At 47.8% G+C, this 140,423-nt stretch overlaps 3 protein-coding genes across 11 annotated transcripts; 2 read left to right on the forward strand and 1 right to left on the reverse strand.

Annotated features, from left to right (window-relative positions):
• The first annotated feature begins 4,736 nt into the window (after positions 1-4,736).
• FLNB (filamin B) lies at positions 4,737-79,836 on the forward strand. Of its 3 annotated transcripts, XM_068163743.1 has the most exons (46): positions 4,737-5,083; positions 28,755-29,003; positions 29,983-30,080; positions 30,920-31,067; positions 34,334-34,452; positions 35,217-35,294; positions 36,070-36,232; positions 37,471-37,668; positions 39,362-39,499; positions 40,684-40,810; positions 41,373-41,509; positions 41,851-42,044; positions 42,398-42,511; positions 43,034-43,177; positions 43,516-43,639; positions 43,904-44,064; positions 45,176-45,266; positions 45,503-45,672; positions 47,946-48,063; positions 48,551-48,813; positions 49,425-50,022; positions 50,237-50,410; positions 50,793-50,955; positions 51,342-51,502; positions 52,653-52,820; positions 54,326-54,449; positions 54,670-54,826; positions 56,397-56,586; positions 58,422-58,669; positions 60,413-60,487; positions 61,204-61,306; positions 62,187-62,327; positions 64,090-64,218; positions 64,681-64,854; positions 65,005-65,163; positions 65,524-65,727; positions 66,306-66,458; positions 66,779-66,901; positions 67,462-67,728; positions 68,170-68,307; positions 68,399-68,514; positions 70,301-70,433; positions 71,485-71,661; positions 76,016-76,234; positions 77,133-77,336; positions 78,048-79,836. In XM_068163743.1, exons 1-46 carry the CDS (start codon positions 4,792-4,794, stop codon positions 78,233-78,235), a joined length of 7,812 nt encoding a protein of 2,603 aa, XP_068019844.1. In that variant the 5' UTR covers positions 4,737-4,791; the 3' UTR covers positions 78,236-79,836. The 3 variants fall into 3 exon arrangements, with proteins under 3 accessions (XP_068019844.1, XP_068019846.1, XP_068019845.1); XM_068163745.1 differs by lacking the exon at positions 76,016-76,234; XM_068163744.1 differs by lacking the exon at positions 60,413-60,487.
• Positions 79,837-88,041: 8,205 nt separating this feature from the next.
• Positions 88,042-94,711, reverse strand: DNASE1L3 (deoxyribonuclease 1L3). The gene is made up of 8 exons (XM_068163784.1): positions 94,351-94,711; positions 92,571-92,659; positions 91,603-91,695; positions 91,192-91,304; positions 90,617-90,729; positions 90,106-90,263; positions 88,870-88,966; positions 88,042-88,637 (listed from the first exon to the last, which is right to left on the reverse strand). The coding sequence occupies exons 1-8, from the start codon at positions 94,480-94,482 to the stop codon at positions 88,509-88,511; spliced, it is 924 nt and encodes a 307-aa protein (XP_068019885.1). The 5' UTR covers positions 94,483-94,711; the 3' UTR covers positions 88,042-88,508.
• Positions 94,712-102,213: 7,502 nt separating this feature from the next.
• Positions 102,214-117,151, forward strand: ABHD6 (abhydrolase domain containing 6, acylglycerol lipase). 7 transcript variants are annotated; one of them, XM_068163748.1, is made up of 10 exons: positions 102,214-102,298; positions 105,942-106,001; positions 107,654-107,797; positions 110,700-110,856; positions 111,249-111,362; positions 111,581-111,713; positions 112,945-113,102; positions 113,916-113,970; positions 114,453-114,553; positions 115,266-117,151. In XM_068163748.1, exons 3-10 carry the CDS (start codon positions 107,679-107,681, stop codon positions 115,440-115,442), a joined length of 1,014 nt encoding a protein of 337 aa, XP_068019849.1. In that variant the 5' UTR covers positions 102,214-102,298; positions 105,942-106,001; positions 107,654-107,678; the 3' UTR covers positions 115,443-117,151. The 7 variants fall into 7 exon arrangements, with proteins under 7 accessions (XP_068019849.1, XP_068019851.1, XP_068019847.1 ...); XM_068163746.1 differs by lacking the exon at positions 102,214-102,298 and adding an exon at positions 105,279-105,423 and having other exon boundaries at positions 105,789-106,001; XM_068163747.1 differs by lacking the exon at positions 102,214-102,298 and adding an exon at positions 105,279-105,423.
• The last annotated feature ends 23,272 nt before the right edge of the window (positions 117,152-140,423 follow it).

Genomic DNA, 140,423 nt, shown 5'->3' on the forward strand with positions numbered 1-140,423 from the left:
TGACAGAAGCTTTTAGAAAGGATGGAAGCATCTTGCTGGCTTTTCACCACACATTTCTGCTGCAGTGTGATGCATCTTCAAAGTAATTTGTGTGGGGTTAGAGTGTGGGATAAGTGCCCCTCCTGCAGCACCACTGAAATCTTTCAAGAGATGATGTTTCTGTTTGCATAGGCACTCAGAGAGGTGATAATTGAACCATGATACGACAGCGATAGAGAAAACCGCTTCCACCTGTGAAGACTTAGCCCTGAATGTTCAGCCATGGCTCATTCCTGCTCTAAGCAAACTGTGAAGCTGTTGGGTTAACTTTTCATATCAATTCTGATTCTTGTCCTTCTCTGATCAAAGCAAGCTGTTGCATTAAGCAGAGAGCACATACAGTGTCCCAACTGGTTGGGATCTCTCATAAATAGCCCATGATTTTGAGGAACCCAAGACCATATCATCACATGTGATCATGATAAAGTTGATTACCCTGAAGCAGACCTCAGAGTTCATTAGTCACCCCATCATGTGGTGCCTGTCCACTGATGTCACTGAGGGCCTGAGCTGCTGCTCCCCACACCCTTCTTCTTTTGCAAGCCAGGCTTAAACAGACCTTTCCTGAATGAAACAGTCAGTGGTTGGAGATGCTATTTCCCCCTGCTATTAGGGTGGTCCAAAAAACGAATGCAAGTGTCCACTGCAGAGCCCCATGGTATGCTTCCAGGGCCCCCAAAGATGTGATAAACCTGTGCTGAGATTAAATTTCCATTAAGGATTATCGCTGATCCCAGCAAGAGCTGCAGAAAGGCCAGCCAATTTTATTTACCTTTACAGTTTGAACTGTGCTTCTCTTTTTTTTTTTGGTTTCTCGCCTACAAAGCAACTCCCTGTAAATTCACAGAGCCTAATGCCATATTCTGGTTTGAGAGACATCCTTTGATGTCTTTTTGATGAAAATAGAGACACTGAATGACATTACAATTTATCCCAAGGCTGCCTTTTCAATTGCAAAATATTCTGAGTGTTTTTCTGACAAAACAGTAAGCATGTGGCAGTGGAAGACCTCCGCTGTTGAATAAACAAGGGTCTTTTAAAGTCCAGCCTTGTAGTGATCATAAAGAGGGAAGAAGAGTATTTTTAAATCAGTGGAAAACATTCAGTGTCATGTTTGTGCAACTGCTTAAAGAGAACCAAAAAAGCAATGACAGTGTTCTTCCTTCCTTATTTCTGTGTCTAGTGAGCAAAGGAAGAGCTGGGATGGAAAGATCCTCATCATACAGGACAAATCAAAAGAAAAAAGTGTCTGTCCCAGAGTGTAGTGTTGAAATCTCCCTCCCGTATATCCACACGTCCACACAAACACCTACCTCTACAAATATACACGCAGGGTATTTCTGCGAGGCATGTATTAGTTCATTTGTAACAATATACAGTACCAAGACAGTGTTCCAACAAGTACAGATTCAGGGGTTAGCTTGTTTTTACTTCTCTGCCTCCTAATGAAACTTGAAACTTGTGTTCACTTTGTTTAAAACGTCTTCCAACTTCATTCCAAAGGAAATCCAGGTTTTCAGGCCAAACATCACCTCAAGAAGAATCTAATCACTGAGCAGCACCGACAACTCTCTCATCAACAGAGGAGTGCAAGGCAGTGATGCCAGAGGAGCTGCCTGGTGCAGGGGTCCCTGCCACAGCCAAGAGCCACACCTGTGGCCAGGCAGCTCCAAACATGGTGCTTCTCCTGAATTCACTCATACAGGCAATGGGGTGCATGCAGGGGCTGCACCTCTGCTGCTTGTCAACCAGAAATGTTGCTCAGATCACAGCTGTAAGGGTCATCTGTGAATGGGAAGATGGAAGAAAGGAAGGAAAGGAACCAGATCTCTTCCTCAAAGCAGAAATTATTTTGCTTTTTTCATTCTCTTCCCATAAAGCAGTCTTTGTTTCTTAATAATTGTGAAAGCAATCAGGATGCAAGAGGCCAAATTCTATTCAAAAGCCCTGCAATGTGCAGGGAAAAGCAGCTGTGACATGGGCTGCTGCATCTAGACAACCAGCATCACACTAACTTTGTGCTGTACCAAGCAGCAACAGTCCTGACCGTGCTGCTGCCCTTCTCCTGATGGGATGAGCTGGGCTTAGAGCTCCTTGCCAGTGCTCCACTGGACACTTCACATCCATTTGTGGTGCAAACCCACAATTAGTTGCACAACATGTTGTCACAATGAAAATGTTCTTTGCTAGATCTATGGAAAAAAAAATACTTTTATTGAAAATTTTAGCCAAATGTATAAGCTAAAACGTAAGCTCCTGAAACTGGTTCTGCCTTTTTCCTTATTTATCTTTTATTCACTTCTTTTGTTACAGGGAAAAAAAAAAAAAGGCTGAATCTTCAACTTGCAGCACAGTGTGGGCACAAAACAATATTAAAGAGAGTGTGCATTCCTAGGTGTGGGACTGGAAAGGAACTGAAATTAAATTGTTATAAGCAATCAGCTAATCCGGATGTGTGTTGCTAAGGAGCTCCAGCCCAAGCCAAAGTCAATAAGCAATTAGCATCTATTAAAAGATGAAGTATAGGATGATGGGAGAAAGTGCTTGAAAAAAGGCTCAGTCCTATGTTTCCAGCCTTTTTTTCCCCTGTGCTGGACCAGCCCATGACAATGGCAGAGAGCTGCTGGCAGAGACACAACCCACCCTGGCTGCGATACTGCTGTGGCATGTCATCTGTTTGCGCTGTAAATAAAATCCCCCAGTCAGAGCTAGTTTTTATTCTAATCATTCTTGCTGCTTGGGTCAATAATTTGAGGAAAGGACAGTGGCTGCTGTGCCATGAGATACAATTCACCATTTCAGCATATTAAAGCTGATCTCTGGTTTCTTTGATGGGTGATGCTGGTTGGGGAGCAACAGAAGCTTAGGCATAACTCCCACTTTTCCTCACCTTTATCTTTGCTTATTCCTTATTTTGCTGTAAACAAATTTATCTAATATAATTTAGATAGTGTTGAGAAAGGAGCTGTTGGGTCACTGTAGAGAACCACAGTGCCATGGCTTAGTAAAGGCACTGGAATAAAACCCTTGAAAGAAAATAATTGGAAATCTGTATTCTAATTCTAGTGAAGAGTGGCTACAGTTATTTAATTCAACTAGATTTTATTAACTCTGTTTGAATGGATTTGTTGTTTCTGACAGAGTCCTGGATCTTTCAGTGAGGCAGCCTTGATGTAAATAAGTTTGCACACAGACACGACGCTTGAAATTGGTGGAACGGATCCTGGCAGCAGAGCCAAGACAGTAAGTGTGTGTGGAATCAGCCCTAAGGGGAAGGTGAGCAGGTGGGCACAGACCTTCCCTGGGCAGGGACATGCAGGGACACCTCAGTGCAGCTTTCACTGACCCCATAAGCGTCATGAGGCGCCTCAGCAACCTGCACAAAGTCAGCGTGTAGCAACTGCAGATGGGGTAGTTCTGTTGACTCTTCATTGTCATGAAATGAGTCAGCCGTAAGTCACAGTCTTGTATGTCGGCTGGGAGTGGTATGCCAGGAAATCAGTCACAAAGCGGGGAGGGGGGAGAGGATTCCAGCCTTACTTAATTGATTTTTGAAGCTTCTATTTTCTTAAAATGATTGATAAAATTCTATGTACCAGCACGGAGGGTGCTATCCCTCAGCTGTATACTTCATCGTGTATGAGCACAACTGTGCTGAGCCAGGCTGTACTTTGCACAGTGTTCCTGATGGCTGCACTGTTCTACAGACGTGCAGAAACGGATCCCTCCCAACCCAGAGACCATCTCTGCTGGGTCCTGCACACAGGTCTTCACTGTAAAGTGCTGGGTTACCCACCCATGGCTGTATTTTCACCCAGCAACTGCCTGGCATTTGTCCTGCCTTTTATAGAATCATTCAGTTTGGAAAAGAACATTGTGTACAGCCATTAACCTAGCACTGCCAAGTCCAGCGCTAAACCATGTCACCAAGCACTAGTCTACACGTCTTTTAAATACTCCCAGGGAGCAGGACTCCGCTGCTTCCCTGGGCAGCCTGTTGCAGGGCTGCCCTGAGTCTGCTCAAGTGGAGCTGGGGCTGTGCTCCTTCTTGTACTGTGGGTTTCGGAGGCGTTTGTAGTGCAAGGGGGCTGGCATCCCTGGCCACGCACCAGCACCAGGTAAGCTGCGCTCCTGTCTCTGCACTGGTGCCTCAGGGCTGCGCTCCTGGCCCCGCCGCGGAGCAGTGCCAACACCGCTTGCGCTACCGCCCTTGCCCCGCTGGCCCCATCCCGTGCGGCGGGGCCAGGTTAGTCGGATTCCAGCAGTGCCGGCGGACCGCGGCCAGATCGCGCCCTGCGCCACGGCCAGGTGAAGTGTGTCCAGCGGGGTACCCCGGGGCAGGGAAAGCCGCGGCCACTCCCTGCCCCGCCCGGCCCCCGCGCACCCCTCCCCTCGGGCCGGTACAGCAGGGTGCTGGAGGCTGATGCGGCCGAGGGCGTGCCGCTCCCCGCGGATAAAGGCTGGGCGGCGGCGCGGGGCCCGCGCAGAGCCGGGGAGCGGAGGAGCAGTGCGGAGCGGGCGGGCCGAGGCAGCGGGGGCGGCGGTGGTAACAGAACAGCAGGACTAGGCGCAGCAGCGGAGACGCGGCTGATCTCCACGCTCCCTCCCCGCAGGCGAGCGGGCGCGGCCGGGCGGGACGCGGGCGGAGCGGATCCAGAAGGAGGCGGGGAGAAGGAGGTGGAGCGGGGCTTCGCCATGAGCACGCAGGCGCGGGGCCAGGGCGGGCGCAGAGCGGCGGATCCTGACGGGGAGATGCCGGCCACCGAGAAGGACCTGGCGGAGGACGCGCCTTGGAAGCGGATCCAGCAGAACACCTTCACTCGCTGGTGCAACGAGCACCTGCGCTGCGTCAACAAGCGCATCGGCAACCTGCAGCACGACCTGAGCGATGGGTTGCGCCTTATCGCCCTCCTGGAGGTGCTTAGCCAGAAGCGCATGTACCGCAAGTACCACCAGCGGCCCACCTTCCGCCAGATGCAGCTGGAGAACGTCTCGGTGGCCCTCGAGTTCCTGGAGCGGGAGAGCATCAAGCTGGTCTCTATCGGTGAGTGCATCCGTACGGAGGAGGGTTACTTTTCTTTTTTTTTGTCTTTTTTTCCCTTCTCGGTTTGTAGTGTTTTGTTGTGGTTTTCTTTTTTATTTCTTTGCTGGGCAAAGATCGTGGCTGAGCTGGGGGCGCTGGGCAGCCGCGGGGTGTTGCCGGCTGGACCCCCAGAATCGCGAGCTGAGACATGGTTGGTTTGAAGAGTAAGCTTGGAGGTGCAGTTTAGCGTTAGTCCAAGGCTGTGTGTGCCGTGAGGCTGTCAGGGCTGCGGTGCTCGCCTAACCTGAGCTTTTCTTGCCGCTGTAAGATAGGTAAGACTTTGGTTTCAGGTCTTTTCCTGAAGAAGCCGAAAGCCAAAGTCCGTTCCGACCCTGTGCAGCCCATTTCCCCAAGCGCTGGCTCCTCCGACAGGCACAACAGGAGATGCCGCTAGGACTGTGCTAACTGAGGATGCCTAGGTTCTGGCAAGTTGCTGGAGCCAGGCTGTTGTGGAGTGAGCTGTGGGCAGATGTGGTACTGTAGGTGGTAGAGGAGCGTGAGGAGATCTCTTGCTCGCCAGAGCCTAGTAGATGATGCCAGTGTTCAGGTTAGCTGGAACACTTGCCTAGGTGTAGTTGCAGCTTTTAAGCAGGATTGCACTTCTTCATCTTTCTGCTGTGGTAGATCATGGGTGGAAAAGGTACGAGGACCTCTGTTAACCCCAGGAGATAGGTGGCTGAGCTAATGCTCCCTCTGGCTGGCACAAGGATTGACTGTTCACTGCCGCACTGGAGGGTGCAATTGCTAGATAACTAGTGGGCTGCTCAAGAGATGAAAGCTGTTGGCAAGCCTGTCGAATTGGAGATGATCCCTCAGGAATGCGTGTGGTGACCGTTTTGGGAATAGCTCAGGTGTGGCTGCAACGAAGTCTGTAAAGCAGTAATTTGAATGCCTGAGAGATCTGTGGGAAGGAATGTGAATGTGTTTTCTAGCTCTTTGCCAGATAACTTGTAATTACTGCTTCTTGATGATTCTGGCCTCGATAAAGTTGCACAGCTGAATTTGGGTGAGTGCAGCTCGGCTTAAAACTCTTGGCTGTGGTGGAAACTGTTTCCCTTTGGAGGCTTTAGCTTCAATAGTGAGAAAATACAAACTTTTCCAGTTTGGAAGAGGCCTGGCTCTCTCTGGAAACCTGTGGCTGGGTGGAGGAGATGGGGTTATGCTGTTCCTCACTACCAACGTGTAAAAGTAGCTTTGGACAAAAGGGGACTGTTGGATCTCCAATGGCTGTTTTTTTTTTTTCCCCTCTTGAGGAAAGCAACTATCGAACTTGCAGCTGGGAGTCAAGCTGGTGCTAATTATTTACCAGCAATTCATTCTCTTCACACACAGTGGGGTTCAAATTGCAGCTGTTGATTCCAGGGCTAAGCTTGCTTTTGCTACCATCTGAGCTCACCTTTCCATTTCAGCCACTGGAATAGCTCCTTGCCAGCCACAACACTAATCCCAGGCCAGTGCTCCCCTCCTGTTGTGTTGTTGCCCCTAAAAAAGTGTTGTCTTCCTATTTGTCTGTGGGACTTCTCTGGAGTTGTGGGCTTGGGAGATCAAGGTTATTTGGTTAGGCTTGGTTTCCAGTGACTTCCTGTCTAGAATTGCTACTACAGCGGCACAGCTCCCTTACAGGATTGAGCTGTGGGGTGACCATAACCATTTAAGACTTGACTAACTGTTTTGCACTTTACCTGTGTTGTGTTGGGTATTAAAAACTCCAAAACCTCCAAGCAAACAAAACCAAACAAACCCGAAAGTCCAAAACTTTGAAACACTTGAATCTCTGGGAGAGCTGAATGGCTACGGTGCCTCTGTAGCACAAGAGCCTGACTGTCCTGGATAAACCAAACCGCTCCTGAAGAAATATCCTCAACTCACTTTCCAAAAAAATGTTCCAAGTAAGCTTTGCAGTGCTCCACTTGAAAGGGCTGAAGCCCACAGCCTCGTTCTTGCAAGTGCCCATAGACTGGGGCTGCTCTCTGTCTGAGACAGGATGTCCCTGGAGGTTCTGAAGAACTTGGAGCTTTGTTTTTGTATCTAGCTTTCAGTCTTGTCTTTTGTGTTACTGAACAAAAATGAGGCCATTATGGGGTCTGGTGTTATGAACCATCAAAGGCTTTAAGGTAGAGAACTTTTGTGACCAGGTTGGTCTTCAGGGCTTGGGGTGCTTGGGGCCAGTTCTGAGCTAGATCAGCTGGAAGATCTGACAGCTGTGGCTGCTGGATTTCTGGCATTAATAATGCCATCAGACCTCTGCTAAGTGGAAGCAGTGCCTGTTCCAGTTATTATTTAACTTCCAGGAATGTTTTGGAAGCCATGTATTATGGCTCAGCTACTGCTGCTTTACTACAGCAACACTTTTCAACTTTCAGTAGCAAGCTTTTGGCATTCAGGTTTTCTCCATTTAAAATAAGCCTGACTATACAGAGAGAAATCAGTTAAATGTATACTGTTTGACCACAGCCCTTTCTGGATGGACAGCTTCTGCTGTTGCCCCTTGTTTTGTCTCTGCTCAGAGTTTGGTAGTTTCAAGATGCTTTTCTCCTACGTATAAAGCTCCTTCAGTGCAGATGTGACAACATGTGTGGTCTACTGTAAAAGCAGCTATAAAGCACATGGATACTTTGTGCCATCCAGCAAAGATGGGATTGAAAGCTCTGAAAAAACTGCTGTGAGGGAAGGTGGCTTGAACATGGAGTCTTCAGCTCAGCATGAGGTAGCTGCAGTGCTACTCACGTGTTAACAAGTGTTAAGTCTGGCTTCTTTATTGACTGCTAGACTGAAGATAATTTCAGATTCCTGGGTGCTGAGTGGCTGTGGCGTGACAGGCACTAGGGAGTAGGATGCCAGGAATGCAAAACACAAGGCCTTTGCTCTTGGCTTAAGGAGCTGATTGACTCTGCAGATTACTTTGTACAGGAGCCACATCATGCCTTGGTAAAAGCCATAGCAAGTGGCAGAGAAGAGAGGTTGAAGCTAATTTAGCACTGAGCTTGCCCCTAGAAACTCTGATATCAGGCAACAGGAGCCAGCTGATTGAGCTGAGAAACAGGAGTTCAGTGTTTGAAGCTTGGCAGGTGGTTTTGGACTGTGATCTGCCAAGTTGGACCCAAGCTTGCAGCTGGCAGGTCCGAGGTGTGTGCTCTGGTGCTGTTTGGTGCCTGTTGGCAGTGTTCCTGTAGCCACTGCTCACTTAGCAGCCCTGCCTCGTTGGCAGAGGCAGGATGGGTGCTGAGTAGCTGGATTGTTTGGTGTGGCTGCAATCTTAGACTGCAGCAGTCAGATTGATTGAACTGAAAAACGTGTAGTTTCTCCTTGCCCGGCTGCACTTTCACCAGATAAGGGAGCTGATCTGGCTTGCTCCCAGCTGCAGGGTGTCACCGGGATCCGGTGCCTGCCCCCACTGCAGTGCTGTGGCTGGTTTTCAAGCTTGCCTTTGTGGTGGTCCTGAGTCCCACTGCAGTGCCTGGAGGAGGCTGAGCTATGCCAGGAGGGAGATGGATAAGATGAGTTTGTAAACATGGCCTGTTCATATTTGCCTCATGGAGACCTTGGTGGTCTTGGGATGTCTCAATGGCAGTACCACTTCTGGAAGGGCTATTTTTCTCCAACCAAGCCTAACCTGTGTATCAGGTGGGTTTTGATGAGTATTTGATATGTGCACTGTACTCTGTAGTGCAGACCTCCACTGTGCTCTAAAGATGAAAATGTCTTGACCTGTAAGTCATTTGAGTACCTTTTCTAATCTCATTTTAGGAAAATGTTTGAAAGCCAGCTTTCTCCCCTAGGCTGTTGATTCACTCACTGAGGAATGATAAAGTGAATCTGAAATGTTGAGAGGAAAATTTGTCTTTTCAAAACTTGCTAAATGCCCTGTAATGCCTAGAGCTAGGTGCTTGAAAACTGAAAAAAAAGGGAAGTGTTTTCAGCCTGTACACACTTAGGGTCTCTGTCTGTCTCACTCCAGGTGCTATTAACACATCATAAGGAGGTAGTCAAAATACACTTGCATTTTGTCTGCCACTTGCCTGTGACTTCCCTAGAGGCTGTTTTCTGGAAAATATCCAGTGTGTCTTGGAAGCAGGTTTCTGCTTCTTGGAAATGTGACACTTAATCCTTTCCCTTGAAAATTATTTTCGATAGACCGGCAGTGGGCCTCACTGCTGGAGACTGGAGGTGACTTTGCTTTCTGAGGGTGACTGGTCTCCTCAGTACCTTCTATTTCAATAGTTGGACTGCTGGTTGAAAGAAAAAGTAGCTTTGCATGAGCTATTTGCTCCAAGTTACAGGAAACTTGAAGGTAGCTTACACAGACTGTTCTTGCATTCTTTTACATATGAACGGAAACTTGTAAAGTGATCAAACTTCAGCAGAATTACTTGAGCCCCGTTAGGCTAATGTGCTAAACAGCTTTTTCACTTAAGGTACTGAATGCCATGCCAGCTATTCAAGGAGGGCTGAAGTCTTAACTGCTCCATATTCTAATGCCATGTCCTGTATTGACTTACATGGGGCTGTTTAAGTCTAAATGGGTCAGAATAACTTTTTCCCTAGCCTCCAACTGTAATCTAAGAACATGCTTAGCCTTGTGTGTGGCCGTGCTTCTGTGTTGCCAGTATTGTTCACTGTATGCTCCAAGCAATGGGAAGTAAAACAATGATCTCTAAATCTCCCAAGCTGTAGAGTAATCCTGCTTTCTCTCTGCCTCTCAGAAGCAGACTTGAATGTGCAGTTTGGGATCTGAACAGGAGCCCACCAGGTTTAAACTAGCAATGCAAGCTAAGCAAGTACACCAGAGTGAAATAGCGTGTTGCAGGTGATGCTGAAGCATACAGACCTCTACTGTAGTGGAGCACTCACCAGGTCTCTGCCTCCAGCATCAGGTGGGCTTCCCTGTGTTCCTTTTCAATGCCTGGCATGGTACACAGCTCATGAGTGTGGTACCTGACCTGTTATTACAATAATGATGTGAGAATCTCAGCAGCCCATGGTCTGGCTCTGTTACTGATGTGTCTGTAGAGCCTGCCCAATGGTTGTTACTTATAAAGCATCAAGCCTGATACTGGTTCTTGATAAGGTGTGCAGGCTTTCTGTAGGTGCCTCTGAAAATGTCTTGGGTTTTGTGTGTGCACTTCGATAGTACTGTGAGTCTTGTTCCAGAGCATCCACTTAGGGGAAGGAGGTCATCTTGATGCAAGTGCACCAAGGTAGTGATAGTCATGCACGATAGGTGGAAGTGGGTGAGGACGTGTTGCTGCAATCTCCTTTGAACTTGGCAAGAAAAACAGAATCAGATCTTCCAAGTGTGTCTGTTTTGGAGGAAGGAAATGTTGTGTAGCTGACTGTTAACTGTTGGGGAAAGAATCCAAAGCAAATTATCTGTAGAGAAGACTAAGGGAAGGCACTGCTCATTCTTGTAAGGAGATGTGAGCAATCTTTGGCTCAGCCTTCATGGTATAGCACTGCTCACAAGGCTTAGTTTGTGCAGGCTAAATTCATGCTAATGTTGGGGGGAATGGACGTGTACCTTCACTTTTTTTCCTTTGGAGAAATAAGTATATCAGTTTTCATGGAAGTACTGACTAAAACCTGTGCTAGCTGTTTCTCTGTTCCTTCTTGATTGCATTACTACTGTGTGGCAGAGGTAGATACCCACCCTTCTTGTAACTGCTGCCTGGGTGGGGTGAGTGTAGTTACCCTTGTTTTTCCTAGGAACTTGACCTTGGGTTCAGAGTTGAGACAACCTAGATCTGAGGTTCTCTTCAGTGGGCTGAGCAGCTCTACTTACTGACCTAGATTAATGCAGTGAAACTCAAGTCTAGGTCTTGCTTCTGGGGACTTGATGCAGATTTTCCTTTTTCCTTTTCTTTTTATTTTCTCTCTTTCCCCACCCCAAGGTGAAAATTTCTGTAGCTTGCCTGTTTGTGTTTCTTCTGAGGAAAGACCAGGGCCCTGTAATCTAACAGGGAAGACACTTTCTTTCCAGGTCATCATCAGGAGATGAATCCTAGTTTCTGTGATTGAAAACTTTGCCATGAGTGTGGTTTTTTTGTGTCATATCTGGATGGACATGGTCTCTAATCTGGCTGTTAATCTCCTTCAGCTTTCTGTTCCCCCTGCAACTAATCTTGAGTTTGGGAGGTATCTCTGTTATGTCTGGTGCATCACAGTGAGGTTTGGATTTGCTGTGGTAGGCTTTGAGCTCAGCTAAAGGATTGCAATTCTTTGCATAAATGATCTTCTGCTGTAAGCAGTTGAAGTCTAACAAGTTGGAGTGAGGTGTGTACCATGCCTAGTTCCTACTGTGCTGGTGCATGGCAACTGTAATGCTTACAGCCATGTCAAGAATAAACTGGATTTTTCTTGTGTTAGTGCAAACAAGCTAGGCCACTTCAAACAGCGAAAGGAAGCTTTGCTCAAGTTTCTGGAGGAGCAAGGGTTGCCTTACATGTCCTCCCTTGTGCTGAGTAATGAAGCAGACACTGCCCTGGAGCTTTCTGGAGGTGGGTAGAGGATGGAACAGCTGATCCTTGTCTCCCCTGGTGTGATGGGTTGAAAGTTTTTGGACTTCCTGCAGATACTGCCCTTGGAAGGAAGGAGCTGTGGCTCCCAAACTGTCTGAGAAGAGTGGCCACATGCACAGCTGTGCTGTCTGGGTGCTGATGGAATGTTTCCTCTGAGTCAGATAGGCGCTGGTCCTCTGTTGTTCCTTACAACTTGCAGAAGTAGACTGCTAATCTGATGGGAGGGAATCAATAAATACTGGAGGCAATCTCTTAAATTTAAAGCATAAATTCAGTGGATACTTCCAGAGTTTTCACTGGGTCACTGAAATATAGTGAGTTCTACTGATCAGGCTTGTAAGTTGGTAGTGGCAGCGCTTTGAGCGTCCAGAATGGGCTTTTTCTTGCACAGGAACAAGCTGTTTTCACCTAATGCAAGCTGCTGCTGTTAACGCTCCTGCCAGTCTTACCCAGTAAGAGCACAAAACTGGCTGTGGACTGCCATGACATCATGGATTGTGGCTCCTTCTCCCTTGCTTCAGGGCATGCTGTAAATCATGACTCGTTTACTTGTCAGAGCAGTGAATTGCTCCAGCATGAACTGGTGAGGCTGTGTGGTAGCACAGGACCTAAATGCTGGGTCCTCTGAAGATGAGGTGGGCAGCATGTCCCAGCGTTGCCCAGGTGTACACTAGCAGGTGGTGGGTTGCTGCAGATGTGCCTGCATGGCATGGGTGCTGCACTGAGGCTGTGAGTGACTCTCAAGTCTTGCCATGCTGTTGGGGAGGCTCCTGGCATCTTCTGCAAGCTTGAGTGGGGTGCAAGCACACTGGCCACAGGCACTCTTGTGCTGCTGTAACTGAAAACAGTGGAGCCATCTTTCCTAATGGCCCACAGCTGGTGTGTTCCCACCAGCTTTTTGTGCTGAAATCTGAGGTCACTTCAAACTGCCTGTGAAGTGAGTTCTGGGTAGAGCTATTAGATTCTGCTCTGAAACAGCGACTCTTGAGCCTTGCATAGGTGCTGCGAACACGTCTGGACCTGGGGGCTGCTCCAGCCTGCCCTGGGGATGGCATGCTGGCTCTCCTCCTTGGCTCTCAGCCCACAGCTGTTGGAGGCTACCCTGGGCGGTTGTGGCTGCCTACTGGTTTTGATTAGACTGTGGCTGCTCTTATGAGAAGACAATGTATGTGTCTGTATTCCTGAGCCTATATTAAAGGGCGCTGTCATGGTTGGTGGTCCTAAAATGAGCTGTAGGTGGCAACTGGTGAGGCATGCTGTGTAAACAAGCTCTGAAAGGTATCCTCTGGAGCCCTGCAGCAGAAGGCACAGTGTATGGAGCTGCTCTGAGCAAACACCCATCATATGTGCATCTGAAGGTTATTCAAACACAAAAGAGGAAATAATATTCCCCTTGGCTAGGTACTAATGTGCTCTATCTGTGCTTCCTTTAATGGGTATAATTAACTGGTTTACATTCCCCCTTTTTTAACAACCTTGCAGCAGTGGGTGCAGTATGGTTTTAGTGGACTTCCCACAAGCAAATACTGACAAGCCAGTTCTCTAGTTTAGGTTACAAGGCTAAAATGTCCTGAAGGTGACTTTTACCTTCGTGCAGGTCCTCGCTGAGGCAAATGGTAGTAGCAGGTCCTTCTTGCTGTGAGCTACAGAAGCTAAATACCCAAGCTGGTGCTATGTGCAAGGCTCTGCATTTGTCTCTGATACATCTTCCTGGCTGGGCACTGGCAGGATAACAATTATACCTTGTATCTGTCATGGTCTGAGACAAACCTTGCTTTAACCTCACTATTTCTGAGACTCATTACAGAATGGGGAACTCTGGCTTGCTAAAAGTTGGTGTCAAAGTGCCATCTTGATGGTATAAGGAGTTTTACTTCACCTTTATGGCTAATCAGTGAATTTTTGGAGGGTTTGCTTTTCTCAGCAAGTGTTAGAGTAGTGCTGCTTGTTGGTCTCCTAAATAATCCAAAGCCCAGGCACATTTGAGCCTGCTCCAACACCTGGATGCTCCTGCAGAGCTTCTGTTTTCTAGAGGCATTGCTAGTCACTGTGGCTCTCTGAGCAGTTGTGACTTGCTCAGATGCAGCTTGTTATCCAGTTCCTCTATGGGGGAAGAGTTGGTGTCTGAGCAGACTTAACATACAGGCTGTGGGAAGATTTAGGATGCTAATTGTGTTGTTTCAGCTTTGTTCTGGCTGTTGATTAACGATGTGGTTGCATACAAATATCTGATGGCTTATGTAACTGCTTGAACAAGATCAATGATCTAATTAAAAGTCAAATAAACAGCTTTATTCATCTCTGAGGATTGTTTCTTTTGGTAACTCTTAGGCCTGTGGTAAAAATGCTGATAGGAGGAAGTAGGCTGGTGACTGCAGGAAAAATGTAGTGGCTTCTGAAGAAATGGTGACTTCTAGTGCCACAGCCTGAGCTCAGCAGTGCTGTCAGACATCAAGACAAAGACATTGGTGCTTTTGAACTGGGGCTTCAGAACCCTCTGTAGTAGTGCTGCCCTACTGCTTTGTGGTTATGTAACCTGTGGTAAATAGTGGTGGCTGCAAGTGAGCTGACACTCTTAAAGGAGGGTGAATGATGTGTGCTGGACCACTAAAGCGCTGCATCAAATATGGATGGCCAAAAGCTGGAGGGTAACTCTTACCACAAGCCTAGTACAGCTGTGAGAAGACCCTGGCTGGCCAAAGTTGGCTGCATGTTGATAAAACTGCTCCTGTACTAGTAGTACTTCCCTGACCTGTCCCGAGTAGTGAGCAAGAGCCAAGATTGCCAGCTTAATCAAGTTGCCAGAGACCACGTAAGATGCCTGCTTGAGTAGCCACAAAATTAGGCTACTGAGTAGTGCTTGCAGATCACTGGCCCGGGGCTGCACCCTGCCCTGGGGCTCTCCAGAGCTGTGTAGAAGCAGGTGCCAGCTTCCCGGTAGTCAGTTATTGTTTGCATCCAAAAGGTTAGAAAAGTCTGAGATTAGTCTTCCAGTGGTCCAGATTCTCCCCCAAAAATATGAGTACAGAAACACTAATTGCACTCAGCTTGCTGCTGCTGTAAAGTGGGGTTAGCTCAGCCTTGCCCTTGATGCTGTCCCACTAGAAGATTAGTGGCTGCTGAGCATTACTGAGCACGCTAATGACTTGCAGACATTTGCAGTTATACAGATAGGGGCATGTGGGAATCCTGGACAATGGTATTACAAAGACCTTGTCCCAGAGAATTAACCACATCACTGCTGGGTTCTTTGCTTGAGTGTATCCCAATATACTGCTTTCTGGGAGGAAACACTTTGGAGCTGGAATGCAAGGGTCAGCTCACAGGTGGTTTGCTCTGCTATGAAAGCACAAGGAGCAGCAGACTCCTGTGAGGAGCTGCTAGTTCAAGCCCTGGAAATAGCAGAGATGTCTGGGATTTCCCAGGTGGAAAGCTCTGCTGAAGAATCCTGACTCAACCAGGAAAGCTCCCTGAATTTAGTGACATAAAAACCTACTCTGATAAATCTACTTCAAGTTTTGCTGTGGTTCTGTAGCCTAGCTCTGAGTTCAGTGTTTAAAAGTAAAAAAACACTGCTTCCAGTGTAGAAAATAACTGAAGAAAGTTATGTATCTTTAAAAGATTTTAATTGCAAGGTAGAAGGATCAGCTCTTCTCATGAAGTGCTGCAACTATTGGTTGAAAACACTGCTTAAGGCAGAAGAAGCTTAAATGTTTTGATTAACCAGCTTTATTACTTAAGCATAGACTTTAACAAGCTGTAGAGTATTTCATACTCTACCTGTAAGAAAAGTTGCTCAGGCTTCTGAAGCAGTACGTGGACAGTAAGAATGTGCACCCTTGAAGAAGAGCTGAAAGGAGCAGCCCATTCTTCATCTAGGACTAAGACAAGCACCTGAGGTGCTCTTGCTCTGTCTGGGTGGAGGTAATAGCATGTCACTGTTCATGGTGAAATAGAGAAATTGTTACCAAATGAAGCAGCCTAATGCTGTACCTAACCTGGTAAGTACCTGGAAAGGGTATGGGAGATCACACAGAGCAATGGAGCTTTCAGTGTTACTGCGACTTCCAGCTGTAACAAAACTGCCCCTACAGCCAGTGCTGCTTTTTGTTGTTGTGTGAAAAATGCAAAATGGAATGGGCTTGTAAAACGTGAACAATGCGAGACTACAGATTAAAAATGAGATCTTGCAGCTGGTGAGGATTTGGGTAATTGCTTGCACCCTGCTCAGTCACCATGTGTGTGGTGGAAGGCTCTTCCTGAAGACTGGGGAGAGAGCTGTGAGCTTGTGAAGTTTGGAAGGACTTGTGTGAGTCTTCAGTTGGAAGATTTGAAGTCCACCCTCTGGATAGGAAAGGTGGTATCCCTCTGAGTGCTGGCTAGCTCGAAAGTGCTGCTGGCAGCCAGAACCTGGCCTGTTACAGCCAAGCTGTTCCTGACAAAGTTGGATTAGGTTGATCATGTCAAATGAGCAGAGCTGCTCCTGCCTCTTGCTAAGAGCAGCCTGTGGAGGGAAGAGCAGGATGATGGCCCCTGGGCAGCTTCAGGGACTGGGGCCAGCCGATGTGCAGAAGCTGGTGTGAGCTGGAGGGTGTGCCTTAGGCTGCACAGAGGGATGCAAAACTCGCATCGGAAGCAAAGCTTTGGTGTGCAGTGGGCAGATCTGGGTGGGAGGAGTCACACAGCTGTGGCTAATATGTGCTCAAGCTGTACCAGTAATCCCATATGGTCCTCTTTAAGGTGCTTGGAGACCACCCGTGCAGACTGTGCCTCTGCAGATTCACCACCACCACTTTCCTGCTCATGAAAGCTCCTTTCAAAAGAGTTCTGTCTGATAGTGGCTGCCACTGTTGGATGAATTACCTGGGCCTCAGGCCAAGTGTCTATTCCTTATGTTGGCGGCTTGTAACTGAAATTGTATAAACACAGTGCTGTCCTGTGTGGGATGTTAAACACACAGGGCTGAAATCTCGACTGTGCTGGGGTGAGCCTTCTGCTCTGTGCAGATGGAAGCATCTTTACTGCTGGGTTGCACAAATGTACAAAAATGTGTTCAAAGGACTTCTCTGCTTTTTCTAGAAAGAGCAAAAGCTGCTTCCTTCAAGAAGCAGCTGCACAACACAGAACACTTCTTATTTAAAGATTGGTATTCCAGGAAGGAAGTGGCCTTCTTCCTTCTTGGATAGGAATGGCCATAGTTTCCAGTGGAGAGGGAGGGTAAGTATCCCTGTGTGAATGCTCATGAAGAATATACATCTAGCTGGCTTAGGCACAAAAGCTTAAGACATCCTCATAGTGGTCATGGAAAAGTAACAGTGCTTGCCAGAACTGCAGGGATGTGAGTGGATGCACGCGTTTGTAGTGACCGTACAGCTGCCCTGAGCTTCTCTACCTGATCCATGGCTGCAGAAAGCAGTCTGGCTTGTGCAGATGCACCATCACCTCCTGATGGGCAATTGTACGGCAATGTCATGGCAATGGCCCCAGCTCAGAGGCAGGACTACAACTTATTTCAGGCAGTTTTCACATCATGGCAGCACTGAATGGCAGTGATGCAGCAAGATGTGTTCTGGTGGCAGTGTGCATTGGTTTAGGGCTGCTTTTGGTGCAGTATGTTTAAGAGCATGTACTTATGTCTGAATGTCATAAAGAATTGCTGAAATGCCTTAGGTGTTGGAGGGAGGTAGCTCACCTTTCCTATTGCTTCTCTGGAAAATGGCAAGACAGATAGCTGACCTGCTGATAAATTCTGAGTAACTTTGTCATTAAGGCAGAGCATCTGTAAGAGGGTATCTGTGCTTAAATGTTTCAGGACAAACATGCTGAAGCTGTGCTGTCAGGGGCTCAGAATCACAGACTATCGAAACTGAGACAAACCACAAATCTTTTTCATTGCTGAAGTAACTGGCAGGATATTTTCTGATGTGTTGCCAACCCTGGACCACAAAGTATGCTCCAGTTCTGAGCTGTTTGGTGCAACAATGTGGAGTGGAGATGGGTTGAGCTGGGCAGGGCTGCATGAATGGGGATTGCCTTCAAACAGCCCTGTGCACACTGAATCACCAGTCAGTACAGTCATTCTAGTTTCAGATGGAAAAATTGAATCTTCTTGTATGTTGTGGCCAAGGATTTCCCCAGAGAGTAATCACTTCTGATAATTTCCAATGTGTTGGTTTTGGCTTCGAAAGCTCCATCCATTGCAGCTTTTGTGCCTGGCGTCTGCTGCACAGAAGATGTTAGACAGCCCTATCTGAATGGGCTCATTTATCTCGGCAGGATTTTACATGCTGTTTCTTAAAACTCACTTGACCTACCCCCCAACGTGAGTAAACACACTCTTTAGTGATGCAGAGGTCACTCTGGTGTCTGGAAGCCTCTGGATTACTTGTTGCTCTTCGGCTTTGCCGAGCCTGGTTTTTCTTGCACCTTTTCTATCTCCAGTGCATGCTGGTGCCGGAGGATGGATCTTCATGTTGGTCCCCTGCACTAAAGCTCAGAAATCTTCTTTCAGTAATGTAAGCTACAACATAGTGCTAATGCCTTGTTACCTAGTGCCTCTCCCACCCCCCGGGGAGATGTGTGCAAGAACTAGCCAGGTTTTTAACCTGGATGCAACCCGAAGTGACCTGGTAAGATTTAGGATTACTTGAATCCAATGGAGATGGCTACAGCACACTCATGCTTCACAGACAATTATTTGTTGTTGTTGTTTTTGTTACACTTGCAGCGGTATAACTCTAGCACTTTTATCAGTTCAGCTTTGCTGATCAAGGCTTGGCTTGCTTGTGGTGTCAGCATGTGTTGCGAGGAGGTGCTTTTTTGTTTGCCTGCATGCATGAGGTCACCTTCAGTTTATCAACTCCCAGACAAGTATTTCTTGTTAAGGTTATAGTTTTTCATTTTACTGAAATTTTAATGCCTTCAAGTGGAACTTTTTCTCTGAATTGGGTGATGGTGCTGCTGACTCGGGTGTAGTAGCCCACTGTGGTGGGAAGGCAAAGCTTTGCAGTGCTGTGGCAATAAATGTGCTGAGCAGAATTCCCCTTTTGCTTCCATCCCATGCTCAGAGGAGAGAGGTGTGGTTTGTGTCGCTTGGTTTCAAAAGCCAAGCCAAGGGTTTCTCAGCAAAGCATGGCAAAGGCAGGAGGACTCCTCTTTTCCTGCCCCTCCCTCCACCGTTTAACAGGAATCCGCTTTCCGGAATGTTAACTCCCCACCGCAGGGACTTTCCTTCAAGTCATTCCCGAATGATTAATCAGCACTCGGGCAGCTTCCACCATGTCACCATAATTTCCTGGTGCTTGCGCCTCTGACTGAAGACCCCAGGCAGTGGGAGTAAGTGAAAGTGTGGGTGCAATCCTGCAGCCCTTCCCGAAGCCTGATCCCACACTGCCTCCAGGCTCTTTCTGGGGGCTTTCCAAAGCCCACAGTCAGAATGGATAGAGCTGGTCTTTGGGGTGCTGCCCGTCATGTCATCCTAGGGAATGGAGGGCTACTGTGTCACCCCTGAATTGGTGGGGAGCAGGAATATCCCAAGTGGACTCAGGCTGCCTTTGCGTGGTGAGGCATGAAGGGGTTGTAAGCCTATTCTTGCCCTTGCCACCCAGCTCCTATTCATTGCTCTCCCAAAATGCAGAGCATTTTGCTTAAGGATGCTGAGCCTCATCCAGCAGCAGCAGTGTGGGTCACTTCTGCTGCCCCTGCAGAGGCAAGCAGTAGCCACAGTGTGCTGGCCGGGTCGGCACCAGAAGAGTGGTGGGATGATCTCATCAGTGGGGAATGTGCCATGGGGGCTGCACTCACTGGGCCCATTGTTGGGGCAGTTTTGGCAGTGGTGTCACAGACAGCGGCATGCCATGGCAGGCCTCGAGTATGGCTGGAGCCTGCTTCCCCACCAGCAGGCCGTGGGGAGCCGCAGATGGGCCACAGGGGTTTGAGAGTGGAGGATTCTGATGCCTCCTGCCCCATGGCCATGCTGGTTAACGAGCTGAGCTGGGGGCTCGGGGTCAGAGCGCGACAGTGGCGTGCTGGCCTGCTGCCCTGCCGAGCTGGCGAGGGCTTTGCTTGCTGTGAACAAAGCGGCACTCATGGAAACTTGCTGCCGTACAAAGGCAGAACGCTCAGACTTTTTTGTTGTTGTTTTTTCTTTTCCTGAAAAGGATCTCAAATAATTAGTGCAGCATTCCTGTGTGCAGCCTGGCTGGGTATCTGCACCACGGTCCTGCAGCTGTGAGCAGGGACCTGCTTGGCAGCGAGTGGCTGGGTCTGAAATAGTTGCTGTGAATAGCTCTTGTTCTTCTGTGTTTTGCATCCTTGCTTGCTGCTAATCCCCCTGCAGTGTGAAGCAGTGCTTGTGGTGGAGATGCTCCTGAGAAGCACTCATGACAAGAGTTGGATGTGCACTAATACCTTGGGCTTTTTCTGAACATCAGATCAAGACATTCACCTTCTCATATCCATAATTTGGTATATGGCTCCTAGAACAATAGAAACCCTAGGCTTCCAACTGAAAATACAAAGGAATGTGGTCATAAGCCACCCGCAGTTTGACTTGTTTCCCCACCCACCCTAGCAATTTCTGATTTTGAAATTCTTGACTTCTTCCACCCCCCATGGGTGTTTTCAGTTTCTCTTGGAGAAGCTGAGTTGGTTGCTGTTATACTGCTGGCTTAATCTTACTTCATCTTATGCCTTTGTTCTCTGGTTGTGAGACATGAGTGATCTCTGGATGCCCATTAAGTTGAGCAGGACTATTTTAATCTGTATTTCACTCCTGTGAGCTTCACTGGTTTGGTTCTTTTTAATACAGAAAAGAAAAACTCTGTTTTGTTTTTCTTGCTAAACCTACATTGAAAGAACTGGATTTGAACTTATTTTTACAGTTGCCTGTTCCTTCTCATGAGAGATCCTTTCCAGAGGCCCAACATGCACCAGTCGACAGTACAGGGCTATGAACGCAATAGTGGCTTGAAGTTCTATGGTCTGAATTGTTTCAGATCCAGTTAAAGTGAAAGCTATTGAAAAACCCTTGAACTGTAATGTTTTATTTCTCAAATCCTAAGATGAGTCTCACAAAGCAATCTTATTCTTTTTAATAACCAGATACCCTGGTAAGCATAGGGGAAGATAGTTTCTGCTGCCTTGCAAAAAAGCCCCAACCCAGCTTTTTTTCTTTCCTGTCAGTGCCCAGATCAGGACTCAGTTACTGTCCTTACAACCCTTCAGTGAAATGCAATCCCTCCTGAAAAACTCAGCTGGTAAAAGCTTAGTGGATCTCTTGTGTACATGGTGTATCTGTTACGCTTCCTGAAGATAAACCTCCTCAAGTAATGAATGCTCTGAGGCTCATTAGTGAAGCTGACCACTGGTTGTGTCTTGTCAGGGTGCAGGAGCTAAGCTGGGAGCCTGCTGGCATTCAAGTAAGCTTGATGCTGAGGAATGGCTTGCTGGTGGGTCACAGCACCAGTTGCAAAGGCTGCTGAGGAGCAGAGATAGAATGGAGCTGGAACATGCTGCTGTTACAGGACAGCAGGTGACAGTTAGGAATCCAGGGAAGTGGCCTGCGGTGAAGCCACCTTGGTGCCATCTCTGCTCTGTGAGCACAGCCTGTGCTTTGGAGATGTGTGCCAGCTCAACAATGTGCTCAGCCCTGAGCAGCTGTGAGGTGGGCCTGGGCTCTAAAGGTCACTGGCAGAAATGGTTGCAGTATGTTCTCAAAGTGCAGAGGAACCCACATAATTGATTTAAAGACATATCCCTACAGGGGATGTTGCTAATGTCTTTAGCAGGCACAGTAAGCCTGTGAACACATACTGTATGCTTCAGTGAAGAATTTCCTTAGACAACTTGCTTGCTCAGCTCTGTCTCATCTGAATACTTCTGTTTGGCATGTATGCAGTGCAGACCAGGGCTTTAGAAGATCTTGGTTCAGTGTAGGGTTTTCACTGTTGGAGCAGATTAAGCCCTAATGAGAGCTTAAATTTTCTGTTCTCCAGTTGCTATAGCTGTTTAACAATAGGTGAAAATGGTTAGAGGTGGGAAAGTAGTCAGAAACTTCAATGCACCAGGATTTAAAATTTCTCCACTCTCTACATAAATGATCTGTGACTGAGATGAGCTTTGTGTTATACATAAGTTCCTTCAATGTCTGGAAATAGAGAGTAAGGGCTGTTGAGACCACTCCTTTGTTTTGTATTAAGGGCTATGCATTTTGGATTCTTCCTTGATATAATGCATGAACCAAAATTGTAAATGGGCAAGATAAAACTGGAGAGGGTGCCCACCTTTTAGAGAAGCTGGATGCAGAAGTCAGTGCTGTTTGTGGCAAAACTTCTAGGTGTGAAGTTCGAAACTTCTGACTGCCCAGACTAAACAAGCAGTGATGACCACAGCCTCAGGCAGGGAACTGTGTTTTAGGAAATAAATTAGTACTCAAAAGTTGCCTTTTCAGTCCTTCAGTTGTTTCACAGGACTTTGTACAAGTCTGTATTGCTAGCTCAATTTAGCAAGGAAGCTGTCTGCTGCGGTAGCTTATCTTGTTTCCACTAATTGTCTGACAGAAAATGACTTGCAGCTCTGCTGTAGGGCAGAGTTCAAGGAGTGGTGCCACGATTCGGATAAGACTTGTGCCTAATCTGAACGCAGAGCAGGCTTGCACATGAGCAAAAGGTGCTGTTCACAAAGTTGATTGTAACTGGAGAGTAACTTATAATTGTAGAGATCTACAGAAGGTTGTGTAGGTCAAGCCATGTACTTGGAGCAGACCCAACTTGATCAGGTTGCTGAAGGATGTGTCCAGTTAAATTTGAGTGCCTTGAAAGATGGAAACCTTGTGGGCTTTCTGGGCTTCTCTTCCAGTAAGTGACAGCCCTTGTGGAAAAGACTCTTTCCCCAAAATCTGCCTGGAATTTTCCATATTACAACTTGGAAACCATTTTGAGCAGATGGTTGAGGAGGGTCCTAGTCTGCAAGATCTTTTGCATTTATTCATCCCAACCTCCATTCCCTCTGGTAACACTTTTTCTTCCAGTGTAGTGCTGACTGAACTAAAGGGTGTACACTGGACTGGGAAAATCAGAGGAGGGCAAGTGGAGCGATTCTGAAAACTACATAAAGTCACAGGAATTCCTTTTGCAGCATTAGCTCTTGAAATCAAGTAATGATAAATAACCTTACAGCTCTGAGGATACCTAAAAAAAAATTGTGAAGTGCCCCTGGGTGTCTAGGTTAAAGGCAAAAGATGCTGAATTTACTTAGTCAAGGATACTGTGACTTAAAGACCTGAGGACAGCTCTGTTTAAAAAGCCAGCACCAAGTTGTGTCTTACCATGCTGCTGGCTATGGCACAACACTCCAGGTAGGCTTCAGGGATTTCTACTCAAGTAGATGAGTTTACAAGCTTCAGATCATTGCCAGATTTCAGTCCTAGTGTTTTCTTCTGAGGCAACTGCAAGCACAAAAAGAGGACTCAGCTGTACCGCATTGGTGGTTTTCCACATGCTAAGTTGGGTTGGGAAGTTTTTTTGTGTGGCCCAGGTTGTAAAAATGACACACACATGTCTTGATGGTCATAGTGCTGGCTTAGGCAAGTCTTGCTGCTGGCTGAATGCTAGGCACTTTAATGCCTTTGCTATAAGGAGTGTGATACTAACAGTCCAAGAGTAACATACCATATTAATATTTACTACAGAACAACAATTATAAATCAACTTCAGGAGTTAAACCTTGGTTTCTTTTCAAGGCAGACTGGTGGTATGCACTGCTGGCCTATAGAATTGCCATAATCCATATTTTTTTGCCAATTTCCATTTAGTTAATAAAAATGTAAGGATTACAATCTAGACTTGGAGGTGTGATGGGGGAAGCAAGTAAGCTCTGGTTGAGCCTGTTTTCCTCTTCACCTTCCAGGCAGCCACTTAAGTCCTAATAGGTGACTGAGAAGCAGGCTACTCCTACATAAAACTTAATATTGTTAGCTATATATAGCCTTTTTTGTCTTTACAGAGGAGTAAGTGCTTGCTTGTTCAATGCTAGTATTGATTCTGCAGAGCAGCTTAAGTCATGTGGGCAGGTTTTCCTCAGCAGTCAGTGTGTGGGTCCTGTTGAGCTAAGTACTGACACCAGAACCTCTCAGCAGTGGGCTGGCAGCAGCCTGTCCCTGCAGACAACATCTCTCTGCTGCTGAGTGAAGGCTGCATCTGACTTCATGGCAGTTGCACTGTTGTCAGCATTGGGTTGCTATTGGGTAGTTTTAGAGGAGGAAAGCAAGTTCAAGTGGAGTAACTGAATTTAAAATGTACATTGAGCAGTGTATGTGGGAAGGAAGATTTTTTGTTTGAGCCAGACTTGAGTGTTTTGGCTTCTTGCTGGTTCTGGACTGCGTATCTAGACATAATAATGTGCAGATTGTCCAAATTCGTGAATGCTGTTACAGGAGCACTTTTAGAGTCTGCTGCTGAGTATCCATCCACAGGACTTGCATGTGACATCTCAAAGCCTCTGAGTTCTAAAGAAGAGAAAACACAAACCATGCCAGAACCTCTGAAACCCGTAGCCTTTGACTGTTCTAGATGGCCCTTCTAAAGCTGGTTGTCTGTTTCCAACTGAGCTCAAGTTCTAAGTTCTGGTCTGGGTCAGGTGAGAGATCCTGTTGTGCCCCGTCCATGGATTCATACTTTGTGCCTGGGCTCCTCGAACAAATGTGGTGTTTTCATTTGAAGTTAAGGAGAAACTTCTTTACTTTGAGGGTGATGGAGCACTGGAACAGGCTGTCCAGAGAAGCTGTGGAGTCTCCTCTGTAGGCTTTCAAGACCTGTCTGGATGCATTCTCATGCAACCGGATTGAGGCATATCTGCGTTAAGAGTAGGGCTGGACTAGGTGATCTCCAGATGGCCTTTCCAAACCCTACCATTCTATAATTTTTTGAAAATACAGGTCCAGTGGCTGTCAGCAGGTCTGCTCTGCTGCTGGTGCATGACTCAGCTGTGCAGAACTTTAATCTCCAAAGCATACATCTCCTACCGGATACAGTGAACCAGCGAGAGAGTGTACTTCATATGTGTAACTGTGTCTGTGGATCTTAACACGAGCATTGTAATATGAATAAAGGAAATTATGCAGATGACCACACTTTCTCCAAAAAAGGCTAGATTAAAGCTGTCTACAATGGTGCTGCGAAGAATTTGTTCAGCCCTGCTAAATTATCTTGGCGGATGAGATGTGACAGCTCACTTCCTCCAAGTGCGGGAAGGCTCAGATCAAGAGCCATTGTCTGCATGGAGAGGGCTCCTTTAATCTGCAGAAATGTCCCTGGTGCCGTGGACTAAACACATGCTTTTCAGCTGAAAGCAGACAATTTCTTCCCATCTACCTAATTTGTCAAAGCTGAAAATGAAATGCTGCTGCCAGCACTGGAGGTGCATCTTGTGAGGCTGAAGCATGGCCCACAAGTGAGCATATCTGCTGTAAATTTACAAGGAGCTCCAGAGAAGGAATTAAGACATGTAGCTTGAAAGGCTCTGTAAAGCTTCAGAGCATAGATTGTGTGAATAGTTAGCATGAACATTACTTTCAGGCATTCTAAGAAAGCAGTGCTGCAAGATCATATAATCCATTTTCCAGCCTCTGATGGCCAGAGCATGTGTCTTGAAGCAGACCAGGGAATGAGGGGAATCCAGTGGAAAGCCAGTTGAGCTGGGGTGCATAGCAGCATCTGCAGTAATGATTGTTGGCACTTAAGTTTCATTAGAAACACTTTTTGTCACTATTCCAAAACCTTGGCAGTATTAGACTGACAGTGTGCACTTGGAGCTGTTGGAGGATGCCTGCAAATTTGGCTCTCATAAGAGGGTTTCAGGGTTCTGTGGGCCAGCTGTGTGTTGTTGTGCAGGACCTGGTAATGGATGCTTCTCTTCCTGGGCTCTGCTTGCTTCTTTGTGCCTGAGAGACCTCGGTGGTTTTAGTCATTTAATTAAAAAGGCAGCACTAAAGCAGAGGCTTTTCTGGAGTGACTGAATGCTTGGGTGGGAGCCGAGCTTGACACCAGTGCTTGGAAGCCAAGTCTGCTTTGAATTGTACTCTCTTCTTGAACATGGAGAGTCCTTTAATATGGTGACAGAGATTGAGCCAGGGTTGAGATGCTGGTGGGATTCCTTGTAACCAGGAGTGGAGTGCCTGCATTAAGGGCATGTGGATGGCACTACTGAGTGCTGACAAGGTCTCCTGTCCTACTTCAGGAGTTCTCACTCCCTCTACCCCACTCCAAATGGAAGCAGACAAGCTCTTCTGCAAGCAGGCTTGGAAAAAATTACATCATGAGATCCCTATGCCTCTCAGGAAGCTGGAAAGCTAGAAGAGCTTGTTAACTTTGCTAACAAAATACAGTCGTGGGTATGGCACCAGCCCTGCAGAGGAAGAGCTGTCCCATTCCTGTGGTGACCTTTTCCTGTCATCAGAGCAGTGGCCCCATGCCTGGCCTCTCAGGACAAAGCTGATGAGACTGGATATTCTTGCTCTTGATGTGAAGCTGTCTTGTTATGAGTGCCTTTTCCCTAGGTCAGAGAACAGCTGTGCCCTTGGAGATGGTGATAGGGTGCTGGAGGAAATGGAACATGTGGGCTGGTTGCTGCAGTAACTGCAGTGCATCCACATATGGAAATTGTGCTGCAAATATGAAATGAGTCTTTTTTTAATTTTTTTTTTTTTTTTTTTTTTTTTTTTTTTAATCTTGAGTAACCTGCATGTGGCAGTGTGCTTGAGGTGCTTCTGTTCTGGCTGGCTTTCCTCTCTGTGAATGCTAGATGACTTTCCAAAACAAGTTCACTTGCGTCATGTTAAATCAGTTGCTATGTCTACTCTAGTACAAATGCTGATGTCAGCTTGGAGGCATTTCTGGTGCAGGGATGTGATGGTCAGCGCTGTGAGTAGGTGATCCTGCTGTGGGGATGCAGAATGGAGGGGCTGCAGTCATGAGGAGCAGGTGGGCTGTGGGGGATTGCACCAGTGGTCTGGGTTTTGTGCACTGTAGCCCTTAATTCCAGTTTGCAGAGCTCAGGTGCTGTGGTGAGCCTGCAGACAGGCTTTGCTGTCTCCCTCTTATGTAAAATGTGTCTCTTCTTTCTACTCTGATAAGACTTCTTTCAAGAAAGCTTTCCATTGTAGGTTGCAAAGGAGCATCTTCCTTTGGCTGACCAGTTTGCAACTGAGCTGCTAAGAGAGGGGAAATGTGTAACAGCAGAAACTGTTTAGTTGTTGCTAGGAGATGTGCTGCTTGCGTGATTCAGGCTATTACCTTGGAACTTATAATTAAAACCCAGCAGGGCTTAATCATCTTATAGCTATATATTGTCTGTCTCAGACTGGGTGTGACATCAGCAGTGAGCAGTCAAGTGGCAGACACTTACTTATCAAAATCCCATATGATTAGTCAAAAGTGATATTTAAAATGCCAATACAACTCTGAATAGAAAGCAGATGTTAACTGTCCAGAAAGGCCAAACGCCACACGAGCTCTGAAGTTACAGCATTATCTGTTCCGGCCATACCGCCCTGTTGTGAAACCATGTAAACATTAACCACTTTGCCTAAGCATGGGGCTAAAGGGAACACCCTGGTACTTACTGTTCTTGGTTGCAATTGTGGGTTAAGGAGTAGCGCCATAGAGAGGTTCCCCTGGAGGACTGGACGGCCCGTCAGTCCCAAGGGGGTTGGCATCAGAAATTGTTATTCCATCCCATAATAGTGCATCTTTATCTTCCTTATATGAACTGGCTGCATAGTCCTTTTCTCCCCTTCTTCCTCTCTCTCCTGCTCCCAGCACAGACTGCTATCTCTTGTTTGGTATTGCAGGGGAGGCTTTTGGCCTTGAGCAGTTTGGATAATTTTTACTGCGTCATTTGGTGCTGGGTAGGGAGGTATGGGGGGAGAGGGGCTTTGTGACCTGGGGTATTGAGGCTGGGTTAGGGGAGGTTAGGTTTTGGAAGGTGATGGCCTAGTGAGGTTTTGGAGAAGCCTAGACTTTTGTATGTTTTTGTGTGTAGTTGAGAATAGTACTTTTTGCAATCCTGTGGGGAGTGTTTTCTTTCACCCTTTTGGGGAGGGGTAAAGAGCATCTGTCTGCTCCCTAAATCTATGACAGTAGCTATTCTGTGTAATCACCTCTTTTGAAAGTCAAGACATCTTTTTGTATTGATAAGATGGTATTGGGTTGTTGCTGTGGTCTCTGTAGTTGAAGAGGAGCAAGTAAGGCATGCCCTTACTTGCCCTGTTGGGCATGGTGAGGTTCAGCTTGGAAGACTCTACCTCTTAACACTCCAAACTTGAACTGAATAATGCAATCCAAGTATTGAATGCTTTTCATTTGCTAGCTAGAACTCTTCTAGAGCTGTAATGTGGCCTCTGTGATGATGAACTTGTGCTAAGCTAGTGTGCCATGGAAAAGCCAGAACTGACTTCAATTTTCTTCCAACTCTGAATTGGTAGCACAAAGAGATGACTTTTTGTGCAGGCAGGCGTGTGGTGTTGGAAAGGTTGCCTGATAAGCCTCTGCTCCCCATTTTGCTGTTTGTACTCAGTTTGTGATATATGCAGACTTTGTTATAATTCTGAGCTCTGGCTTTGCTAGATTTAATCATACAGGACTTCTTTCTGCTGCTATTTGTATTCCTGTATGTAAATGCAGTTTCATAATGGTGCTTTTGGGTGCATACGAAGATATTTTGACACTTGTTGGGATGTGCTTGTGAACTCCACTATGTGCTGCCTGGCTTCTTTCAAAAGACAGAAATGCAATTAAAACTGTGAGGTGGTATTTATTGTCCAAATGCACAATACAAGAGATCTTGAACTGTCAGTACTCTCGAGCTTAATGTAAAGCTTCAAGTCCCACCACCTGTGGAGACAGCTGAAGAGTACTGAGTCTTTGGACTCTTCTTTTTCTAATGCAAGGCACGAAGAATAGTGTCTGCCTGAGCAAGTGTCTGCCTGAGCAAGTGCCTGCAGTAACCTGGGTTGCTTCTCTTGTCCTTGATTACCTGGACATGAGAAGACACAGTATTTTAAAAACAGGCCTCTTTCCTCTTGGCTGAGAATTACCAATTGCCTGTCTTTTGTCTTCCAGATAGTAAAGCCATAGTCGATGGAAACTTAAAGTTGATCCTTGGCTTGATATGGACCCTTATCCTCCACTACTCCATTTCCATGCCAGTGTGGGAGGATGAAGGTGATGATGATGCAAAGAAGCAGACCCCTAAGCAGAGGCTGCTGGGCTGGATCCAGAACAAAATTCCCTACTTGCCAATCACGAACTTCAATCAGAACTGGCAGGATGGCAAAGCACTGGGGGCTCTTGTTGACAGCTGTGCTCCAGGTAAGTCCTTCGCTCTGATGGTGAAGTGTTTCCCATGCTTTCTGTCCTTGTGGCTGCTCTGCTGCTTCTGTGGGAGGAGGTTTTCTCTGCTGAGCTGGACACAAGAATGAGGCTTTCAAGAAAACCCGAGTCTGAAGAGGCCAGTTGTGGGTAGCAGCAAGTTGTAAACAACTTGGCCAAGAGAAATACTGGCCCAAAGCAGAATGTGTGATTGCGTTATTTGAGGCGCCATGTCTAGCTTTGTATTGGGTGCAAGGGACAAAGGCACAAATTCTGGCTCCTAAATGCAAGAAAGGCTTGTTCCCACAGCAAGTGCCAACAACCTTTCAACTTCAGGGCGCAGCAGGAGGCTTCATGTGTTCTCTTGAAATAGGATTGCAGAGGGAGCACAGAGCCGCCAGAAGCCACACACTACCTGAAACTTCAGTGTTTAGCAAGCTGAGGCTGTGCCACTTGTGGCAAGTAATGTGATGAAGTGTGAAAAAGGCACAATTTCCTCATCTTCTTGTGAAACAGCCTTGCTGGTGCTCATCTAATGCAATCTGGGGTGCTACAGGAAGCAGTTGAAATTTTCTTTTCTGAATTTGCTGTAGGAGAGACAGTGGGATTTAAAGGGTGGTTATCTGTATTGGTACAGAATTTGGAGGGTGTCTCACCCAGCTTAAATTTAAAGCAGTGGAGTTGTGTGGCTGACTGAAAAGCTGCATCTCTATGTCGCTGGCAAGCAAGGTGGGTGGGATTGTCTCTGAACTGCCTGTTTCTGTCTGTGCCATAAGGGCCTGTGTTGATGCTGGTTGTTGTCACAGAAGCATTTCAGTGAGCAGTCCCTGCACATCTCATTTTGGTTACTTTTGCAAAGCTCTGCATGTCTTTTCTATACAGCAATATAATACAAGTGGCCTGTGGGGTTTGTACTCAGCTTCTTCAGCTAAGGAAGCTTGTTTGCAGATAACACCTAACAACTGAAATGTATTTGCAGGCCTCTGCCCTGACTGGGAGACCTGGGACCCAAGGAAGCCCGTTGACAACGCTCGGGAGGCCATGCAGCAGGCAGATGACTGGCTGGGTGTGCCACAGGTAAGGCTGTACAGGCAGGCTGCCTGCAGGAAGCACAACAGTTGGCTTTGTGCTGCAACTCACTTCACATGGAGGAAAGCAGGTGAAATTGCTTGTACAATTCCGGAAGTTACAGTTACTCATGAAATTGCCTGAAAGAGCTCTGGTTGTAAGATTTTTGTGAAGATGTCTTTGAAGACAGCATGTATGGTAGGGGAATATGTGCATGTGTGATGGTGTTTACTCTGTTAGTCCTTGGAATGTTTGTTTTGCTGCATTGAGTTCCACAGAAATAAAACTCACTGGCTTAGGAAATCACCTGCAAAGCTGACTTTCAAACACAGAACAATGAACAATGTATTCGTAAACTGGTTTGTTTTCACACTGGCAAGGCTGAACAGACCTACTGAAGTGTCTGAAGCTGTTAGAGCAGTTTGCATTGTGGGAGCAGAAGAGACTGGTCATGAGTTTCACTTTGCAAGCACTGCAGTTCAGAGCTGTAACACACAGGGTTATGAATTAACCAATTCTTTCAGTTATTGCCATCTTGCTTTTTCAGGGAGGGGCATGGCTACTGTTGTCATGCCTTGTTGCTGTTTAGTTTGTCACAGTCTCATGAGAACCGTTTCTAAACAAGGCACAAAAAGCCCCCAAACCATATTTGGACTGTAAGGAGCTGCTTGGTTTGTCTTGACGTGAGGTAATAAATGATGTTTTGTGTATCAAAGGGAAAATGGATGTAAGAAATCTCATTAGCATGAGGGAGTTTTGAAATGCAGGACTCTGTTATAACTGTGTTTCTGTGTTGACATGTGGTAACCAAGCACTGATACGATGTACTTAATTGTGCTGTCTTTCAGGTTATTACCCCTGAAGAAATTATCCACCCCGATGTGGATGAGCACTCTGTAATGACTTACCTGTCCCAGTTCCCCAAAGCCAAGCTGAAACCAGGAGCTCCTTTAAAACCCAAGCTGAATCCAAAGAAAGCAAGGGCTTATGGCAGAGGTAAGGACTTGGTGAGCTTATGCTGCACAGAGCATTTAACTGTGTGGAAAACTGGGTGGGGTTTTTGCTTAGGTTGAACTCCAGACCTACTGTAACTGACTTCAAAGTTTCACTTGTCTACTCTTGGTGTGGTGCCTAGTTTCAGAAATACATGGATATCATCCAAAAGACACTCCTAGTTCTAACATGTAAATTCTCCAAGGTCTCTGAACCTGTTCTGCAAGCTGCCAGCCTTGCAGTCCACAGCTGGAAGAAGCAGCATGATATGGGGCTAAAACAACCTTGCTGTGAAATTTAAGCTAGCACTACTACTGCTCAGGGTCTAGTAGTGAGTGCTGCTTGTGATAAAGCACTCCTTTAAAAGACAAGAAACCTCCTTACATCGATGTGCCTCTTTGGACAGACTCCCTGTAGAGGCAGGCTGAGTGGAAAATGTGTACTGAGATCAGCTAATTTAAGTAAGCATTTTTTAATTGGTCATTAGGTGTGAATACTTAGTTTGCATAGGCACAAAGTTGGGTTGATAAACCTTCAAACTGTTGTAAAGACTTTGTTTGCTAATTGGGAGGAACTGTCCATAGATACTTATGCAACTGGAGATCTACATAGGCATTTGTATTTTTAATTTACCTTTAAATTGATAATTCCTGTAACTTGTGATGTGCTTCTACTCTAGACTGGAATACAGTCTCAACTGAATGAATAACACATTTTTACCTTTAATGTACTTGATGTGTAACAAGACAGCCCTTATGCATTACAATTTGTTCACCATTTTATCTTTGTTTTTAGATCTGGGGCCAGCTATGGTCCTTGGAGCTTTTTAGAATTAGTGAGATTCAGAATTGGATATACAAGAGTGTAATGGAAAGAAACAAAGCTTTCCTTATTTTTCTGTTTATCCTGAGGGTGTTCTTTTCAACCTGATTTCTCCATTGAAACTTTACTGGTGGAATAAATAGACTCTGACACCATCTCTGCACTGACAAGCAGTTGCTGTAGTCAGATGTAGGTTTCGCAGTTCCCACTTCTTGGGGTTATGTCTTTCATTGTTGCCAACCACAGCACACCACAATACACAGAGACATTTGTCAGATCCCAAATGTATGGACTGCCTATGCTCCCCTTACTGTACAAATGACTGAGCAGCCTGCCTCAGTCTGGCAACTCTGGCTGTAGTTGTATTCCTCTTCTTTCAAAAATGGGATTATTTTGCTGTCAGTTTTTGTGCATGTGGTGCTCTGGAGCCTTTGTAATGGAAAATATAAAGGGTGAGTGATTTTTCTTGAATGATTGATTTTATTTTTTCATTTCCCCCCAAAGTTAATTGCTGAAAGTGCTGAAAGTGCGAGTGGTGAAGCCCTGGAATGGGTTGTCCAGGGAGGTGGTCGAGGCCCCGTCCCTGGAGGTGTTTAAGAGCAGGCTGGATGAGGCTCTGGCCAGCCTGATCTAGTGTGGGCTGTCCCTGCCCATGGCAGGGGGGTTGGAACTAGATGATCCTTGTGGTCCCTTCCAACCCTGACTGATACTATGATACTATGAAATAGTCACTGAATAGAACTGACGGTTCTGACTGCTAACACACATCGGAGCCAAAAGGTGACTCCAGCACAAGGGGCTCACTGCCAAGCTGAGCAGGGCCTTTTGGACAAAAAAGTAGCAGGTCATAGTTCCAGAAAAAGGTGGAAGTTGGTCAATCTTAGCTTTATTATTGTTTATCCATGTACCACAGGAAGTTTTTCATAACCTCCCAACATGAATATTGTAATTCATCACCCTGCACTTATCTGCTCCTGTAGTGTCTGAGTACAGACAGCATGTGAAGGGAGCCTGCAGAGGTGCTATACAGAATCATGCAGATTGTCACTGACGCAGTTCTCACTTACTCAGCCAAAGCAGATATCTGAGAAGAGAATAAAATCTGGAAGAATAAATATAGGCTAAGGAAGTGCTGTGACTAACACTGTCCTGTCTGAGGCTGTCTTCTAAGCATAAGCAATCCTTCTCGTTGTGCTTGCAGAAGTGATACTTAACTTGAATACCATGTCCTGGTTCTTGTGTGGTGGGCTGAAGATAGGCAGAATGAATTTATAGCTGTTTAAACTAGATGATAATCTAGGGTTTAGCTTGAAAGAATGAATATGTCAATTGTTAACACCTTATCAGAATGCTCAGATTTCCTAGTAAAAACATGGTCTTCCTTGCACTGCTCTCAAGTTATTGTTTTCTGAAGATAAACAAGTTCAGGAATTCTGTTGTTCACAACCACTTCCTTTATAATCTATCAGACATTGCACTTTCCACTAATTGTGCTACGGACCAGTAGTGCCCATGGCTTTATGAATAAGCCAAGGGGTAATTCCCTTGGACGGAAGGGTATATATGTTTGGGCTAGTCTGGAACCAGCAGCTCTGGGAAGTTCTTCCACCCACTCAGTCTGACACCACCATGACAGGTGTTGTGACTTGGGGCTACATGCAGGGAGATGATGAAACTCTTCTGGGAAGTGCATGCTGCAGCAGGCTCTGTGCTGAGGAAGAAGGAAACTGATTAGAAGTGTAAGTGGCATAGAGCTGCAGGGTTTTCATGGTTTAAAGAAGTTGCTTCATGCCATTTGTGCAGTGCTCACTCTGGCAAAGAAGTTTGAGCAGCTTTCAAAGAAAAATACATCTCAGCAGTGTCTGTGCAGCTGAGTTGTGAAAGTGGAGTAAAATGGGATGCTATAGGTAGGAACTATCTTTCTGTCATCTGCTCTTGGCTCTAGCCTTTATCAGAAGGCTTCCTAGAATTTCTTTCCTGTCTCCCTGGTTGCACTTCCTGCAGTGCAGTCCCGTTGCATCATTTAGATGTGTGAAGAGCAGCAGCTACTAAACAATTAGTGCACATACCCTACCTGCTGTCAGCCTCATCTTGGCAATCCCTAGCTGTAGGGGAGACCCTCATTGTCTTGCTCAGGTGAACAAGGTAACTTCCTTCCACATGAAACCAGATGCCAGCTGGATTCCAGACTTGGGCAGAGATCCTGAGATGAGTTGAGTGCCAATGATTCAACCAGTCTTTAAAAATGCTTGTGTTGTAAGAGGAAGGGTTACTGTGAACGTGGTGCTCTGGGTAGCTGGTGAAGGAAGTGTCATGAAATGGCCTGAGGAACTTGGTGTTGGGTCAAGTCTGGGAGGATGGATTGGATAGCTTGTAGGTAGCTTTCAAACTACCAGCCACATGTTTTGTAGCAAAAATTAAGGTGCTGCTGTTCATCTGTCTCACAGGGATTGAGCCTCATGGGAACATGGTAAAGCAGCCTGCTATCTTCACAGTAGACACCATCAGTGCTGGTCAGGGAGACTTGATGGTCTTCATAGAGGATCCAGAAGGAAACAGAGAGGAGGTATGTGTGTTAAAAATATTGTGTAGAATAGTAGTGTGGAGTTGTGTGGAATAAACCAGTAAAGTTGGTCTGAACCCTGAAGTTTTTGCAGTAACTTTCATCTTTCATAGTGAAGCAATCTAAAACCAAGTTGCAAAATACCCTCTATCAAAAGTGCAAGCCTCAAGCTGTTGCTCATAATTGCTTTATTGGATGAACTTGAAAAAAAATCGTTATCTGCAACTAAGCAGCATGACTCCCATGTCCAGTAGTTGCAGTGCTCCAGTTTGGCCAAGTACATTCTGACGTGCTTTTAGATAACATACTTCACTAAATCACTGTTTGTCCTTACTCATTCTGCAAGAATGGCTAAAGCAGCTATTTAGATGCCATGAATCATTTTGAGTTAAAAGCACTGATTTTAATGTTTATAGAAACTTCTCATCCAAGTGCTCCACTTGATCATGTTACATTCCAGAAAAATACAGCTGTATGTTGGACTCAATGTCTCCTCAGTTTTGGCTTGCTTTAGTAGAGCTGTTTAACAGCAAGGGAAGTGGCTGGGCTGGGGAGAAGGTAGCTTGCTTTCTCTCATGTAAAGGCAAAACCAATGGGATTTTTTTCCATGTGAGAAGAGGAGGTGGCAAGGATCCCTGCTTCCACAGCCACGTGTCTCTGACATTGCTGACTCTGGAAATAGTTTGCAGTATGAAGTGCTACCCAGAGAAGTTCTAGGCTGATGTGTGTAGGTGCAGCTCAATGATGGATGTTTTTTCCTCTTCTAGGCAAAGATAACACCATCCAGTGACAAAAACAAGACCTATTCAGTTCAGTATGTGCCAAGGGTTACTGGACCTCATAAGGTAGGCTGTGAATCAATAACAAGAATTCTCTTGCTAAACACACTGCTCTGCTGGTTAACGTGAGCCCCTGCGGGTTGCTTGTTAGCTGATGGTGTAATAGCCTCTCTGGGTGTACTGAAGAAAAGGCAACCTGGTGTGGCCTTAATTGTCCTTCTGGGCTGTTGGGCTGCCTCCTTCAGAGGGAAGGGGATGTGTGTTAGGAGAGTGAATAGGCATTTTGGTATCAAGTGTTGCAGCTGGCTCTCCTTTCATGTGGAGCTGCTCCTTGCAGCTGATGAAGCCAGTTCTATGGGTCACCACAGACAGAGGAAAGTACCTTTTTTTTTTTCCCCTGTAAGGCATGTCTTTGCTGATGATTTTGTGCACTATAGGGGTTTTGCAGAGAAAGTTTCCCACCTGGTTTGTCCCCAGATGCCTACTTAAGCAGGTTTACGATGGGTGAATTCCATTGCTGGTCTGAATGATTGGTCACTACAACCAGCCTGACAAGATAAAGGCAACTTCTGCTGCCATTGCATTGCTGGATGGTGATCTGCCTCTTCTGGGCACATTCTTTCAGACATCTCTGCTGATGTGACTGACCCTGTGATCAGCAGCACTGTAAGGAGGTGGCCAGCAGTTATCTTGTATGGATAGGAAGAAGGTTGTGGGATGGTTTGCCTCTCATCTGAGGCATAGACTCTCTGTGTTAGGAACACAGGTGCTTGGCTGTGTGGTGCTGTCATTGAGCTCTACTGCTTCCTGGTGGGTCATACCTGATGCTTTCTGTCTCCAGGTTTCAGTCCTGTTTGCTGGGCAGCACATCTCAAAGAGCCCATTTGAAGTGAATGTTGACAAAGCCCAGGGAGATGCAAGCAAGGTAACAGCAAAGGGACCAGGACTAGAGGCAACAGGGAACATTGCCAACAAGCCTACCTACTTTGACCTCTACACAGCAGGTAAGCAGGAGGAATGAGTGCTGAGATCCTGCAGCTTCCTCAGACAAATAAAATAAAAAAACCCAGAAAAGTGGATGAGGATTAGCAGCCCCATCAGGTTCAGAGGTGAAATAATAGCCAGGCTGTTATGGAGGCTTCAGCTGTGTATGAAACATTAGAAGTGTGGAGCTGAGCTGGAGCAGGAAAGTACCAAACATTACCCAAAAATTTGCCATGAGCTTGCTGGATGACAGCAGGCAGGTTCCTGGCTGGTTTCCCTCACCAGTTAATTCTAAACAGCAATGTGAAATGCCCACCTCTGAAACATGAACTGTGAATAAACCGAATGCTTAATATGTTCTGTATTTAGCTTTAGAAGAAAATCTGCCAGGGTGCTCCTTAGAGTTCATACTTCTATGACAAACTTGTTTCAAGCTCTATCATAATTATTGGAGGGCCACTATCTTCATTAGGGCATCTTCATCATATGACTTGTTGCCTGCTATTAGGCCAATGCTGTAGCCTAGAGGAATTGGTCAATAAGGTGCTATAACTGTTAATTCATTTAGAACATTGTGAACTACTTAGGGCAGTTACTTGAAGTGTTTAAACACCAGAATATGCTGAGTATCATATTCTGGATTGCCTTCTGCCTGAAGGTGCTTGGCAATAAAATTGAAATTAATTATAGTGAGGGGAAGTGTTATGTTCAGCCTCTAATTGGGAGAGGTCGGCATCATGTAGAGACACGCTAGGCCTCTGAAACTGTTGCTGTTGTGTGATGAGTTGAACACAATGTGAGAGGAGCAGGTGTCTGAACAAAAGTGAATCCAGACAGTCTGACAGATAAGGATCCATATCCAGACCAGCGCTCATGTTGTCTGAGCTCTTTATCTAAGCTGCTTCAAAGCTTGAGAAATTGAACTGATGGGTTAAGTTGTGTTCTAGTCTGTGATAGAGGTGCCACAGGGTGGTAGCAACAGGGTAACCAAGATTCATGTGTATTCAGTGCTAGGGTACTGAAACTGTAGCAGGAGATGCAGAGACCTGTCAGTTTGATGTGTTCATGGAGATGCCACCATCCTGTTTTTCCCCTTCCCCACATCCAGTTGCTGTCAGCAGAAGCTGAATATTTAGGCTGTACCTAAAAATGGTAACAGAGGATGGCTGGCTGAGGCCAGAGAGCTGGCTGTGTTCCTAAAAGCAGAGCATCTTGCTGTGAGGGAGCCAAGGCTCAGCTGTGCTTGTTTCCTTTGCAGGCGCCGGTGTGGGTGACGTGAATGTGGAAGTGGAAGATCCTCAGGGGAGAAGCCTTGCTGAAGTTGTAATAGAAGACAAAGGCAACCAAGTGTACCGTTGCACATACAAACCTGTTCAAGCTGGTCCTCACGTCGTCAAAGTGACCTTTGCTGCAGAGGCGATTCCCAAAACTCCTTGCACTGTTCTTGTTGGAGAGGGTATGCATCTTCAAACTGCACCTACATGTGAATGGCCACTTTTCTCTTTGGATCTGATCACATAATATGCTTGAATCTTGCCTCGGACATTTTCTATACCTTTCAACATCTTGGACCTGATTCAGTGGGTCACCTGGGTATTCACAGGGTGAAACAGTGCTCTCTAACAGTATTACAGCTTTTGTTGCTAGAGTTTCCTTTCTGCCTAGACCCCTGAATAAGCTGCCCTTTATATTTTTGGAAGTATTTTGTGCAGCTATGCAGTGTCTTGCTGTTTTCCACCTCTGTTCCTCAAATGACTATATTTGCTGTTTTCCTCCTGAACTGACACCTAACTTGCTTTCTGTTCCATCCTTACGTGCTCCTATGCTTTTAGATCTCTGCTCATCTCTCCTGAGCTACCCTACATTTGTGGAATTTTGGACTTCACTGCTAATGGCTTCGTAGTTGGTAAGAGGTGTGCAGGGTGCTCTGTTGTGTTTGCTTTTTGTAAGCTTCTAGCCTGCAGCTTGTCCTGGCCGAAAGGGTTTTGGTTTTGTTGGGTTTGGGGAAGAAAGTTAAAAGTGAGCTGAAGCAGTGTGCCCCTGTGAGTGAAACTGGCTTAACCACAAGCTGCCTGAACAGTTGTGTAAGAGCTCTGTGAGCTGTTCCCACTCCACATTTGTATGCTCCCACCAAGCTTCCAGAGCTAGCAGTTGGCATGTGATCTTTGCTTACACCATCCAGTGCAGAGTGTGGAGCAATGATGGCTGCTGCAGGGTGAGGGTAAAACTTGTAAGCTCTTGAAACAAGTGAATACTTAATGAGCAACTTGGCAGACCTGTGCCCCTGCTGTAAGCACGATGTATTTTGGGGAAATGCATGTTGGGCTTACACTACTGAGAAGCTGTGATTGTTTTTAAGTCTCTTGAAACCCTTCAGGTCTTTTTGAGTTGAAGACCACATGATAGCTGAGACTTGTGTAATGAAAACTGTTCATAAGTGCGTGACACTTATTTGTGTAGCCACTCTGCAGGCCTGGAGAAGCACTTGAAGTGAACTGGTCAAGTGTAAGCTTGAGCTCAGCCATATGTAGCCTACTGCCCCTACCCATGGCTGCTTTGGTCTACAGAAGGCTTGATGCCTTCTGAAAATGTGACTTGTGGCAAGCAGGGAGTTTTGACATGACATCTTTTAAAGAAGCACGTGCAGAAATGAGCTTTGTTAATAGCAGTTATTCCAGTCACATGCTTCTGAAAGAACAGCACAGTAATAGTTTACTGGAGCTTATCTGCAAAAGGAAACTTCACCCCATGCTGCAGTGTGCCTCTCAGTGTGAAAGGTATCTAGCTGATTGTGCCTAGCATGGTGAATACCTGTTCATGATAACAGTGCAAAAGTTTTATGTTGATAACTAGCATCAAATTGGAAAGCAACAAGGCCTCAGTGTTTGCTTTACTTCAAACAAATGGCCATTGCAGGAGTCAGTTTTGCCTGGCTGCAACCAATACTATTGCCTAAAAGCCATGGGATGGAGACAGTGGCTGGGCAGATTCCTTTCTGCCTGCCTGAATGCTATAACGTTAAAACTGGAGCTGAAAGCTAAGCTGAGGTTGCCCCAAGTCAACATTGAACTGAAGGTTGTTGCAGGCTGGCTGAGCTGCAAGTGTGTGGAGAGTCAAAGACTGTATTGATGCCTGAAATTGCCTTGCAGCCTGCAATCCAAATGCCTGCCGTGCCACTGGTAGAGGCCTGCAGCCCAAGGGGGTCCGCATTAGGGAGACAGCTGACTTCAAGGTGGATACGAGAGCAGCAGGGAGCGGAGACCTCGGAGTGACCATAAAGGGACCGAGTAAGTGTTTGGGTGAATCTGTGCTGTGGTTGTGTTTTGGAGAAATGGGAGAAGCAAACTGGTACCTAAGAGCAGTAAGGAGATGGTGGCCTGATGGAACTGATGGGTTCTGTATTGGCATTAAAAGCCAAACTTCAGAAGCATTTTTCTGGTACTTCATGTCTAGTGTGAAGGTTTTGATCTGCAGGGGTGGGTAAAACTATGTCTGGATTTAAGAGTCTCCATTTTAATGTACATCAGTCAGCAAAACCAAGAAAATCCATGTGTCTGCCTGTCTTGGCTTTCAAGCTTTATGGGTTTGCATTACGTCTTCATCTGATCTGTCAGAGCAAGTCATGCTCCAGGGTCTCTGGCAGGGTGGAAATCCTGCTCTCAAAGCTGAGTGTGGCTCTGAGCATCTCATGCAGAATTTGCACATGAACAGGGGAAGAGAGGGTCAAGGGAAGCTGTAGGCTGACATGGAGACCTTCTGCTAGGATCTGTGTCCTGAGCTCTGGATGCGGCCCTCTGCCTGGACAGTGGCAGGCTAGGATGGTGAGAGTGCCAGCAGGCGCTGGCTTATGCACTGGGCTCTTGAGTCTGCCAGCAGCAGTGCCTGTGCTGCTGCTTTGGGGAGCTGCTTTGCTTGTGTGGGACTTGAGAGCCAGCCACCTCCCCCTGACTGAGATGGTATTAAAAGGTGCATTGTATTGCCTTCACCTCCTCCACAGGCACACTGCTCTGACTGTGTGGCTTAATGCCGTTGCGGGGGGGAAAAAGCAGCAGACGTATCGATGTGAATTTTAGCGTATTAAGCTTTTCTCCCTACATTCTTCATCGTGAAGAAAACGAAAAGTAGGCATTCCCTGCATACTTGTGGTTGCAAAGTCTGACAAATGTTAAGCTTTTTTGTTTTAACATATGACATGCATCATACTGCAGACTAAGAAAATAAAACACAAGGGAACCCATTAAGTCTGGTAACTTTAAATACTTTCTGCTGTATTTCTTCTGGAAGTGTTTGCTGTCTTTGTCCTAGAGGGCAACTAGAACTGACTTCCCTTATAAACTCACCTTTTTTTTTTCTGGTGGAAGAAATTTTTTTCTTGCAAGCTAAAATAAATATGAGAAAACATGAACTTGTCTGAGTAATTGAAAGCAGGATGGAAGCTGTTAAGTTTAATACTGTACTGATCTTTCAACAGAGGGCTTGGAGGAGCTGGTGAAACAAAAAGGCTTTATGGATGGTGTATATGCATTTGAATACTATCCAGCTACCCCGGGAAAGTATGTTGTCATGATTACATGGGGTGGGCACAACATCCCCAAAAGGTGAGTGAGAAGGAGCTTTTTTTTGGCTTTCTTTGAGTTTCTGTGCTCTTTGGTGTGTTGTGTGGTTGGTGGGCTTTTAAAGCAACGCTGACCTTTGAAGAACCTCTATGGGTTTGAAGTTAGTGACAAGCATTTGCTGTGTCAGTTTATCTGCAGCGTGTTTTAGGGATGCGACTGCTTATGTTGGGAAAGCTTTGTGGGGTGATTCGCATCAGTCTTGCCAAACCCAAAATGATGAGTACAAAACACTTGATAGATCACGCAGCTTGGACTTTACTGTGTGGTTTTAAAGGGATCTTTTATTGTAGTGGTGTCCAGGGCTACAGCAAGTGGTGCAAGCCAAGCATTTGACACTCAGGGTCTGTGGTGCAAGAATGATGCACATGATGGACTGGCTGACCTCTCAGCTAGAAGGACAGTCTGCTGGGCACTGTGCCACTGCATGATAGAATCTATTAATTTGGGAAATCCAATGTAAAGCCTCATTAAAATGCCAGGGGAAGAAGATGGGTGCTGTATTTGTCCTCATTTCTAATCCTGTGCTTTGTTTTTTTTCTTGTAGCCCCTTTGAAGTTCAAGTGGGTCATGAAGCAGGTCCCCAGAAAGTGCGAGCCTGGGGGCCAGGACTGCATGAGGGGATTGTGGGCAAATCAGCTGACTTTGTAGTAGAGTCCATTGGCACAGAAGTTGGCTCTCTTGGTACGTTACTTACTTTGCCTGCGATATTTATATATTGCAGTGCTAGCAACAAACTCAAGAGAAACAAGTTTCCCAGGAGTCAAAACCAAAACCATGTCTAGAAGATGTTTCGGTCTATACACAAGCTTAGTCTATCAAAGGCAAGTTCTAGGGACATGAATGTGTGTGAGGTAGAGTGTTACTCTGTGGTTTTGTGGGATGAGATCCAGAAGAGAGTGATGGATTATCTCCTGTGATGCTGAACACATGGTTAGTGCTAATATAAAGCAGCTTGGGGAAGTGGTGTCAAATTAGCAACTGCCACAAACCTAACACAAGGAACCTACTTGTCAATTTTTCAGGCTTTGCAATAGAAGGCCCTTCTCAGGCTAAAATTGAGTGTGATGACAAGAATGATGGCTCATGTGATGTGAAGTATTGGCCCAAAGAGCCTGGTGAATATGCTGTGCACATCATGTGCGATGATGAGGACATAAAAGATAGCCCTTACATGGCCTTCATCCGACCAGCTTCAGGAGACTTCAACCCAGATAAGGTGTGTAAGAGTTCACCCATGGCATAGTGCATCTTTGATGTAACTACAGTAGAGATGTTTCTGAAGGCAGCTTGGCTTTTAAGCTGCCTTCACTTAAAGCTCTGAATTTGCTGTGCTCCAGCCAGATATTACTCAGCTTTTTCTAATAACACTGGTGTGGTTTTGATTTAATATAATGAAAACCTGCTGAATTAATCTGGATTCTCAACTCCAGCGCTAGCCTCTACTTGTATCCTGTGCTTCTTGGGTTTTGTGAGGAGGGGAAGGTCTTTAGAAATTAATTGCTTAGTTTTATTTGCCTTTTTGAACTGCAAGCTAAGACTTTTGGTGTGGTGGATTTTTATTTTGTTTAGGTGAAGGCTTATGGCCCAGGCTTGGAGGGGACTGGCTGTATAGTGAACAATCCTGCTGAGTTCACTGTTGAAACGAAGGATGCTGGGAAAGCACCTCTGAAGATGTATGCACAGGTAAAATGCCAAAGGCAGCTATGTGAAACTTCAGCAGTGGGGCTTTAATACTGTAAATAAAAATGCCTGAAGTATTTCTGTGCACTTGCACACCCATTCTGGGCATGTGTAATTCTCCCAGAGCTCTGTGTAATGTAGTCAGGCAACAAACCCAGCTCAATACAAAGTGACTTCTCCCTGGCGAATGAAATAGCAAGGCTTTGCTTCCATACCTGGAGACTCCTCAGCTCAGCAAACTGTAGTTTCCTAGAATTGTGATTTGGATGCACCTAAAGTGTCTATGAGCCTGTGAATTTCAGGAGAACTTGTTAAAATATGTGTTGTAGGATGGTGTTAGGAATGAGCAAGTGTTAGATGAGAAACACTTTTATAAGGCTATAATTTGCATATTCCTTCAATATTTCTGAGCTGCAGTTCTGGGAAAAAAAACAACCCCACATTTTGGAACCATGTTGGAGTGTTCAGACTACACAAACATCTTTAAAGTACCTGAATCTTGTGCTTGTACTGCTGCTTTTTTAGGATGGAGAAGGAAACCCTATTGATATCCAGATCAAGAGCAAGCCTGATGGTGTGTTTGCCTGTTCCTATGTGCCAGTTAAACCAATCAAACATACAATTTCTGTTGTCTGGGGAGGAGCCAATGTGCCTAATAGTCCATTTAGGGTAAGTACAGAGATGGATGTTACTCATTCTAGTCAAGTAGGACATTCATGCTCACAACTACATGTAATTACAATTAACATGATAAAACCCTGCTGTGAAGGAGGTGTGTCCTTCTGCTTTTTTCAATTATTTACAGAACTTATCTACTTGAAAAAACCTTTGTTCTTGTAAGCTCACATGTCAGAGGTCTCCTATCAGTCCAGCTACAGCCTTGGAGAGTCAGGGCAATTCACTCCTACTTTGGTACCGTTTTGCTGTAGCCTCTGTCCCAGCAATGCTCTGACTTGACTGCTCTCAAGCAGGACATGTATGATTCTGGCTTTTGTGAATCCATGTAGGTCCTTATAGGTCAAGGGAGTCATCCTCAGAAAGTGAAAGTTTTTGGACCTGGCGTGGAGAGAACTGGCCTGAAAGCAAATGAGCCCACACACTTCACTGTTGACTGCACAGATGCGGGAGAAGGTAAAGGCAGGCTGGGCTATTGCTGTGGTATCAGAGCCTTGGGTCACGAAAGGGATTGGGGCCTTATGTACAGTTTCATGCTGGTTTTTCCTTGTTTTGTGGAAAAACTTTGGGAAGAGCAGCACTGCAGTGAATTGTGATGTGATCTGTTAGATCAGTTGATGTGGTGAATTGAACAACTGCTGCAAACAGGAACATGCTTGGCTGGCTAGCTAGCAATGTCTGTACCATCCAGACAGCAAAGCCTCCATCTGCTTCTCCTAGGTGATGTCAGTGTTGGAATTAAGTGTGATGCTCGTGTGGTCAGCGACGAGGAAGAGGACATCGATTTCAACATAATCCACAATGCTAATGATACGTTCACAGTGAAGTATGCACCACCTGCTGCTGGGCGCTACACTATTAAAGTGCTTTTTGCAGGAGAGGTTGGTAGCCTTTCTTTTACAGCCTGATGTTTTGTAGTCTGCTCTTTGATCACCAAGTGTGTGCCAGTTCACCACTGGCTGTGACAGTTTATAGAGGGCTGCTTCCATTTCAGCTCACATGCACTTTGTCTGGTCACTGTTATGAAAACAATTGTGTACCTTCCAATCACTTACAGAAGTGAGAGTAGTTGGCTAGTAGCACTGAAGTTCAAGCATGTGATGTGTTGGGGTATGCGGTGGTGAGAGAAGGCCCAGCTCTCCCTCCCCCACAAAGAAAGAAACCACGGCTGACTTAATCGGAGAATCAAAGGGTAGAGCTGTATTCACAAGCAAGATGAAATGCAGGTTATATATATACACAATATACTACAGAAATACACAGAAAAGAAAAATAATCAGAACAAAACTCCCTCCTCTGGACAGAGGAGGGTTCCCCCTCTGTACCCCCTCTCTCCCCCTCTCTCCCCCTACCTCCCTTTTTTCCCAAAAAGGGCTAGAGAGAGAGAAAATGTAATTAATAAGGATGAAATTTTGTTAGGTCCCAAAGCGCATTAGGGATTAGTTCTTATCTGTTATTCAAAGTCATTCTGGCTAGTTGCTCAGAAGCAGACAGGCTGGAAAGGCAGAACAGACTGGAACAGTGTGAGACTCAAACTGAACTAAAGCTTAAAGTTGCATTCTACCAATTTACCAATGAAATTCATTTAGACCTATCTTTGTTTTCAAAATATTCAGCTAGAGTGTTCCAGCACTGTCCCGTTCTTAAAGGCACAGCCTACAATGGTCACAGGGTGGCATAATGATTGTGGTCTCAGTGATAGGGCAAAGCTGCTTTCTAAAGGATATTAAAACCTAAGTGGCTCTCCAAGGAACACAGGAAAAAACCTTTCCTTTAAAAAGAAAGATGGAGGAGAGGACTCTGTAAACGCTCCAGCTGGTAACTTTGTCCTAGACTTTGCTCTGCCTTATTGGCTAGTATCAGAACATTTAAGTGAGGTCAAACATACTCAAGATGATGATGGAGTTGAAGTAGTATCTTAAAATGACTGTGTAGTTTTGGCTAGTGATGTAGTTTTGGCAGGTGATATTTAGAGCTTTGTTTCTATTGAAGGAAATTCCTACCAGCCCATTCAGAGTTAAAGTGGATCCCTCGCATGATGCCAGCAAAGTGAAAGCTGAAGGACCTGGGCTGAACAAAACTGGTGAGAACTCTGTTGAGATGGTGTGGACTGGGAGGGGCTCTTTCAGGGTAGCCTGAGCATTGCTGGGATGCAGTGATGCAGTGCTGGATACAGTGGGGATGGGGACTGCCAGACAATTGGGAATGACTCTTTTCCCTTGGCATTTTGCTTGGCTGGGCTTTATAGGTACTGCATGCTTTCTGGGAAGAGTTTGTGTACAAGCTCAGCATAAATTACAATTCACATTTTTTCTTCAGGTGTGGAAAATGGCAAGCCCACACACTTCACTGTGTTCACCAAGGGAGCTGGAAAAGCACCGCTGGATGTGCAGTTCAGCAGCCCGATGCCAGGAGAGGCAGTGGCCGATCTGGATATCATTGACAACTATGATTATTCCCACACTGTTAGATACACTCCAGCACAGCAGGTAGGTCCAAACCCTGTAGAAATACAAGAGTGAACAGCTCATGATGCCTTATTACTGTGATGTCCCTTTTTCATACCCATGCACAAAGGAATGAGCAGATAAACTTAGCAGAGTGTCCTGTTCCCCAGGATCTCTAAAGCCTATAGGGCAGTTGGAGCTGGAAAGCAGTAATACAGTTTTCTGGTGTAGTTATTGATAGCTTGTCACTGTTTTCTTTTCTGGGAACAAGTGAGATTGTGAAGCAGTAGTGTGTAGTGCATGTTGTCATTCTGCACCTTATCAGTCAGAGGGAAGGTGGCAATCCTTCTTGGGGTCTGAAACAGAGCTGGCTGCTGCACCAGTTGCTGTGGGCTACCACAGTCCTGCCAAGTTGGGTCTGTAGTGCACCATCTCTCAGCAAGCTGCTGTTGTTGAAGGAGCTGTAGGGCAAACCAGAGCAGGGACAAGGAGCACAGTGTTTGGGTGATGGTACAGCAGCTCCCTAGGAGAAAAGCAAACACGTTGTTGCTGATGAGGGAAGCTGGGCTGCAGATTAAATGCATCCAAGTATTTGTGTGTATTTGAGGTTTGCCCTTGTATTAGGAAAAGATTCAGTCTAACTTGCTTTGGATCACAGACAGATCTTCCCAGCAATACCATTAGCAGCTTCCACTTTCAGCTATTTAATAGCTAGAAGTGTGTTCCCTCGTGCTGTGCTTGTGTGTTTGCAAAGGGCCATTAATGCCAGAACACAGGAATCTCATGTATTTCTGAAGATGTAGGTGCTGTAGTGTTGAGATCAAGAGGAGATTGGACGTGGCACTTGGTGCCATGGTCTAGTCATGGAGTCTGTGTTGACAGGTTGGACTTCATGATCCTCGAGGTCATTTCCAACCTTAGTTATACTGTGATACTGTGATCAATGTTTTGCTGCTAAACAGACATGAGCTACTCAGTCATCTGCACTAACTTCCTTGAACGTAGCTGTACAAAAATGGATTGATATGGAGAACTGCAGCATTAATGGTCTGATGGTGGTGGATTAGCATTCTTGGAAGTACTGTAGAACTAGTGTTTGTTTTCAGATAAAGCAGTTGCATGATCTCAGGATGTGGCTGGCATGCCTGTTTGGAGAAGCTTTGGCTTGTTCAGCCAGGGTTGGTATGCAGAAGCAAAGTCATCTGAACTCTGCATGCGTGTGTGTGAGTAGTACCAGATTGCTGCTTTGCTGAGAAGCGGTGGTGAAACAAGCCAGGACTCCCAAACTAGGTCTCTTGCCTGGAGGAGTACCTTGAGTCATAGTGGCGCTGTAGACTTAGAGGAGATACTCCCAGATAGCAGTGGCAGGAAAGCAATTGTTAGAAAGAGATGAAAATAGGCTGCACAGTAATTCAAGTGGCCTTATGGTCCTTCGTGTCTATAAGCGTGCAGGTCGTTTGTGGACCTTGTCTTTCTCTGTTTCATAAGCAGCGGTTTACAAATGAAACTCTGGACTCTTCAGAGTGGGGGGAGGACAGGCGAGGTAGTTAAATTCCTGAGGGACCACGTCAGCAGCAGAGGAGCCTTGGTTTAGTGCTGTTTACTCAGCCTTATCTATCTCGCGGTGTTGCTACAGCTACCCGTGTGTGTGTTTTCTAAAAACAACCAAGAATAATCATGGAAGCTATTCACTAGCTTGTGTGAAACATCCATGATTATTTCACTTGGGAGCTGAGCTGGCCAAGAATGAAAAGTAAGCAAACAGTGAATATAGCTAAAATATGGACTGTGGTAGGAGAGAATAAAAGGAGCACACATTGTGGGCTGGAGCTTGCCATGGCTGTGCAGTATTACAGCCAAAATACACAGGAGTATTAATCTTTCTGACTTGTGGAGCTTAAAACCTTGGTATTTCAGATGCTGTAATAATAAGGCCCCTTTGCAGGCTTGGCTTTGGCCTGGCCTCTTCATGCAGTGGAAGGGGATACCTGGTCTGGAGCGCTGGGACATTGAGCCATCAAGCCTGAGCACTGGAAGGGTGGAAGTAAGCCTGAGATGGAGGTTTTGCCAGGCAACTTGAATATAGTCTTAATTAAACATTGGCAAGAACTGTCTTTTTCTGTCTTCTTGCATTAAATAAAAACTCTGTAATGCTGTGAAAGGCTGCAATGGGATGAGAGCTTCGGAGTCCATGAACTACTAAGTTTGTCTGTGGTCAGCTAAAATGGATCAGATGAAGTGGTTATGTACTGTTTGGATGGTAGTGCATCCTTATGCAGTGGGGAGCTGAGCTAACTAGTGAATTCTCCAACCAGGGTCCAATGAAGATTTTGGTAACTTATGGTGGTGATCCCATTCCTAAAAGCCCTTTCACTGTTGGTGTTGCTGCTCCGCTGGACCTAAGCAAAGTTAAACTCAACGGACTTGAAAACAGTAAGTACCTTTGGGCTGGAAGCCCCCATAGACTGCCTCTGAAATGTCTCCTGAATCTGGGTAATGGCTAACGTGTCCTGATGGAACAGAAATGGGCAGAACAATTTTTTTAATGTTATGGTTAGGCATCAAACAATTCCAGCTTTATAGCTTGACCACTTTGACTTAGCTATTCCTCTTCAAGACTTTGTTTTCTAGAAGTGGAAGAGCTTAGGGCTGTGAAACTTAATTGCCTTTGATACTGTCATGCCATGTCTTACAGGCTTGTTTAGTGCCATAGCTTTGTAGCTCTAACTAACCAAAGCACCTGGTGGTTTTTTTCATACTGGTTTGCAGATTTGGTTGGGTTTTTTTGCTTGCAGAGGGATGCAGACCAGGCAGGGCTGCTTCACTGATTGCTTCCATGGTGGCGTGTGCGTGAGCTATTTCTTGGACACTGTCTGATGTTGAGTACTTAATGTAGTAATATGGGTTTTGTCTTTTTCAGGAGTAGAAGTAGGGAAGGATCAGGAGTTTGTAATTGACACCAAAGGAGCTGGTGGGCAGGGTAAACTGGATGTTAATATTTCCAGTCCTATGAGAAAAGCTGTGCCATGTCTGGTGGAACCAGTTCTGGGTAAAGAGTGCAGCACTGCAAAGTACATCCCAAGGGAAGAAGGATTGTATGTGGTGGATGTGAGTTATGATGGCAACCCAATTCCAGGAAGCCCCTTTACTGTAGAGGCCACACTACCTCCAGACCCTTCCAAGGTAAGCGAATGATTTAAGGTTGTAATAGCAACTGATGCCTGAAAACTGAATTGTGGACTATTGCATGAGACTTGGCTCTGGTTTTGGCCAAACCAGACCCAGGAACATAGGAACAACCTTACTCAGAGTGCTGAGTTGTTCCTTTTGGGAGGCTTCATGACTCATTGAAGTCATTCTGTAACCCTGAACTAACAGTACTGCAAACATCCTGCACACCGTAGCAAATACAAGCATTGCTCCTAATTTAGTAGAAGTTGGCCTCATGAACATGTCAACTATATTAATTGAGACACTTCTTTCTGAAGAAAGGGATTTCAGGAAAAACTTATGTACAGCCACCAAATATTGTAGTATTTCTACTTCTTATATCCCGTGGCTATATATGAACAGCTATAATGAGGGTATGAATATCCCTGCTTGGAAATTTCTGTGGAGGAGAGATGCCAACTTTCCAGTGAAAGCAAGGGGAGCAGCTCAGGAGACATGGCGTTCTGTGTATTTTTAAGAGCTTGTTAATTGAGTCCCACATACAAACAAGTCTGACTAGGTAGTTTGTGCTGGCAATAACATGAAAAAAAGTGAGTTTATCTCAACTGTATGTTCTCTTCTAGGTAAAAGCTCACGGTCCAGGTCTTCGAGGGGGCCTTGTTGGAAAACCAGCCCAATTCACGATAGATACCAAAGGGGCAGGAACTGGAGGTTTGGGTTTGACAGTAGAAGGTCCATGTGAAGCTAAAATTGAATGCTCGGACAATGGTGATGGAACTTGCTCTGTCTCCTACCTCCCTACAAAGCCTGGAGAGTATTTTGTAAACATCCTCTTTGAAGAAGTTCACATTCCTGGTTCACCATTTAAGGCAGACATAGAAATGCCATTTGATGTCTCTAAAGTCGTTGCCACAGGCCCAGGTCTGGAACGTGGTAAAGTGGGTGAGGCAGGGCTGCTGAATGTCGACTGCACAGAGGCAGGTCCTGGGGACCTGCGGGTGGACATGGTGTCGGATACTGGTTCCAAAGCTGAGATCCAGATCGACGATAACAAGGACGGGACTTATGTCGTGACATACGTGCCGCTCTCAGCTGGCATGTACACCATCAAGATGAGATACGGAGGAGAACAAGTGCCTAAATTTCCAGCCCGAGTCAAAGTGGATCCAGCTGTGGACACAAGCAGAGTTAAAGTGTTTGGGCCAGGAGTGGAAGGGAAAGGTGAGGATAAATGTTACCAGAGTTTGTAGGACTTGTGGTCCTGTATTCTGAGCATTGAAAGCTGTAATAGCCTTGCATGTTTCCATGGTGACCCTTGAACAGGGGTGTTGCGGTATGTTCCCAAATGAGTTGTTTATCGTGCTGCTTCACAAAATGTTTTGTCATCGGAAATACTTGCAGTTCTTGAAGTGACTCTTCAAAATGTATCCTGCAGATGTCTTCCGAGAAGCTACAGCTGAGTTCACTGTCGACGCTCGACCTCTAACAAAGGCTGGTGGTGACCACATCAGGACTCAGGTCACGAGCCCGTCTGGCTCCCCTGCTGACTGTCTCATCCAAGACAATGCCGATGGAACCTATTCAGTGGAGTACACGCCATTTGAAAAGGGTAACCTCTGGGGCTTTTGTGTGCCCTTTTTTTTTCACTTGAGAAGGGAAAACAGAGCAAAGCAGCTGCTCTTACACTGTATTTGGCAAACTGCTGAGGTCTGCCAGGAACTTGCTGGCATCTTAGCAAGATTTTTGACAGCAGAGGAGGTAATTCTGTAGGAAGTAGCTGTATTTTAACCTGAACTGACTAATCTGGTAACTTGGCTTCAGAAGAAAAGTCTGTAGATGGCATCGTGGTTAGAAACTAGTGAAGTCTTGTGAAATACAGGAGGTGGCTCTTACTAGTATACTGATATTTAGGTCTGTATCATCTTGTAGAAGTCATGTTAAGTGATAAAAATATTTATGGAATTTGGGACGTGTTTTCCTATTCCAAACAGGCCCCCACACTGTCAGCGTAACGTATGACGGCGTCCCTGTGCCAAACAGTCCCTTCAGAGTGAATGTGACAGAGGGCTGCCATCCATCGCGTGTGAAGGCACAAGGACCTGGACTCAAAGAAGCTTTCACAAATCAGCCAAATGCGTTTTCAGTTGTCACCAGGTAACTGAGCCTCCTTGATCCATAAGGAAGTACCTGAGGGAGTGCAGTGGGCTGCGTGATGCAGCATGCTCAACACAGTACAAATATTTATAAAATTTGAAGTATTTCTAAAAATTGGAAAGCCAAGCTGTGCATTTCAGATTACTGTGTGCTACCTCATGCCTTACTGAGGACTTCGCTCTGTAGAGATTAGAGGTTGATAGCAATTGAGGATAAAAATGCAAGTAAGGTTATGCTGAGTGGCTTTGCATGCCAGAGCACCCTGAGGACTGGATATCGGAAGATCCTGTGTTTTCAGTGGGACAAAAATGGAGCCAGAGCATGTGAAGGCAACAAAGCTGTTGTTTGAAGCAGATGATTCTTACAATGTGTGGCTTCTCTTGCAGAGGGGCAGGCATTGGTGGCCTTGGAATAACTGTTGAAGGACCTTCAGAGTCTAAAATTAGCTGTAAAGATAACAAGGATGGGAGCTGCAGTGCCGAGTACGTTCCTTATGTTCCAGGAGACTATGATGTTAACATCACATATGGGGGAGAGCATGTTCCTGGTAAGTACTCTTGCTTTGTGGCTTTCAGAAGAGGGAAGGTGTTGAACTTGATACCTTGGCTGCATCTCACTTGTGTGAAGGCAAAGTTGAGGTTTTGGCTGCCTGCTTTTCTGGGGAATTCAAGCAGAAACAGTGATGGCATTTGTTGCGTATACCCAGCGTGGAAGTGTGGAATGCTTTGTGCTGTGATGTGGTAGTTTTGAGGAAGGCCTGCAGTTTCTTCTTGTTTATGAAGTAGCTTCTGTGGGGATGTGGAAGAGCCTCATCAAGGCTGTAGCACCCATACAGGGGAACAAGAGAGTAGGTACCGATGGGTAAATAAGTGGTTTATGTGTAAGTGGTACATAATACATTAGGTCAAGAAAATAACCCTTTTGTATGTGTATGCATCCAAGACTTCTCCAGTAACGTGGTCTAATGGGTGATCTTTATTTAGAATAAAACCTTTATTTAGAATAAACCAAACGGGTTGGAAGAGACCTTCAAGATCATCATGTCCAACCCATCAACCAATCCAACCCACCCAAATCTTATCATGGGGATTCTATAAAACACTGCATATTTTGTCTGCTGTGCCTTCTGCAGTGACCATTTGCTAAATCAGACCTTTGCCTGTGTATGCATCTGCACTGGTTGTTAAGCTAAGTGAAGTAGGTGCCAGATATGTATGACAGCCAGCAGTTCATGCTTAAAAGGATATTCTCCTTGATGTCAAAGATTAAATGCTCCTGAATGCCAGATACATTTTGCTGCAATGTTGAGGTACTTAGATGCTGTCATACTGGGTCTTCTTTCCTAGACTTTGTGAGTGAGCCCATTCTTTCCTCTTGGTCTCATCTCATTTATCAGCATACTGAATTTAGTAAAATGTGAAGGAAACCAATGCCTGTGTTGATGCTTCATTTGCACTTCTAGTTTCTTTCATGCTCTTTTCCTGAAGTGTGAGAAACAGGCCACAAATGAATCATTGACTAGACAGTGGTGATGTAGAAGCACCGCCATTACATTTCTGTCTTTCGCAGAAGCAAAGTAGTGGGGTTGGCATTCCTGCCTGAGATTAAGGGACAGTAATAAAAAAGCCCAAGGAAAAGACCTTTTGTTGTTCTGTAACTTTACTGTGGTGTTTAACATTTGCTGTGCTAACTTCTAGGCAGTCCTTTCAAGGTTCCTGTGAAGGATGTTGTGGATCCCAGCAAGGTGAAAATAGCAGGACCAGGTCTGGGAACAGCCATTCGAGCCAAAATCCCGCAGTCCTTCACCGTAGATACCAGCAAGGCAGGAGTAGCACCCCTCGAGGTGGTGGTGTCAGGACCCAGAGGTAAGAACCAAAATAATCCATCCAGCTGTGCTCCCATCTCTGCATTTGGATGGGTAAGGTACTCATGGCTCTGCTTGCAAAGGTGGTAATACCACCTGAATGAGCATTTTCCTCTGTTCCTGTTCATATGGCATATGCATCTTGACAACTGACCCATGTGTCATGCTGTAAAAGGAGAAAGGCTGTGTCCTAGACAGTCCTGCTTTGGGCAGTGTCTTTGGCTTTATCCTAGTCTGCAGAGCTGTGAGAACTGACATTAGTAACCACCACTGGTGAACAATTGTGCCTTAGATCTAGATATCAAAAACTAAATCCAAAGTCTCACACATGAGTGCTTACTTGGGAAACCCCTGTCACTGGGTTGCAGGAGTCTGAAACATGGCGGAACCCTTCAGCAGTCCCTAGAGAGCAGCAAGGCCCTCAAGTCATGGTGCTAGTGATGTTTGCATTAGCCCAGGAAGCTGTGTCTCAGTGCCACAGTATCTTGGCAGCAAGTACCTTATGACTGCAAGTCTGGCCTTGCTAGGAGGCAAGAGCTGCTTCCCCAGTTGAGTGTCAGGTCATGCTGGAGCAGGTGCCCTTCAGGTAACCCTTCTTTAATTTTAGTAGACGAGACGGATTCCCAGGGATGGCGCTCCCCAGTGAAAGCCGTTTCGGATTTCTTTAAAGGTGACTCAGGGGGTGACACTGAGATGGGTTTGCACTCCAAACTACTTGGCAATCTTAGCTCTTGGAAATCCAGTTCACAACAGCAAGAATCATCTGGATGAGGGAAAGGGAACCAGGCCTGTTGCTTTTAGGCTTTGCATGGCAACTATACATTTCCTCTGCTCTTGCTTTACTGCTAATCCACCTTGTGTTTTAGAGCCAACTTGTAATTGTGGACTGCTTTGTGTGTTGATCTGAACTGATGTGTCATGCAATCTGCTGTAGATTTAGCTTAATGCAAATGGAAATAATTGATCTTGCTGTCATAGAGCTTTGGCAGCTTGCAGGACTTTCCTGCCCAGGCAGTGAACCTGCCTTTCCAAATACCTGATTGTGAAAGACTCGGTTGGTGAATGCTACATGCCAGCTGGCTTTAGGGCTCAGTTCTGTGCAGTAAATCCCAGTAACAGTGTGTAATCTTGTCAATGGCAGTTCAGGCAGTGATCACCATTACTCATTTTCTTTCTTGAACGATCTTCAGTGTGTTTTGAGCAATTGCTCTTGACCTGGGCTGTACAGAAAAGCAGATTTTTCTCCAGTATTATCACGTGAAGCTTTTGTTTATAATGGGAAGATGGGAGCCCAGAGAGCAGTGGATAACTAATCTGAAGTCAATGGCTTTTAAGTACAAAATAAGACTGATCACTGATCCACACCCTTTGCCTTCATTCAAAACAATGAATTTGAAATTTAGCCTGTTGCAAACTGTATGAGTTGTGCGTCATGCAGCAAATGGCTGGTGTACAACTGAGTTCTAATGGTACAGATGAGAAAATATCCTGCTCTTGCCTTTTTAGGAGTTGTGGAGCCTGTCGACATAGTAGACAATGGAGATGGCACCCACACAGTAGTCTACACCCCTACTCAGGAGGGACCCTATATGATCTCTGTCAAATATGCTGATGAAGAGATTCCTCGCAGGTAAGGTGATGAAGATAAGCATAGAGGAACTACAAATTTAACAACTTGATTGTGCTCTCCCAGAACACAAACTCTGTTGAAGAGCTAACTGTAGTCCTTTCTGCTGAACCAGTGCAGCTCTTTGCATGACTTTGGAGTTCAGTGGTAGGCTGAGCATGTACTGCAGTAGCTATGAGCTATTGACTTAAGAGGAGGGTGCAATAATTGGTTTCTCTTTAAGTCCCTTCAAGGTGAAGGTGCTTCCTACATATGATGCCAGTAAAGTGACAGCAAGTGGACCAGGTCTCAGTTCCTATGGCATACCAGCCAGCCTGCCTGTGGAGTTTGCTGTGGATGCTAAGGATGCTGGGCAGGGACTTCTGGCTGTGCAGATCACTGTAAGTAACTACAAAACCAAACCAGAGTGGAAACACGTTGTGCTGGGTGGGTGCGAATGTGTCCCATCAGAAGAGTCCACAGCTGTATTCTGGTATACCCACTGGCCTGGACCCAGGGCTTGACTGTAAGGTCCAATACAGGAGAGTCTTGCACTCTGTGGGGCTCTTGATGATGCTGGGTCATCACCCATGCTATATTTGCCTAACCTTAGACTCCACAAGTGCCCCACATCAGATATTTTCTTATAAGATTATCAAAATGCTGGAATTTGAAATGGAGACAGCTGTCTAGCAGTGTAGTTCAGCAAGGCCATGAGATAACATCCACACTGAGCGTTGCACAATGATAACTTGACAAAGAAATCTCCCTACGGTTGCCAAAAGTCATAATCTGCTTAAGGAGATATTTGAGGAATGCTTTTGTTTGGCCCTTCCTGAAATTCTTGGTGCCTTGACTGTGGCCTCAGGAAGAAAGTCTCTGGATAGTAGGCCATAAAGCACATTTCTCAGCTCTGGCATGCCTAGGTCATGGTATGGCTGGTTGTACTTGTCCTTCTGCATTCTTGCTCCCCTGATGTCCTGTGGTCTGCTCGTATGCAGCAAAGCAGTTGCCCTTATTCTGGCATGCAGATGTGCTCTTAAAGGATCCAAAATGCTTACCAGAGCTGCTAACCTGTCCATAGCTGTGAAGTTCTAATTCCACAAGGCCTGCATTGGTGGGAGTGCATAGGTGATCCTCCTCACAGTATTTGTTTGTGTCTTGTTCTGAGCTGTTGCATGTCAAGTGTTTCATGAGCTTTCCTGTAAGAAATTAAACTCTTTGGTGCTCTACCTATAATCTCAAGTCCTTTGCAGCTTATGTTGTACCTCAGACATTGTGAAGTTGTAAGATACAGAATGGGGTCAACATGCCTGTAAACAGGCCTGGAAGACTTCCTAAAATGCTTCATGCTTTGCAGTTGATGAGTAGCACTGAAAGCTGAGGCTGGGAGTAGCTCTGTTTGAAACAGTATGAGTAGTGCTGATCTTGGCTGTAGTCAGGAAAGCATGATGTTGAAGTTCAGATCTGTATTGTTTGTGTTGCTAACTCTTGCATTCAGTGTAGCAGTATCAGGACTTGGATGCCTCATCCCAGAGTGGTGATGTCTAAGGCTGGGGGAAGCATTACAGGAGTCTGCCCTTTCAGGGAGCAGCTGGTCAGAGCTGCCCAGTGCTTTGTCAGGACAGAGCTGCACAGTCTGGCTCCTGATCTGTACCACAGGGACTTGAAGCATTCTTCATTTCCAGCATCAATAAGAGAATAAAATCTAAAACTTCTTACAATTAATATAAGGTTCATTAAAATGGCTTGCTGCATTTTATAAACTTTCTTAAAGGGTAATTATCACTTTGATTTTTCTAGACTGGTCTGGTACCTTCTTTTTCCTAATAGTCTGTTCCTGGTACTACTTCCTGCGTGAAATATAGTTAACCCTCAAAAAACTGCAGTTCTGTATCTGTCTGAGACTGACTGAAGACATTTGTAACTAACTTCATAATGCCTAAATCTTCTGGTTTGCATTTTCCTCAGGACCAGGAGGGCAAACCCAAGAGAGTGGACATTCATGACAACAAGGATGGCACTTACACAGTCACCTATGTTCCTGACAAAACCGGCCGCTACACGATTGGTGTGAAGTATGGTGGAGATGATATCCCATCCTCTCCCTATCGGATCCGGGCTTCTCCAGCTGGGGATGCCAGCAAGTGTTTGGCCACAGGTGAATTCTGGCTCCTCTGTTGCTGCTGTTTGTACTTGGTGTGAAGCTGCCTTCTGAGAATGGTACAGTTGATGTAGTGGATATAGCAGACTCTGGAGATGTGTAATCTGACAGCTCTTACCAGAGGGATTTTCCTAAAGATAAGGGAGGAATCTCTTGCAGTCTCTAGCAAAACCTCTCAAATTGTCTGGGCTGTTATGAACAGCCAGATAAAACTGGAATCTCATACTTACTATAGTCTAGGTAAATCCTGCTGAGAACTGCAGTGAGGTTGCTATAAAAAATAATGCATCAGCCCACGTTCACTGCATCATGTGTCTTGCACTGCAAGTGTTGCAGGAGGGTTTTCTTTCCAACCAAGAACAGAATTAATTATGAGGATGCAAATAGCTGGCTGTGTGTTTCTACATCAGCAAAGCCTGTTCAGGTTGGGTGTTACTGGTGAAAAATTCTTCTACTTTTCTGGCTGGCTGGCCAGGCTCTGAATAGACTTTGGGGAGGTGTGTATGGACAGAGATATCCTAAAGACAAGATGTTACTGCAACTCAAACATTATTACCTCAAAAATCAGTGCCGTGGTGTAGGGGGAAGGTCTCAAAATTTGTTGCTGTAGGAGCACACTTACAGCCTCAACCCTTACCTGTTCTCAGGATGGGTGATAATCATGCAGCTTTCAACTGGCCACCATGGCACTCTGCTACCTCCTAACCAGCCAGAGGCTGTGGCAGGGAGCAGAGGTGACCAGGAACTAGTTACAAGAATGCCACTGAATATTAAATCCTGTGAGATTTCAAGTAATAAATTAGGCAAGTCCGAATTGAACAGGGAAACAGTCTGTGGTTGTAGACCTGTGAGATTATCTGGGCACCATGCTGACTTGCCGTTGTGCAGCTGGAGCATACCTGGTGCCTTTTCATCAGCTGGCTGCTTTCAAGCCTGCATAAAGCAGAAATATATTCTGGCACAATGGAAAACAGAGTGGCAGTATCCCCTTTGCTTCAGAATTTGTTTAGAAAGGGCCTTAATGGCTGAATTTGATACTGTTGCAAGTAACTCAAGTCATTGACTAGTAAAATAACTGATGGTGATTGTCAGATGCTAGCTTAAATTTCCCCTTTCTGAGAAGTGCCTGACTGCTGTAAAGCTGAAATACAATCACTATAGGAGTAGGAGCTGGAATACTGTCAAGCTATTAAAACAGCAGGTTCATTGCCACTTGAAAATGAGCCTTTTACCTGGTGTAATAAGTGCTGGTCAAAACCGAGAGCATTAAGTATGTACTTCAAATGTGACTTAATAGTTCTCATTTAAACACACTGTTCTTGAGGCTGGATCAAATTGCTACAATTTGGGCATTGTTTCCCAATTTTTTTCTTTTGGGGTGTGGTGGAATGGTGGGAAATCATGTGTGGGAAATGTATGAGGAAGCAGCTGTGGTTGCTACTGTGCCCTTTTGTAAGTACTCTCACAGGGAGGTTTATATTAAAGTAGTGACAGCAGAGTCCTTGGCCAGGGCAGAAGGTAGTGCTTTTGATTCTGGTGAAGGAGGACAATAAGAGCATGGGCTAAGGCGTCGTTGCTTCAAACTTAGCTGCTCTTCCCCTCTGTTCTCATTCAGCCTTTCTGATTGCAGAGGAGGAAAGCTGCTTGTCAGCTTTTGCCACTATGCTGTCCAACACTACAAATGTCCTTTTATTGTACATCAGCTCCCAAAAATCACTTCTGTGGGTTCCTGGGACAGGTGTTTTGTTGCTGGGCTTCCCAGGCCCCTTGCAGTCAGCCTGCCTGGGAAAACTGCTCTCTGAATGCGTTCTGTAATGAAAATTGCCTTGCAGGTCCTGGAATTGCACCCACTGTGAAGACCGGTGAGGAGGTTGGTTTTGTGGTAGATGCCAAATCAGCAGGGAAGGGAAAAGTGACGTGCACTGTCCTGACCCCAGACGGGACAGAAGCTGAAGCAGATGTTGTTGAGAACGAGGATGGGACTTACGATATCTTCTACACCGCCGCCAAACCAGGAACCTATGTGATTTATGTTCGCTTTGGTGGGGTGGACATTCCCAACAGTCCTTTCACCGTCATGGTAAGCCAGCTCTGCTCCCAAAATGCCTCCCACTCAGATTCCTGTTACCACATTTCTATCGAGTGATAGGTTAACTCTTTGTGTCAATGTTTGTTTAGTCATGTACTAAACTAGCAGGAGCTAATGAATCCTTGTTGCTTGCAAACCTTATTTTGAGCCGGCAGCACAGTTAAGTGAAGTGGGATAGAAGCCATTGGAGGATGAAGACTTGGCGTCTCTGAACTTTGCATTTCCTGACCATTAGTTCTTTTTATAAATGATGTAAGGGTAGTTGCAATCAGCCTCTATGGCTAATTACTTCAGCTGTTATCAGATACACTGCTCTGACTTGTCCATCCATCTCTCACTCTCTGTAATGTTGACCCCAAAATAAGGAACAGTCTGCTGACAGATCCCAGGGAGGGAGGCTGTTATGATTTGCAAGTGCTAGTTAAACTGTTATAGCCAAATTCCCCCTCCTAATTATGTTCAACATGCAGTACTTCAGCATGTTCAGGTTTAAAAAGCAAACAGAAATCCAGCCTCCCTGAGGAGCAGAGAAGGCGCCTCTCGAGGCTCACAGAAGCCTTTCATGTGAAGATCAGTTCTGTGTTAGCAAAACAAGTTTTGGCCTTGTAATCTTTAGTGAGGTGGCCTCTGTATCTTGGTCTGTTAAACCACATGGCCATGCTTGTGCTGAGTCTGTTTGGAATATATGGGTGTCTCCTTGGGACCAGGCACACTGTTTTTTCCTACCTGCCACACCGGCAGATCACTGCCAATGTCTCTGAAGTTTTTCATGAGGAAACTGACTTTCTTGGTTGCTGCTCAAAGCTCACCACAGGAAATGTCTCTTGAGGTTAGGGAGCCTGCTCCTGGCCAGCCAAAATTCCCACTTCACAGCTGACTGATGCAGTAGGTGTTTGACTTGAGTGTCTCAGCTGGGGATGGAGAACAGTGCAGCAGCAGTATTCCTGTTTTCTCATTGGTTTCCTTAGCAGAGTCTTTCCATGCGTATGTTCTGAGTAGGTTATTTTGTTAGGGTGATGTGCCGTACGTAGAAGGGCAGGACAAGCTAGGGTGGCTGAGCCCAATGGAGCTGTGTTCATGAATGTGAGTCCTGGCTGCCCTTGTTGGGTTAAGTGGGGGAGATGGGAATTTGCAAGTCATCCTCTTGGCATGCCTGGTGGGAAGGGAGGCTGCGCCAGGGGAAAACGCATTTGGTGTCTTGACGACTCCATCCCAGCTATGAATCAGAAGAATGGCTTTGCAGCTATGAGTGGATGTGGGCTGGGTCATTCACCCAAGGGCATGAGCTGGGAGCAGCCTTCCCACGGCAGCAGACTCCCCAGCCTCCCAGTTTGTGCACCATGTTGCACAGTTCTTGGGGACATGCATCTTAGGTTAAAATCTTTCAGTTCTTTCCCTACCACAGTCCCATAAAAAGCAACTCTGAAATTTGATTCCAGCAGTGTTTGGGCACTGCTTTCAGCTTCCCTCCCAGGCTCCCAGCAGCGGCATGTTCTGGCTTTGTCCCTTTGCTGGGTTACTGGTGGCTTCCCGCTGTGTCCAATGCCTGTTTATACAGACAGTTTCCCAGCTCCCCAGTTGAATCCACATCCTTGTGGCAGTGAGAAGACTGGGAGGGCTGCATGTTGGGAGGAAGGTGTTGAGGAGCTGAAAGGAGCTCAATGTTCTGTACTGTGAAAGGTGGGAACACTTCTGTGACAGACCACCACCTAACCTGCCTTTACCCCTGCCCAGGCTGTAGATGCAGATGATGTCACCGTGCGGTCGCAGGAGCCAGTGGGCACCTCCCCCCCTGGATTTCGCCCTTGGGTACACAATTTTTACATTTTTCAGCTGTTTTTCTCCCATCTGTGTTCCATTTCAGATGACATCCTGCTTCTTGGGACTGCTTGAATTGCTCTGGTCACTGTGTTCATTCTTTCTGTTTGATCAATTACTCTTGGGATCCAGACCTTGTTTTCACTTTGCTGCTTGAAGGGAGTCTTCAAATAAACTCTCATTTAAACATGAGGAGGATCATTACACCTACAGCTTCTACTTCTTCAATGTCTGCTGTTGGCAAAAGCAACCTGAGCACATGGCTTTTTCTCAGTAAAACACACAGTGTCTCGAGTCCAGTGTCACATTGTGAAATCCGTTCCTTTCATCCATTTTATGTCGCAACCACTCTGCCCCACTCAGAAATCACTTTCTCTTCCAGGCCTTAAGCAACTAAATCCTTTCAGATGGAGCCACTTTGGGTCTTGTGTGTGCTACATTGTCTTCCATCCCTTTGTGTTCCATTTTTATCTCTTTTTTTTCCAGCATGTCTTCCATTCGCACCGTGTGTGATTCACTCTGCTCTGTGGTGTGGTGGTGTTACTGAGGAGAGCTCAGCCAGATGCTGCTCTGGTTGAGCCCAGTCCTGTGGCTGGCTGCAATAATCACCACCCGCTCTCTTCTGCTTTTGCTCACAATGGCATTGCTCAGTGCTCATTTGGGTCTGATATCCTTTTTCAAATGTCCCAATCTTCTGCTTCCTTTAGGTCACGGAAGAAGCTTATGTCCCAGTTGGAGACATGAATGGCATGGGGTTCAGGCCCTTCGATATGGTTATCCCTTTTGCTGTAAGGAAAGGAGAAATAACAGGTACCTGGAGTGTGTGTGGCCTTTTGGGGAGGCTTTGCTTTTTGTTAGCATGTTTTTCTGTTTGCAGCTAACAGTCTGGGTGGTCTAGACCACAGTGTGTGGGGGGGAGGATTGTATCCTGCTAGCAACTTAGTTGTTTAATTTGACATGAAGTGGTGCCCGCTGAGGATGAGTAGGCTACACCCTGCTGATGGTTTGAGTTAAGTAAAGAGATTCTTGGTGCTGCTCAGTTAGGCTATGAGCTACCCCACTGTTGGTACTCTTCACCTCTGGAGCAGGTACATGCATCCTTGATAAACACCATTATTTACATTGTACAGATGCTGCAGAACAGTCTAATCATGCATTCCTATCACATTCTTTCACCAAAGCAGGCAACCCTTCTTCCCCAGGTCTGGCAGCTGAAAGCATCTCCCCAGCAACATCCTAGATGCACTAAGCTCCTGAACATAACAGACTATGTCCCTTCCTGCTCTCTAGCTCAGCAGTCTCACCCCAAGCCCTGGTCTGTCCCTGTTGAGGGGTCAGTCAATCTTTCCTTTTCCAAAGAGCTGCAGGAGAGGGATTGTCTTGCAATGAGGTGCTTTTCCTGGGGCTTGCCGCGGAAATTTCAGTGGCTGAAGCAAACAGTCCTTCCTGTGGAGTTTGTAAGGTCACAGGACTGTTTGCCAGATGTCTACTGCTGTGTGGTATTCTTGTAGCTTAAGTAGAAAACATGTCTGGTTAGTGTTCCCATTAGTCTCCTATTTGTGCCTGTGGGTAAGGAGTTTAACAATTTTAAATTCTTGTTTGAAATGGAAATGGCTAGACAATTCCCTGTGAGTGGGAGAGGGGGAGCAGGCAGCTTCTCCCCCTGTAACTCTTGGGTGGCTTTTTGTAGGTGAAGTGCTCATGCCCTCTGGAAAGACTGATACGCCTGATATTGTGGATAACAAAGATGGCACGGTGACAGTGAGATATGCTCCTACTGAGGTTGGGCTGCATGAAATGCACATCAAATATATGGGAAAGCACATCCCAGGTGAGTCTGACAAACTGGGTGACACAAATCCGAGTGCAGCACCCTGCTGATGCTTTTGCTATCTGTGAAGCATAGTTGTATACACTGCAGTAAGAGCTGCTCAGGACCTCTTGCCATTTAGCAGCAGTTTATCTGTAAGCAGTCCAGAAGGAAACTAAAGCAAAGAAGTAAGTGCTGGCATATGTGAGCTTCCATTGTGGTTTAATAGTACCAGCCAGGCTTAAAATGGATTTTGGTTTTGGGATCTGGCTTTTGTGGCATCTTATTATGAAGAAGAAACGTACAATTTTCAAACTGCCATTTTTTTTCAGGCTGAAATTTACTACCATGGTGCTCAAGTAAACTAGTGGTTACAGTACACATTTATTTTCAAAATGGCATTGGCATAAAAATCTCTGCATTGTGGGGAGGACTCAATGGCTAAAACACTATAGTTACTCTTTCCATCTCATTGCAACAAAATAAAATGCACATGCACATTATGCTGTAATTTTACTTTCTTCCTGACTGCTGCTTAACAAACAGAAACCACTGCCTTTCATTCCCTTTTTCTTCTATTCATTGTCCTTACTTCACCAGCTCCTGCAGCTCCCTAGACAAAGCTCTCCCTTGCCTGGAGGCTGGGGCTGCCCTGAGGTTCTCCCAGCCAGTGTGCTGGCTGTGTGGAGCTGGAGCAAAACCAGACAGATCTGTAGAAGAATCTGTAGACATAAGACAAAACCTTCACTGGGTTGCTGGTCCTGTTGGTGTAAGACACAGGAAAGCTTTGGCTGAAGTAGGGAGCTCAGTGTGTGGTGTGACTTCAGTATCTTCATGACTTGTATGGATGTAGCACTGACCTAAGTGCCAAATGGGCAGATATGGTGGTTCCGTAAGACTGTTACCCTGCACCTGAGCAGAAGGATGGGTGTGCTGTAATGCTTTCTTCTTGAAGGCTATTGTGAATCAAGCTTGCTCTGGTCTCAGCTGCAAGATAGAATAGAATAGAATAGACCCAGGTTGGAAGAGACTTTCAAGACCATCGCGTCCAACCTATCATCCAACACCACCTAATCAACTAACCCATGCAACCATGCACCCTGTCAAGTCTCCTCCTGAACACCTCCAGTGATGGCGGTTCCACCACCTCCCCAGGCAGCCCATTCCAGTGGGCAATCACTCTCTCTGTGTAAAACTTCCTCCTGATCTAGCTTTGGACTTGAGAGCTATCTGTGCCTTTTTTTTGGAAACCATTATTGGCTGTTGGTTACTGTTCTTTTTGTTCTTGTGCACCAGTTTAGCTAATCTGAGGCTGACAAATGTGTTTCTTGGATAGATTTCAGATTTGCTAGTCCAGGTTCATTGAGTCAGCCAATGTGTTGTGCTAGTTCCTAATTCTGAGCTACCAAATTCATGATCTGTGCCTGAGCTGAAAGGCTGCTTCCAAGTTGTGTCCTGATTTAATATGCTAAAAATAAACTTGTAATGCATAAGACTCTTTACAACCTCATTGAAGCTGATATCTGGTAATTTGAGTAACATTGACTTTGTCATGACTGAAAGTGGAACAAATTGTGAAGAAGTATCTTTTGAAGATGAAAGGGGAGGCTTAATCAGTTTAAGTGCCTTATAGTCACATAAGGATTCTTCAAATACCTGGTGACAAAGCTGTGAAGAACATGGCTGTCAATCCCATTGGCTTGGAGGAGCTTGTTGTGCATTTTATTCTTGTCGTCCAGGCCACTGATCCTTAAAAGTGCTTCTCTTGTTAATTTTCCTTTAGAGAGCCCTCTGCAGTTCTATGTGAATTATCCAAACAGTGGCAGTGTGTCAGCTTATGGGCCTGGTCTCATTTATGGGGTTGCAAATAAACCAGCAACTTTCACCATTGTCACAGAGGATGCAGGAGAGGGTAAGTCTGTTCTTTAAATCCATCCTGTCCTAACCTAGGAACTTCTTGGAAGTGTGATCTGCATCAGCCTTAATTTGCATTCATCTGTCCCACTATGAATTTCTGGTGTGATACAACTGACTTTTGTGAATATCAGACTGCTACTTGCAGTAAGACTTGGTTTATTACCCCTTCCTGAGAGCAGTAGATGTACCTTGTGTTACAGGCTGCAAGTGATTTATTTAACTAAAACTAAACTGGAGGCACCTTAGATCTAGGAGATAACTGGAGGAGGAATCACTCTTAGGTAAATCTAACAGATTAAATAGAGTTGTGGTCTTAGTGGATGGGCCTGAGCTCCTTTTGCTACTGTCCTTTGAAAATATCCATTGAAGCTCCATTTTCAGTACCAAGTACTGGATCTTCCTCTATGGACTTGCTGTGCATGAAGATTTACAAAGTGCTGTTCTCCTTGTTTCCTAGGTGGGCTGGACTTGGCTATTGAAGGACCCTCAAAAGCAGAGATCAGCTGCATTGATAACAAAGATGGGACGTGCACAGTCACATACCTGCCTACTCTGCCTGGAAACTACAGCATCCTGGTCAAGTACAATGACAAACACATTCCAGGCAGTCCATTCACAGCCAAGATCACAGGTATGAAGTTTAGACTTCTGGAAGTACTTCATAATGAGAACTAAATTCTAATAGCATTAGGGACTTAGTTTGTGGCAGGAATGTGGAGTCCTCTGACTTGCTCTGTACTTAACCTTGTGATGTTTTTCTGATTCGTCTTTATATATTCAGATGATAACAGAACACGGTCCCAGGTTAAGCTCGGTTCTGCTGCTGACTTTTTGTTGGACATCCATGAGACTGATCTCAGTCTCTTAACAGCCAGCATTAAAGCCCCATCAGGTCGTGATGAGCCGTGTCTTCTGAAGAGGCTACCCAATAACCACGTTGGTAAGCTCTGACATTGGTATAGTAGCCTCTACTCAGCTTTGTTTTGCTATGTAAAAAACTGACTCCTCTGCTCCTTCCCAGAAGTGTGTTGTCAAACCAGGTGGGTGATGGGTTTTGGCACACTTGACCAAAGACAGAAGAGTATGAAGAACGACCCCTTGCAGTAGCTTGCTTGAGGCATGCCAGGTTTTGATGGAAATGTTTTTTGTGAGTGTGTGTGAGTGGCTTTGTGGCCCATTTGAGAGCAGCATTTGACATGTAAAATTCTCTTTCAGTATTTCATTTCTTGGTGTAATTAAGGCATTTAAGTATAACATGTATCAAAAGTGAGTAAGTTTGTCACATTTCTCTGCTTTGTAGGCATCTCATTCATTCCACGGGAAGTAGGAGAGCATGTGGTTAGCATCAAGAAAAATGGGAGCCACGTAGCAAACAGCCCTGTAACAATCATGGTGGTCCAGTCTGAGATAGGAGATGCCAGACGAGCAAGAGTTTTTGGACGTGGTTTGGTAGAAGGACGAACCTTTGAAATGTGTGACTTCATTGTAGACACAAGAGATGCAGGTTGGTTTCATCACAAAGGCAGTGTGAGATGCTGTGAGAATGCTCTCATTGAGATGCGTATTTCTCTCAGCCTGTGAGCACCAGGTCACAAGCCACAAAGCAGCAGATGCAAATAGCATATTCAGCATGCACAGTCATTATTGTCAGTTATTAACTACAGGCAATGCTATTAACTTCTAAAATGCTTTGCATTGTCATGACTGATGTCTTCTGTTACAGCCACTGAGGTACTGATGAAGGTATTCTTTCATGTGCTGGGTCTAGTGTCATTGTGTACAGTATGATGGAAATCAGGACATCTTCCTATTGATTTAATGTGGAGCCTGTGCCACAGTCTTTGAAACTAGTTTTTCAACAGTAGTGAAATAAAAGGGATAAAATGAATTTTTATGAGCTGAATGCATGTTATGCCTTCAATGTATGACTGATTAAGGCTCCAAAAATGCTGTTAGGGCATCATGCAACTGTGCAGCATGATGCAAAACTACTGACTAGCTACTGCTGTGGGTTTGGGCTACTTTTATGTCAAATTTATAATAGCCTCACATTTCCATGGTGCTAACTTAGCTGTATTGTAGGTTATGGTGGGATCTCGCTGGCAGTTGAAGGACCCAGTAAAGTAGATATCCAGACTGAAGACCTAGAAGATGGTACTTGCAAAGTGTCCTACTTCCCGACTGTACCTGGGGTCTACATTGTGTCCACTAAATTTGCAGATGAACATATTCCAGGTAAGCAGAAGTGTCGGGCAGCTTTTTGGTTAGTACAACAAAATTCTTACCTAGGTGACCAGCATGCTGGAACTGCAGGTGGCTGTGTGATTTGGCTCAGACTAGGTCCCAAAGAAGCAAGGAGAACCCTACCTGTACCTTCCACAAGCAGCAAGCATCCAAAACTGCTCTGGTTACATGGCTGTATTTCACTTGGATGTGACTATTTGCTATCTTTAAAACTTGCACTGTGATGTACTGCAAGGCAGAGGAGGATTTTAATTCCTGCCCTTGATGCAGTGTGTAAGGGGCAGAGGACTGATTTGCTGTGGTGTTTACAGGCAGCCCATTCACTGTAAAGATAAGCGGTGAAGGAAGAGTTAAGGAGAGCATCACACGAACAAGACGAGCTCCATCTGTTGCAACAGTAGGAAGCATATGTGATCTGAACCTCAAAATTCCAGGTAGGCAAAGTCTTTATCTCCATAGGCATAACTTGCACTTGTGCAGTTTAGTGTACTGGAAGCAGTGGAAGTAAACTTCAGTGTTGTTAAGGTATCCTCGTAGTAAGTTTAGGGCAGAAACACTGCTGGTGTGGTCTCTTGAATGGGTAAAAGTAAGCACAGCGTAAGGAGAAATAAATACTCTGGAAGCCTTGATCTAGTCTGTGTACAGCAGACTGGAGAATGAGCTGCACAGCTCACCCTGTCTCTGGGGCTTTAAGATCATCATATTGTCTGTTAAGTGTTTGTACTGCTGTCTGGCAAATGTGAGTCACATAGGCCAGTCTCAGCTGGCTGTTAACCAGCCTCTTCATTTGCTTCCATAGCACCTGGTGAGACGCATCTTGCCAGGCTTCCTGTTTGGCAGCGCACATCTAGCTGAGCATACAAACTGGCACCTGTGTGCTGCTTCTGTTGTTTGTACTGTGTAATCACCTGAGCTCAGGTCCTGCTTCTGAACACAAAATACCAAACCCCTTTGTCACTTTCTAATCTGCTTTTTAAAATTCTCTTCTTGTTAGAAATTGATTGTGGAGATATGACAGCCCAGGTGACTAGTCCCTCTGGAAGAAACTTTGATGCTGAAATTGTGGAAGCTGACAAAAACACCTACTGTGTCCGCTTTGTACCACAAGAAATGGGGGTCCACACTGTGGATGTCAAATACAGAGGGCAGCCAGTGCCAGGCAGCCCCTTCCAGTTCACCGTGGGGCCGCTGGGTGAGGGAGGAGCCCATAAAGTGAGAGCTGGAGGCCCAGGGCTGGAGCGTGGAGAGACTGGTGTCCCAGGTGAGTCCTCTGTTCTTGCTAGGTTCCAGTGCCTGCTGTGCACTCCCCTGCAGCACAAGTGCTTTGATTTCTGTTAGCCTCTCATCTAAGAGTTTGGTGTAGCACTGTAAGGTCATCCCAAGCCAGGGTTAATCAGTGGAGAAACATAGAGAAATAATGCTGCCAGTCATGCAGATAGAGAAGTCTGGAAATCTACCTTTTGAAAACTTAACTGCTCTCACAGGATGTGCCTGAGGTTGTAAGTTGTGTTATACAGGGCTGATGGCCTAATTCAAGGCTAATAGGAGCCTCTTGGAGAAAATTCTGAATGTTACCACCCAGGATGATGAGACAAGGTCCCGTTCTTCATACACAAGAATGGAATGTGCAGTCTGTTAAGAGGAAGCTGCAACCCAGCAGCAGCAAAGTGATTCTTGTGTGTGCTCTTATGTGCTTCAACAGCCGAGTTCAGTATATGGACACGGGAAGCTGGAGCTGGAGGACTGTCTATTGCTGTGGAGGGGCCAAGTAAAGCAGAAATTGCCTTTGAGGACCATAAAGATGGATCTTGTGGTGTATCGTACATAGTTCAAGAGCCAGGTACATACTCTTGCCACCAGATCACACTGAAATAACTGAATGCTGTTTTCAGAGAAACTAAGGATACTTACTGCTTCTTTTCTTCCTGCAGGCAACTATGAGGTGTCCATAAAGTTCAATGATGAGCACATTCCTGAAAGCCCCTACCTGGTTCCTGTCATTGCCCCTTCCGATGATGCTCGCAGGCTCACTGTCACTAGTCTTCAGGTGAGACATAAGGAAACATCTCCACAACTTGCCACACAGACTGATTTCGTCCTTGTTCTCAGATTAAAATGGTTGTCCTTTCTTCTTAGTGATAGCCTTGCCTTGTTGATGCTTGTTTTCAAGCTCAGTTTGCAGACAGAGAGAGGTTTTTGGCAGCTGGCCCCTTAATTAACTTGGGCCAGTAGAGGTGGTCCGGCTCTGGCTAGCCAGAATTTGAAGGCAGATTGTTCAACTGAGTGTTACAAGTGTTAACACATGAGAATTAAGAATAAGAGGCCCTAGAAATAGCATTGGAAGAGCTAAAACTTGCTTTCCACCCTCTTAGCTAGAAGGCCAAGGAGAACTGAAACATGAGTTTGAACCACCAGAGATCATGTCTAGTACTGAGTTGCTTGGTTGGCATGTGGACTGAAGAGCTGGGTTTCCACGGGCAAGGCAGCATTGGGACATTGCTGCAGCCTTGCTGGGGCATTCATGTGAACAGATGGAGGGGGTCTCGCTGTGAAGTCACAGTGCAGATTTGCTCCGGCTGATGGCACAAAACCACACCGTTGCAGTTCAGATGATTCATTACTGTAGCAAATCTTGGTGAATCACAGCTCTGTAGTTGCTCTGGGTTCATCTGTTAACCTCACCATGTAATTTTCGTGTGTGTGTGGTTATGTGCATTAAATTCAAGTAACATTAAAGGCCCTACTTAAATCTCCAAAGCCAGAAACTTGGAAGTGAGACTGAGAATCTGTGTCTAAATATACTGTACCTCAGTACTCATCAAGTGGTGGTAAGCAATTAGTACCTCAGTTGAGGCTCTCTTTTGGATATGTCCCAGCTGTGGTCCCTAGAAGTTGGCTTGGGCTGCAGGACTCTTCCACCTTTACTGTGTAAATGAATCGTGACAGCCTTATGCAATAATACCTCTTCTAACCAGGAGTTACAAGGGCGTTAATTAGTCGCTGTGGTATTGATGTTTCTCTTGTGTTTCATTTAAAGACTCTTGACAGGAATACTTGCTTCAATTAAGTCCTGGAGAGGTAGATAAAGCTGAGTATTTGGTAACGGAGCACAGTGTGCATCAGCCTCTGCTAAACCTGCATCAGGGATTTGCTTTATATGTTGTACCTCAGTTCTACTCAGTTGCATTTATTTCCCTCTTCAGGATTTAGTTGAAAATAAACTCAGGTAAAGTATGTTCAATGTAAAATATTCCTGCTGGCTAGCTGCATGGACTGCTCTGGTAGAGTACTATTGCAGCCTGGATGCAGAGCTGCCTTGCAATCCACCGATGGCCTGACAGCATGGCAACATCTGATTTTGTGTTTTAAATTGTTTTCTCATGTCAAGATATCTTGTGGTGGCATTCTAAATGCAGCCTCTTGTGGTAAATATAAACATGCACGTTACTGTTTCAGACAACTGGATTATCAGAGGCTTTTACCCCAAATGAGTCTAGAATGACTGGGCTGGAAAGGGAGCTGTATCTTAAACATCTTTTGAATCAAGTGCCTGAATATTGGGGCTTACCTCAGTGATAACAGGTGACTGGTCTCCTAAACCTGCCTTTGCCTGATTTGAGTCCTCTGTCTTCCAAAAACAATCTGTTACTAGGAGAAAAATCCTTTTAGGCAACACAAGTGACTGATTTGAGAGTTGATGCAAGTCACAACTTTATGCCTCTTGTTGAAATCTGAGAAAAAAATATATATATGCTGAAGTGGTTATTTCCCACAGATCTTGTAGTGTCTGAAATGAAGTTTTAAATTTGATAATCTGACTGTTGCGTTCTCAGGAGTCTGGATTAAAAGTTAATCAGCCAGCATCCTTTGCTATAAGGCTGAATGGGGCAAAGGGCAAGATCGATGCTAAAGTCCACAGCCCCTCAGGAGCTGTAGAGGAGTGCCACGTGTCTGAGCTGGAGCCAGGTGAGCATGGCTTTATATTGGTCAGAACAAACTGGGTGACCTACAGAACACTCTTGCTGCCCCACAGGAGGGTTTAGTCCCTTTGGCTTGTGGACAATATACCCAAGGGACAAGCACCTTGCTCGGAGAATGAATTCTTGGTGTCAAGTGTCATTGGGTCAGGGTAAAGTCCACACTTTTCCTATGTAACCCATGAAATGACTGAGCCCTAACTTGTGTAGGACAGAGATATTTAAGTCTTGGCTTGCCAGTGAAGGTACAGCAACACTAGTCATAAAAGAAATACGATGTGGTTGTTGAATTTAGCCAGGATGACTTTTATTTTTTCAAAGCTATGCTTCCATCTTTGACTAATAGTTTATTTGTAACTTGCAGTCACTCCTTCATACAAAATGTCAAGGAAGCTGAATATAAGCAAACACTACAGAAAGCTCAACACCTGTTTCAGCAATGAGCTTTTGTGTTTTGTTTCTTTTACTTGAAGTCTGAATGAGTTATGATCTGTACTATGGACAGACAGCAGCTGTCCAGCTGGGGAAGATCAGTCCCTCCTCTGGCTTAACATGCAATCAAAAATGTTAAGTATCAGCAAACTGTTAAATGACTTTATTATGTGAAGGTGTGGTGCCTGGTGTCGGAGCAGCACACTCAGCCTGCTGGTAAGCTTTGCCTTGCTCTTACCGGCTGCTTTTCTTCTCTGCACTGCACCCTCAATTGTTGACAGGTTGGGCTGTGATAAAGCTGTCATGTTTGCTGCATGTGTGAGGCAAATAACCTTAAAACTCACCCTGCAGACTAGATGACAGCTGAGATCAGGTTGTAGTAGACAAGGTGAAAATGCAGCCCCTGACACCTCCTGCGATACATGCTGTGTTTTCCTACTTAAGTGTGAGCTTAGCAGCTCGCGTGGCTGAGTTTGCTTGCACTGACACCAGAATATGTTGAAGTGTTACAGCAGCCTTGCTTGGGTTGCTAGCCAGCCCCGTGCTGGGTTTGATTGCTGTTTTACTGTTGTCTCTAATAGCTCAGCAAAGCCACTTCTCTCTTGCAGACAAGTATGCCGTTCGGTTCATCCCCCACGAGAACGGCATCCACTCCATCGATGTCAAGTTCAACGGGAGCCACGTGGTGGGCAGCCCGTTCAAAGTGCGCGTTGGGGAGCCTGGGCAGGCAGGCAACCCCGCGCTCGTCACAGCCTATGGGTCTGGCCTGGAGAGCGGTACCACAGGTAACCCTTTCACAGCTCTGACTGGAACCTGGCTGTGCTCTGGCTTTCTGAGAGACAGAAGCTGTTCCTAGGCTTATTTTCACATGACTTTGCCTGCTGGGGCAGCTGAACTAACCCACATTCTTTGCTGACCTGAGCACCAGCTAATTTTGCTTCCTCACATGCTCCTCAAGCCTTATAACCACCAGTTAGTGAGACTGCAAGCTGTACTGGGCCTTAAACTTAAAACCTCTGTAAACCAATAACTGCAGCACAAGTTCACTTGAACTGGTTAGTAGCTGGGTGACAACTCTACCAGTTAGTGTAGCTCCATATCAATGGTCCCTCAGAGCTCTAGAGATGCTCTGGCTCCCTTCCACGCCTGAACCACAGTGTCTGCAAAAGATGGAGGCAATTTGTGACTGCAGATACTGAGTTGGTGGCCTAGTTGTAGGAGTCTCGTTTAACTTGCATGTTCCTGTTAATTAAATGGGTATGAGGGTGTACCCAGTTACCTTTCTTCAGTGCTTGCACCTCTGAGAAATCTCAAGTTGGATGTCATATGGTGTGTAAACTCTAGGGAGTACGGCGGATTGTTGTTTGTAGTATGCTGTATGTGCTGTAGATGCAGCGTGAGTGCTGGCTCTCCTTGGAATCTGACACCTAGTTATCTGCTGTGGTTTCTCCATCTGATAGTTCTCAACATAGGACTGTAGAGTTTGGGGGTTGGTTTGTTTTTTCTTATTTCTCACATAAGAAAATGTGAAAATATCCCAAGATGTGCAAAGTGGTAGCCAGTTCCCCTTACCCTATGGACTGCTGTCTTTTGTGGATTCTGTTTCATCACTGTCTTCCCTTCTTCTCTTTTTCCGCCCCCCCCCTTCTTCTCTTTTTCCGCCCCCCCCTTCTTCTCTTTTTCCCCCCCCCTTCTTCTCTTTTTCCCCCCCCTTCTTCTCTTTTTCCCCCCCCTTCTTCTCTTTTTCCCCCCCCCTTCTTCTCTTTTTCCCCCCCCTTCTTCTCTTTTTCCCCCCCCTTCTTCTCTTTTTTCCCCCCCCTTCTTCTCTTTTTCCCCCCCTTCTTCTCTTTTTTCCCCCCCCTTCTTCTCTTTTTCCCCCCCTTCTTCTCTTTTTCCCCCCCTTCTTCTCTTTTTCCCCCCCCTTCTTCTCTTTTTCCCCCCCCTTCTTCTCTTTTTCCCCCCCCTTCTTCTCTTTTCCCCCCCCTTCTTCTCTTTTTCCCCCCCCTTCTTCTCTTTTTCCCCCCCTTCTTCTCTTTTTCCCCCCCTTCTTCTCTTTTCCCCCCCCCTTCTTCTCTTTTTCCCCCCCTTCTTCTCTTTTTCCCCCCCCTTCTTCTCTTTTCCCCCCCCTTCTTCTCTTTTCCCCCCCCTTCTTCTCTTTTCCCCCCCCTTCTTCTCTTTTTCCCCCCCCTTCTTCTCTTTTTCCCCCCTTCTTCTCTCTTTTTCCCCCCCTTCTTCTCTTTTTTCCCCCCCTTCTTCTCTTTTTTCCCCCCCTTCTTCTCTTTTTTCCCCCCTTCTTCTCTTTTTTCCCCCCTTTCCTTCTCTTTTTTCCCCCCCTTCTTCTCTTTTTTCCCCCCCTTCTTCTCTTTTTTCCCCCCCTTCTTCTCTTTTTTCCCCCCCTTCTTCTCTTTTTTCCCCCCCTTCTTCTCTTTTTTCCCCCCCTTCTTCTCTTTTTTCCCCCCCTTCTTCTCTTTTTCCCCCCCTTCTTCTCTTTTTTCCCCCCCTTCTTCTCTTTTTTCCCCCCCTTCTCTCTTTTTTTCCCCCCCTTCTTCTCTTTTTTCCCCCCCTTCTTCTCTTTTTTCCCCCCCTTCTTCTCTTTTTTCCCCCCCTTCTTCTCTTTTTTCCCCCCTTCTTCTCTTTTTTTCCCCCCCTTCTTCTCTTTTTTCCCCCCCCTTCTTCTCTTTTTTCCCCCCCTTTCTTCTCTTTTTTCCCCCCCCTTCTTCTCTTTTTTCCCCCCCCTTCTTCTCTTTTTTCCCCCCCTTCTTCTCTTTCCCCCTTCTCTTTCCCCCCCTTCTTCTCTTCCCCCCCTTCTTCTCTTTCCCCCCCTTCTTCTCTTTCCCCCCCCCCTTCTTCTCTTCCCCCCCCTTCTTCTCTTCCCCCCCCCTTCTTCTCTTCCCCCCCTTCTTCTCTTCCCCCCCCCTTCTTCTCTTCCCCCCCCTTCTTCTCTTCCCCCCCCCTTCTTCTCTTCCCCCCCCCTTCTTCTCTTCCCCCCCCCTTCTTCTCTTCCCCCCCCCTTCTTCTCTTCCCCCCCCCCTTCTTCTCTTCCCCCCCCCTTCTTCTCTTCCCCCCCCCTTCTTCTCTTCCCCCCCCTTCTTCTCTTCCCCCCCCCTTCTTCTCTTCCCCCCCCCTTCTTCTCTTCCCCCCCCCCTTCTTCTCTTCCCCCCCCCTTCTTCTCTTCCCCCCCCCTTCTTCTCTTCCCCCCCCCTTCTTCTCTTCCCCCCCCCTTCTTCTCTTCCCCCCCCCTTCTTCTCTTCCCCCCCCTTCTTCTCTTCCCCCCCCTTCTTCTCTCCCCCCCCCTTCTTCTCTTCCCCCCCCCCTTCTTCTCTTCCCCCCCCCTTCTTCTCTTCCCCCCCCCCTTCTTCTCTTCCCCCCCCCCTTCTTCTCTTCCCCCCCCTTCTTCTCTTCCCCCCCCCTTCTTCTCTTCCCCCCCCCTTCTTCTCTTCCCCCCCCCTTCTTCTCTTCACTGTTAAAAACAAATACTGCAGTTAGTCAAAGCCTTCTGCTGTTCTGGAGAAACCAAGCAAGTTGGTTTTGGAAACACACGGACATACGATATAAAATAAAGATATTACAGGCTGTGCTGCTTTAATTGGTGGAAACAAACCCCCCCCTTCTTCTCTTCCCCCCCCCCCTTCTTCTCTTCCCCCCCCCCCCCTCTTTTTTTTTTTTCTTCTTTTTTTTCTTTTTCTTCCCCTCCCTCCCTGTTAAAAACAAATACTGCAGTTAGTCAAAGCTTCTGCTGTTCTGGAGAAACCAAGCAAGTTGGTTTTGGAAACACACGGACATACGATATAAAATAAAGATATTACAGGCTGTGCTGCTTTAATTGGTGGAAACAAAAGTACTCATTAATACTAGCCACTGATGCATCAGGGACAGGGAATTTTTCTCCATCTATAAAGGTGTTTGGTGTTTGTTGGTTTTTTATATAAATAGACTGTTTAACTTCAGGAAAGTTACTCTGTGCCCCCTTGTTGAGTCCTGGCTGCTGCTGAGAGCTGCCCCTGGGAGCTGCTGAGCAGCGTTTCTGAACAATGGTGTAGTGTAGAGGTTTCCATTGCCGGTGGCTGAGCACCTGAAAGGTCCCCCCAGGAGGGGTTCACGTCTGCAGCCTACAACAATGGGAGCCTTCATTTGGGGCACAGGGGAAAAGCAGTGACTGGAGCAAGAAGTTTACAGTGAGAAGCTGTGAAGCTTGCTGGCTTTGGAAATGAATTTTCCTCTGAGTGATGCACATTGCAGACTGCCTACCTTACCTCCCAGGCCAGTGCTGCCAGTGAGATTTACTGCTCAAGCACTGGAAGATGATACAGTCCTCTGTGGGAGCTGGGTTCTTCCAGCATTGCGACACAGCAGCCTCTTGTGTGGAGGGGCTAGAAACTTTTCCCTAGTTTATCACCATGCCTGCACACTTCAGTTGCAGCTGTAGTAAACTTTCCCATAACTGGTTTTGATTGCGTTCAAGCACTTAGTTCCTCAGCCCAAATATCATAAATATTTTAAGCCAGATTTTGACACTAAATTATTTGGGGACTGAAAACTTTAATTCTTTTCTTGTGTTGCTGATGTTGCATCATTGGCTTAGCATTAGCAGCAGTAATACAGCTGTGATAACTAGACGTAATTAAACAACCTTTTGTTTCCACAAACTGCTTGGAATGCAGTTGCTGAGCAGTTCAAACACTCATCTCCTTCAGGAGACCTCCGGCCTCTCATCTCTTTTGGTTGCTTGTATGCTCTTCACTGCTGATTTTACTGTACAGGCAGTGAGATGGCTCCAAGCTTTGCCATGCAGGAGGCTGTGTCAGCACAGACTCTAATGCCTTTGAAAGGCTCTTGCTTTGAGTTTTCTAATGCCAAAATCCTTCCATTTTGACCATAAAGAGCTCACAAGATCTTTTCCCATGTACCCTACAGTCACAGGATGTGATTGGAGGAGGGAGCAGGGTGCTGGTGAGGAGGCTGCTGAGTTGCAGAGCCCTCAATCAGGGTTGGCCTGTGTGAGAATGCTGGGGGGGGGGCATTCTGTGCCTCCCTGCCTGCAGCCTCATCTTGAACCGAATTCTCCATTCCTCTTAACAAGCTACTGTTGTAACTTGGGGTGTGAGGAAGGGTGTGTCTTACTGTGCTACGTCTTTCTAGGACTGCAGTCGGAGTTTTTCATTAACACGACCAAGGCTGGTCCAGGTACCCTCTCTGTTACAATTGAAGGGCCATCAAAGGTGAAAATGGACTGCCAGGAAACTCCAGAAGGTTACAAAGTCATGTATACACCCATGGCTCCAGGAAACTATTTAATTGGAATTAAATATGGTGGACCTAACCACATAGTGGGCAGCCCCTTCAAGGCAAAGGTTACAGGTAAAAAGCTAACCAGTATTTTCAGTGTGCCTGAAGCAGTTGGTGTCATTCAGTAAATGTCCCTCTGAGACAGTACAGCATTCAGGTTTAGACATGAGAAGTGAAATGTTTCTTCCCATCATCTTCAAAGCCTAGATTAGGGTTCTCAGGAGAGGCTACAAGAGCATTAGTCACTGAGCTTGCCTAGTTTGACTCAGTGGAGGGCCTTAAAACAGCTTTATAGGGGAATAGTAAATCCTGACCTAGCAATAGGGTCATTGGCAGTAGGGAAATATAACTGACTTATTTGCCCCCTAAAGCTTGAAACCTGATCAACAGTAGCATAAGCTATGCCCTTCTTGCTCTCTCTTTGGTGCACCTAACCAAGGTGCTTTTAGATGTGATGAGGACTAGTTTAGGAAGCTCTTTCTCTCTTCAGTGCTGTGTTTAAGCACAGCCTGGAGTTCATCTCTACTGCTGCCCCTGAGCTAGTGAACCCTCTCCTGGTGCGTGTGGTGGTGTTCTTGGGAGCAGATGGCAGGGACTGCACTCCCCTGGGCTGGGACATGCTCTGCTTTCAAAATGTGTTGTTGCAAAATTGCACCTGCTTTTCTGCCAACTTCAGTCATTTTCGGCATTTGGTGATCGGAGCACAATTAACTCTTCTGAAGCAGCCAGCTTTGCTTAATGAATCCTGAAGTTCCTGTGGTCCTTTAACCACTCAAGAGCTCTGGGATGGGACTGTTGCCAGCATTGCTGGAAGATGTCAGCTTAAAATCCCAAGAAGGAAATTGCTCCTCTCCAAAAATGCATTTTGGATGCAGAATGCATGCTGTTTGTTAGGGCTGGTTCAAACCCTCTCTGTGAATGCCTTTCAGTTGGGATGAATCTGAATGTCAGAAATCTCTTCTGTTTCCAGGACAGCGCCTGGTCAGTCCAGGCAGTGCCAGTGAAACTTCATCCATCCTGGTAGAGTCTGTGACAAGGTCATCAACTGAAACCTGCTATAGTGCCATCCCCAAGTCTGCCTCAGATGCTAGCAAAGTGGTTTCCCGGGGAGCAGGACTCTCAAAGGCTTTTGTGGGTCAGAAAAGCTCCTTCTCTGTGGACTGCAGCAAAGCAGGTATGGGCACTGGAACCAGCTGGGTGTGAATGTGGTTTGGCCTGACTTTTTTTGGTGTGGGTTTTTTTTTAATCCTAAACCAACATGCAGTGTTAAAAATAAAAGCTTGAGGTAATGATCTGATTCTAAAGAAAGACTTCAAATGCTACATGGTACTCACCAAATCAGTCCTAATGCAGGGGCTGTAAAGACACTGGTTCCTCTCTTAATGGATTCAGGTGCACCTGAAATAAACCACAGGGTTAGGGCACGGGAACAAACAGGTTGCTGCATCACAAGGGTTGCTTAAGTTTGTTGTAGCATGTAATGCAAGGTGTTCCCATAAGCCTTAAGCACTGCTCCTCATCATCATCTGGGAGGTTTGCGGTGAGTGGATTACAGACCAGCTGTGTTCACTGGTCTCTGCTAGTAACTTTTAACTAAGTATTTTGAAAGACAGCTGGTTTGATGAGCAGTGTTAATGTCTTCAGTGCTCTAGTTAGATAGTGGCACCCTGACAGGCCTGGGAAAATGCACAAATAAACCCTTGCCTCTATGAGGCTGAAAACTCTTTTAAAAAAATTACTGCTTATACCAAATGAGCTTAGCCATACCTCAGACTACCACTCTGACCTAAACAAAATCCTTGTGTTCTGGAGCTAATACATTCTGGGACAGCCATGCTTGTTCATTTCAGCTTAGGAATGCTAACAGTCTGTTATTTCGCTGTAGGTTCAAATATGTTGTTAGTTGGTGTCCATGGACCTACAATACCCTGCGAAGAGGTATCCATCAAGCACCTGGGCAGCCATCAGTACAACGTGACGTACGTCGTCAAGGAGAGGGGTGACTATGTTCTGGCAGTGAAATGGGGTGATGAGCACATCCCAGGGAGTCCCTTCCACGTCACCGTCCCTTAAGCCGGGGGAGCGTCGGAGTCGACCTTTGCGCCGGCGGCGCAGGTGTGGAGTTGTGCTGGGTGCAGTCCTGTTGTAAAACGCAGTATCTAGATACACACAAGGCTCACATTTCAATGCAGTCAGAAGTAAACTCTGTAACTTTGGGGGTTTTTTACAAGCATTTCACATCTCTCCCACTTACCAACCTAAAGTCAATCTATTTAATGTCCTCCTCAAATTGTACCCTTGCAGCAGTGTCTGGGTCGCTGTTAATGTTTGGAGAATCATGTGGATAATGAGACACTAATTTCCCTTGCGGATGTTAAAGACTTTAGATGTTAATTGAAAACTGGAATTTGTAATTGGGTATCTTAACTACTGATTTTTGTTGGACTGGAGGCTTTACATTTTAGTTATGGAGCATGACGTGGGCTGTCCCCAGTTCAGATTCTTTTCTGTAAAGAAATGAGGTAAAACTGGTACTATGGTAGGTGCCTTTTGTATACTTGATCAGTTTTAACTCTTTAACATTATGGAAAGCTACTAAAAGTGGCTTCACCACTCAAATTTAAAACGTTTCTGAAAAATGCTTGGCTAACAGTTTACATTTAGGAAAGGTTTTTATCTTTTGTAGCAAACCAAAAGCAGACTGAAAATTGCTTCCCGGGAGCTTTCAACCTTTCTATGTTAATGCTTTGTAAATCTAGACAGGTAGCTTTGTGGCCGTGATGCTAGCAGTGCGGTTTTTAATTAGCTTGGGATTCTGGTGGGATTTCTGTAACTCCACAGGTAACTCCCCACGTTCTTTTGCATTGATTTTTGGTTTTTTTTAAGAACAACCTTTGGTTTGGCTGAACTAAATAAAGCCTCTAAACTTGCCAACCTAGCTGTAGCTCTCGCCTCTGTGACCCAAAATTGATGCAGGTCAGAGCGCAGTGGTGTATTGAGAAGATCTGTGGGCTGCAGGCCAGGTGAGGAGCTGAGATGGTGCAAAAGAGCCAGCTTGGGCATGTGACCTCACATCTGTAGTCAGGTATGGAATGGGAGGGAGGATGGATGTGTGAATTTACCAGCCAACAAACCCTTCTTCAGTGCAAGTCATTTTATTATATCTCAATCCAAGGATGCCTGAAGCACACTCATCTCTCCTGAAATCCCCTTCATGCTGAGGGTCAGGGAGCAAAAATTTCCATTATAGCTTTTTTTGTCCAGGATTACTCCATGCTACTTCCTAAGTGCATATCTGAATTGCTGTCAGCTGCTGGGGCTATAGTAAACTCTCCAAATGAGCTTTAAACTCTGTGATTAGGAGATGGTAGGTTTTGTTGAAAACTTGTTGACATGTCCCTAGGGATAAGTTCACGCTTACCATTCTGTAGTTAACATGTGGATGCACTACTCTCCAGCACAGTCATTGAGGAAATAAAGGAAGGTTGGTGGTTTTTTAACTGTGCTTTGGGGTTGGGTTTTTTTTTTGTGCCTTAATGTGAAATGCTCACTACATCGTAAACTAGGAAGTGAAAACGAAATAAACTGGAATAAAATGCAGGATTGTAAAATTGTATCTTATAACTTATTAAATAGAAGTGTTTGCTTCATTAAAATGTGCATGTTAAAACCAACATTGGATTCTTTTCATATGTAGTCAGTGAAGTTTAGACTAAAACTACAGCATGTGGCAGTTTCAGGCAGACCAGATAACCCCTGGCCCGTGAGCTGTGCAGGTAAACATGAAAAACTTGGGCATGACCTCAGTGCCCTCCACTTTTTTTCTCTCTAAAACATTTTTTTCCTTTAATGTCTGGCAAAAGTTTAAGCCATGGCATAAATGCTCTGGGCAGAGCATGACATGGGCATGTCGGTGTTTCCCCGCCTAGACTTGGTTCCTGGAGCAGGGGAGCCAGGGAGCAGTGTATCCTCAGAGGTCGAGGCATGGTTATGGGTATGATCCTGGCACACTGCTGGTGGCACCTACCAGCTCCTCTGGGCTCTCAGAGGTTGTTTGCAGAAGGAGGTTCCAGGCACTGTACCTGGGGCTGGCCAGCTCCAGCACATAGCCATGGAAACAAGCAGCTGTTTTCCCAAACACAGCTCCCACTGAAATTTGACACACGGTGGCTGCCAAGGACTTCCCTGCCCCAGGGTTATCAGATTATTTCATTTTTATAGTAAACTGTTTCATTAGCTTTGTGCTGTGTCAGCCTGGACCTCCTGTTTAAGGTTTCTTTAAATGAAACAAACAAAACACCTGGATACAGCTGTTGGGTTGAATAAACCTTAATAACCTCACACCTGTGTAACTCCTGCTGCCCAGAAACCTTGCTCATGTCTGGCCTTCTTGCCTATTCCTACTTCATGTCTTGGTCTAGTCATAGTGCCTGAAATTAATGGGAGTTGTCTGTGAAGCTGACAGTCCTGGTTACCTCCAACAAAAGCTGAGCTTGGCTTCAGGTGAGCAATACTGCAGTCATAGCATGGTTTGGGTTGGAAGGTACCTCCAAAGGTCATCTACTTCAACCTCTTGTGCAGTGAGCAGGAGCATCCTCCAATAGATCAGGTTGCTCAGAGCCTTGTTGAACCTTGACCTTGAGTACCGCCAGGGAGGGGGCCTCAACTACCTCCCTGGACAACCTGTTCCAGGGTTCCACCGCCTTCATGGTAAAGAACTTGTTCCTGACATCCAATCTAAATCTACTCTTCTCTAATTTAAAACTATTACTCCTCATCCTATCACTGCAGGCTCCTTGTAAGCAGTTCCCCTCCAGCCTTCTTTTAGGTTCCCTTCAGGTACTGGAAGGTCACTATTAGAATAGACCAGACCAGGTTGGAAGAGACCTTCAAGATCATCACATCCAACGTTTCCCTAGAGCCTTCTGCAAGCTGAACAACCCCAGCTCCTTCAGTGTCTCCTTGTAGAAGAGGTGTTCCAGCCCCCTAGTTGTCTTTGTGGGCCTTCTCTATCAGGTCCATGTCCTTCCTGTGTGAGAGCTTCAGAGCTGGATGCAGTACTCCAGGTGAGGTCTCCCCAGACCAGAGCTAAGTGTCAGAATCCACCTCTCTCATGGTGATGGCCCTAACCTGGGCTTCAGGGAGACAGCAAACCTCCCTGTGGGAGGGATCTGCAGAAGTGAGCCTCTGACCCATGCCAGGCCTGGGACTGTGAAGAGTACTTTGTCCGTAGCAGATCTACCTTCACCCACCAAGAAGCTGTGAGCTGCTCTCATGGCTATCAGCACGGGTTAGGCCACACCTTGAGTACTGTGTCCAGTTCTGGGACCCTCAATTTAAGAAGGACATTGAGACTCTTGAACATGTCCAGAGAGTGGCAACGAGGCTGGGGAGAGGCCTTGAGCACAAGCCCTAGGGGGAGAGGCTGAAGTAGCTGGGATTGTTTAGCCTGGAGAAGAGGAGGCTCAGGGGAGACCTTATTGCTGTCTACAACTACCTGAAGGGAGGTTGTAGCCAGGAGGGAGTTGGTCTCTTCTCTCAGGCAACGAGCACCAGAACAAGAAGACACAGTCTCAAACTGTGCCAGGGGAAGTTTAGGCTGGAGGTGAGGAGAAAGTTCTTCACTGAGAGAGTCATTAGCCATTGGAATGGGCTGCCCAGGGAGGTGGTGGAATCACCATCCCTGGAGGTGTTCAAGAGGGGATTGGGTGTGGCACTTGGTGCCATGGTCTAGTCATGAGGTGTTGGGTGACAGGTTGGACTTGATGATCTTTGAGGTCTTTTCCAACCTTGTTGATTCCATGATTCTATTAGCAAGTGCCAAGGTTGTTGCTTAGCAGGACTCTGCTTTTGGTCAGATAATGCAAACCCTAGAATTAGTTTTCCCTCTAATGATCTGTGGAAAGTAAGATTGTGACATTTCCAATCCAAAATATGTTGTGGTTTTTTTTTTCCTCTAGTCAGTTTCACCTTCTAAATGTATTTGATTTTCTTTCTTTTTTTTTTTTTTTAACTGATTTATTTACAGATTTTTTTTAATCCCCCATTGAAAGGTACTTGCAGAACAGACAATGCACCTTTCTAACTTAAAACAAAGAAAAGGAAGCAAACTATGCATCAATCACATTTAAAAGCCTGACCAAAGTCTAAACAGATGTCACTTGACAGAAACTGGGATGGAGTTGCATGAAACTCATTCAGGGGGTGGCACAATGCATTTTTTTCCACACAGTTTACTTTTGGAAGAAAGACTCTTTCCCAAGCATTTGTTATCATGACAGCTAGCTCTGCTCTTCCTCCCACAGGCCAAGTGAAACTGATTGCCCATTGTGGACTCTGCCAGGTCAGGGACAGCTCTGGATCCACTAGCATACAGGGGATTGGTCTAGCAAGGCTGCGGTCAGCATCCCCAGGTGTTGATACTCTGCTCTGTGCCAGCTGGCTTGCAAGATCTTAGTTTTCTTTTCCTCTTTTTTTCCTCGTTTTCTTCATTTTATGCATATGTCTGCATCTAAACTAGGAGACAGAAGTGTCTAAGGTTTTGTGGCCAGCAGCACAGTACAGAATGTGCCTCTGAAGCATCCAGCCCCGCTGTATTGCTGCAAGCTGGGAGCAAACCAACCTGGTATCCGCTCCTGCCAACATCACACTCCCCAACTCCTGTAAGCAAATGTTGATTTTAGAAAATATTTTTTTTCCCCTGTGTTACTTGGACATATTCCCATCCCCATCACACTGGGAGGTGCCACATCTTCACAGCTCCACCTGAGCTGGCAAGGAAGCAGCAGGATGTGCCACGGCAATTTTTTTTCTCTGCAGCCTGCAGTGATGGTTAATATTCAGCAGGTCCCTCTTGCAGAAGGTTATCAAAACAGCCCTGCTGCCAGCTCTCTCCTCCTTGTGCAGGGCTGTTTCCCCAGGGCCTCCTGAGAAAACACTTTTAAATGGATTTTCAGAATATCTCAGGCTCTCAGAGTTAATTTTCCTAGTTGTGATTTTATACTGCGCTCTTAGTAAAAACATTGTCACTAGGTCAGCCTGGATTTATAGTCTATGTCACTGCTAATTTGACAAGGATTTAAGGCACATTCTTTATATAACATGAATGAATGGCTAATATATGTGACTTAAAAAAAAAAAGAAGAAGAAAAGGCCAAATACCAATTATAAGCAAAATATGATTTAGCAGGACCCAGAGGTATGCTTGACAGCTCTTTCCTGTGAGGAACTGCCTTTCTGTATGACCTTGGTACTACAAATATTTACATCTATGCTTAGCTGGAAGGCTGTGAACTCTCTGAGTCCCACAAAGGAGCTGGCCTTGCTGGAGGGTATGTATTTCTGACATTGATGTCCTGCTAAGGATTTAGGATTTTGTGGGGGGAGGCAGGGGGGGAAAGTGTGGGTTTTGTATCTGGCTTCCCTAAGAATAGCCAGGGTCAGGCCCTCCTCTCAGCTGGGACACATACAAAGTGGTCACATCTTCAAATGTCAGCTTTTCAGGAAAGCTTTATGATTCCTTTGCCAATATGGAAATTAACTCCTATAAATCTGTCTCCTGACTAACAGAAAATACCCTGCAACCACCAACAGCTGAAGCACGACATTTAGAATGCCACTAGAACTATTTAACCTTGTTTTTCACACTGGCTGGGGAAGCAGACCGCTTTGAAAGGGCGCTTGTATTTTTATAGCAGATGGCAGTGTGGAGGTTGTGTCGCTTAACCTTTGGGAGGGTGGAGAGGAACGTGACCTAAATCCGTCCCTGACCCAGACTGTAGTGTCCCCACACACCAAAGAAGGGGCTTGATGGCGTCTGTTCCAGGTGAGCACCGTAGAGAGGGGCTCCGGTCCCAGAGCAGCCTCACGTGAGCTGCAAGCCACCAAATGTCAGAGACACTGAAGGACATCTCAAAGGGCTGGGCAGGCTGCAGGGCTATAATTGCTCCTGGATGAAATCACCTTCCCTGATCTCCAGTGGCAGATAATATGTTAAGGGTGGACATGCCCTGTGACCTGCTAGCATCTGTTTCTGGGAGCTGCTGCCTACAAGCAGGGCAGGCTTGTGAGAGTCATCACAGTGTGTTCCCTAGTCAAATAACTGTGGGCAATCAATAAACAGGCTTGGAGTCAAGCAGTGTGCCACCTTCTTGGTGGAAAACTCATTAGCAGACACAGCAAGACCAAGGGACGATTTGGGATAGGCTCTGGCCAGCTTTCAACAACGGCATGGAAAGATCCCTCTAGGGATAAAGAGGGGACCGAAGGTCCGTGAGCTCCCAGAGAAGAGTGACGTCGCCGTTCGTCTGCGCAGGCGGGCTCGTAGGCTGTGCCGGGCTGTCCGGGTGTGAGCACCGCGGGCCCCCCAGGCACCGGGATTTGCAGAGGTGCCACCAGAGGGTGCTCTGATAATGCTGAACGTGTGCACGGCTCCTGAGACTAAGAGGGGATCTTACAAATGCATATAAATATATACAGAGTGGGAGGTGTGAGGATGGGGCTGAGCTCTTCTCAGTGGTGCTGCGTAATTGGACAAGGGGCAACAGGTGCAAACCAGGACACAGGAGGTTTCACTTGCACTTATTTTGAGGGTGATGGAGCCCTGGAAAAGGCTGACCAGAGAAGCTGTGGAGTCTCCTCTGCAGACTTTCAAAACCCTCCTGAACACATTCCTGTGCAACCTGATCTAGGTGTACCTGTGCTACCAGGGAGGTTGGACTAGATGATCTTCAGATATCCCTTCCAGTTATATGATTCTATGATGACTACTGTCCTCACCATTTGTTTCCTGTCTCCTTGGCTTGCTCAGTAAAGAGCCCCACCAGGGGCCTCTGAGCACTAACACTGTGCTAGAAGGATGTTGAAAACAATCACCATGTGGGTACCATGTGAGCATTGCCCATTAAGCCCCTGCTCTGCTCTTGGTACTTGTCTGCAGCAGATGCCACATCAGTGAGTGGCCAAGTCCAGCCTGGGGCTCAACAATCACTCCAGATGCTGAGGGATCTGTGATGCAGCCAGATTTGGACCAGTTAGTTTCAGCAGTCTCATGCTGGTAAGCTCTTTGATTTTTCTGCCTTTCTTGTTGCTATCAGTGCTGCCAGCCCTGCTATGTGATAGCACAGCATAGGACTGCAGCTCAGCTGCTTATTGCACATCTATATGTGGCTGTACATCTGCACCCATATACCTGTGTATGTCCAGACTCAGGGTGCACATAAGTCCCAGTCTCAACCCCATCAGTGGTACTTTGGCATCTGCTGCTGTTTGCCCATCACCCACTTGATGGGGAAGAAGCAGGAACTTTGGAGGGTGTTCAGGCTTGAATTGCTCATGTCTGTGTGTATTCATGTACAGTCAAACTTTCAGGAAAGTAAAACAAACCTGGATGTAAGCTCAGCTGAGGCTGTGCTGCACCTGGGTACTGCTGTGTCAAAGGGATTAAGAGCAGAGGACACTTGCTGTGATGCAGGGAGGGGACAGTCCACATTCCTGCTGACCTTCTGTGCAGTTTGAGGAGGACATCCCAGCATGTATGCTTGATGATGGTTTATATATAATTTGTTTAATGTCCCCTAATGCTGTATGCTCAGTCACAGTGCATGTTCCATCTGTCTGGCTTTGGAAATATACTGACCTGAACAAACAAGCCAGGCAGATCTTTGAGGAATCTTATACCATCTCTCCTGTGTCCTTATTGTTGCTTGTACCTAAAAGGAGGCAAAAGGTATGCAGAGCCCTGCCCAGGGCCAATGAGGCTCTTGCTATGTGGCACAGGCAGAGGGGTATTGGGGCCTTCAGGGGTTAGTGCAAAGCACTGCCAAGCCAAGAAGAGCATCTGAGCCCTGTTTAGGTAAGTCAAAGATGGACAAACCTAGGCAGTGGAGATGATGGAGGCTATGGAGAAACAACTGCCCTACCTTGAGGTGCTGCAGTGGGTTCTTGGGAGATTCTCTGCCAAGGGACTCACTCCCCCAGGGCAGCAAACAGCATATTCATGTGAGTTTTCGAAGGGCAAGGGACAGCCCTGGCTCCACCCTAGGCACAGGGATCTCCTGTGAGGCTGGGAGAAGACTCTGTGAGGCAGTGGAAACCTCAGGTCTGCAGGAAGTGAGGGTGACTCCAGCATCATGCATTGGCTTCCCAAAGACCCAAATCTGGGGGACTGAGGAGTCATAGAACTTTCATGTTCAAATGAATCCCATCTGCTCTGTGCTCTCACCAGTTTTCAGCTTCTGAAGAGCCTCTTTGTTTCTCTCCCAGCCATGAATCAAGACCTGGCTTGCATGAGACAAATTCTCTTTAGGCCAGTTCAGACTTCCAGTTTAAAACTTCTGTTTGATCATCAATAAAGCTCAAGGAACCTTATTCATCAAAAGAGAAACTTTGTTCTGGCTGCACAATATATTGAGGCTCCTGCAGGCTGGAACAAGTTTAAAACCCCTTTGCAGCTGGGATAGGTAGGTAATGATCCCCTGATGGGGAAAATCTGGTGATGGCAGGAACTGTCAAATGTTTGAGGATGCATTTACAACAGTGCCTAGGGAATGCGAGGGACATGCACAGGGATTTCTGTGGCGACTGACTGTGATGACTGTATGATCTTTGGACACCTCTTGGCCTCTATCAAACATGATGAACTGAGTGCAGATGTTGTCTGTCTGCTTTGAGTCCCACAGAAGCGTGTCCCAGCTCTCCATGGTGGAGTGTCACTTTCTATTAAGGTGTCTTTCTGCTGGTCAAATGCTCAGCCTCTGCAATAGCATCTCCAGACAGATAGCCACTAACATCATATCCAAGGCTGCAGCTGCTGCTGCAGCTACTCTCTGACCATGTCTCTTATCTTCAGATGCTGGGTAAAGGATTATATTTGATGTCACAAATAAGGACAAAGATTTTTAGCAGAATCTGAGTCATAATTGCATGTTTTTCATGAATGAATGTATCCATTTTTGCTTTCCTGAGGTGTGATTTATTCCTTCGTGCACTGTTTTTTCCTGAAAGCCAAGAAAGTGTGGGGACTTATGTAGGAGAAAGGCACGAGGCCAGAGACTTAGGCTGATTTCAGCCTTCACAGGAACCATTGCTGCTGTCAGCCAGACAGTGGCATTTCTATAAAAACCCCAATGTAAATGTTTGGTTTACATTGAGCTCCTTCTTTGTGCCTTGACTGGAGTCTAACTGAGGGAGTTTATGAAATGCTGTATCGTTACAAGATTAATTGCTACTTAAACTTGGTAGATTTGTTGTCTGCCCTGCATATACCTCACTGGGGTGGATTTCTTCAAATTCTTTCCCCCCAATAGTGAGTTTTGCAAAGGCCAAACTGTTTTCCTCCCCTAAAAGCCATCTTGTTTGCTAGCTCTCCCTGCCACATCAGCAGACAGCCTAGGGGGTGTTGATGGAGGGAGATGAGTATTTGCCTCTACTAACAGTTGGATTTTCCCACTTCTCAGATGCCATCTGTGTGACAGGATTTGGTTTGCACTAAATACAGCCTGTGGGGTGAGCTGAGAAAACAGACTGCTACATCACAAAGTTAAATAATCACCATTGAAGTCTAGTTCATTGGAGAAATCTAGGCTGCCATGAGGGGGTTTTGAGGAGCAAGCTGGGTGGAGATGAGGCCCATTTCTATATCAGGATGCTGAAATCAGATTTTAATGTCAACTTTATGACATGATCCCAGGTGACAGCACTGCCAACTACAGGACTTCTCACCTGAGGTTCGCATGCAGGGGTGGGAGACACTAGTTCTGACTTCCTGCTGCTTCTGGCTGGGTTAGTGCAGAAAAATGTCTTCACTGCCTGTCTTTTTCTGTCTTTCCCCAAGCCCTCAATGCTGTGAGCATTTTCAAATCCACACTGAGAAAATACTCAAAGTTCAGCAACATTTTATATTTTGAATCAGCAGGCACAGCTTTTTGTCCTGCCAGTTACAGCTCTGAAGCATCCACATCCACATGCACCACACAGAAAGGTCCTTTTAATCCTTCTGTCTTTAAGGAGGAATGGCAGAGCTCCAGAGCTGGAGTTAGCACATGGACATCCCTGCCCTTTGGGTGTTACAGGTAAAGCACACAAGTATTTTAGTAGCTCTTTGCATTAATGAGCAGTACAGCAAGTACAGTATGCTGCTTGTAGTTGGTTTAATTTTTACATACAATGAGGAAAATAGTTTGAAGGTTTAATTTACCCTCTTCCAAAAAAAATGTGAATTTTACCAAATTTTTTGGGTTTTTCCCCCACTAAGTACTGCACTTGCTGTGAGTATATGTGCCCCAGTCTTCTACAAGACCCGTTGACCTCTGTGTATTTCCATGCCACGTGAGAAGACTTGGCACATTCATGACCTTGAGTGGTGTCCCTTCCGTGTTGTCCTCTTCCTTGAAAACTTTGATTTCAGCCAGCTGAAGAAGCCACCTTTTGGTTTTAACTCAAACTCTACTGGGAAGTGGTCGCTTACTCCCAGTGCCTGCAAGACAAGGGCACAGAGGGGTTGGGAGCTCACCATCCACGCTCTTACTAAACCCTGCCCCAGGGGTTTCACTGCAGCAGTAGGGAGGTGCAATGTGAGCACTGCGTCACCATGGGAGGGTGCAATGGTTTTATGGCCAAGAACATGTTCAAAACTGCCTGGATACCACTGGCTTTGTGCTCCTTTGTTAGCCCTTGCCCCACTGCTGCAGAAGTCAGGCTGTGCCTACCTGCTCCTCAGTCATCCGAAAGGCCTTCTGGAAATCAAAGATGTCGACAGAGTGTGGCACAATGGCGTTTATGAGCTTCTCCCCACTGACCACAATCCTGTAAGGAGCAAGAGATCAAGGTGCTGTTAAGGAGTGCCTGAACAAAAGCAGCCATTCTGCTCTAAGACAGAGAGGTGGCCTTGATGGAATCACAGCTACATGTGGTTTGTCCTTACTAGTAGTCTGTCTATTCAGAGATGATAACATTTGTTTTCTGTTGAATTTGGCTGATTGCTTTCCTCATCAGTGAGACACTTACATACCTGGCCTTGGAAGCCAGCATTAAATGACTTGTATCTAAATCCACCCCAACAGTGCTGTGAAGTTCAGAGCCATATCTTGGATACAAAAATCATAGGATGCCAATGATTGCTCTCTACAGCTACCTTCTCCCTAGTATCGTGTGATAGGACTAGAGGCAATGGCCTCAAATTGCAGCAGGGGAGGTTTAGATTGGATATTCTGAAAAATTTCTTTATGTAAGGTATTGGGACAGGATGCCCAGGGAGGTGGTGGAGTCACCATCCCTGGAGATGGTGAAAAACTGTGTAGACATGGCACTTTGGGACATGGTTCAATGGCCATGACAGTTGGACTCAAGGAAGTTAGAGGTCTTTTCCAACAAAACTAATTCTATAATTCTATGACTTGAGGCTCAGTCAAGTCCTGCTTTGATCCAGAAACTTGTTCAGCAAGAAGTTCAAGTCTTGACTTACTCTGGGCTCTAATAAGCTGATGTATTTATTGTCCCTGCAAATGGCTGCAGGACTCACCACATGTGAGGTGTCTGAGCTCCTAAGCAGAATCAATCTTTGCATTTGTTAAGCCAAATTAGAAGAGTGCAAACCATGGTGCAAAACCAGCAGAGGAGAGAGGCAGCAGTGCCTTCCACCTGGATGTCTGCAGGGCTTCTTGCAGGTGTGAAATGCTGCCTAATTGCCTGTAATTTATCTCCACCTAAGCCACTGCAACAGCTGGCTCTTGCATGAAATCTTGCCCTTTCTTCAGAATTACTTTCCCACCAGCCTGCAAAGTGATTTGTGCTCCTGAATAGAAGTATTCAGATCTCGTTCCTCCTTGGACATTGTTTTATCTTTGATGGTCTCATGCACATTCGCTTGAGGTGTCCCTGACACCTTTTTTGTTTTTTCCCCTCAGAGTCAAGACCAGGGAATAGTTTTGCAGTGAACTCTTTACCTGTCATAAGGGCAGCTCGTGCTTGTCTTCACTGTCGTGTCATTTTTGTCACCTATTAGCCAGATGAATTCAGAGTAAGTCCTCATCCGGATGTTCTTCCACTGCTTTTGGGGAACATAGCTACATCCAGCATTAAAATCCCCCATGAAGATGAAGTTCTGGAAATCAGGCAGATTTTCAAAAGCAATCACAAGGTCAGCTCTTCAAAAGAAAACTGGCAAGGGCTTTTGAGGGTCAACAGATGCTCCCAATAGCCATTACAGCTCAAATAGCAAGTGCTCATTGAGTGCTGCAGGGCTGCTGCTCTGTGCTGGGCACATGCTGATAAAACAGTTTTATTGGGGGATCAAGTTTACTGATTAAAATGTGGATAACTCAAGGAAAGTACATCAAAGGGATATTAGAAATCTGGGGCTTGTTGTCAATGCTTTTAAGGTTATCAGGCTGTGAGTAAGGAACAGGGTGACTCAGCACCATAATTGCTGTTAGTAACACAGATGTAGCAACTAACCTCAGTTTTCCAGTGCTGTTTTACATCTAAATACACATCATAGAGCTCATCAATCTCCCGTACTGCTGCCTCTGGTGTGGTGTGCAGAGGGATTATAACAAACTCTTTGACAGCTTAAAAATAAGGCAAAAGAACAGGGAGAAATGTAATTATTAAACCCACACTGAATCACAAAGCAACAGAGACTGACTTGGAAGGAAGAAGATTCTTCTTCTGAAGAAACAGCTTCTGTTTTGGCTGTGGCTCAGAGGTGATTGCTGTGTCATTGCACATTGCCAAGGCTGAGCAAGGCTGTGACACAGTGAGGTGTCACAGCAAGTTCCCATGGTCATACCAGTGCATCTTTCAAACCAGCACCCATGGCAGCAGCAGAGGCTTTCCTGGGGCTGAAGCCTGCACTGAGCTGTGGCCATGCAGGGGTAGCAGCCCCAAAGGCACATGCTGCTCTTGTGAGGAAATGCAGTGTGAGGTCAGGATGCAGATCCTTCCTCTGCCACATGCTTGGATCCAGCTAGCACCATCGTGATCCATGAGCCTTGCCCGTGGGAGAACAATTTATTTCTGAAACATCTCACCAGTTTTGGGAGACTGGAACCAGACAGTGAAGGGCTCTCTGGAGAAAACATCCTCATCCCCAGGCTGGGTGTCATGGTACTGGTAGGTTTGTTTCACTGATACTAGATGTTGACTGCAGCAGAATAAACAGGATGGGGGACATCATGCTTATGGATTGCTAGGATGTGTCTAACACTGACTCAGTCCTTTGACCTGGACCCCAGGCTATGTTCCAGGACAGAAACAGCTAGCCTGGTGGGTACACCTGGGATCACCCCCACATCCAGGCACAGCCCGTCCCACCCACTCAGCTTGCACCTCTCCCACTGCCTTGGAGCAAAGCCATCACTATGTGCAGCCCATCTCTACAAGGCTGCAGTGCAGGAGGGCAGGGTCAAGGGCTGGCTCAATGGTAAGGGGAGCTCACTTACCTGTAGATGAAGGCATACTGCTCCTTGTAGCTCTTCCTTCCCAGCCTCTCACTGACCACACATCTGTATTCATCCCTGGACCCCTTCAGCTGACTGGAAGGAAATCAGTGTTCCTGACTTTAGTTCTGCATTCACAAGGTGCTGCCTGTTTTGAAGGGTGAGACATTGCCTGCCTGATGTCAGAAGTGAGTGGTAGAAACAATGAACCTAACTCAGAACCTATAGTCTGGACCTGTGCTCCATTGCTGGGTCTTTCATTCTACCTTCTCCATGTTTACTGCAATCTCTATCCCTCTGTCAGCTGGGTCTCATGTTCAGCCAGGTGTACATTGCTCTTTCCTCTGGACTGTTGTTCCAGGCAGGTAGTCCTTGGTCTAAAGCAATTCCCAGCCCTGCAGAAAAGCAGCTGCACTGCTGCAGCTCAGTGCCAGGCATAGGATCATAGAATCCTTTAGGCTGGAAAAGACCTTGAAGATCATCACATACAACCATTAACACTACTAAGTCTGTTGCTAAACCATGTCCCTATGCATGACATTTACACTTCTTTTAAAAACCTCCAGGGATGATTATTCAACCACTTCCCTGGGCAACCTGTTCCAGGATTTGCAACCATTTCAGTGAGGATTTTTTTCCTAATCATAGCATTGTTTTGCTTGGAAAAAATCTCTAAGGTTGTAATGTTCAACCTAAACCTCCCCTGGCATAATCCCTTCTGTATTCCTTTGAGAATTAATCTTTAACAAACTTCAACTCAGTTATTTTAGTTTTAAAATGTGTCCTATGCTGGTCTGGAGCTGCCTTTGCTTCTGACCTTCAGCAAAGTTGCCAGAGCCTTGTCCTTCCTCGAAGGCTGGGACAGAGTTCAGATCCTGAGCTTTTGCCATGGTAAGGTGGTGCTGAGCAGAACACAGACTCTGGAGAAGCATCTTTCACAGTATTTGCCCGCTTGCCTGTGGTCACCCTACCTGGAGAGCTTCTCCAACAGAAGAGGACAAACCCGGTTCTTGCTCTCCTTTATTTCCATCAGCAACACAATGTCACAGCGAGAAATGATCTGCAAGAGCAAGGAGCAGAAGCAGGTTTTCACTTGAATTAGAATTCTCATAAACTAGGAAAAGGTTGGAAAGAAATGGTTAAAGGGGAAGTCTTCTGTGGAGGAAGCAGCACCCAGTTTGGAGTCATGGGAGGGGGGGAAACAGCTGGAGCAAAGCTCTTTTACTTTCAGAACTGCCTCACAGCCTTGAGGGAACTGGGAAAGGGAACTTGCAGCACAGCAGTTGTGAGTATATTAAAAACCTGTTCCTGCCTCATAGGAGGAAGCATGAAAGGGAAGGGGAGCAAGAGCTGCTGAACTCGCTCTCCCCCCACCACTTTGGCGTTCTGTTCCCCAGGCTGCTCAACCTGTGGTTGGTCACACCTCTCTCCCCCTTGCCACATAGGTTTTCTTCTCTGCTTCAGATCAGTGCTGCAAACAAGCATCCCAACTCACTTGGTACCCAGGTGGATATGGCAGGAGGATTTGGAAGGCATCAAGAGGAGCCAGTCAGGGTCTGTTCTCAAACCCCTGCAGTTGTTTTCCTCTTTTTTCTGGCCCAGGCACCTCTGGGGTTCTATGGCTATGCCATACCTTCCACAGGCTGCATGTGCTGCAAACGTTTGCCTGTCCCAGTCATTTGTGATGGACCCCTCTGAAACAGCCTGCAGAGCTCAAAGTGACCCCCAGTCTATAAATGGAGCACTGGCACCCCAGGGCTAAAGCACCACTGAGAAGCTGCAGGGTGCTGGAGAGAGGTGGGGAGGCTGCCCCAGCCTGGCTCAGGCTGCCCCTGCTGGCACTGGGATTCCCCGTTGGAAAGCCTGTCTCAGTCAGCAGCTTGTCACACTCAGGAGCTTCCTTCTGCCCCCGGTTTTGTTTCCCTTCAGAATTTGTGGGTGATACTCATGGGACAAAAGCCTCTTTTTGCCACCTGAGACTTGCAAAAATTAATATTTTACCTACAAATTAATATCTGCTGCTGACAGGATGGGAAGAACGGTTCAGAAATGCAAATGCTGGCAAATCCCTCTTCTCCAGCTGTTCCCAGTGAAAGGATTCAAGCCCAGCTAAATGGTGGCGTTCCTCTCTGCTGCTGTTTGGCACAAGCAGCCCTCCTGCTCACACCAAGCACTGTGTCCTCTGTTAGTGTGGCATCTCGGAGGGGACTTGCAAAAGCCAGAAGTCCAAAACATGGTTCTTTCAAAGAGTTGAGTACTCTTTTGAGTTGCTGCAGAGGAAGCCTGATGGTGAGGGTTTGCTTACATAAACCAGTCATCAGGCTTTTTGGTTTCGTACTACCCTCAAATGCAATAGTTGCTGTCCTGAGAATATGTTTAATTAGGCAAGAATATTTCAGAATAATTAGCACATAAGCAAGCTAAATAATTTAGGACAAAGCAGAGCTCTATGGATTCAAAGTGAAAACTCTTTGTGCAGTGCACAGAGGTTTTCCTCCTTTTGTAACACCACTTCCAAGGGACACAACAAACATTGTTTCTGTTAACGTTCCCATGCAGGCTAAAATACCACCAGACATCCTACTTAACCACAGGCTGATTTTTACTGTGAGGGTACAAAAATATTTAAATTATTAACTCTTTTCTTTTCCTTTTCACTTGAAATTCAGCTGTGAGAAATTAAGTACAAGATTATGCAGCTAAGAAATCCTCAGACAGCTCAGTCCCTCTCGTCTAGGCAAACGAACGTACCTTTACCACGGCATTGACGACTTCAGGTCTGGCTATTTTTGTTTCTCCAAAAGACCTCACATTGAAGGAGCAGATTTTTAGGCTCAGAGATGGGCTGAAATTGAAGAGTGAAAGCAAGATGAAGAGCAACATCTTCAGGGACTTGGATAAAATGAGTTGATCCGAGTGTGCCTATAAATATGTATGTGTGCGTGTCTGTGTTTGTGCATCCGTCCCTCTGCGGCCAGTTGGGAGGTTAGGCTGAGCAGTCAGCTGTGTCAATCACAAACATGAACAGGAATCTCCATTTCCTCCTTTCCTTTACTTCCAGCTCCCAGTGCAAAGCATCACAGAGACTTTGAACTTCTGCCTTGGGTGAAAACCAGCTCCTTGCACCACCTTCCCCATACTGGGGAAGCAACCTCTCCACCAGACCCCAGCATTCCTCCTCACAGGGAGGCACTTGCTGTGGGTTACCTGCCAGCACCCCACCCCCCTCAGGCAGTGTCAGGCCAGGAACAAGTTCCCTGGGCTACCCTGGGCAAGAGGCCAAGACTAGAAGGTGGATGGTAAAGGAACCCAGGGAGCAGCAGTGCGGAGAGGGGGGTTTCTGGAGGGTACCAGAAGCCCCAGTGGTGGAATACCCTGGACACAGAGGTTTTCACTATGTCCATGTTTTGTTCTGCTTTTACTGTGGTTGGAAAGTCATGCTGTGAGGAAGAAATGAACTGTCCATCCTCATAGGCCAGACACTTTTACCTGCTTCTCCCTTTGCCCAGAGCTGTGGGATGGCCATGTGTACTTGCCCACAGCTAACGGGGCTCAGTGGCTCAGCCACCCCAGTGCAGCCATAGGAATGTATGTGATGACCCCAGCCCTGATCCCAAAACTCTCAGCCAGGTGTCCTCATCATTGCAGTCTCAGGCTGGTGACTCAAAGAACATGCACATGGGTTTGGCCTGTGCCATGTGGCAAAAGGGATCACAAGAGTTTGGTCAAGATGACACTCAAGTGAAGATTCTTCAGCTGGGGTAGCTTTTGCAGGGAATCTATGCCACTTTCCTTTCTTCCTCTTCCACCATTTGCCAGCCCTTGTCTGGAAATGCATTGGTCAGCTCCCTGATCAAGTTCAGTGGCAGGAGCTATAACAAGAACTCAGGCTAAATGGGTCATCAAATGCCTTAGAGTTTTCGCCCAGTGCTTGCAGGGTGTTTTCACATTCTTTCTTCTTTTCCTGAGAACAGCCATGCAGCCTGTTTGCACCTTGCTGTCCTGCCTGCATGGCCACCTGTGCATCTCCAGATGCAGAAGCACCAGTGCATGGATCTTACTTTGCCTAAATCAGTTGAACAGGGTCAGATGGTGCTGGCACAAAGTGCAGTGCATGAGGGGCTCCCAAAAATGCAGCATGGCTGGCTGCAGTGAGATCCCAGTCTTGCTGAGGAAGCAGCTGTGGCTCTCCAAGGAGGGTGCTGCAAATGTGGGCACAGGCACCACAAATCCATTTTGGTTAAAGAGGGATTGTTGAGCAGGTACTGTTAGTGAGTGATGTGCTGCTGTGTGAGCCTGCTCCTTGCTAATGAAGGCAGCAACCTGGGGAGCGAGTGTGAAACCCTCCAAAGGAACAGGGGTTGCACTGAGTTCTCTTCACTGGCTCTAATAAGCCAGCCTCGGGCAGGACAGACTCTAGAGAAAACTAACACAGAGGGCGGGAAAGCAACAGCTTCAGGGGCTGGAAATCTCCTGCCTGCCCTTGCTAAACGGGCAGCCTGAGCCAAGAGCTTACGATAGCAGCTGCAGCCTTGGGGTCAGAGTCATCAAAACCTGGAACTCCCTTGAAAGCCATGCTCCCTTAGGCTTCCTCGGCGTCAAAAAGCAAATGTTTGTGTGGTGCTGTGAGGGCTTTAACCCTGAACTGCAGAGACCTGCCTTTGTGGAGGCCATGTTTGTCCCCAGGACTGCTTGTTTATCAGCTTCCCCTTTCCCCTCCATCCCAGGCGTTATCAGCAGAACAGGCAGAGCCACCCTCCACAGGGACAGGGAGCAGGGAGGTGACCTGCGGGGTGGGACACAGGGAGGTCACACTCTTCTTTGCACCATCTTATCTTTCTGTTTACAGCACTTTCTGTGCAGATGCTCTTTGCTCCTTAACAGGCCATGAAGGCCACTCAAAGCAGGTTCACAAACTGACCAGGCTGTCCTGGTCTTTAACAAGAGGGGTGAATCTGATGGTACCCACCTGGGCTGGGTTTTTGCCCCTACCCTGAGAGATGCTGAGTGAGAGACACCACCTCCAGCTAATCAGCACCTGCAGGACATTACCTAATAAAGCTCCTCCTCAGCTTCTCTTTGTTTTTATGGGAGAAGAAGCAGAGGATGAGGCTGCTGAAACCAGTTTGGGCAAGAGCTCAGAGCAGGAAGTGTGCGTTGCCAGGGCCTGTCTGCTTCTTCTGATGGCTCTTCAGCCCATCTTTGCTGACAGCCTGTGCTAGGCTGTACCAGATGCGTTGCCATCTCTGGAGCAGCAGTGCAGCCTTCCATCATTTTTTCACTCTCAGTAAGGTACTGGGGGATGGATGAAGTGGGATGTGGCTCCATATCATATGCCTGATAAGGGTCCCTGTGGGACAGTGAGGGTGTGAGGGTCTGGCAGTGACATGGTGGTTTCTCCTTGCCACTCAGGTACTGCCACTTCCTTCCAGCTGTAGACCTGGTTGCCTCATGTGGCATACATAGGTTGTTTTTTGCTGGCAGAGGTGAACTGAGAGGATCTCTGATACTTCCTCAGCCTCCCTTGGAGGGCTGCAGGGAGAGACCACAGACAAGACCACATCCCCTTCTGCTCTGGTAGAGGAAGCCAAAAGGAAGCACATGGCTCTGGGGGAGCACTGGCAGCGTGGGCAGAGAGCAGTGCTGGGGTGGTGCAGGGACCAGCCCCTTCAGGCTGGTGCTCCCCAGATGCCACCGTAGCTCTGTTTACTGGACAAGGGACCCATGTGCTCTCCTCCCCTTCCCTTCCCATGTACCAGGCTTCAAGCTGTTAGGTGTTCCTTGATTTTTACCTAAACTGCAGCTCTGGCCAGTAGGGCCAGCCCCAAAGTCAGCAGTGTCACAGTAAAAGTAGCTTCCTTTGGGCAAATAAAGTGACCTTTGGGCTCTTAGTGTCCTTATCACAACCATCAGGCAGAGTATTTTATTGGTCTCCTGGAATTTCAAGTTAATAAATAGCAAAGCATTTGGGTCATTCTGTGTCACTGAAGTGCAGGCCTTATATGGCCATTTGGGAAGTAGCTTTGTTGTCAATCAAATGACAAGTGTCCTGGCATGACCCACTTGAAATGTGGTATAACTGAGGCTGGCATGCAAGATACATGAGATGTTTTGAATCAGTAGGGTTGTCCTTGATGCCTAATCTTTATTTTCAGTTCTGGAAGGTATGTGTTCTACTTAAGAAGTTACTGTCAGGGTGTAATGCCTTTGCTGGTACAGGACTCTGATAGGGTTTTCTTTTCTAACTTACTACACCAGTGTTGTCTGAGCAGTGGGTCAAAGAGTGAAAGCCTGCCTGCTAAAGTAGTCCAAGGAAAAACACTTTGCTGTGCTTTCAGTTTTGAACAAGGCCACTTAGCTGAGATGTAGGAGAGCACATGATAATCTGAAATAAAGGCTTTGACGCAGGATGATTAGACAAGACTTTGGAGTTACCCCCCATAAAGGTATTGCAGCCACCAAACATCAAATTTTGTGACAATGAGTGCACTCCTGTTGCTACCAGTTAAAGGTGTCATTAAAATGTGTGTGAAATACACATTAACTTAGGGCGGGGTTAAGAAAGTATTGTTTCAAGCTGTCAACAAGCAAGCAGGTCTTGTTTTATAATGCTTTAAAAGTCAGGAGCATTTGTTGCTGCATTTGTCCCAGGTTGTGCAATGGAGCCACTGAAAGGTGACAGGCTTCTGCCCAGAGCAGTGCCCAGAAGCATTGTTTATCCCTGAGTTCACTGGAACCTGATGTCAGCAAAATGGGGTGAGCCAAGATCTTATCCCTGCCCTGGGGGGTGACTTTTGGCCACAGTATGCCCTCTCCTCAGGGCATGGCAAGACGTTCCCCAGCAGCGAGCCCCATGGGTGGGCTGCGGTGCCACACCAGGTTTGTGGGGCACCTGCCTGTCTGCGACCGTTTGAGGCGGTGCCTTTAGCAAAGGGACACCATGGCTGAATGTTTTATAAACAAGACAGGTCTAAACTAATTTCATTGGTGGAGAAGCAGAAGCACTGCCTTCAGTTTTGATTCCCAGTGGGACTTGTCTCAGTTCAGTCTTGCACTTTCTCCTTTCTGCAGCTTGCAGCTTCTGGGCTTTCGGCCAGACTGACCTTGAAACAGATAAGGCCTTTACTAACATATATAACTGCTTCTAATGAACAACTGCTCTTTCTCTCTCTTTCTAACCCTCTCTGGGGAAAAGGGGGAGAGAAGGGGGTACAGGGGTGGGGAACCCTCCTCAGCAGAGGAGGGAATCTCGTTCCTGTGTGACTTTGTTGTGTATTTCTGTATATAAACCTGCATTTTCTAAACTGCTTTGTAAATACAGCACACAGTCCCTTTGCTAATCCGGCTGTGGGTTTTTTTCCTTTCAATTTTTCTTCCCTTCACTTTACAGGGGGAGGAGAAGGCCTGGCCTTCCCCTCGACCCTTGACACTGTCCTGCCACTCTTCCATGCCCATGGTCCCCTGGGGATTAGTCACAACATTGTTCCACAAGGCTGGCACTGTGTGAGTGGAAACAGATGGGGACAAGTCACCCTGGGAAGATGATTCAGTTTGCCAAAGCACTGTGCTGTCACTTGTTATGGCTGCAAACAATCTTGCTGTGCTCCCTAGGGACTCAACACACAGCAACGGAAAATAACATGGAAGCCTTTAATCTGGTGGAGAATGCTGTTCCTCAGCTTAGTGAGGTAGAGGCTTCAGTTCTCCTGGGACTGAATCTAGTCAAAGCTTCCACCTTCCCATGGAAAATAAAAGTCTTGCTGCCTCATCTCTGAGGACACAGGGCAGCTAATTCTGATTACTTTCATTTATATTTTTTTAGTGTGGCTACTCTGATTTAGACTTTTTTGTTTTTTTTCTTTTTAAATTGGATCACTCATCCTCTGTCCTGCCCACAGCACCAAAGCTATGCTCCTGTGCCAGTGAGAAAGTCAGCTCCTGATACTGGCATTAGGAATGAGGAATTTTCAGCTGAGGGCCAGGATAGCTAATGCTGGCTTCTGAAATACTATCAGCTTCAGGGGGTGACATGAGGGTGATTGTCCTCACTGAATGCCACAGTTGTGTGATGAGTGGCATCTGTGGACTGAGAGAATTGAAACACAAGGGGCAGGTCAGTGCAGGTACTGGCCTTTAATTTCAGCTTGCCACACTGCAGCCATCCTCAAAATGGCATTGCAGGGTCCTCAAGGAGGTATATGCATTAACTGCTGGGGCTTGCCCTCAAGCCTGAGGCTCGTTTGTTTTCTGCAGGGACAGGGAACCTATCTGTGCTCTGCATTCTCCCACAGCCCCTTGTGCCAGAGAGCCCAAGGACTCTGCAGTGCTGGGATCAAGGAGTGGCCTTGGTATCTGCCCAGCAAAGTCATTATTGTGCTGCCACCCGCCTCAACAGGGCTGTGAACTGTTGAAACTGTGGCCTCATTCCAGCAGTGGCTGGCTTACAAGAGCTTTGAAGATCCCTCCTTCCCCACCAAAAGAGCCATTTGATGACTCTTCCGTGTGGTTACATGCTGAGATTGCGAGAGCGACTTCCACGGTTAGCTCATGCCATGTTTTGACATGAAACCACCACAAGTCTCTGCTTCGGCTTCTCTATTTTAAGAGTCATCATTGGCTATGACTATGTCCAGAGGTGTTCCCACCAGGTGGCCTGAAATAGCTACCCACTGGGTAATCCATCCCTGGTGTGAGTCAGCGCTGCCCTGCATGTGTCCCATGGGAGCCTGGGGCCACGCACGAGAAAGCTGAACAAACAAATACAACTGCAAACAACATTTAAAGGCTTGTGCAATACCTCCCATGCCTGGTGAGGTCACCATAGTGGAAGCTCCTTTTTGCTTATCCTTGCATGACTGGGAAGCTCTTCAAATAAAACCTAATAAAAAAAAAGTGATGCATGAAGCTGTGCCTTGCCAGCAGCAGGCCACCTAGAAGCCTTGATTTCAGTTACAAATCTCTTCTAGCAGCTCATGTGATCAAAAGGTTTTGGTTCTTCTAGTAAACTCTGATGTGGAATGCCCTTTACACAGCTCTCCCAAACTGCCAGACCAAAGGGACAGCCTTTATCAAAGCACAGGTGTGGTGATTATTTGACCCAGTTTGCTTGCATTTACTCAGGAAATTATCTCATTTCCAATTTAATTAAGTTTTCTCATAGTTTTGGGCTTATCTTGAAAGTACATACCAAGCTGAAATGTGACCCTGGGGAATGGAGGTAATTTGCTTAGAGCAAAATTATTTGGGTGGCAGCCTTAAGAAAATTCAGAGTAGGTTTTAAATGCAGGTTGAAATGCAGCTCTTGAGAGGAAACAATGTCATCTGTTAGGAAGACAGGGCAGGTAACAGGCTTGTAACCTAAATGGCAGGCTCAGAAATCCTATTTCAGGTGTAAAAGTGTCAGTGGAATGCTCTGATTTCATCCTTTGTGCATTTTTTTTTTTGTGGGAAATGTTGCAGAGCCCTCATCACAGGCACCTGGGAAAGGGACAGGCATCCCTCATGCCCAGACTTGCTCCTGGGCCTGGTGCACAAGGTCTCTGAGATCTGTGTGGAGAGCAGAGCTGCATTCCCCTTTGTACTGCTGCAGCAGTTGTATCCCATCCTCTTTACATCGTTCTTGTAACCACTGTTGTATCCATCACCGTTGTATCCAACACTGTATCTCCTTGTCGTAGCCCTGTAGCAGTCCTATCACAGTCTGGTTTTTATCCTTCTTGTATACCCATGGCAATCTCATTGTACAACTTCTGTAAGCCTTATTGCATCTCCCTTGTATCCTTGCTGTGTCTCCTCAGCACACCCCGTTGCATCCCTGTTGCAGCATTCCCACTGTACCCCTTTGCGCTCCTGTCATGTCTCCCCTTGCACCCTGTTGTACTCCCCCTTTCCCCCCCAACTCTCTGTTGCACTGCCTCTTGAACTGCTGCATTGCATCCCTGTTACATCCATCTTGCATTGCCTCCTGCACCCCCAGCTGGAGTGATATTGCATCCCCACTATATCATGAACAATTGCCTTGCATTCCTCTGGCACCCATGCTGTACCCTCCTTGTACTCATATTGCAGCCCACTCCCACCCTATTGCATACCTTTCACACTCTCCTTGTGTCCCATTGCAGGCCCTCTGCACCCCTGCTGTATCCCTGTCTTATCCCTATCACAGCCTCTTTACATTCCCTCTATTGTAGTGTCACTGAATCCACCTTGCAGCTCATGGACACCCCCGTTACCTTCCCTTGGCACCCCACTGCAGCTCTATTGCGTCCTTCCTTTGCACTCACTGAAGTATCGTGATATCCCCCTGTTGCCACCCCACTGTATACCCTGCTTGCACCTCATGGTACCCACCCCCGTGGAAGCCTCATTGCGCTCCCCCTCGGCATTTCTGTTGCACCCCCTCTATACCTGCCTTGTGTCCCCACTGCAGCCTTATGGTGTCCCCCACATTGCACCCAGTTGCATGTCCTTTCTCTCCCCTATTGCATCCCCCTTTCACGCCAGTCCTATCCCCTCCACCTTCCTCCAACCCCCGCACGGCCCCGCCGCATCCCCGCCTCGCCGCCGCGCTCCGCTGCGCCCCCGCGGAGCTGCAACCGGCACCGGCGCGAAGGGAGGAAGGGAGGGCGGGCACCACGGAGCCGCCGCGTTCCGCCGCTCAGCGCTGCCATTGCGGCCCGGCCCGGTTCGGATCGGCACGGTGAGAGGCGGAGGGAGGGATGCGGGGCTGATGGTAGCTATGCCGGGACCAGGGGAGACCGGTGGGGCAGCCCCGAACGCCGTTCCGGCGTCTGCCCACCCGTACCCCATCCATCCTGGTCCCAGCGCTAGCATCGCTGGGGGTGGGGAGGGAGAGAGGGCAGCAGACAGGGAGCAAAGTCAAAATGCAAGAAATAATTTGAATATATGAAAATGTAATTAATTTGCATTAAAATCCGCCTTCCCCCCCCAAAAAAAAAAAAAAAAGTGAGGAAACAGGGCATAAAGGGCTGGAGAGTGGCACTGCATCTCAGCCGCTGCTGTTTGGAGGACATCATTTTGTTGGAGGACAATTCTTGCGGGGAGGCCGTGTGCTGGGAGAAGGAATGTGGACATGCCCCTTGTACCCCTGCCCCATCCCTCCCCTCCTCCTTCCTATCCCCCACCAGGAGAGGGCTGAGCCCGGGCGCACTCGTGACTTCAGATGTGCCGTGCGTCCTCCGCTGCGTGCGTGTGCGGCACGATGGGGATGGCGACGGGGTCCGGAAGGAGGACGGGCACCTTATGAATTAATAAGCCAGCGGCCGGTTGGCAGCACAGCTGCTCCGCTCCTGCTGGTCAGCCACCTTGTCCCCAGGCTGGCAGGGATACTGACAGCTCCTTCCTGTGTGTTCCCAGCCTGAGGTGTAGTAGCGGGGCTGGGGTCAGCTCTGAGTCTCCGGCTCACGTTTGTGCGCTGTGTTGCACAGATACAAATGGGTCAGAGATTAATGTTTTGTGAAAGGGTGGTGCTGAAATAATTATCTCATTTCTGCCTCTATAAATAAATTAAGGTGAAAGGGCACATTTCCTACTCCCAGCCCTCTGGAGGCTGGATTAAGACAGACTGCTGGCTGGCTGTTGGACAGAGACCTTTAACAGACCTGAAATTATAACTTCTTTGTGACTGGCATCTAAAAGATCATACTGCAAAATATACCAGTGAGGATTTGTAATATTAGTTATGCTGTGGTTTATGTTCAGCGTTATATTCTATGATTCTGTGATTATTTTTCTGGTGGTTGTGGATACCAAGGGGGAACATGGTTTCCAAAGGAAGTGGCTTGCTTGCATGTTTTGTGTTTGGGTTTTTTTATACATAGTGCTGTGCATTGGGGTTTCTGGGGGCCCCATATCAGCTGCTAAGGCTTATCAAGGCCCCCTGTTTCTGCAGTGGGACTTAAACATTAGTCAGTGTTTCTTCTTCTTTCTTCAGTTCCTACAAACAAATTACAATATGCCTAAATGTGCTGCTTAGCTTTCAGCTGTTTGGAGTTTTTAGATCTGTTGTTGGTCACACACGGGCTGCTCTGGGCACAGGGTAAGTAAAACACTGAGCACATGCAGCAGCCATGGTTTTGCATCCCCAGCCTGGATGAGAACAGCCTGACACAGCCCTTGTTCTTGAATTTTGGCATTTCTGGTCAGTGAGGGCACACACATAATTTCTGCATTGTGCAAACCCTCCCTGTCCTTGTAGGGGGTTACCCAGCATTCTAGCTGCTGCCCTCCCCTTCCCAGCCAAATGCCTCTGCCCTGTGAAGGCTTTTGTGCCACAGACTCTCACCCTGTCAGAGAGAGTGGCTCTGCAAGAGATGCTGATCCTGGCCAAGAGCCTCCTGTCTCCCTGGGTAACAAGCTGAGCTGCTTTCACATGGGTGGAATTGCTTCCTTTTTGGTTTTTTTTTAGTATTCCCACACACTGGGGGTGCTGCTGCTGCTGCATCTTGCATGGGGCTTCAGAAAAATTGATAGATACACCTGATGGGTTGGACGCGATGATCTTGAAGGCCTCTTCCAACCTGGTTTATTCTATGTATTCTATTCTATTCTATGTATGAATTGCATCACTGGGTCTTCTCCAGCCTCTCTGATGTGACCCACAGAGCTTGCAAGAGAAAAAATACTGCTGCGCCTTCAACCCTTGCTCACAGTTACTTGTTGTCCTTGTGGCTGGAGGCCCTGAGGACTATTATGAGTGTGGTTGTCCTCTGTAGCAACACAGAGCCCCCTCCTGCCTCTTGGCCTCTCTGTTTGCAGGTGATGATGCCCTGATTGAATATGACACAGGAAAGGAAGCAGGAGATAAGTGGGGACATGGAGCTTCCCTTCAGCATCTGTTTGGGGTCCATCCCATTACCTGGGGTGGCTTGTTTGGGGACTCCTCTCAGACAGGATGCAGCGGCTGTGGTGGCTAGTGCCTGCAGATGGGGTGCCTGCAGCTGGGCTGCCTGCATGGGAAACAGTGCTCCCGGTTTGGCATCCCATGCTCTGCTGCGTTCAAAGCCTGCCCCTATCACTGCTGTGATCAGTTGGAATTTATCAGACCTGCCTAATTGATGCTTGTGAGTTAATGTATGAGGTACTTGGAGATCCTTTCAAGAAGCAGTAGCAATGCTCGGAGCATTTGCTGTGACTCTTTGTCACAGAGTACCTCAAAGTGATGGATGAGCTGTGGCCTGAAGTCTTACAGCTGTTGCCAGGGAGCTCACTTTTATTTTTAAGTCCGTGATGTCTCCCTAACTAATAGCAAAGGACCGTGCCAGGGCCTGGGGCAATGCTGCCCTCTCCCATCCCTGGTATGGGTGCAGCACAGAGGCTGATCCTCCCCCGGGCAAAGCACAGTTGCAGAGGATTGGCACTGCATGTGTTCCTGTGTGGTTTTGGGGAGCCAGTGTCCCCACATGGTGCCTCCAACCGTGGAGCTGGGCTTGCCATCATTTTCCTTCCCACTGCCTCCATCGAAGGTTGCCATGGCAATCAGTGGCAATGCTCTGCCCATGCAGAAAGAAGCTCGACAGCTGTGGGACTCCCTGAGCATCCTCCCCCCGGGCACCTATGGCCGACAGGGGCCCCAAGCAGGGCTTGCCGGGTGCGCATGGTCGGCATTGGGTGCCGAGGCTCACGTGGTGAGCAGTAGCTGCCATGGCCCTGTCGAAACACTCCTCGGGTGCCCCAGGCCCTGCAGTCGCAGCAGGGGAGAATCTCTCATGGATTTTCTGGCCTGAAGCAGCCCGTGGTGCCTATGTAAGGGGCTCTGGTGCTCCTGCTGTCTCCAGCTTGAATTTCCACGGCCAAAAGCTGCCGGTGAGTTCAGACCAGCATTTTCCTGCCTCTCCAGTAATTTCCTGTGGCTGTGCTACACTTCAGCCAGGCTTGCACAGGGAAGGTTTGAGGGGCACTGAGAGCACTTGGAAAATTACATTTAAGACAAAGAGGAAGAGGATGTGAAGCAGCTTATCTGGCTTTGTTCTAATAGCTGTAATCACCTGAAGGACAACCATGAGCCCCGTTTCACTGGGTGCCGCACAGCCCTGTTGCAGCAGAGACTGTTGGAATCAACTCTCCCTAGCTTTTGATTCTTCTCTGATGGCAGCTTGCACTTTGCTCCTGCTTGCAATCAGTGCTCTCCTTAGCTTTACTCTAAAAAAAGATTGTATTTACATAATTAGGGGAAAGGTTGCTCAAGAGGTGAAGATGAGGGCTCTCGAAGGGAAGCCGGTGCCTTAAATACTCCAAACTCGCCGTCTCGCCCAGCTACGGAGGAAAGAAGAGAAAGCAGAAGTGAGATTTTAAACCTTCCCCCCCCTTCTGATTGTTTTCAGCTGCCGCTGCTACCACAGTGAGCAGGACCTGTGCCGAGAGGAGGAGGGGATCTCTGCAAAGTAAGCTGGGCTTTTTAAAGGCTTTCCCCTTCTTGGTCGGCTTTCCAAGAGCAGCGGAGGCGGTGACCCCATGCTGAGGAGTTCAGGGGCTCCCACTACTCGGCTGTTTTCCTGTCCGTTCTTCTAGCTGCAACCTTCTCTCGTTACGGGTCGCCGATGGGAATGATGGCAACTTTCTGTGCATAATTTCTCCCCTGTTTTAGTGACATAACGAAAGGCAGCGAGTGCTCTCGGGTGGGCTCCTCTGCAGATGTGCTCTCACGTAGGAGGTTTCTCTGTTGCACAGCGTTTATCTAAGAACAAGACGTGCAGAGATCAAAGATCTTTCTACAAAATGTTAATTAAACGAATAACGGCGCGTTGTTGAGGCTTGAAGAGGCTAAACGAGGTTTAGCATTGTTAAGGAAGTGCCTGGTGAAAATATTTACGGTATTCCTCAAATTTCAGTGTTCCTGCTTCCCCCCGCCCGGGGGAAGATGGCAAGACCTGGCTGTGGCTTCACAGGTTCTGTAAACCGTTTTTCTTGGTCATACATAAGGTGGGGAGGGTTGATGTGATCCAGTGCAACAGCCTTAGGGAGGGAGAGGATATGACTGCAGCAATTCTGTTCCTGCTTCATGGCATAACATAAAACATACCACATACCGCCGTGAGTCTTGTGGGAAGCAGAAAGGAGTCTGCCTTCCCTGTCACGGAGAAACGTGGTGGTGGTGATGGTGTGGGATGGCTGATGGGAGAGCAGGTATTGAGGATGTTTTGTTTTATAAACGTGTGACAAAAGGGAGAGTATGGAAGAAAGGGTGAGATGTAAGTTGGTTAGCAGGGGGAATTAGAGGAGATGTATTTTTCCTTATTAAGAGATTAAACCCTGTCGCACACACATCCCAGCTGCCTGCGGTGGGGCAAGTTCAGGGATGATGTGTGGGAGCTTGCCCTCGCACCCTGTGTCCTCCACCTGCCATCCCTGAGATTGTGTGAAGGGAGGCCGAGATGGGGACCTGTGATTGACAGCAAGAGCAAAACGGCCGTGAACAGGAGTGAGGATGTGCGGGAGGGGATGAACTTGCCTCAGATAAGGGCTGGTCGCCAAAGAGCTCCCTGCCAGGTTGTTTTCTTCAGTTCCCAAGTCCATTAATAGGCTCTGCTCTCTTGATTAGTTGGTGCCTGTGCGGAGCAGTAATGAGAGCCGAGCTCAAGCCATCAATTCTAGGTCAGTGATTGTGTGCTGGGGATTTGGGATCTGGCAGGGGGAGGGGAGCCGGAGCTGGACCTGCCTCCAAAAAGCGACGTGAAGCCTGCGTTAAGGCAGCCCTGTCTGCACTCATCTCGGTTGAGAGGCTGCCTGCAGCCAAGGAGGCAGGGTTGTGCTTCCCCTCTCTGCTAAAGTGCCCCAGGGGCCAGTCGCACCCATCCACCCTGGTCATGGTATGTGCACTTACTGCCCATTTGAGATGTGCTCTCCTGAGGGGGTAACATTTTAATACATAGATCCATTAAAGAGCCAGAAGAAAAAATAGCGTTTTAAAACTGAAAGACACTTTTCTCCTGAGTGTATCCCTCACCACACTCCCTGGCAGCAGAGATCTCATTTAACATCGACTTGTCATTGTTTTTTGGTGTTTAACCTCTGATCATTCCTTAAATGTGCACAGGTGAGGCTGGGTGGTGAAGAGCAGCATGGATCTGGATGTGCTGAACATGTTTGTCATTGCCGGTGGCACCCTGGCCATCCCCATCCTGGCCTTTGTGGCCTCCTTCCTCCTGTGGCCCTCAGCACTCATTCGCATCTACTACTGGTGAGTTCACTGGCCTGGCTGCTCTCATTTCATTGCAGGGGTGGAATTACTGCTGGTCCCTATCAGGTTGCTGCACCCTGGCACACACAGAGTGTGTAAGCTGCCCAGAGGCAGCAAGGACAGAGGTGACTGTTCCTGTCTAGTATGGCAGCAGGAGCAGGTGAGGTGGGACTTCCTATGGGCATACTGTCTGTCTGTGTCTTTAAGCATCTCTGAGAGAAGAAAAAGGCATTTTCTGACAACTTTTCTGCTGCTGACACTTAGATCTGTTGGGGCAGCCTTACCTGTGATGCAGAATATCTCTGTATGTTTCTGGGTTGTTTCCCCAAAGGATGAGACTGTGCACGGGGAAAGCATTGCCGTTGCAGCCCATCTGCCAGCCTGGCAGTCTGGCGACCTCCTGACTCATCAGTGCAGGCATTGGCATGGGTGTCCTTGGCTCTGCTGCAGCTCTGCTGGCTTTCATGATCCCTCCTGGTTAAAAGCCTGCTCAGCTGGCAGGGACTTTTCTCTTGCTAGTAATTATGGATGAGGATTTTCTCATTCTCCTCCTCTTTTCTGGGATGCAGCATCAGAGAAGATGGACGGATGCTTTTCCTTACCCTTTGTACCTCATCCTTTCCAATACTGAGAGGTAGTCCTCCTCTGTCCCTGAAAAATAGTGATAAGCACTTCCTGTGTGGGTTTGTTGCAGGGGAGAGCTGAAGTAACACTTCCTGCAGAAGACAGGGCAGGTCCCATCATCAGCATGGGCAGCAGCAGGCAGCGCAGCAGCCTGCCCTCACATGTGGCTGGCAGATGGTGGATCCCGCAGTTTTGCTCACAGGGTGTGTCCAAATCAAAGTGACCTCCTGTGAGTGCAAGACATTAGCCCATCCGGCACTCAGATGCAGCAGCATGATGAAGCCTGTTTCTAAAGGCACATTTATTAGCAACCTTTTCATCACAGCATCTGGGAGCTGAGAGAGGAGGGAGGATGGGATGAAAACCCCAGTGACTTGGATCAGCACATGGGAGAATTTCGTCTGCTTGTGCGTTGGATGGGCAGCTGTGAGGCCAAACATCACTTTGCAAAGGAGAGCAGGCAGTAGACAGCCTCCTACTCCAGGGATGTCTGGGCTGCTGCCTGGGGCAGTTCCAGCCAGTACGTTTGTCAGCCAAAGGGTTTTTTTCCTTTGGACATACAAGTGGCTGGTGGGACCCAGGGAGGACCTTGATGGGCTCAGGTTCAGAGGTGGACTGCTGAAGAAATGTTTGCCACACCAGAGCAGAGCAAGTATGGTCAGGGTGAAGCCTTCAGGTAAGGTTGCCCCACAGGCAGGAGAGGCAGAATAAGTGTTGATGCTGGGAACTTTGGGAAGCCAGGATGAGAGGGAGGTAGAGAAGACCTTGCTGCCTTGTCCTGTAGGCTTGTAAATTTGGGGCTGAGTGAAAATGCACCATGGGTAAGTCTGTCTTTGTTCAGCTGAAGGAGGATGTGAACAGAAATCAGCAGGGCTGTTTCTTTTGCAGTGTAAATGCCCTCATCTGTGATTTTATGATCTCTCTCTCCCATGCTGACCACCCCTTTTCAGCCCCATGCAGTTTCAGAGTTGTGTTACTGCTCCTGGGAGCAACCTGAGAAGTCCCTGGGGACCCTTCTCCTTTCTCCCACCACTCACAGTTCTCCTCCCCGCTACTCGTCCTCCTCCTCCCCGCTACTTGTCGTCCTCCTCCTCACTACTTCTCACTACTCATCTGCATGTTCTCAGTGGCTGCAGCTAAGGGTCATGCTGGGCCACTGTGGTCCCAGTCCCTCCCCTGCCACTAATGCTCTCCCTGACACATGTAACATCCAGGGCTGCCCTGCTGACACCAGCACCAGAGTCTGCCTGCTCTTCCTGCCCTGCTTCTCTGCTGCCAGGGGTTAATCAGTTTAGCCACTGCCGCTAAGCGTGTTAACACCTTGCAAAGGATCAGTTCAGCTTTGCACAGATTATTTTGCCTTCTGCTGAATTGATCCATCAGGATCAGTTGCTAAAAATGTTATCAACTTGCCCATCGGTAGTTTACACCGGTGCCTTTGAGGCGAGGACTCTTAAGACACTTATTCAGGGAGAAATTCACCTCTCCTTGTAGGACCAGCACAGAGCCGAGATGCTGCTTAAGTCCCACTAACTCCCTCTAAAAAGGGATTATGCTAAAAGAGGATTGCACTATGCATAAGCTTGAGTGGGCAGAGAGCTAGGACAGCCTAGCAGTATAAGTGACCTTGCTCTTATGTCTCAAATAAACTCTGATATGGTGTATAAAAGTACTTGCCACTATCATGGCCATCAGGAGTAGCCCAGCAGTTTTCCTGGCAAGGGTTATGGTTGAGCATAGGGGAAATGCAGAGGAAGAGTGCCTGCTGCTCTGTCTTGGACTGCACATGCACATCATGTGTCCAAAGTGTCACTGATAATCTCTGGCCAGCAGTTTCACTGCATCTTCCTTGAGCAGGGTGCAGGTGTGTGCTGCAGGACCTGTCTGCCTCTGTGTTTAGAGGAACAACACAGGTTCCCCTGGGATTAGCTCAGTACCTTCTGGGGTATTTTGACCTTGTGTCAGGATGGTTCCCTCTGCTCCTTTGTGTGTATAAAATTTTTAAGATCATCTAGTTCATACATGGGGAATGGATTCTGTGGTGCTGCCAGATGACATGGTTGTTTTGGCTGGGACCCATCTGTAAGGGATCACTTGTGAGCATGGGGTCTGGTCCAGGGACCAGATGCTTAGAATTAGTCCCAGTTAGGGCCATGACAGCACTGCTGTAGCAAAAGTAACAAACCTGTGGCTGAGTTTGGACTTGTCACCTGGCTTGTATTGCTGCTGGGCCCTGGTCTTGCCTCACTCACTGGTGGTGTTTTCATCTCGTTTGCAGGTACTGGCGCCGAGCCCTGGGTATGCAGGTCAGATACGCCAACTATGATGACTACCAGTTTTGTTATTCCTATAGAGGGAGACCTGGGTACCGACCATCCATCCTGATGTTACATGGGTTCTCAGCCCACAAAGACATGTGGCTGGCTATAGTCAAGGTGGGACTCCATTTCTATCATGCTGTTACTTTGTGAGACAATTCTGGGCTTAAGAGCAGTGTGGGGACCTAGTGGTTGCATGTGTGAGATGTGATGATCATTGTAACGTGCTGGAAACACCTTTCTTAGCTTAGGATCCCTTTCATACCTATGACACACAGAGCAGTGGGGAAAGAGCATTATGTGCCTGCCTCATCATGGGGAAGTGAATCTTGCCCATTGCTTCTCATCATGTCATCCCTTGTACATGAGCCAGCTTGTTCTGATGCATGAGTGACAAGGGGCTGCTAGGAGAGTGACCCCTGTACTTCCACCCATGGTCACCAGTTTCCATCCCTGTGCTTCACAGCCGTTCCTTCACATCATAAACCACCTCTGATTTGTTTCTGCAGTTCCTGCCAAAGAACCTGCACTTGGTGTGTGTTGACATGCCTGGGCATGAGGGCACAACCCGCTCAGCCTTGGATGATTACTCCATTAATGGGCAAGCTAAGAGGATACACCAGGTAAACCCCTCCATCACCTCTGCAGGGGGATGCAGGGATGTGAGTGATGTGGGAACATGAGGGGTGCTAAGCTCACGAGCCCTGCCTTGGGTGGCCCTGCTCTCTCCTTTCCCAGGCAGCCAGAGCCACTGACATCAAGCTTTGGAGCTGAATTTCTCTAATGACTCCACACCATTGCTTTCTCTCCTCTAACAATGCTCCTTCTGCTCCCCTGCCAGTTTGTGGAGTGCCTCAAGCTCAACAGAAGGCCCTTTCATCTGGTTGGCACTTCCATGGGTGGAAATGTTGCTGGTGTCTATGCGGCTCAGTACCCAGATGATATTTGCAGCCTGACCCTCATCTGTCCTGCAGGTGAGCAATGCAGGGAAGGAGAGATTGGGGAGTGGGCAAGCAGGAGCTGGTGCTAAAGCCCAGAGCAATATCGCCACCAAAAGAGGCTTTTAGTGCAAGGTATTTTGAAATAGCAGGACAGGCACCCAGGGCATGGTGGAAAATCACAGTCTTGTCCTTGCTCTTCTCCAGGCTTTGGAGTCTGCCTGCATTGCTGTGGTTAGAGCTGGGACTACAGCACGTGGGACTAGTCCTACTCTGTAGGAAAATGGGGTGACACCTGTTTTACATGGCATGCCATAGCTTCTCGGTCTGGAGGGGGAAGCCAGGCAGCAACTCTCCCCAGTCTGGGTGCTCCAGAGGCCCAGCATGCAGCAGGGCTGGGGCTCTGGGGGCGGTGAGCTTGTTCCTCCCACGCTTGGGTGCTCCGAGTGGAAAGAACATTTTGAAGCCAGATGCAGGTCAGTGGGATGTCTGTACCTATGCAACACCCCTCCATCCTCATTGTCCCCTTGACTGGTGGGCTTGGGGAAGCTTGAGCATGACATGCTGCAGAAGGGATGGGGAATTTGGCAGAGAGCTTCTCAGGGCTTTGCTGCATCACAGTTGTTCTAGCAGATCCTTCCCCCTCCCACACAAGGAAAGCAGCTCCTAGATAAGAAATAAGTAATGAAGCAAAGCATGAGGTTACCTAGCTACCAGGCTCTGCAGGTGGCAGAGTGCCCCTCCTCTATGGAAGAGGGATTGGCCAACTCTCTGTGTGTTTCTGGATGTGAAACCTCTGTGTGGGCTTGCAGAGATGTTTGGAGTTGAGCTGCTGCGGGAGTTTTCTGCTGCACTGCTGCATACACATGGGGCTTCTGAAATTTTCTGTCTGACCCTTTGTGGTAGCAGGCTGGGCACAGACATTAACACTTGCATCCATTGTCCACATAGACACTAATACCAAAGTGTTCATGCCTAGCTACAGGGGATACACCTCCTCTTGTGCCAACCCATGGAGCTTGGTGGTGTCAAGCCCTGGAACAGAGAGGAGGCTGCAGTACTGCTGAGCACACATTAGGGTTGCTGTATGTACAGATTTTATTCCTCTCTGTTTTGTTGCTGTTTGGTTTGGGCTTTTTTAATGATTGAGCAAGTGAAAGGCCAGAGGCAGGCATGATGGAGATCAGGACAGTGGTGCTCTGTTGCTGAGGCTGCTAGGGGTCTCATCTGGGTTTCCTGTTTGTGCCTCCTTTCTTGTTCAACCCAGGTCTGCCAAGTACCACTGACAGCAAGTTCATTAAGCAGCTCCGGGAGCTGCATGAGTCTGAAGGCATCGACAGGATCCCCTTAATTCCCTCCACGCCTGAGGAGATGGCAGATATGCTGAAGCTTTGCTCCTATGTTCGCTTCAAGGTGCCACAGCAGGTGAGGAGCCTGGGCAGCTGTGGCAGTCAGAATAGAGGGGTTCGGGGCCGGGGGGCAAGGCAGGTTTGCTTCTCCTCAAGTCTGCGTGGCAGCAGCTGAGGTGATGCTGGGAGCAGAACTGGTGCTGCCATTCTGCCATGACTCAGGCAGGTCCCTTCAGCCCCACTTTCCCCACTGCCTTCCAACAGCCCCATTGTAATTCTTCCTCCCTTCAGGTCTTTGGCAGTGGGCTGGGATGTCAAAGGGCTTTCTAGAAAATGCGGCTGGCAGAAGGTATTAACTAACTGAGGCAGCTCTTGTCCTGCAGGAAGGGGGATTGTTTGTTGCTTTTTAAGGAAAAGCCACGGAAATGTTAATTGTCTCATTGTTAGGTCAGAGAAACTTGGCTGGAGGCTGGCTATTAAGCTGGTTTTCCTTAGGAAGTCTGGGATGAGTAGATTGGAGAGTTTTAAAAATAAATAAGGTAATGCCAAGACTTTTATTCTTTTGCAAAAGAAAAAAAAAAGGGGGAGGGGAGGGGGAGAAGGAAAGCACAGCCATGGCTGAGGCAGCCTGCTGGCCATGGGTAGCTGGCCTTGGGGAGAAATTTGGGTCTGCATCATAAGAGACAGAAATGCCTGTTGATGAAACACACGTTACTGAAGTGCAGCTGCGACACCACACGTGCTTAGGAAGGAAACTGTGCTGGGGCAAATTTGTGCAGGGCACATCTGGGTGGCAGGGAGACGGTCCCAGCTCCCTGCCACGCTCATGGGCATTCTTGGGTGTGCCTTGCCCTCTGCAGACTGCATCTTTCCTCTGCTCTCCCTGCAGATCCTCCAGGGCCTCGTTGATGTTCGCATCCCACACAATGACTTTTACCGGAAGTGTAAGTGTGCAGCTACTCCTCTCTCCCCAGGCTTTCCAGCTGGACCCCTGTGGGTATGGGGACAGACTGTTCCTGGGTGCTTGTCCATTGCTGCCATCTGTCTCCTGCACTCCCTTCTATCTTGCTGAGGGTAGGACAGGCCCCCATCATTAACAATTTTGGGATGCTCTGGGGTCACTGTTAGCAACCTGCTGCCACTCTCATGGGAGGTGGGGTTGCTGCTTCATGTTCACCCTCCCACCTGAGTTAATTAGTACTAATATCTATGAGGAGATGGGCTTGGAGGAGGATCTCTTGAAGAGGGGCTCAGTGGCAGTGCAGAACTCAGCCTCTGCAAGGGCTGCCTGCCAGGACTCTGCCTGTCACCTGTGCCTGGGTTTCCCAGCAAAGGGGGCACTAACAAGGCTGGCCCAGAGACCCCTGCAGGAAGGGAAGACATGGCATCCCACCTGTAGGATTGACTCTTTTCTTGGCTCCACTAGTGTTTTTAGAAATCGTGGATGAAAAGTCCAGGCACTCTCTCCATGAGAACATGAGCAAGATCAAAGCACCGACGCAGGTCATCTGGGGAAAGCAGGACCAGGTAGGTGGCCCACTCTCCATCTCCCCCATGGGACCTTGTCTCTGTCTCTGCCTGTGTCCACTCACAGGGGCATGGCATGGGCTGTGCTCTGTGGGGAGCCGGCACACGTGTTCCTGGCCCTGGTGGGTTTGGATGTCAGGGTTCAATAGGGTGATGGGCAGCAAGCTGCCAGCCAGCATGGGGCCAGAGGGAGGAGAAGACAGAGCCAGGGCTGGAGAGGGTGAGGGGGCTGGGGAGGTTGAGGAGGCTGGCAGGGGGCAGATGCCAGCACCATGGCAAGAGTGGCATGGGAAGAGGAATAAAATGCCAGCAAAGAGAGTTGTCCTGGCAACTGGCTGCTCGTGGGCAGGCGGTGAGGCAAAAGCATGGCAATTTGTTACAGATGGAGGGGAAGGAGGCAAGCTGCGGGTGTGCAAAGGGCTTTGTAAACACAGAGGTGCAAGCTTTTGCTTGCTGTGATCCCTTTGCACTGAGCTGGCAGCCAAAATGCATCCAAGAGAGTTCCCTGCTGTGTGTTGAGGCCAGCAGCCTCCCTGTCCTGTTCCCCAGGCACAGGTACCATGAGGTGGGGCTGGCATTACAAGAAACATGTTTGCATTCCTGCTCAGCATCTCAACTGGGCGTGCAAAAGCAACTCCCATGGGACTTCTGTGGTGTCCACCAAGACCTAGCTACTCCTGTGGGAGTGACTATTTCTTCCCCTGCCACCCAGGTCCTGGATGTTTCCGGTGCCAGTGTCTTAGCGAGCGCTATCCCGGACTGCCACGTGTACATCCTGGAGAACTGTGGGCACTCGGTGGTGGTGGAGCGGCCTCGCAAGACAGCCAATCTCATCCTGGAGTTCTTGGCCCTGCTGCACAGCATGGACAACAACAAGAAGCAGGCGTGAGCGTGGCGAGGAGCCGAGCACCCACGCCAGGTCTTTTAAATTGTAAAGTACTGCAGCTTTGATAAGTTCTCAGGGATCTTGTATGAATCGGGGTGAATGTGCCAAAGTCCCTGAGGAAGTCAGAATCACTGATACCTAAACCTATAGCACCGCCAGCACAGCGACCTAGGGGTCATTGAGCAACCTCCATAGATAACAGGAACGGAAGCAGAATCTCTCCCTTTTCTACTTAGAGATAAAGTAGAAATGAGCTGAAACCACCAAGCGCTAGCCGTGCCGTGTCCTGAAGCTCCTTACGCCGCCACCCATCGTCCCCGTTACCGGCATGTAATTGTTAATGACATTTGCCTAAACTATATAACAAACGTAGGGAGGAGGAAGAATCCTGGACTTGAGACTTAGAATATTTCTACTCCTTAGTCTGTCGCGTTGCATGCTGCCATGCTGTAAGAGAACCCCAGTGCTCCAGGTGTCTGCTCGAGTGCTCTTTGTGTAGCTCCTTAACTCGTGATTTACGCAGAAAACTACGGAACACTTCGTGCGTGGAAGTCAATGACTGTGCGTGCAAAAATGTTTACACTTTGAGTGGGTTTTTTAAATCCCCAAAGAGCTCCTGTGTATGTGTATTGCCTTAATGTTGCCCAGGGCAGGGCATGTGTGGCACAGCCCTCCTTGCCTGGGGGATGGTTCCCCCTGAGAGTGAACACAGCGAGTGAGAACTGGGGGTGCAGACAGCAGCTTCGCCGTTGTTGTGTGATTCAGAGGGATGGAAACTGTCAAAAGAGATTTGGTTCCCCAGCCCAAGTCAGCAATAAGTCCATGGGCAGGGTTCGAGTCAGCAAACTCGGGTGAACTCATCTCAGCTCTCCTACCATGTACACTGCTGAACACGTTGATGTAGATGACAATTTTCTTAATGAATTCTGTGAATTCTGCAAATGCTGACATCACTGAAAACCAGGCATGAAGCGGGGAGTGGGCTGTGTATGTTACCAGTGCAGGGATCCAGGGCTCCTGGGCTGGCTGGGCAGTGAGGAGGGGGACAGCTCACCTGCAAGGTGCTGGGCAGTGCCATGGAAAGGTACAGTGTGCTTGTGTGTGCTCTCAATGATTGTAAGTCCTGACCACGTGAAATCATCAATAGAAACAGGCAATGATGATGAGCTATACTTTGCAGCCTGCAGGGTGATGTACAGGGATGGATCCCGCACCTCTCCAGGTGCAGTCCCTTGCCACAGGTCCCAGGGGCAGAGGGCGGGTCCTGTCTCTACAGGACCCATGGCTGCCAGAAGGCAAGGTGGCATGTGGTCCTCTTGGGGGCAGAGCAGCAGGCAGCCATCACCCTTTGGTCACCTCCAGCTCTCTTCAGGGGCTGACACCAGGTGCTGCTTAGGGCCCACCCACAGACTGGGTGTGCACGCTTGCGGTGCTGACAGCTGTCTTCTCGCCATCTTTCTGAGGAACCCCAATCTGTACAGGTATCTGAAACTCCTTGTCAGCTTCTCTGCTCTTTTTAAGAGAAGAAACATTGTTCTTTTAGAAAATGGGAAATTTGCTGTTAATTGCTTGATTATTGTTTCTACTACAGCTGATAGTTTCATGTGGTAAAAGCCAGAAAATTTTGTTGGGTATCTACATGGTTCCTCATATGCCACTGGTTGCTGTACACAAAGGATTTCTATGGCTATTAAAATCTAGTGATTTAAGGAGTCCACTGTGCATGGATTATTTTTTGTCTGAGGAAGAAGGACTGCTCCCACGTTTTCAGCTGCTGCTCCCTTGTCACTGAGCCTCCAGCCTCCTGCCAGGTAAGGCTGCATCCCTGGGCTGAGCATGGCATTTGGCAGCAGGCAGAAAGTCCTATTTCTCTTGGTGGGTGCTGGAACGTGTCCAGAGAAGGGCCAGGAGGATGATCAGAGGGCTGGAGCACCTCTCCTATGAGGACAGACTGAAGGAGTTGGGGCTGTTCAGTCTGGAGAAGAGAAGGCTCCCAGGTGACCTAATTGTGGCCTTCCAGTATCTGAAGGGGGCCTACAGGAAGGCTGGGGAAGGACTTCTCAGGATCTCAGGCAGTGACAGGACTAGGGGGAATGGAATGAAGCTGGAGGTGGGGAGATTCAGGCTAGATGTGAGGAGGAGGTTCTTCACCATGAGAGTGGTGAAACCCTGGAATGGGTTGGCCAGGGAGGTGGTCGAGGCCCCGTCCCTGGAGGTGTTTAAGCCCAGGCTGGACGAGGCTCTGTCCAGCCTGATCTAGTGTGAGGTGTCCCTGCCCATGGCAGGGGGGTTGGAACTAGATGATCCTTGTGGTCCCTTCCAACTCTGAATGATACTATGATACTATGTCAGTGGATTCTGGTCACAGCAAGCCTAGGCACTGGGAGCTTGCACATAGCCTGAGCATCCCGGCATGGCAGGAGGGAGGGACTGTACTGGATTCCAAATATTTTTGTTACAACCCAGGACACTTTCCCACAGAACAGCTATGAAATTTGACCCAAAGTCCTTCGCAGACCTGCATCTTCTGACCCAGGTTTCTGTTTCATGGCCTCAGCGGCAATGAATATTTCTACACGCAAGGATATTGTTTCTTACTTGTAATTAAAGAATGATGGGCTCAATCAGTCAAAATTAGGGTTCAACTTTATGTACGGTGAGCCTTGAAATGACTCTGTGTTCAATGGTTAATCTGTACTGCATTTCTTGCACACTGGGCTCACTTTGAGTCAGTGGGGTTAATTTCTGTATCCCCCCCTGGACTGTGTTATAAATTAATCTGTTTGTGATACCAACTTGCAAGTCCTGATTACAAATAGCAAATGTATTTGTAAATATTTAGCTGAACACACACCCACTCTAGTATTGCAGACCTCTTTGAAAGAGACCGGAAAAGTCAGTATATTGTGAATAGGTTTGCAAACAGGAGGTGTGCAAATACTCTGCTGAAAGAAAGATTGTGTCACAAGTTACTCATGTCACTGTCTTCTGTTCCTACAGGAAGGCTCATGGAGGTAGAGGCTCATGTAAAAGCCAGGTAAGGAGCTGACCCCTGGTTGTTACAGGTCTTGCCAAGGTTGATTCACTGTGTCCTGAAAACGGACTGCAAAACACAACAGGCTGGCTTGCTAATACATGTAATGATGCCTCCAAGCAAGAAGTTTTGCTGCTGAGCATCTAGGTCTGTGGTGATGCCCATTACCCTCTTCTGGGGTGTCTGCAGGAGCAGGAAGGACAGAGCTGGTGGCAGGAGCAGGAAGGACAGAGCTGGTGGCAGCAGCTCCTGGACACTTGATATATGCCCAGCTGCTGCTGAAGGGGGAAAATGTGGTGTTCTTGAAATATAGGCACCCATGGAAACCTTCGCTGGTTCCTGCTCCATACAGCTGCAGCCAGATGTTTGTCTGCAGTGGAGAAGTACCTTTCTCCCCATTTTTTTCTAGCAAAGGAGAATAACAGCATCTGTGGCTGTGGAGGAAGATGTTCACCAGCACAGCTCTGTGCAGAGCATCTTCTGTCAGTCAGCGATGTTCAGAGGGGTCTGGGGTTTGGTTGCTGCTGTGGGTGTCTCCAACCAGGGGAGCTGATCACCCAGCTGAAACTTCCCCTGACTCAGTGTGTTTCACAAACCTCTTAGATATAAGCCATTTTCCCCAAAGAAGCCTGGATGGGAGCACCCTGGGGCACAGGCCTTCTTGCCCACTGTGGGAGGAGGCACCACAGCCCCTACCCCTGTCCCTGCATCTCAGGGCACAATGAAGACACACTCCTGTGGCCTGTGGCTGCCCCATGATGTAACAAGGGTCTCCTGCTTGGACCCTTTAGCTGAGACTTGTGACAAATGGAGGGGAAACATAGAGGATCTGGTGGGTGTTTGGGTTTGTGCTTTGATTGGTTTTCCTTCTGGGAGGCCCTTTTCTAAGTGCCAGCCTCCTGGGGGCAGTTTGGGATCATTCAATGAATGCTGGTTGGGCCACGAGCACTGATGGCTTCTCCTTGCCATTCCCTGCCCAACAGCGCTGCCTGTCTGCTGCATCTCACCAGCAGCATGAGACATTCCTTTTGTACAGAAAACCTTTGTCTTCAGCTTCTCAACGTGGTCATTGCCGCCTTTCATTTTTTCCTTTCTTTTTATATATCCAGCAATTGTCTGTGCCCAGGGTGCTCTGACAAGGGCTCTGGCTGTTGCTTGGATGCAGGTGCCTGGCAGAGACAGTGGCATCCCACTGCTTTCTTCTCTTTTCACTCCACTCTTTCCCAGAAACCCCTGTTTTGCTGGGGAGAGCAGAGCCCACGCACAGCCCTGGTGTGCTGCTCTATTGGTTTTATTTGTTCTCCTGCATTCCGGGAAAAGCTGGACAGGAGCACTGGGTGAGCTGGCAGCTTTCTGGTAACAGCACAGGGATTTTTGCTTCCCTGCAGGGTGTGCAGGGCATTCCCCTGGCCCGAGCTCTGCACTGCCTCAGTGCAGATCACCTGCATTCCTTGGATGGGTAACACAAAGTCCTTGCAAGGCATAAGGTACAGCTGAGGGGGAGTCCTCACACAAGTTCACCGTGGCCTCTGCCTTTGCTACCCAAGTGCTGGAGAAGCCCAGGAGAGGTCAGGCACCCCAGGCAGAGTCTGTGTGCCCTGAAGGAGCAGCGTGTGCTGCTCTGCAGCCTTTTCATGGGGTAGCAGTAATGTAGGACTGGGAGTAACCTTGAGAGATCATCCAGGCCATCCCTAGATCACCTTCTGCATCAGCCCCAAATCACCCCATTGGTCTTGGACATCCTACCACAGCTACCTGGCAACTTCCAGGTGTCCTAATGACTATCCTGGATCTTTGCAGAAATTTAAGCTTATTACTTCTCCCATTCCCATTGGATGCATGCTTGTAACTCCTGCAGTGCCCTCTTGCATGTTTGCAGACTTTCTGTGTCCAGAATAAAACCCTACAGGCTCTGCCAGCTGCTCTCCCTCTATGTGGAGGGATAATGCAGGCAGCTGGGCAAACTGTGGGCTCAGACTTTGGCTTCAAACAGCGAGTATCTTGCTTCATGAGTGTGTTAAGAGCAAACATCCCATCAGTTTGGTTTTAAAATAAATAGATAGTAACAATAACAACCCCCCCAAACCACCCTGAATGACATTGTGCAGCCTGTGAGTCACCCTGCCCTGCAGTCTTGCTCTGTAGCCTGCCTTTGCATACTGGTCACTCATGCCTGAGAGCAGAAACCTGTGTTGGCCTTCCTAGCATTACATCTCCTTTTCTCCCTTCCTGCTTGTTTTAGTCTATCTGCCAAGATCATCTGTATCCTACCCCAGCTCTCCAGTACACCCCCGGGAAAAGCTCACCTGTGTATTCATTAAGCACCCTGTCCTTCAGCCCAATTAGTGAGCTCCTGGCAGAGCTGTGGAGAACACTGTCTTCTTCCTCTTCCACAGGGAACCACCGGTAACAAGTGAGAATAATTTTGCTGCATGTTTTGCAACCAGCCTGTGGGTTCAGTTGATCTTGAGTTTTCTTACTTTTCCAGCAAGAATTACACGGTCTTGCTTGACAAAAACCCTACTAAAGAAACAGAGCCCCTACTGTTCTCTCTTTGCCTTGGGGACCTGTTATCCTATTGCAAAACAAAATCGATCCGGAGTGAGTCATTCTTCTTATCTACCACCTTGCTGGTTTCCAGGTGCTTTTGCTTTTTCCCTGTTCCCAACCTGTTCTGGGACACTATGGGGACCACCTCCAGGTCTGATGGCTGGAACAGCCACCTGCCTTAGGGGAAACAACCCTCAGTGATGCCTGGGAAGTTAGGATGGTTAGGAAATATTTGAAGTCCTGGCTTTGACCCCGTAGGCAGGAGAGAGGTCGCTGGCCTGTTTGGAGAACCAGGTGAAGGTTGTCCCCTGGAGGATAAGTGGGGCTGTTTAGGACCACAGGCACTGAGGATGGGGACATCATCTGCTTTGTGCCCATGGGGTCCACATCCTCCACACACATGGCATCACGAGTTTCAACAACCCAGATCCCCAGCACTGTGTTGAATTGGCACCAGGTGGCAGCAAGTGACCAGCATGGGGAGACTGCAGCACCCCAGAGGGGAGTCTTAATGCTGCACCCCTGCACTCCAAACTGCATCCAGTACTGCCCAGCACCTCACTGGTGTCCTGCTCCTTGCTTTGGGCTGATGCCTGGGCAGGATCTGGCTACTTTTTCTATGAGAGCTTAGTGCTCCATACATCTCTAACCTGTGTGTTACCAGTTCAGGGGCAAAGCACAGCATTCCTGTGTTTGGAGAATGGTGCTGTCAGGGTCAAATTGTCTCCTTCCATAAGATGTCCAGACTTTGAAGTTAAAGGGCAAGTCACCCCTGAAAGGAGTTAAATCATTAACTTGTTTTTCAAGAGCCTTGATTTGCCCTCCGTGCTCCTGGAAAACAGATCAAGAAGGCCGTTTCTGAGTGCTGGCTCAGGGTGGGAGATGATGTGAGGGATGTAAAAGGAGAAAAGCAGGGGGTGCTGGGCAGGGACATTGGCAGGAGCAATGCCAGTGCATGCACCCCCTTCCACAGGAAGGCTGGAGGAGATGGGGGCAATCCCTGCAGGATCAAGCCCCCTGTACCCTTGGCAAAGCGATGTGAGGCCTCCCATCCCACACAGCTCAGCAGAGCGTGGTCTGCATCCTCCTCTTGGCGTCTCTAAGTCCCTGCTCCCCTGCCAGCATTTCCCATCTACACTACCAGAGTGCCGCAGCCAGGAGAGCTCCTGCAACTACCCCTGCATTCCTCAATCACATAATTGGAGATGCACCTGGCCACAGGCTACCTGGAAACCTTCCCTGTCTCACTGGCCTGCCTTTGTGTTTAGCTGTGTCTGAAGCCGGAACAGGCGGCTCTGGGTGGAGGCTAATGCAGTGCCGGCACAGAGCAAGTGGGATCAACAGCCTCTTCCTGTTGTGCAACCACCATGCAGCCCACGAGAATTTTTGGGAGATTTGTCAGGGCTTTTGTATTTCCAGATAACATTTATTTGCTTGTTTTGGGTCTTGCTTTCACAAGAAAGGGATTTAAATAGCACAGACTGAGAGGGAGTACAAACTTTAACTAGTCTATCCTGAGTGCTGTATCCTGCCCTGGGGGCTCCTGTGCCAAACCCACAGCCTTCACCTACCTGCCTGGCCTTGGCTTCCCCTGAGCATGGCTCCCTTATCCTGCTGGCTCTGGAACTAGTCTTCTGGCACAAACACTATTTTTGGTCTCACCTGGCAGCACAAACATGTTTCTGCCTTTATGTAACAGTTCAGCCCTGGGTACAAGCCAGCCCATCCATGCCATGCCTGTGCAGGGGCTCTGACCGTTGGGTACCAACACCCAGACCAGCTTGTGCTGGGGACAGGGGATGGCTGAGCTTCTCCCACTTGTGTTCCAAGCCCCAGGTGAGCTCTGCCCATAGGGCTTTGGGCTTCTCAATGGGCAGGGCTGAGATGTGATCTCCTTTCTGCTTCAAAACCTGTCCATTTGCCCCTTTTCTATTCCCTGGGTTCAGCTTGGTCCTCTCCTGTTTGAGGTGCGGTTTGGACCAGGAATAATGTGCAGAGCTGCATACAGTGTGTCCTAGCAAGATCCATATTTAATAGATTTAATGCATGTTGGCTGCACATACCCTTGACCTTGGTGTGTTTCTGCTTGTAGTTCCTGGAGCAGGCTTGGGGGGTGCAAGGTGGATAGTGTGTGCTTGAACATGCAAGGGGACAGGAAAGTTGGTGGCCCTGGGCATTAAGTTTCCCAGGGTACAGCTGCCCATGAAGTGTGGTGGGAAAAGGCAGTGTAAAGGTGCAAAGACCAGAGTGTGAGGCATATGACTGACATACTGCCTGTGGTTCAGGAGGTATCAAGGCACAGGCAGTACACAGAAAAATCCTGGAGAGCTTCCTAATTCTGATGGGAGCTGGGTGCCTACTGGTATCCTGCCTCTTGCAGGATGAACCACTGCTGCTTATGGTGACATTGGCACATGTGCTGTCCCCAGACTGGGGTCCTCTGTTAGCACTGGGGTGCAGGTCAGCCCACTCTTCATCTCCTTGTACTGGGCACTGAGAGCTGGTGGCATAAAGGCCAGCTGCAGAAAGCTGCTGTGCATGGCTGGTGATGAGAGGCTGTGGGATAAGGCAGATGGTCCCGTGGCCTCTTGCTTTTGGATGGGTGCTGTGGAGGAGGAATGCTCTCCTCCCACTGCCTACAGCCCCCATGCCACATCAGTGGTCCACCAGCAAAAGGCAATCAGCTCATAAGAGATATCCAGGGTTGGGGTGGGAGCAGTGGGGCAGATAAGAGAAGGAGCAGCAACCTGCAAAAATATCTGCTTTTTCAAGCAACTTTAGATCATCCTCATGACCCCAGGAGCTTGGTCACCATGCCCTCATGCTGGACATGCTCAGAAACCAGTCACTTTATCACTTGACTGCTCCTCAGCCCTGGGACACTGCTCTGGGTGGGTTTGCCTTTAATGGAGTGAGCGAAAGGCCTGCCAAAAGAGCAGCTCAGAGTCAGCTTCAGCTTTCCTGTGCCAGGCACAGGAGGAGTGAGGCCAACATCTTGCCCTGCTGACTGAGGGAGTCTGGTGCTCAAAAGGCCACCAAAGGCTGGCAGGCACTGTGCCCAGGCAAGGCCATGTATTTAAAACCGTGTGTGTCAGCAGTGGGGTTGTGGGTCACTCTGGAACTGGGAAGGTTGTTGGCTGCTTTTTCCCCATCATAAACAGCACAGAAAGCTTCCTTAATAAGAGATGCTGTAAATCAAAAGCTGAACCACAATCAGCAGCGCTTCTGGGATGTGCCCTCACATCCCAGACAGCAGGGATGCAGTGTGACATCTGCACTCCTCTGCAACATGGTTGTGACCAACCTCTTATCATGCTCACACCTCTCCGTGTGCCAGGGCCATGGCTGGTTATCCTGGCCTGGAGAGACAAAGGTTGGTGGGAGCAAGGTCTCCTGGTTCCCAGACACGAGGAGCATCGAGATGTGTCTAAGATGTAGTCATTGGGGATAGATGCCACTCTCCCAGGAGCATTGCTGTGGTTGGAGTGATTCCTGCTGCTTTATTGCCAGCAGGAGCCAGCTCCTCATTTCCGGGATTGGTGCCACCTCCTGCCTTTAGGGATCCCCATATCCTCCAGCAATCTGTTCCAAGGTAATTACAGGGTCTGTACTGGCCTACTCACAGCCATGCCAGAGCTGGACACCCAAGAGCTAACACTGGATGCCCACCCACTGGAGTGTTTTGGAGGAGTGCATGGCAGCTCCATTAGTTTTCCCCATGGGAAAAGCCTCCCGTCTCCACTGGTTTGTTTTGTGTGGCAGCTCCCTCTGCTAAACATCTCATTACAGGGCAAGTGAGTGTTTTTGATATTTTTAGATCCTGCTCAGCACAGCAAACACAAACACTCACAACACTGTCATTAAAGCAACTCTTTCGGCAGTTGGATGTTGCCAAGCTGAAGCTTTTCATCTTGTGCCCTGTCCCAGTGAGGACACACAGGAGTGACAGGGCCCCCATAGGCACCCACCCACCCTTCCATAGGACAGAGGAGCTCAGGGGTGCAGTGAGGATGGGCTCTGAGACCTGTGAATCTGGAGCTGTGAGCTCCCTGTGCCACTGCTCCCCCAAGCAGTGGGGACAGGAAAGGACCCTCTGGTCAGGCAGGATGACACAATGGGGACCAGCATATCAGGGCTTGTCCTGCTGCATCTGCTGTGTCCTCAGTACCTTTAAGCTGCATCCCTTCTCCATCTCCATCATGGCAGTCACTTGTCCCACAACCTAGCTGTGCCCTGACAGGTTGGGCAGAGCCTGCCTGAGCCAGCAAAGCCTATTTCTCTGCACAGGCTGAGAGATAAATGTAAATATAGCCTTGTTATCTTCTGCTTGATCCAAATCAACATCAGGCCCAGCTATAAATAGCTCTCTGTGTGTCTAGGTGGATCAATGTTGGAAAGGATCGGTGGGGGCCATAGGCTTGGGTTGCAGGGAATGGGAGCTCGGTGGGGTCATTGTCCCCCAAGGCGGCTGGCCCTGCCACAGGGGCTCTCTGTGCCAGCCTGCAAAGTTACTGCTTTGTCCCCATTGCAGGGCTGAAGGGCTTGCTGCGCTGGGAAGGGCTGAACCCCCAAGGTAACAACGTGCAGATGGGCAAGAAGCTTCTGTTCCATTGCAAAACAGGTGCCAAAAATAGTCTGGGATGAGCGCTGAATCAACACTGCCTCGATGCACCCTTCTGACATGAAGCCTCATGCAACTCATCACCTGAAAGTCTTCTGGCACATTTGGGCACATTTGCCTGAGGTGCCACTGCAGGCCTTATGCCTGATCTCATACTGCATGCACTCTCACCTGATGCTGGTGTGCCATGCCATGCTGTGCCATCCAGGGCTTGCTGCAGCCTCTGTGGTGCCCCTCAATGGCCAAGGGCAGGCTGTCAGCACTCCCTAGTTTAATACCTTCACCCCAGGTTTGACTGCTCCCCTGTGGCCCCTGCCCCTTCCCCCATCTCCCCCTGCTCCAGGAGGTGTTTCTCCTCCCAGCTACAAATGCAGAGGAAGCTTTGGGACAGAGGCAGTGAAAGAAACCCTCCTGAGACAAGAGCAGTGCCACTGGGTGGGTGGGAGAAGAATGGTCTGGGCAGTGGGAATGGAAACCTGCACTGCTCCGGCTGGTTAGGGTGGAATTACTGCACCAGTTAATCCCTTGGCTCAGCCACTGGGAACAGCAGAACTGGGACAAATCCTTGCTTTCACAATTATGCTTATGTGCTGGGAATGGGCTGCTGTCCCCTCACAGCATGCCCACCTGTCCTCATTCTCATCACCATGGAGCAATGCCAAGCCAGTGCATTTCCTCTGGCCCAGCTGAAGGATGCCTGGTAGCAGTGGCAACTGCATGCCCACCCACTTGTGTTCAGCCCAGCTGCTCCAGACTGGGAAACCCCTGCAGCGGCATGCTGGATGGGAGAAAATAATGCAGCCATCTGCAGCATGCCAGCAGGGTGCCTGGCATCTCCAGGCACAGGCAGCAGGAGGGCAGGAGTGACAAAGCAGCCTGGCACCACAGCAGCCACTGTGCCACCTACTACCAGGTTTGGAAACCAGTGCTCTAGGTGCTGCTGTCAGGGTGAGTCCCCAGCTTGGGACAGCTTCAGGGCTGGGGGACAAAAGCAGCCCTTGGCAGAAGGGCTGGACCCATGCTGGCTTTGCAGCAGTGGCAGGGCAGGGAGCCCAGGGTGTTCTTGGTGCCTCATGCTGGGCACTCTCCAGTGCCCTCGCAGTCGTTTCTCTGCACACTGAAATTAGGCAGCAACATCGAAACCGAGTGGGGGGGGGTGGTGGGGGGAGTGGGGTGGTGGAAGACAAGCAGAGGCTTTATTTACTTGAATCAAAAATAATTTGTGGCAATGCATCTTCTTCCAAGGCAAACAGAACAGGAGCCTGTTTGTGCTAATTTGGGAAGCTGAAAGGGAGTTAAATAAAAACGTGAACCTCTGACAACTGATCTCTCGGGCTAAAACAGAGCCATGAACGCTGGTCAGCTTGTTCTAGAGGAGCTGGGAAGGGCAGGGAAGGTGAGGTGAAGTCCAGGGCAGCAGGAGGAGGCACACCCAGTGTGCTTAAGCACTGACAATAAATGATAACATCACCTTGTGCTGAGCCCTGTGCCAACAGCCAAGGCCAACCTGTGTCCCCAGGTGGGCAGGGCAGGACTGAGGTTCTTGTTTGGGTGGGGTCTACTTCTGCAGTGGCCCATTTGCTTTCCCAGCCTATGTCCCAAGCAGAGTGGGCAGACACACACACAAATGGGCCATTTCACAAGATATGAAACCCCCCGGGAGCTAATGTGTATGGCCAGGATTGCAGGAGGTGAAGTGCTACCTCCTATCACACTGTCTTTCATGAGACCCCAAGTGGCTGTTGGTGTCCCCAGCACAGAAACAGGCTTCATTGTCCTTGTTAGTGGTGGTGCACCCTGGGGACCACCTTGCAAAATCTGCAGCAGGGTGTGAGGTGATGGCACTCCTGGTGTGACAGTGGATGCACCATGGATGCATGGATGTTATGGATGTAAACTACAGCACAGGAAGCACCACCTCAATATGAGGAAGAACTTTACTCTAGGGGTCACAGAGCACTGGAACAGGCTCCCCAGAGAATTTGTGGAGTCTCTTTCTCTGGAGACTTCCAAGACCCATCTGGATGTGTTTCTGTGTGACCTGCACTAAATGATATGGTCCTGCTCTGGCAGCAGGGTTGAACTCGAAGATTTCCAGAGGTCACTTCCAACCCCTAACATCCTGTGATCCTATGATGGGGAGAGATTCAGGCACTGCTGCTGCAGGATGTCCTCTTTGTCTGTGTTTCCACTGCAGCTCCTCTGTGTGCCCCAGGCAGCCAGCAGAAGAAGCCCCAAACTGGGAAATGCCCTTGTGTGATGCAGAGCGGGGAGCTGAGCTGAAGCAAAGGTGGCTCTAGCTCTCCACACTACCAGGTGAAGTGGCAGAAATCAACACTTCCCAGGGTGGGACACCTGGGAAATACCCTCAGTGTCAGCACCCCCAAGAGCTGACGGCCTCCCCAGTGCTGCAAAACACTGAAGGAAACCCTCTGCTCTGTGTTGGAGACGATGGGACTCCATCGTGTCTGATAGGGCAGGACAGGGGTGGGGGGCCAGCCATCAGGTTTACTGGGGCTGCTCTCATGCAGCTGCAGGAACATTCTCTGTTAGGAATGTCACTGGGCTCAGCCCTGCTCAGCTCCAGCCCCACTGCAGTTTTCCTGTGGACAAGAGCAATCAAAAAGTTTCTCATGAGATCAAGCACTTAATAACAGTACCTGGCCTCTCCTCCACACCCTCCTGGGAAATGGGCAAGGTCCTGCCTGCAGTGCTGATGTGGGCAGGACTAAACAATCTGCAGTGGTGGGACACCAGGGTAATAACTACAAGGGGCTACAGAAACACCATGTCAGCAACACTAAAAATTGTTTTCCTCCTAGGTTTTCTGAATTAATGATGGAGCTGAGCTTTGGCTGTGCAGAGGTAGTAGTTCAGCTAGTGGAAGGGTTTTAAGCTATAGAGAATTTGTGTTCCCAGGAAGGGGTGAACTTCAGCCCTAGGTTTTCAAGCTGCCTTCTCACGTCTCACTTGGGGGGGGGGGGGTTGTAACTTGGCATGATTTGGCTTCACCTTCCCACCTGCTCACTGTGGATGGGGACAGGAAGTCCAATCTTGCAGAAGAGGATTAATTGCTTGCCAGTATTTTTAGCCAGTAAGGCCTAAAATTATCTGAAATTGGAGCAAAGGGGAACACAGTGCTGGGGATGTCAGAACCGCAGGGGCAGCTGACTGAGCTGTGCTCCCGGGTACATACCTGGAGCTGCAGGAATGAATACCGAGGCAAACAAGTGCATGTGCAAAATCCAAAGCAAACAAAGCCACCCACACCCTTGAAATCTGCACTTCTGCTAATGACAGGACAGGCTGGCTCCCGGGACAGCTGGCACAGCTTGGTACTCCAGAGAAAGCCTGTGTGCATCTGCCCATGCCAGCTTCTTAAAATAGCTGGACAGCAAGTGTGTTTAGTGCAAAGAGACTAAACCAAGAGCAGTTTCTCTTTGGTGTGATCCTTAAAGGGAGGGCTCCAGGAGAGCTGTGCAGGCATGCCAGTTGAGCTGCAGCATCACCTCACCCATCTCACCACGGACCAAGACATTTTGCAAGGCTGAACCACACAGGCTGCTCTGAAAGCCACCAGTACCACCCTGACTTCTTCACCTGGTCTGAATGTAGGCTGATGTCATCTCTAATTATACCCTAAGGGTAGTTCTTTGATTTAAAAATTGGGCTCAGGAGAGATCTTCCAACAAGTGAAGTTGATTGCTAGCAGAGAGTTGTGGGATGCCAGCCCCGCTGCAGGGAGAGAGGAGCCACAGTAATGCAGTGTTCCCTTCCCATCCAGGTAAAGTGGCAGCACTTCTTAGAGAAAAAAAAAAAATAGAAGAAACAAAACACCAAGGGAAACACCCCAGTGAGGCAGAGAGGAGGTGAGGATGCTGGCTATGCTCCTGGAGAGACCCTTCAAAGCTGTGACATGGCATAACTGCAGCTGGAGGCAGCTACCAGCGAAGAGGTAGGGGATGGTGGGGGGACATGGCAGGGCTGCTGGGCTGGCAAAGTGGCCAGGGGGTTACACAAGTTGCTGTGCTAGTCTTCAGGCAGGGCTCTTCCCTACAGCAAGTGCTGGCTGCCAGGTGCTCCTTCCTGCCTTGCCAGCACTGGGGCTGAGCTGGGTGAGCCTGCAGCCAACCCCCAGGGATCCCATCAGCAGTTTGGTGATGACCTCTGGCTGGGCCCTAGCCTTGGGAGCAGCTCACTGTCTGAGCAGGGGTGCTTCCTTGGATTGTTTCCATGTCCCCATTTGCTTCTGGTCAGTACCACTGTCTCTGGGTCAGGAACACTAACAATATATACCCACGGGGCAGGTTCCCCACCCAATGTTACTGAGAATGTCCCCAGACTCTTTCCAGTGACAAGTTCTATCTAAATCACCATATTCCTCCTATGAGACTGACAGCATCTCACATGGGGACTTGCCTGCTGCCCCTGCCCTGCATGACAGGCTGCCAATGGGCAGGGGGGACCCGTGGTGGCATGCAGCTGTGACGGGCACTTGGCCATAGGGACTGGTTTTGCAGGGAATGAGTCCTGCTGCTCCCCATTGGGTGTACAGCCCCCAAGACCTCCTGGAATGGGGTGGGACTGGATCATGGTGCAGTTCCTCTCTATGTCAGGCAGCCTGAGAAATGCAGCTGCTGTTTTCAGGCACAGACTTGGCAAATCCTGTTACATGCCAGTGTCAGCTGGTGCAGAGGTGGGCAGCACAGAGCCCTAGGGGATGACAAAGCTGTGAGCATCCCTGAGAGAACAACTGTGTCTCCTGGGTGATCGCTGCAGCTGGCCGTGCCTGGGCTTGTACTAGGTGCCACAGCTCCGTAGAAACACAGAATTGTTTCGTTTGGAAAAGACCTTTAGGATCAGTGAGTCCAGCTGATGACCAGACACCACTATGGCCATGAAACCATGTCCCAAAGTGTCACATCTGCACAAGTTTTAACACCTCCAGGGATGGCAACTTCACCACTTCACTGGGCAGCCTGTTCCAATGCCTCATAGCTCTTTCAGTAAAGAAATGTTTCCTAATATCCACGGCTGGCAAAGAGCCAAGGGCAGCAGCTGAGGAAATGATCACTTCTGCAAACCCTGAGAGGAAACCCTGCTCAGTGTGGGGCATGAGGGAGCACACCTGGGACCAGGGCTGCTTGGCAGGCTAGAGGGACAGTGATGCAGCTTGCGGGGTGGTCTGTGGCTGTCATTGGAGCAGGAGCTGGCGTAATCCAGAGTTGCTGCCAGGGTGGTGTGGCTCAGCTCTGCCCGGGCCAGAGAACCTTGGGGTAAGTGTGTCCCTTAGGGAAGCCATCCCTGGCTCTAGCGTCAGATGGCTGTGCAAGGCTTTTTCCTGGAAAATCATTAAGAGTTTGACTCAAGGAATTTCTTGGGAGAAGAGAGCACAGCCTGACCCCTGCTGAGCTGCACAGCAGGGAGGTGATGGCACATCCGCTGAGGTCACCCTCTCCGTGCAGGACGCCGCTGCCTTCCATGGCACCAGCACATGGGGATGCCTTGTAAACCACGGTTAAGTAGTCCCAGCAGCCTGCTCCGTTCCCAGCACGCAAACTCCATGCTGGGTGGTCATGAGTGTGCCTGGCCGGGAGGAAGAGGCTTTGGGGTTTGCTCTGTGTGTCACCAGCCCAGGGAGTTGACTTCTCTGTGGCTTCTCCCCAGCACACTGGCAGCTGACAGCCAGTTTAGTTTGTCCCCTCAGCTGTGCCCCAAGTGGTGGGCAGTGGTGGCCTCCATGCAAGCCCAGGCAGGGAAAAAGTGCTGCTCTGTGCCTTGCTCCTCTCTGAACCTTGTGTGGTTGCTGCAGAGGGCTGTAGAGGACTGAAGGCTTTGAATCACTGATAGCAGCACAGTCAAACCCAGAACCTGCTCCTGCTCTGCTGAGCTGTGGGCACAAGTGAATCATAGTGTGGACACAAGGGCAGTTGCCTCCTCCCTTCTGCAAGAGGCCTCGCTGCTTGGCTGGGAAAGGTTAGTTTCCTTGGGCATATTATACTCTATTAATTAGGTAACAGACACCATTGGTTGAGGTTTGAGTTTCACCTGCCATGATGTCAAATGGAGGTCAGGCTCTTGGCTCCCCTGCCTGCCCTCATTTAAAGGCTGTGTTCTATGAAGCCATTGTGAGGACCTCTTTGCTGCCTGCTCTGCTCTTGGCGTGGGTTGGTACAGCTTTTTGTGATGCAGAAGCTTCTCCTTGGGGTATCAGGGGTGGGGAAGGTACACAGAGGGTCTTTAGGACATCTTCCAGCATTCTGGTTCAAGGTGGGGGCACTGTATGAAGGTTGGGCAGAGCAGAAACTCAGGGTGCAAGAGAGGGAGCGTGTGGTGCTGACTGGTACAGCAGTGGGACAGCAATGCTGGCCACAGCCCATGTCTGTCCCCAACATGCCCATGGTAATTTTTGCAGCCTAGAAGCATTGCACTCCCAATGCTATGGGTTAACAAAGGTGCTGGCATGGATCAGATTAATGACAGCAGCTTTTTCATGGCCTGAAAAGGTGCAGAGAGCCAAGGCCTGGTGCTAGGGAGCTCTGAGGACCCTGTTGGGGAGGGTCCTACAGCCTCATTAGTTGTTGGGGACCCAGAGCCTGTACACAGGGGATGATGGGATGCAGCCCAGTGAAATCCTGACATAGGTGGCTGGGGAAGGCCCACCCCAGCCCAGATGGAGAAGAGCCAGCTGCCTTGTGAGGGCTCACTGTGTTGTTGCCAATGTGTTTGCTTACCACTGCAGCTCTCCTCTCTTATTTCAATTTGCTCTTCTGGTTTGCTGCATTGTTGTTTTGTTCTGAAAGAGCTTTAGGAGGTCACTTGTGTCCAACCTGCTGGGAGGAAGTGGGGCCACCCCTCTGCTCTCCCTGATCCCTGGTGTGAGGAGGCTTTTCTTTTCCCTCTTTATTTTAGTGCTTTGATGTCCTTACAATTTATTTTTGCAGCAGAGTTGTTTTCACAATAAAATGGAAATGTTTCCTGGGGGTGGCTTTAGAATGAAAGGCTGAGCAAGGAGGCTAAAAATAGACCCTCATGAACCCCTGGCTGCATGAACCACTGGGCAGCGGCTACCTACCTGCAGAGCTGGCAGGGGGGACCTGGTGGTCCCCAGGACCGTGACTTGAGACTCTCAATGATGGTTAACCCACCCTGCACCAGAGCACATGGGCTGGTTCACTGGCTGAGATCTGGGCTGCTTTTCATTGGTTATGCTGCATTTAGGGCAAAGATGAACCTTCTGCCATTGAGCGCACGTTGGTTGAGTGAGGACATGGAGAATCCCCATAGGACCATTGTTAACATCATGGAGTGTGCAAGGGAAAGAGAAAGTCCAGAGCCGATAGGCAGGATGAAGCTAAAGGGTCATAACTCAGCAGCTCAATCTGCCGAGCTCCTACTCGGCTGGCAGCCCAGACTCTCTCCCAGAGGGTGCACCAAGGGCTGCCTTCACCAGAGAAGGATGTGTCCTGGCTAGCATGTGGCTGTCAGCCTGTACCCGCTGAAAGCAACACCGCTGGGAAGAGCTCTCCTGGTAGTGTGTCTCTTTACATGAACCAACTGTCCTGCTAGCGGGAAAGTTCAGCACTGTTTACCCTGTTGACTCATCTTCTTTCCTTTCATCTTCTCTCAGACGTAGCTTATTATATGGGGCTATAAATAGAGCTTGCTGCTGATTCCCTGTGCCCAGCTATTACTGTTCTCGCCCAGGCGTGACGTGAGCAGATAGCCTTCCGGCAGGGACGCTCAGCGCTTCCTTATGGCTGGGGGTGGCTGGGCTGGGACTACCTCCTTTTATTCTTAAGGCAATAGCTCTGTGGGTGCTTCTGACTGAATCTCACCACAGCATCCCTTTCTGCTGCTCACCTGCTCCAAGTGCTGACCCCAGAATCCTGCTGCCATGTGCTGACCAGCTCCCACTGTCCTGGAGCTGCAGAACAGAAATGTCCAGGCTCTGTCCTTGCTCTGCAGCAGCTATGAGTGGCTGGGCAGCATAGCAGGCCCCTGTCCCTGGGGATGGCAGCTACTTGGCATTCTGTGCTTAATTTGCATGTCAGAAGGATCCAACATATTTCCTAAGTGTGACTACAGAGTCCTGTGACAGGGATAGCATGAAGACCATCACAGGAACTTTATTCCCTGCCTAGGTGCTCTCAGGCTGTGATCAAGTCACCCTGTAGCTGGGGGAAGAGGTTGTTTTTGAATAGCTTTAGAAGACTATAGGGAAGATTTGCCTTTGCTCGAGTTAGAGAGAGCTATGTTTTGTCTTTGACTCTGAGGATAATGTAAACACCTTGTAACTGAAGGAGAGAAACTAGGCAGAATTTGATTGGATGTGTTAAAACATTGTTTTGTTATTTTGACCTATTATATGCCTTAATTACACATATACCAGTAGAAAATGACCAACTGAGATGTGGCACACGTGCCTTCTGATGGACTATATAACTTTACTGTAAAACGTAATGAACGTCTTTGCCTGCTTACATCTGGTCCAGAAAGCATTGCTCTGGGTGCTTAAAACATCTATACTACAACATGAAGCCATCTCTGACAAGGAGGTGCTGGGCAGGCTGGCCTGGCACAGCAACACTGCTGGGAGGTGGTGGCACATTGCTCAAAGGCATTTGATATAAATAGATGGGAGCCTGAAACTGAAAGCTGTTATCGTGTGTGTGCCAGCACGAGATGAGAAGGGGTAAACACAGGTGGCTGCTGTCCCCACCAAATGGGTCCTTCCTGAAATGCAGCTCAATGACACAACCAGTGTCCCACAGACGTAGCACAGGGATAAAAATACCCCCAGCATGGCTGTGAGCTGGGGAACAGGATGAAGGCACTAGCAGGGCCCATAGCCCTGCATGGATGGCAGTCAGAGTCAGCAGGGCTGATGGGGACCTTCAGCCTTCTCCATCGAAATGTGGAGTCACCATCCCTGGAGGTGTTCAAAAAAGGATTGGATGTGGCACTTGGAGCTGTGGTTTAGTTATCATGAGGTGTTAGGTATTAGGTAATAGTAGGTTGGACTTGATGATCTCTGAGTCTTTTCCAACCTGATTGATACTGTGATTCTGTGAAATACATCTCTGGGAAGTTATGGACATTGGAAATCCTGGCAGAGCCTGAGATGTCCCTGACCACGAGCCCTGCAGTGACAAGGATGTTTGCTGGGTTAGCAGCCTCTGCAGAGTTAGAGGTTTGGGGACTGTGATGCAGCTCCTGTATCCAAGGTGCAGTGCAGTCATGTACTTGGAAATTACTCTCAGCAGAAGGCAGGTGAGGTAAACTGCAAATGGAAATCAAACACTTGCAGCATTCAAATTAATGTTGTGATCTGCTGGGCTGGGAAGCTGTGTCCAATTGATTCCTGCCTTGCACAAAAACATTTGCAAGCTGGCAGCTTTGCCATACCCTGGTCCTGCCACTGGAGTGTGGGTGGACCCAGCTGGCCTTGCCTCCCAGTGCTGCCCTTGAGGAATGCCACTTTTCTTGTGTGTTTTTGGTGCCAGTTCACAGTGGGTGAAGGTGCTGGGGTGCACTGCCAGATTTTCAAGGCCAGGAAGAACAATGACCTCCATTTAATGGATCCACTACCTAATAGGGACTATTTCAACTCTCACATTCCTTGGTCACCATTTGGGTGTTTAATTACCCTTGCTCTTAAGTAAACAGATAATTGTGTCTTGTTGAAGGGTGGCTGTTAGAAAAGACAAAAGATGGGGTGTGGACTGTCAGACACATTACTGGTGCCAAGTCTTTTGCATGAGGCTGCATCTCCAGCTCATGGGCCACTGCTGCAGCTTTGCCCTCAGCCTTCTCTGACACTTTGAGGAGTCTGTCTCCATAGATCTGGAGTGATGAATTTTCATGACTCAGTGAATAGGGTATTGGTCACTTGCCAGCAAGGCTGGCGTCACGGGCCAGTATCAGTGAGATATGACAGGCACAACCAGTATTTATTGAGGAGCTGGCACTGAATGGGAAGGACTCTGGTGAGAGCCCTGGAGAAGAGGCTGGAACTGGGGTGGCTGGGTTTCGTGACAGATTTAGGCAACAGGATGTAGGAAGCCTCAAGCTGGTGGAAGCAGAAAACCTCATTTTCTTGACTACCACCATGCTGTGTTCTCTAGTTTTTCTTTGCATTGGTGATCAGAGACTTACTGGTTTTAACATAAGAGCTGAGAAGCTCGAAACTGCTTCAGCAATAAGGAGCCTGTCAGGGGAGGGATGTGTGAGCACACACTGTGATGCCCTCAGTTCTCCATTTCCAAAGCCCTCAGTAATAAGAAAGGAAGGAAAATTAAAGAGCCACAACTTGATCCTCGAAGAGCTTCCTTATTCACCTAATATAAAGAAGCATTTTTCCCCTTCCTTGGAGCAACCCACACCAGTGAGGCCATCTTCAATATGTACAGGTAGAGATGTAGGATTTAGGACTCCCTGGGTGTGCCAGGAAAACTCTTCTGGACTAAGTGCCTGCACATCATATGAATGCAGTTTGGCTCTGCTTGTGAGGTCAGTCAGTCGTGGCTGCACAAGCTGACCGGCACGAGCCCCGGTCAGCTCCTCATGGTTCATGGCACGTGTACTCAGCACTGGCCTCATGCCCCTGCTTCAGCACGGTGCCAAGCTGACTGTGATGAGGGAACCAAAATACTGTGGCCAGGAGGACGTTGCAGGCTCTTTCATTAACCTTGGCCCAGATACAGTTTGATTTAATAATCCCTACACAGATTGCCCAGATCAGGGCACTGTTTGCCTCATCTCTGAGATGAAAGACAATGATCAGGAATGTTTTTTCAGATAACTTCACCAGCTCTAACCCCACTGACAGGCTTGGCCGAGGAAGTGGGGGGCAGGAGCCTTTACTCTGTGCCAGACAGAGGTCACATTTCTCCCATCTGTAGCACGGCTGCTGCACCCACTCTGTTTGTGAGCCTGCCCTACTTCAGACCAGCTCACAACATCTTTGGTTTTGAGGTCAGTGACAGCTGCTGGCAATCCTGGCCTCACGCTGTGTTTACTTTTTAAGCAGCTCGATGCAAACAAAATGAGCAGCTTCCTTGGGCTGCTTTAACTGTTTCATTATTCCTGCTGGAGAACGGAGAATGAATTAGTATGGAGCTCATGGTTTCTGCACAGCTGCAGCTGTTTGCACCAGATGAGGCTTTGGTCCTACTACTTAATCCTGTGTTTGGTTATTGAGCCCTCACAAATAACTGCTCTGCGCTGGGCTCACATGTAATCTGCAGCATAACTTTGTTACTCCTTTTCCCTTGGCATATGGAGGTGAACTTTGCAGCTCTAGCGACCTTTTGCACCCTCTTCCCTCCAGGGGATGCACCCCTTGCCAGCCCTTCCCCAGGCAGAGGCATCAGGAATACACTCTTCAGTCCTCCATTGGCCAAACCCTCCCACTGCCTCGCTGGGAGAGCCTTGGCCCCTTGGTGACAGGCAGCTGAGGAGTGGCAGGAAGCCAGCAAGACGTCATCTCTGTGCTGGAAGCACATGCTGTTCCCTTCTGCAAATGACTTGGGAGGAAGGAATTTAACTCAGAATTTCCTCCTTAAAGCTCTGGCTCTTATTCTGTGCAGAGTCTTTTGGGAGAGGGATTTTGGCTGGGATTCAGGGGAAGGACAGAGGGTGGCTGTGGGGGCTGCAGTGCCATGGGGGAAGGGTGCTCAGCCAGCTTGGATCCCCTATTGCCTCATTTCTGCTAATGGCTCCTCAAAGGTTTCTGTAGCCCCTCTACCAGGGAGGCTCAGAGATGGATACATGGGGAGGAGAGAGGTTAACACTTCGTAGTGGCAGTGTCATTGAGCCTAGGGAGGCATACGAAGCGTTTGCAGCCTCACAGGCATGCCAGGCATGTCGAGAGCTCCCTTCAGAGATTCCCTGCCACTCCTTGCTGCCTTGGTGCTGCACAGCTGGACTTGTTCTAGCTGCCTGAAGCTCTCCACCCAGGGGCTGCCAGGACCATGTGTCTGATGCACAGCATCTTTGGAAAGTGGCGCAAGTAGAACCTTCCTCTTTGCCACGAGGCAGTTCATGGCATGTCACAGCCCGAGCCACTCGTCCATGTGGCCTGTCAGCACATGAGTCACTCTTGCCCAAAAGGAAGATCCAGAAATTGTGACCTCCCAGCAGGAGCAGCATTCTCTTACTTGCCCCAGAGCTGTGATGCTCTGCTTTGGCTTGCTGCTGTTTCAGCTCTGCAGTGATCTGGGTCCTGGGAACAGCCAGCATAATTAGTGTTTTTGCTGTCACTTGCTCTTCATGGACATTGAAGCCCTTTGCAAATTTCTCTGTAAGAAGTAGGTCAGCACAGAGTCTGCCATTGGAAAGAGGAGAAAGAAGCACAAAGGATTAATTAACTTGCTTGGTATTGCACAGCCAGGCAATGGTAGTGCTGCTGGAAAGCATCCCCGGCCTTAGGGGAAGTGTGGGGCTCTGGTGGTTAGTCCCCCTCTTCCCTGTGAGGCAACAGTAAAATCAAGATGCTCCTTGTTTGCTCCCCCAAACCAGGCTCCATCTGGCAGCTGGCAGGTGCAGCCTGCTTGTTTGCTGGCCAAGTGATGAAGTTCCTGGCCTTACAGCCCCACAGTTTGCAGTTGCTGACGACTGGGTGTTTGCAGCCAGTGCCTGTTTCAAAGCAGCAGAAGCTGGCAGTGATGTAATCTAGAACTAAAAATAGCCCAAGGAAGAGTTCCTGAAGCAGCAGGAGAAACTGCAGGAAGGGGATAGAAGGGAAGGCTGAATTCACAAGAAATTACATTCCCAATCAATGCTGATTGATTTAGTCCTTCTGGTATCACCCTCAGCATCGGTGCCCCAGGGGCAATAGGCCAGAAGCATCTGTCAGTGCTGGCTCCCTAGGCCCTGGAGACCTGGTAGAGCAGGTTCATCACAGCTGAGAGAGACCATTGCTTCCTGACTCTTGTGTGGGTCTTCTAGTTTGCACCCTTAGCCATGGAGAACTGGTGAGGAAAACTATAATCAGGTGGTGGGCAGGATGGTGCAAGACCCTGCCACGAATGCACAGGTTGCAGCATTTTGTGGCAGAGGACATATCTGCTACTGAGTGGAACAATCTGCTCAGGAAGTCCTCCATGAAACAAGCATGAAAACTGCAAAGGCTGAGCCCATTCCTCCATGGCACCCATCACAGGAGGCTGAGCTTCCCTGCATGGTCATAGCCCCAGGGGAATATCTGCAGCACAAGCCTGTAGCTAGTTGGTTGCTGCAGGCAGGGCACAGAGTGTGGATGAGTCTGTGCTGTCACAGGCTGGAGACATGTTTCGTTTCTGTGAGGAAGGAGGTATCACAGACAGAGCCTGGCCATCTGCAGTGAGATAGATGATGATGAATGAAGCATCACAAGCCCTTTCCTTCCTGCACATGAGGCACCCTATGATGAGTGAAACACTCCCCTCCCAGTAGTTATTTTTGCCAGGATTTGACTTTACTGGTGCAAATGCTTGCAAGCGTTACGTTTCCACAAACGAGAAGTTTTCTATAACCAGTTCTTCACCCAGCGGGCCTTGATGAAGGATGCGTGCAGCTGCCAAGCCAAAGTTTCTGACCTTCTCTCACCAACAAATGCCTCCCAAAGGATGTGCTGGGACTGGCTCTGATCCCACAGAAATGCAGTGGGAGCAGGATTTGTGGTGTATCCCCGGGCAAAACCAGGCTGGGCAAAACTAGGCTGGGCAAAGCGGCCGCAAAAGCGAAAATGGAAATCGAAGTCTGGGGGTGGCAGGTTTAAAGCAGCTGAAGGACAAGCTGACTTATTTTGATTGGTATTTTTATCTGAACTGGCTTTTCCCTGCCCTAAATACTCTGTGCTGCACTGAGCAGTAGCAAAGTTGTTTTGGCAGTGCCAGGCAGGTGGGTGTGGCAGGGTGTGTGCCCATGGGATGCCAGCCAAACCTCAGTATCACCCGTCTTGAGAAGTTCCCAAAAGGTTCTGCAGAGGAGTTTCTGTTCTCAGTCATGCTCTTTGCATGCTGGTGAGTTGGAGCTGTTTTGCTGAAGGCAAAGCCATGAAATTGTGACCATATAGAGGGCAGAGTAGTGCCTTGGGGTAAGCAGATGAGCCACTTTGTGATGAGGTCTGGCTGCACCAGCAAAGACTGAGGGTCTTGGGGCAAAGCCTGGAGTGGAAAGTGCAACTCCAGACATGGTAGCCTGGCACTAAGCACCACCATGATAAATATAATTATTCCACAAATAACAATGCCAATAGAGATAATGATTCCAGCCTGTTGGAATGGCCCTGGTGCCACTGCACAGCCCTGCAGGATGGAAAAAGGGGCAAGGGAATTTATTCACCAAGGAATACCTGGAGGAGGCTCGGAAATAGGAGAACCAGACTGTGAAGCTGCAGGAGGCCAGGTGCTGGGGGACTGAGGTGCCACAGCCTAAGAGCACAAGAGGAAACTGAACCCGCCAGCTCTTTCCAGCTTCAGCTGTGGTGAGGTGTTTGCCCACAGAGCGTGGCAGAACTGACATGGAAGGCAGGAGTAAGGAGCTGACCCAAACCTGTGGATTTGGGTCTTCACTCTGGCTGCAAAGTCTGCAGCAGGACTAAGAGCTGCCTCAGACACCCCCCAGATTCCCAGCACACTCCCCCAGAAGAGCTGCAAAAACCACATGTGGGTGATGCCACCGTGCCAGGGCAGCCATGGCTGTGCACCACTGGTGCTATTGGTGTGCCCTGGGAGGTGAGGTCCTGCCTGTGCATTTAAAGGCTTTGCCTTGTCCCTCAGGGAAACTTAGAAAA

Source organism: Melanerpes formicivorus, unplaced genomic scaffold (assembly GCF_026170545.1).
Source record: "Melanerpes formicivorus ecotype bairdi unplaced genomic scaffold, bMelFor1.0.p_v2 SCAF_74, whole genome shotgun sequence".
Lineage (NCBI taxonomy): Eukaryota > Metazoa > Chordata > Aves > Piciformes > Picidae > Melanerpes > Melanerpes formicivorus.

Coding starts and splice junctions, on each gene's coding strand:
- FLNB (XM_068163743.1), top strand. CDS start 4,792: ATGCCGGCCACCGAGAAGGACCTGGCGGAGGACGCGCCTTGGAAGCGG. Junction 34,453..35,216: donor CAGAAGGAAACAGAGAGGAG/GTATGTGTGTTA, acceptor TTCCTCTTCTAG/GCAAAGATAACACCATCCAG. Junction 68,308..68,398: donor GTACATAGTTCAAGAGCCAG/GTACATACTCTT, acceptor TTCTTCCTGCAG/GCAACTATGAGGTGTCCATA.
- DNASE1L3 (XM_068163784.1), bottom strand. CDS start 94,482: ATGTTGCTCTTCATCTTGCTTTCACTCTTCAATTTCAGCCCATCTCTG. Junction 91,696..92,570: donor CTGTTGGAGAAGCTCTCCAG/GTAGGGTGACCA, acceptor ATTTCCTTCCAG/TCAGCTGAAGGGGTCCAGGG. Junction 91,305..91,602: donor CAGTATGCCTTCATCTACAG/GTAAGTGAGCTC, acceptor ATTCTGCTGCAG/TCAACATCTAGTATCAGTGA.
- ABHD6 (XM_068163748.1), top strand. CDS start 107,679: ATGGATCTGGATGTGCTGAACATGTTTGTCATTGCCGGTGGCACCCTG. Junction 113,103..113,915: donor GCTTCAAGGTGCCACAGCAG/GTGAGGAGCCTG, acceptor CTCTCCCTGCAG/ATCCTCCAGGGCCTCGTTGA. Junction 114,554..115,265: donor TCTGGGGAAAGCAGGACCAG/GTAGGTGGCCCA, acceptor CCTGCCACCCAG/GTCCTGGATGTTTCCGGTGC.